Source organism: Myxine glutinosa, chromosome 2 (assembly GCF_964187855.1).
Source record: "Myxine glutinosa chromosome 2, kmMyxGlut1.1, whole genome shotgun sequence".
NCBI classification, from domain to species: Eukaryota; Metazoa; Chordata; class Myxini; order Myxiniformes; family Myxinidae; genus Myxine; species Myxine glutinosa.
Window position 1 is genome coordinate 70,834,151 of NC_136262.1, and position 144,179 is coordinate 70,978,329.

Here is a 144,179-nt window from a genome sequence, read left to right on the forward strand (position 1 = left end):
GAAGTTGAAAATGGTTGGAATTGAACCTTGGCGAAGTCTGGTTATCAGGCCAGTACGGTCAAAGCACTCAGCATCAAAATGATCCGAGCATAGGCTGGCATACTTGCTGGGTGTCCACTTGTCCCTCCTCATCTTTACGAGCCATTCTTTCTGAAGGGTTGAGCCATCCTTGGGAAATCTATATTCAAAAGAAAAGACAAAATTTGTGAGCCCCCTTGGGTCTTTGCCCCCCCCCCCCCAACCAAAACTGCTTCCTACGCGCCTGCCCCCCACATGTTTTCTACACTCTATATACGGTACAGTGTCCGAAAATTCAATCACTAGACCATACTCTAGCCCCCAATATTTTTTGCTTGGCGACATTGTACACACAGCAAGGGAAATACTTTATCAAGCTTTATTTCTTTTATCAGTTAAACTCGTAATGTTATCTTGGCTCTCACCCTACATTATGATTAACTAGGGCAAATGGGCACAGATTGCACTCACTCACGCGTCACACCAATATTTTCTACAAAGTAACAATTACTAACGATAAAGAAAGCGATTACAAAATACAACCCTATTAGTCTAATTAGACGACAAATGTTAACCTAGATCCTTGATAACTGAACACGTTTATGCATCTCCTAACAGCCCAAAATTGTGTGTGGCTCAACAAAATTGGGAGAGAAGAGATTAAGAGCTAGAGTCCTTAAGTTCAAGCAAAGGCACGGCCTTTGGTTCAAGTCAAAATGCACTGACAAATCCGCAAACACACACACACACACAAACTAACAGATGGGACTACATAAACGAAAAACTACATCTGTGCATAACGTGAAAGTTTAACTAGAGTTTGGCGAGTAAACTCTTCATAATTAAGAAAAATAAATTACTTACCTGTGGAATGTTTTCCCAGAACCTTTCACAAGTCGATTTGTACAGTTTATTGCAGCACAAGAAGGCATATTGCTGATATTTGTTGAACATTCACACTGCTCATGTTAACAATAGGCCTATCTGTACGCAGAAAGCGGAGGTGTCTTGCGCTAACTAAAATGGCTGCCGCGTTGCGGCGGAGGCGCCACACAGCGGCCTGCATAGGTCTTCTACGTCTATTAGTCCTTGAGCCAACCGGCCATATTTTGAAGTGAATGCTCCGGCGGGGGGAGTAATTCTCATTATGATTTTCCATTAGACCAATGTCTCAAGTGTCAGAAAAGGTGTGATGGACATCTGAGAACGGTAGCTTAGTGCCCGGATGGACGCCATCTTTGAAACCACCCAGCTCGAAAATGCCCATTTGGTGGGGTACATTGTTGCACGTGTATCTGGACTTCTATACTAGCTATCGATGTGCGGTTGACGACTAAATATACGTCCGATGTGTACCGTCTAAATAAAAAATAATATGAAGCATTTTGTTTTAGATTAATTATTATAAAAATCAATTATCGAAAAAAAATCATATATTTTTCAATATTTTATTATTAGACTTGTACTTTTTTTAGTGAAACAACACTGGTATGATTTTCCAAATTATGCATTGTGCTACACCGTTTATCTGTCTATAAAAATAACTCAAAAACTAAAACATATCATCCACCACGAGTTTACAACAAATAAATGTAAAGAGGCATAAAATGACTTAGGCCGCCGCTGGCATTATCTATTCTGACGATAACGCAAGTTAGGAATGTCGTACGGAGAGGATTTTAACACCATACGATATCTAATAAGCAGGCGGAAATTGTTACATAGGAAATCTGCACTTTGGTGGCCATCTTGGATTTCAAAATGGCCGCCAATTATATTAATTATTCATTACTAGAGTTTGGAAAGACGTATGGAGCTGATTTTAACACCATACGATGTATATTCCTAATAAGCAAGCGGAGGTATCATTGAACATGTCATGTTTTAGTCAAATAACACCGGTATGATCTTCCAAATTATACATTTTGCTAAACCGTTTATCTGTCTATAAAGATTTTCAGGCAATTTGGCCTGCATTATAATAGAGAACAACATATGCTATACAATATACAGTGCACACAAAGTTAATCATCAGAGTCGCCATCAGAGTCATTGGCATCCTGAGCCACGATAGCATCATCCTGCACCATGTTGGAGCATCCCTGCAGCTTACACACAACAGTGCACTTCAACCCATTCAGTATGCAGGAGCAATCTGACGGTCGACACGTCCTTCTGCATGTGCATGAGATGAGATTCAAGACGACATCTGGAGCTGGTAGACCCGCCATCCATCGGATTGTGAGTGAACCGCCATCATCGAGTTCCCAACCATGTCCTGCTGATGGTGTTGGGACGTCTGGTAGGTTTTCAAGGCTGCGTCGCCAGATAGCCGCCTGATAGTTGGCCCTAAGCGTATGCTGCATCAAGGAGTCTTCACAAGGCGGCAATTGTCCAGATTCGATCTGGCCCTTCTTTGCACAGAACATGTGATAACGGAGCGAATTAACACCGACGATCTTCGTGTTCTTGGCGTACAGCTGACACGTGAAGGCCTGAATGCTATTGAAGACGTCTGTTGGTACATTCCACGAAGATCCCAGATCTGTGAATGCTTGAAGATACAGCTCATTCGCTTGCACAAGCTTCAAAGCCTTTATCTTTCCTTGGCTAGCCAGAGCACTCACAGTGTCACACCCGCTCCATGCATGAAGCCCTGGCAATGCACTGCAAACTCCAGACCCCAATACCGCAGCCAACTTTCCAACGTCGATCATTCTGACTCGAACCTTTGTTCCTCGTCTGATGAAGAGCTGACTATCGATGGTTCTGCTGAGATGAAGACTGATGATCAGAACGTCGGTGTCATCTGCCACTAAGATGATCGTCTTGTAGTGGGTAGCGGCGTGCTTTGCGTGGAGAAACATACGCGTGTCTGCTTCCTCGTGGCTACATTCGAGTGCTTGCACCAACTTCCACCTATCGCGGGTCAGTACCAGACATTTTTCACCACAGGTGACATACAGTGTTCTGTTGCCTAGCTTTTCGCGATTTGTTTCATGTTTCCACGACTTCGCCAGAAACACAACCAGTTTCTCCTTTGTCTGGCTGCAAGCAAGGAGACGCCGCCAGTTCATGATTTTGTGTGCGGGTCTGATCTCGCTGAAACTGATGCCTTCATTTGAACCGCGGTTCACACGCTCAGCTGCTTTGATGGATTCTTCTGTGTATGTGTCAAAGACAACATCGATGCGCTCACTGCCTTGACCAGCGTGAAGCGCTGCAGCAAGGATGCGGTCAGTTCAGCTGACAGCTGACAGAGGGACAAACGGAGTTAGTGGAGCAGGTTCAAAGGAACACTGCGGTACTAGGAGGGTTAAAAGCGACACAAAGAGACATCAAGGAAGACTTAATAGCGACACAGAGGCAATGTCAGATGGTACGTGAGGGGCTGACAATGAGGTTGGACGAGGTGACAGAGGTAATGGAGACAAAGGACCGGCAGGTCAGCGGCGTATCAAAGCTTCCAGAAACGTCTTGAAGAGGGAACAGGCTTTCATGACACATTGAACAAGCTAAACTTGAAGACCTTTGGTAAGATCAGGCAGAAAGTTGTGAAGGGCACAAACAAGGAGATCGTCCTGAGAGCTGACAGACAACTGTTTGCCACCATGATACTCATCGCCAAGACAAGGAACCTCGACATGCAACTTGTCCTTTGTCACCCACTAGGGCCGTTACCATGGTCTTTGGCAAACGTTGATGGGTCAATGAAAAAAACGAACAAAGCTGCACTTGCGAAACACATGGAAGGTCTTGTGGAACCAGCCGAGAACGTTGACAAGCGAAGTGCAACAATAATTGATGCGATGGCTCTCATACAAAAGATGCATGGCGAGAACGACACGTTCGAAGAACTATCTGACCGCATCCTTGCTGCAGCGCTTCACGCTGGTCAAGGCAGTGAGCGCATCGATGTTGTCTTTGACACATACACAGAAGAATCCATCAAAGCAGCTGAGCGTGTGAACCGCGGTTCAAATGAAGGCATCAGTTTCAGCGAGATCAGACCCGCACACAAAATCATGAACTGGCGGCGTCTCCTTGCTTGCAGCCAGACAAAGGAGAAACTGGTTGTGTTTCTGGCGGAGTCGTGGAAACATGAAACAAATCGCGAAAAGCTAGGCAACAGAACACTGTATGTCACCTGTGGTGAAAAATGTCTGGTACTGACCCGCGATAGGTGGAAGTTGGTGCAAGCACTCGAATGTAGCCACAAGGAAGCAGACACGCGTATGTTTCTCCACGCAAAGCACGCCGCTACCCACTACAAGACGATCATCTTAGTGGCAGATGACACCGACGTTCTGATCATCAGTCTTCATCTCAGCAGAACCATCGATAGTCAGCTCTTCATCAGACGAGGAACAAAGGTTCGAGTCAGAATGATCGACGTTGGAAAGTTGGCTGCGGTATTGGGGTCTGGAGTTTGCAGTGCATTGCCAGGGCTTCATGCATGGAGCGGGTGTGACACTGTGAGTGCTCTGGCTAGCCAAGGAAAGATAAAGGCTTTGAAGCTTGTGCAAGCGAATGAGCTGTATCTTCAAGCATTCACAGATCTGGGATCTTCGTGGAATGTACCAACAGACGTCTTCAATAGCATTCAGGCCTTCACGTGTCAGCTGTACGCCAAGAACACGAAGATCGTCGGTGTTAATTCGCTCCGTTATCACATGTTCTGTGCAAAGAAGGGCCAGATCGAATCTGGACAATTGCCGCCTTGTGAAGACTCCTTGATGCAGCATACGCTTAGGGCCAACTATCAGGCGGCTATCTGGCGACGCAGCCTTGAAAACCTACCAGACGTCCCAACACCATCAGCAGGACATGGTTGGGAACTCGATGATGGCGGTTCACTCACAATCCGATGGATGGCGGGTCTACCAGCTCCAGATGTCGTCTTGAATCTCATCTCATGCACATGCAGAAGGACGTGTCGACCGTCAGATTGCTCCTGCATACTGAATGGGTTGAAGTGCACTGTTGTGTGTAAGCTGCAGGGATGCTCCAACATGGTGCAGGATGATGCTATCGTGGCTCAGGATGCCAATGACTCTGATGGCGACTCTGATGATTAACTTTGTGTGCACTGTATATTGTATAGCATATGTTGTTCTCTATTATAATGCAGGCCAAATTGCCTGAAAATCTTTATAGACAGATAAACGGTTTAGCAAAATGTATAATTTGGAAGATCATACCAGTGTTATTTGACTAAAACATGACATGTTCAATGATACCTCCGCTTGCTTATTAGGAATATACATCGTATGGTGTTAAAATCAGCTCCATACGTCTTTCCAAACTCTAGTAATGAATAATTAATATAATTGGCGGCCATTTTGAAATCCAAGATGGCCACCAAAGTGCAGATTTCCTATGTAACAATTTCCGCCTGCTTATTAGATATCGTATGGTGTTAAAATCCTCTCCGTACGACATTCCTAACTTGCGTTATCGTCAGAATAGATAATGCCAGCAGCGGCCTAAGTCATTTTATGCCTCTTTACATTTATTTGTTGTAAACTCGTGGTGGATGATATGTTTTAGTTTTTGAGTTATTTTTATAGACAGATAAACGGTGTAGCACAATGCATAATTTGGAAAATCATACCAGTGTTGTTTCACTAAAAAAAGTACAAGTCTAATAATAAAATATTGAAAAATATATGATTTTTTTTCGATAATTGATTTTTATAATAATTAATCTAAAACAAAATGCTTCATATTATTTTTTATTTAGACGGTACACATCGGACGTATATTTAGTCGTCAACCGCACATCGATAGCTAGTATAGAAGTCCAGATACACGTGCAACAATGTACCCCACCAAATGGGCATTTTCGAGCTGGGTGGTTTCAAAGATGGCGTCCATCCGGGCACTAAGCTACCGTTCTCAGATGTCCATCACACCTTTTCTGACACTTGAGACATTGGTCTAATGGAAAATCATAATGAGAATTACTCCCCCCGCCGGAGCATTACTTTTGGTCTGGCTCAAGGACTATATTTGAGTTCTGTGGGTTCCCCGAACCCAACAGGCACAGCAATATCTTACTGTCTGTATTGTGAAACTTTTCCATTTGTCCAAAGGTAACAACGAATGTTTTTGATTTGCATAACCGTGAATATAATCACCACGACATAAATAATAAGCAGGAATGTAATGTGTCTCCTAAGCTCACTTTAAAACAATGCGTCATGTCACACAGGAAGTGAACATAGTTTTAATGAGGATCGATATATAAATCGACTCTGAGTAGTTTGGCAGGAGAAATAGGTTCCCGTGCACCCCCCCCCCCCCCCTAAAACTAAATTCCAAAATGATTTTTAACACCCCTAGGGCATCTACTTAAAGAATTTTGAGTTACTCAAATTTTGAGTAATTTTGAGTTACAAAAAATACAATTAAGTTACTTTGGAAATAAATGTGTTTTGAGTTTTGATTTGAAAGTTTTTATGTTGTGTGAGGTCCGAATAATTATAGGTAGTTTGTTCCAGAGGGTAGGTACTGAGTTGCAAAAGGCTTTGTCCCCGTATGGCATATGAGTTCTATTATAGACAAGGAGAGTCTTATCAGCATGTGATCTTAAGTATTTGGCGTCATTAGAATGAGTGTGAGTATTAAAGACAATACTCACATCATTAAGTATTATTAAAGACAACAAACAAAGCCAGACAATAAAATAGAGCGTTCCTCGTATGTATTCAATGCAAGGCCAGCACAACGCGAAGATCGGACAGGAAACAACATGGCGTCCACAGACCACGTGACCAATTTTTTTCGGACTCTTCATGTCGCAACTCTCTCTATACAGGGACTCTAAAGAGGGGGTGTGGGTTGGTTGTGGGTATTGTTAGCTAGGGTGACGCTTGATGCTTTTTGTTTTTTTTCTGAAAGATTGAGATGCCTCAAAAACCAAGGACACCTAAGTTGAACAGAAATCAGCAAGAGCAATATCAACAAACAACACTTCCCTACACCAACGATAGAGCAGTTTAAAAGAAGCAAAATCCCCCCCCAAATTTTTTTTTTTAAATACATAAAATAAAATAAAAGCTTCAAAGATTGTTTTTCCCTTAACACACTCCCATGCACTCACTGTTAAGAGTTTAACAATGATCCGATTAGCCATTTCTGAGAAAAATGACGACACACAAACAATGGCGGATTCTAATGGGGAGTGGGGGGGGCAGGGGAGGGGGAGGGAAGTTAAATGGCCCCAGCCCAAGATCTTGGCCTGGTCAAATTACATTAAGTGAATAAAATGTTTTTATGCAGTTTTCTTTTTACAAAGGAAAATACCTGCCTGGACACAGGACAAGGTCCAAACTTGGTAATCCGTAGGCCTACTGTTCTGTATCATGAAATCTTACTATAATTCACCAAATGTCCGTCCGTCCGTTCGAAGGTACCGCAAAAACGGCTCAACTGATCGCAACGATATTTTGGGTGTGTATTCCTGCGACCACTGGGAGTAAAATAGGCTATATTGTTTTTCCCAGTTTTCCAATTTTCCAGTTTTTCCAAACACGATGGAATAATATTTACCGATATGAACAGTGATGTGGCTTTTGTTGAAATTTTACAAATACTGTTTATTGTACATACCAGGAGAGAGTAGATCAACTCCTGACAAACTCTTCCTATATAAACGTGCGGCTCCGAAGTAACATGGCAGCGTGTGCAAAGCGACTGAGAAACAGGTGTAGCGGCCGCTTCCGTGTTACAGATTCGGCGCGCACTCTTCACATATAAACGTGCGACTGGGAAAGACGTGTAGCAGCCGCTTCCGTTTTTCAGAATTCAATCTTTTTTCAAAATGGGCGCCATGTAGGCCTACTGTTTAGATTTTGATGATTTGCGTGTGATATGATTCAACGGATGTTTATATGAATCGTTTAAAATAAAAAAGCCTTCAATTTCTGATATTTTGCCTTTTCATTTGGGCTTCTCAATTGCCCATAGGGCCATAGGGCGGGTACCGTTGCTCATAACTATAATCAAGGGTTCACCGAACTATGACGCAAGTACTCATGCGTGGTAAAAAATTTAAAAAAAGAGGAAGCGGACTTCAATAACGTTAAGATTGGTCAAAATTGAAACTTCCACAACAGAGACTTTTGATGGAAAGTCTCACTCAGCTAGTGAGTGTAGCCTTGTGCCGTGGAGGTAAGATTATTCCATAATAATTCTGATATACAGTATTGTGAAATATTGCAATTTCAAAATTTAAGTGTACAAAAATTAAGTTTATAAGTTATAACATTATAATTAATAAGTTATATATTTTAACTTATAAGCGAAAAAATAGATCTAAGGAGAACACATGAGTGAAAAGGAAGAATTCCACAGGGAGCGACGCACAGCGTCTGGCTTCGGGCGGCCATAAGGTTCCACTCGCGCCGTATGACGGCAAGAGTGATTTGAGGGCGTACCTAGCGCAATTCGACCATGTGTGTAGGGGTAACGGTTGGAATCCGGACGAAGGTGGGGTACACCTTGTGGGAGCACTGCGCGACATGGCGGCGTAGGTTCTGACGGCCTTACCACCGGGTGCTATCACCCTGCCAGACCTCCGTGTGGCCTTAATTAATCGTTTTGGCGTAGAACAGCAGAGCGAGCTTATTAAAGCTCAGCTCGCGGTGTGATAAAGGAAGCCCCAGGAGACCATCGGGGAGCTAGTGTATGACATACGCCGCGCAGTGGGGATAGCACATGCAGACATGGCCGCGACCTCCCAGGAAAGCCTGGCGCTGGACCATTTAATCCAGGCCTTCTCGGACCCCGAGCTTTGGCAACAGCTCGCCATGTGGCGCCGGCGGACCTTGAGCCAGGCGGTCGACGCTGCGGCCCATTGGGAAGCAGCGAGGCCCCTGGCCCGAGGAAGCGAGCGCCACGCAGTGGCGGTGCGACAGGTAGGGCCCGTGGTTGGTGGCGGCCCCCTGAGAGGGTCCGCCCCTGAAAGGGGTCCTGACCTGGAGGACATGGTCCGAAGGCTGGTGGACCAGTGCCTGGCAGGATCTGGACCATGGCAGGCGGCTCCGGAGGTGGCGCACGGTAGGCCACGGACAAATGCCCCAATTAGGACATACAGGGGGGGGGGGGGGGGAGCAATTTGGAATTCAGGAGGCAAGCACCTTACCAGGTGAGGTGCTTTAATTGTAGCCGGCTGGGTCACCGTGTGTGGGAGAGCCGAGCCAGCCGGGACCATCAACTCCGCCTCGTACGGGTCGGACTAGCCGACCCCAGACACCCCTCCCCCCCCCCCACCCCCCCCCCCCCCCCACCCCCCCCCCCCCCAGGGCCCGGGAAACTAATATGTGCCGAGCATGCAGGGCCGTGTTCGGTAGTAGGGGATGGAGAAGAGCCCTCATTGACGCGACAGGTCATCTATTGTGGCCAAATTGGTACAGGTAGCTTGACAATTCGGTGCATGTGGGGGTAGACGCCGTAGTGGACACAGGAGCTAGCGCCACGATCATCAGCCCTGTGATCCTTAATTCGACTGCAGACGGCTGGGATAAAATCCAGCGTCTGGAAAATCATAGTTTGCAGCTGGCTACCGGGGTAATGGCCCCAATCATAGGGCGTGGTTTTGTAACCCTCAAGTTGGGGTCGGTAAAGAGGGAGATATAAGTTTGGGTGGCGGAAATGTGCGACCCATGCCTAATCGGGTTGGATCTGTTGACTGCCAGCGGTTGTAAAATCTATTTGTGCCGGGGGACCCTGCAAATGGGAATAGATGAGCTGCCATTGGGTGGGGTGAGCATGGCTGAAAGGACGGAGCTGGAGGCTTCTGAGGCCGTGACCATTCCCCCAAGGGCCAAGGCAATAGTGCCGGCCCGATGGCTAGCTCGCCCAACATGGCAGGAGTCCTGCGGCCTAGTCGAACCGGTGGCAGCGCAGTCCATCCCGGGTTTAGTCGTGGGCCGCACCCTCGTAAAAACGGACGGGCCGGTGGTGGCCGTCCGAGTTATTAATATTAGTACGGAACCACGCACTATAAGACGGGGCACGAAGATAGCTGGCTGCACCCCAGTTAATGAAGTCGCGCCAGTGAGGGACGAGAACATCCAGCCGAGCCGGCCCCGGAGGGAGTCTTTAGTGAATAGTAGGAATTGGCCCGATCCCATTTGCGAGATGGTAAATCGGAGTAGCGTAGAGTTGGAGGAGACCCAGAGGGAGGCCTTACACAAATTAATTGAGACCCATTTGGACATCTTCTCCTTGTCCTCCGAGGATATTGGACGTACGGGCCTGGTGAAACATCAGATCCATACCGGTGAGGCCCGGCCTATTCGTCAGCCCACCCGACGGCTCCCTTGGAGCAAGAGGGAGGAAGCTGATGAGCAGGTAGAAAAGATGCTCGATGCAGGTATCATCGAGCCCTCGGGAAGTCCTTGGATGTCACCTGTTGTATTGGTCAAAAAGAAAGATGGGACCATGCGTTTCTGCGTGGACTATCGCCAACTGAACAACGTGACACTCAAAGACTCATATACCCTGCCAGGAATTTACGATACCCTCGATGCCGTTGCGGGCTCAAATTGGTTCTCAACCTTGGACCTCAAGAGTGGGTATTGGCAGGTGGATATGGATAGGGCAGGGAAGGAGAAAACGGCATTTTCCACAGGTAGGGGGCTGTATCAGTTCACTGTGATGCCGTTTGGTTTGTGTAACGTCCCCGCCACCTTTGAACGATTGATGGAGCATGTACTGGGCGGCATGCCATGGCAGTCATGCCTGGTGTACCTGGATGACGTCCTGGTGCATGCTAAAACATTCCCCCAAGCCATAGTTAATTTGGACCAGGTGTTGGGGTGTCTCAGACAGGCAGGGTTAATGCTGAGCCCGAGTAAGTGCACTTTGTTTGCTAGAGAGGTGGCCTATTTAGGTCACGTCATTGGTCGCGAGGGGGTAAAAACAGACCCAGGCAAAATTACAGCGGTAGAGGGGTGGCCTGCACCATGTACCATCAAGGAGGTGCGGGGATTTCTGGGACTCTGCTCCTACTACCGGCGTTTTGTGGCAAAATTTGCAGAGTTGGCCCGGCCCCTTCACCGGCTTACGGAGAAGGGGACGAGATTTAATTGGACAAGGGAGTGCCAAGAGGCCTTCTTGGGAGTGCCAATTGAAGGGGTGTTTGACATCCGCACCCATTCTAGCTTACCCCACTAGTGACGGGACATTTACCCTGGACACGGATGCAAGCCAGGAAGGATTGGGCGCGGTTATGTCCCAGACACAGGGGGGCGTGGAGAGAGTGATCGCGTATTATAGTCGGGCCATGAGTAGGCCCGAGCGAAATTATTGCGTCACTCGTAAAGAGTTATTGGCTATGCTGGCTGCCATGAGCCATTTCCACCCGTACTTGTACGGGCGGAAATTTCTGGTTCGAACTGACCAATTCCTCCCTGCAATGGCTCCTCCGGTTCAAGGAACCTGAGGGCCAAATTGCAAGGTGGTTGGAAAAGTTGCAGCAGTACGATTTCAGTGTGACCCATAGGGCCGGGAAGGCGGGGCGTCATAGTATGGACTAGCAAAGGTAGGCCTACCTGGCGTTGCTGGCCGGGTAACTCAAGAGTCGCTTCCTGATGGGAATATGAAGAGATGGGGGGGGGGGGGGGGGAGGAAGGGAGAGAGAGAGAGAGAGATTCAGGGATTCGAACCAACAATCGCCAGCTTGGGAGTCTCACCGTATCCATTAGTCCATGAGAGAGAGAGAGAGAGAGAGAGAGAGAGAGAGAGAGAGAGAGAGAGAGAGAGAGAGAGAGAGAGAGAGAGAGAGAGAGAGAGAGAGAGAGAGAGAGAGAGAGAGAGAGAGAGATAGAGATAGAGATAGAGATAGAGATAGATGGGAGGGGGAGGGAAGAAAAGGGGCTGTGGAGTAGAGGAGAGGGGAGTGGAAGGCAGCATGAGGAGAGGGGAAGCAAAAGCAGCGTGAGGAGAGGGGAAGCAAAGGCAGCGTGAGGAGAGGGGAAGCAAAGTCAGCGTGAGGAGAGGGGAAGCAAAGGCAGCGTGAGAAGAGGGGAAGCAAAGGCAGCATGAGGAGAGGGGAAGCAAAGGCAGCATGAGGAGAGGGGAAGCAAAGGCAGCGTGAGGAGAGGGGAAGCAAAGGCAGCGTGAGGAGAGGGGAAGCAAAGGCAGCGTGAGGAGAGGGGAAGCAAAGGCAGCGGGAGGAGAGGGGAAGCAAAGTCAGTGGGAGGAGAGGGGAAGCAAAGTCAGTGGGAGGAGAGGGGAAGCAAAGTCAGTGGGAGGAGAGGGGAAGCAAAGTCAGTGGGAGGAGAGGGGAAGCAAAGTCAGTGGGAGGAGAGGGAAGCAAAGTCAGTGGGAGGAGAGGGGAAGCAAAGTCAGTGGGAGCAGAGGGGAAGCAAAGTCAGTGGGAGGAGAGGGGAAGCAAAGTCAGTGGGAGGAGAGGGGAAGCAAAGTCAGTGGGAGGAGAGGGAAGCAAAGTCAGTGGGAGGAGAGGGGAAGCAAAGTCAGTGGGAGCAGAGGGGAAGCAAAGTCAGTGGGAGGAGAGGGGAAGCAAAGTCAGTGGGAGGAGAGGGGAAGCAAAGTCAGTGGGAGGAGAGGGGAAGCAAAGTCGGTGGGAGGAGAGGGGAAGCAAAGTCAGTGGGAGGAGAGGGGAAGCAAAGTCAGTGGGAGGAGAGGGGAAGCAAAGTCAGTGGGAGGAGAGGGGAAGCAAAGTCAGTGGGAGGGGAGCTGAATGCAGGCCGATCAAAAGTAAGCCTGTTTCTAGTTTTAGTGTAAATTTTAGCGTGAATGATCTTGAGAAGGTGTTTAAACACACCCAAACACATAGATTTCATTCACGCACTCGCTTAGTGGTTGAGAAGTATGCATGCAAAGTTTGGGGATGCTAGGTTTCATGGTTTTGGAGTTATGGAAGACACACACACACACATGAAGGTGGATTATTTGAGACCTGGGAGTGCCCCGTTCCACCTTCTGAAACCCGCATATGGAGTTAACAAGCAGCAACACACATTGCCTTTTATTATTATAGATGTACAATATATTATGTCACGTATGATATGTATAATGACGTATAAAGTGTGTGTGTGTGTGTGTGTGTGTGTGTGTGTGTGTGTGTGTGTGTGTGTGTGTGTGTGTGTGTGTGTGTGTGTGTGTGTGTGTGTGCGCGCGTGCACGCATACGTGATTTCACATTGTGCCAGCAAGTTTCCAAAGGCATAGTTCGACATAGTTGTCTCATATAAGTAACTGTAACATTTTTGCCGTACGTATAATTTAACCATAAACAGATTTTGTACCTTCAATGTAGATTATTATGTGCAAGTTATCTGTATCCATTCCTGAGTGTGTATATCTGGCCACACCGCCTCGTTTTCTGCAAGGCCTATGGACTTGACTAGCACGTGCAGACTGTCTTCTAAACGGTTCGACGAAGTTTGCTAATTATTTAACCACAACCTTTTGATGTCTAATTTCACCATAATTTGATTTTCTATCTCGAATATGGATTACACCCTGCAGCTTCTGAGGTTTCCTTTTTCCAACCAAACATCGACGATAATCTATATCATTCATTCTAAGCATTTAATGACATTACCTTGCACGCGCAGCAGCTTTACATAGCAATGACCAATTAAATAGGGCTATACATTTGCATTTAACACACACGGGCTGAATTTTAAAAATGAATTTTAATCTATACGGGGATTTGTAATCGGTGGCTCGTGTGAAATGGGTCTCCGAGACAAACACCCTGGTGAGGCTCTGCATTGTTCGATGCTCCGTCTTGTTCGCCATTGTAACATTTGCTGAGAAAGATTGTTCGCCGATCATTTTGCATTTCAGGTGCTTCACTCGCTGTGCTGTGACCGAAGAGTTCGAGTGAGGCTTTGAATGCCTCGGGGGGCCATATTATTCCCACAACTGCAATCTTGCACCCTAATGAGCTGGGGTTAGGGGTTATCTGTCGTGTGGGTCGTACAACGCATGATCCCAAAGAACAAACATCGGTATGAGGTCATCAGCGAAAACCTATGGACTACCTAGCAGTTATTCAGTTCCATGGAACCTGCACAATATTGTAACAATCTCTCATGGCTATCAGTCAGAGAATGTCTGTTTGGACTGAGATGATAACTGTCTTCTCCAATGGATGGTCATGAGACGCTGCTGGATGTTTGACACATTTCAGTGCGTTTACCTACTCGCCCCTTCGCTGATGGGTCTAAGGAAAAAAAAATAGCATGTTGTACATGTCAAACATATTGCTTGTCTATGTGTGAATCTAAATTTATTTCATTTTTTTTTTTAAATACAAATTATATGGCTGGTAGAAGAGCTAGGACACAGAACAGATCAGGACACAACATAGCAAAGGGAACAGCAGGAGAAAGGGGGGTAACGCTAACAGCAAGGCTGAGAGAGAACGTAGACTGAGACGGACAAACAAGGCATGCAGGTAACAATGAGTGGTAAGGGAGAAAGCAAAGGGTGGACAAGTTGGACATGTAAGTAACGTTTTCGGAGGGGTGGGGTGGTTTATCGGGGGTGGAAAAGATCATGGTTTTGCATGGGGGTAGATGTGAGATGGTCATGAACAGCTGTCTCGAAGACCTGGATGGAAGGATGAGATTGAAGAGAGAGTGGAAGGTGGTTCCACAGGTGGGGGGAAAACGAGGAATAAATGAGTGGAATTGGCACTGAAATGAACAAGCTCGGCTCTGCAATGAACTAGCTAAGCTCTGCAATGAACTAGCTAAGCCCTGAAATGAACTAGCTAAGCCCTGAAATGACTCAGCCAGACCCTGAAATGAACTAGCTAGGCCCTGAAATGAACTAGCTTAAGCTGGTTCATTTCAGGGCCAAGCTAGTTCATTTCAGTGCCAAGCTAGTTCATTTCAGGGCTTAGCTAGTTCATTTCAGGGCCAAGCTAGTTCATTTCAGTGCCAAGCTAGTTCATTTCAGTGCCAAGCTAGTTCATTTCAGGGCCAAGCTAGTTCATTTCAGTGCCAAGCTAGTTCATTTCAGTGCCAAGCTAGTTCATTTCAGGGCTTAGCTGGTTCATTTCAGGGCCAAGCTAGTTCATTTCAGGGCCAAGCTAGTTCATTTCAGTGCCAAGCTAGTTCATTTCAGGGCCAAGCTAGTTCATTTCAGTGCCAAGCTAGTTCATTTCAGTGCCAAGCTAGTTCATTTCAGGGCTTAGCTAGTTCATTTCAGGGCCAAGCTAGTTCATTTCAGTGCCAAGCTAGTTCATTTCAGGGCCAAGCTAGTTCATTTCAGGGCCAAGCTAGTTCATTTCAGGGCCAAGCTATTTCATTTCAGGGCCTAGATAGTTCATTTCAGGGCTTAGCTAGTTCATTTCAGGGCCAAGCTAGTTCATTTCAGGGCCTAGATAGTTCATTTCAGGGCCAAGCTAGTTCATTTCAGGGCCAAGCTAGTTCATTTCAGGGCCAAGCTAGTTCATTTCAGGGCCAAGCTAGTTCATTTCAGTGCCAAGCTGGTTCATTTCAGGGCCAAGCTAGTTCATTTCAGGGCCAAGCTAGTTCATTTCAGTGCCAAGCTAGTTCATTTCAGGGCTTAGCTGGTTCATTTCAGGGCCAAGCTAGTTCATTTCAGTGCCAAGCTAGTTCATTTCAGGGCTTAGCTAGTTCATTTCAGGGCCAAGCTAGTTCATTTCAGTGCCAAGCTGGTTCATTTCAGGGCCAAGCTAGTTCATTTCAGGGCCAAGCTAGTTCATTTCAGTGCCAAGCTAGTTCATTTCAGGGCTTAGCTAGTTCATTTCAGGGCCAAGCTAGTTCATTTCAGTGCCAAGCTGGTTCATTTCAGGGCCAAGCTAGTTCATTTCAGGGCCAAGCTAGTTCATTTCAGGGCTTAGCTAGTTCATTTCAGTGCCAAGCTAGTTCATTTCAGGGCCAAGCTCGTTCATTTCAGTGCCAAGCTAGTTCATTTCAGGGCCAAGCTAGTTCATTTCAGGGCCAAGTTAGTTCATTTCAGTGCCAAGCTAGTTCATTTCAGGGCCAAGCTAGTTCATTTCAGGGCCAAGCTAGTTCATTTCAGTGCCAAGCTAGTTCATTTCAGTGCCAAGCTAGTTCATTTCAGGGCCAAGCTAGTTCATTTCAGTGCCAAGCTAGTTCATTTCAGTGCCAAGCTAGTTCATTTCAGGGCTTAGCTAGTTCATTTCAGGGCCAAGCTAGTTCATTTCAGTGCCAAGCTAGTTCATTTCAGGGCCAAGCTAGTTCATTTCAGGGCCAAGCTAGTTCATTTCAGGGCCAAGCTATTTCATTTCAGGGCCTAGATAGTTCATTTCAGGGCTTAGCTAGTTCATTTCAGGGCCAAGCTAGTTCATTTCAGGGCCTAGATAGTTCATTTCAGGGCCAAGCTAGTTCATTTCAGGGCCAAGCTAGTTCATTTCAGGGCCAAGCTAGTTCATTTCAGGGCCAAGCTAGTTCATTTCAGGGCCAAGCTAGTTCATTTCAGGGCCAAGCTAGTTCATTTCAGTGCCAAGCTAGTTCATTTCAGGGCCAAGCTAGTTCATTTCAGGGCCAAGTTAGTTCATTTCAGTGCCAAGCTAGTTCATTTCAGGGCCAAGCTAGTTCATTTCAGGGCCAAGCTAGTTCATTTCAGTGCCAAGCTAGTTCATTTCAGTGCCAAGCTAGTTCATTTCAGGGCCAAGCTAGTTCATTTCAGTGCCAAGCTAGTTCATTTCAGTGCCAAGCTAGTTCATTTCAGGGCTTAGCTAGTTCATTTCAGGGCCAAGCTAGTTCATTTCAGTGCCAAGCTAGTTCATTTCAGGGCCAAGCTAGTTCATTTCAGGGCCAAGCTAGTTCATTTCAGGGCCAAGCTAGTTCATTTCAGGGCCAAGCTATTTCATTTCAGGGCCTAGATAGTTCATTTCAGGGCTTAGCTAGTTCATTTCAGGGCCAAGCTAGTTCATTTCAGGGCCTAGATAGTTCATTTCAGGGCCAAGCTAGTTCATTTCAGGGCCAAGCTAGTTCATTTCAGGGCCAAGCTAGTTCATTTCAGGGCCAAGCTAGTTCATTTCAGTGCCAAGCTAGTTCATTTCAGTGCCAAGCTAGTTCATTTCAGGGCCAAGCTAGTTCATTTCAGGGCTTAGCTAGTTCATTTCAGGGCCAAGCTAGTTCATTTCAGGGCCAAGCTAGTTCATTTCAGGGCCAAGCTAGTTCATTTCAGGGCTTAGCTAGTTCATTTCAGGGCCAAGCTAGTTCATTTCAGGGCCTAGATAGCTCATTTCAGGGCCAAGCTAGTTCATTTCAGGGCCAAGCTAGTTCATTTCAGGGCTTAGCTAGTTCATTTCAGGGCCAAGCTAGTTCATTTCAGGGCCTAGATAGCTCATTTCAGGGCCAAGCTAGTTCATTTCAGGGCCAAGCTAGTTCATTTCAGGGCTTAGCTAGTTCATTTCAGTGCCAAGCTAGTTCATTTCAGTGCCAAGCTAGTTCATTTCAGGGCCAAGCTAGTTCATTTCAGGGCCAAGCTATTTCATTTCAGGGCCTAGATAGTTCATTTCAGGGCTTAGCTAGTTCATTTCAGGGCCAAGCTAGTTCATTTCAGTGCCAAGCTAGTTCATTTCAGGGCTTAGCTAGTTCATTTCAGGGCTTCAATAGTTCATTGCAGGGCTTCACTAGTTCATTGCAGGGCTTAGCTAGTTCATTTCAGGGCTTCAATAGTTCATTGCAGGGCTTCACTAGTTCATTTCAGGGCTTAGCTAGTTCATTTCAGGGCTTCAATAGTTCATTGCAGGGCTTCACTAGTTCATTTCAGGGCTTAGCTAGTTCATTTCAGGGCTTCACTAGTTCATTTCAGGGCCAAGCTAGTTCATTTCAGTGCCAAGCTAGTTCATTTCAGGGCTTAGCTAGTTCATTTCAGGACTTCAATAGTTCATTGCAGGGCTTCACTAGTTCATTGCAGGGCTTAGCTAGTTCATTGCAGAGTCTAGCTAGTTCATTTCAGGGCTTCACTAGTTCATTGCAGGGCCTAGCTAGTTCATTGCAGAGTCTAGCTAGTTCATTGTAGGGCTTCACTAGTTCATTGCAGGGCTTAGCTAGTTCATTGCAGAGTCTAGCTAGTTCATTTCAGGGCTTCACTAGTTCATTGCAGGGCCTAGCTAGTTCATTGCAGAGTCTAGCTAGTTCATTGCAGGGCTTCACTAGTTCATTGCAGGGCTTAGCTAGTTCATTGCAGAGTCTAGCTAGTTCATTTCAGGGCTTCACTAGTTCATTGCAGGGCGTAGCTTGTTCATTGCAGAGTCTAGCTAGTTCATTGCAGGGCTTCACTAGTTCATTGCAGGGCCTAGCTAGTTCATTGCAGAGTCTAGCTAGTTCATTTCAGGGCTTCACTAGTTCATTGCAGGGCCTAGCTAGTTCATTGCAGAGTCTAGCTAGTTCATTTCAGGGCTTCACTAGTTCATTGCAGGGCGTAGCTTGTTCATTGCAGAGTCTAGCTAGTTCATTGCAGGGCTTCACTAGTTCATTGCAGGGCCTAGCTAGTTCATTGCAGAGTCTAGCTAGTTCATTTCAGGGCTTCACTAGTTCATTGCAGGGCCTAGCTAGTTCATTGCAGAGTCTAGCTAGTTCATTTCAGGGCTTCACTAGTTCATTGCAGGGCGTAGCTTGTTCATTGCAGAGTCTAGCTAGTTCATTGCAGGGCTTCACTAGTTCATTGCAGGGCCTAGCTAGTTCATTGCAGAGTCTAGCTATTTCATTTCAGGGCTTCACTAGTTCATTGCAGGGCCTAGCTAGTTCATTGCAGAGTCTAGCTAGTTCATTTCAGGGCTTCACTAGTTCATTGCAGGGCTTAGCTAGTTCATTGCAGAGTCTAGCTAGTTCATTGCAGGGCTTCACTAGTTCATTGCAGGGCCTAGCTAGTTCATTGCAGAGTCTAGCTAGTTCATTGCAGGGCTTCACTAGTTCATTGCAGGGCCTAGCTAGTTCATTGCAGAGTCTAGCTAGTTCATTGCAGGGCTTCACTAGTTCATTGCAGGGCCTAGCTAGTTCATTGCAGAGTCTAGCTAGTTCATTGCAGGGCTTAGCTAGTTCATTGCAGGGCTTCACTAGTTCATTGCAGAGTCTAGCTAGTTTATTTCATGGCCTAGGCAGTAACACTCATGACACTGATCATATCTCTTTATTGTATAATGATCACAGGCAACTTCCGACAGGTTCAACATTTTACATTTGGACGAGATCATGGACAAGATCAAAACTTTTCTTTCGAAGCTGTGATCCCTTTCGGAAGACTTTGAAGCCGATTGAGATTATAATTGATTACTGAGATTAGTCGGCGTTTATTGTTCAAGTACTTGGATTTCAATCTTTTTTGATTGAATTTAATTTGCTGCCACCTATTTGCTGTTCATTCAGGATGCAAAACCCTGGATCTTCTGCATTCTGACTTAAGAGCCAAAGGTAGTAAGTGCTACACCTTGAATACAAACGAATTTTGAAACACTGGGGACCGTCGGCTGAGTGAATTCATTAATGAGCGGATTGTTCCCAATTCCTGAAAATACATAACAGGATGAGATACAAGGACAGATAGCATATCAAGACATGTGAACACGAGAGATGCTTTCATACAAAGAGGAAACCACAGATACAACATGGGAACCTTCTGACCCTAACCCTGAAAAGGAAATGTCAGATGGCACAATAAAAAGACAAAGCTTGCAAAACGATATTGCAAATCAGTGGTCCACAAATCCTGACAGTTTATCTGACCGATGGTGGCACATTGATGTACATAGACCTTTAAAATATGAGAAGTGTATCTACACACTAGGCCCAATAAATCTAGGCTCACTAAAGCAACTATAGAGAATGAACTATCCAGACAGTATAGAAAAATGATGCCCTGCAAAATGAAAAGGTGCAGGGGTTGGGACCGATGCAAGAAATGAAAGATAAGGGTGGAAAACAGGGTAGAGGCAGGTAGTGGAACTGGACAGAAGTCTGGAGAAAAGAAAAAGTTGAGAAGAAATACCAGTACAAAGAGAGGAGGAAAAGAGGGTGTGTGTGGAGCTTACAAGGAAGTGGGTAAAAATTCCACAAATTTTTGTATATTTCATATGTAGATAACCCCAGTGGATATGTCTTGCATGATGGCCGAGAGGTACGCACACTCGCCTGTAATCTAAGCTGTCTAGCCTGGGTTTGAATCCTGAACCAGCTATAAACTGTTATCCCGGTTTTTCACAGGCGGGTTTATTCATGGACTTGTGTGCTGTCCCTTGGATGGACGTTAAATAGTCCGCTGGTCTGCTGGTCCGCTGGACCACCCTTGTCGACTGCAAGAGATGAGCAGGTTTATTTTTTTCTTACCCCAACGTTAATAGATATGTGGGACAAAGATGCAATGGCTATGCCATCTGACAACTGCTTTCTGGAGCATTCGATGTCTTCCTCCATCTCGCTTGCTCGTTACTCGCCATCACATGTTCTTAAAAATCACTGAAGACATTCCATTTCCTTTGCCTCAACACTTTTTGAAGACATCCACCTGCACATTTGAATCAGATAACTATCTATATATAATGGAGCAAGTGTTTGTATGTATGTCCGCTCTTCACCCATTGGTTGGACATCTGACCTGACTCCACCCACAAATGTAACCTGTAATACTTAACCTAAAGTACCCAGTGGACACAAAAGACCCCCCCCCCCCCACCCCCCACTCAACACCCCACAGAACCTACAAAACCCTGAGGACCATAAATATCCCAAAGACCGTGAAGACCCCAAAGACCCTTAAAGACTGCTTGCTTTCTCTCCCACAATAACACACACTTGGTGATAAAACCTGAGACGCAGGTTTAATTGCACTCGCAATATATGACAATGTCACAGGCAATCCCTTTCCTGGGAAGCCTCAACCCATTCACGACCAATATCATAAAGGTCCGCTCGCAGCCTCGATGCGACTCACGGCTGTATCTCTCTCCTGGCCGTCATCTTCCTCTCCTCCTCCTCCTCCTGGTTGTTTGCCGCGTTTTTCTTTTTCCTCCACAAACATTTATTTTTACATTTTACTGACGTCGTCTCAATTTCACACAAAAATCTTAACAACAATATTACCTGAAACTAAAAATCCCACAAGTAAATAATCAACAACAAAGGTGGAAGTGACGAATCTGCAACATTAGCTAGGGTGACGGTTGATAGGGGATGGTGGAGTGGGTTGAGCGGTGTGGGGTGGTCATGGGTATTGTTAGCTAGGGTGGTGGTTGATCGGGGATTGTGAGGGGTGGTGGAGTGGGGTGAGAGGTGTGGTGTGGTCATTGGTATTGTTAGCTAGGGTGACGGTTGATATGGGATTGTGAGGGGATGGTGGAGTGGGCTGAGGGGTGTGGGGTGGTCATGCGTATTGTTAGCTAGGGTGATGGTTGATAGGGGCTTGTGAGGGGTGGTGGAGTGGGGTGAGTGGTGTGGGGCGGTCATTGTATTGTTAGCTAGGGTGACGGTTGAAGGGGGATTGTGGGGGGGAAGGTTGAGTGGGGTTGTTATGGGTATTGTTAGCTAGGGTGACGGTTGATAGGGGCTTGTGAGGGGTGGTGGAGTGGGGTGAGTGGTGTGGGGCGGTCATTGTATTGTTAGCTAGGGTGACGGTTCAAGGGGGATTGTGGGGGGAAGGTGGAGTGGGGTTGTTATGGGTATTGTTAGCTATGGTGACGGTTGATAGGGCCTTGTGAGAGGTGGTGGAGTGGTTTGAGTAGTGTGGGGCGGTCATTGTATTGTTAGCTAGGGTGACGGTTGATAGGGGATTGTGAGGGGATGGTGAATGGGGGCGGGGCGGGGGGGGGAGGTTGGGGTCCTGGGTATTGTTAGCTAGGGTGATGGTTGATCGGGGATTGTGTGGGGTGAGGGGTGTGGGTTATTATGGGTATTGTAAGGTAGGGTGATGCTTAATGGGGGATTGTGAGAGGATGGTGGAGGGTAGGGGAAAGAGGGGGTGTGGGTTGGTTGTGGGTATTGTTAGCTGGGGTGACGTTTGATGTTTTTTTTTTCTGGAAAAATGAGATGTCTCAAAAACCAAGGACACCTAAGTTGAACAGAAATCGGCAAGAGCAATATTACCAAATGGAAATCAGCAAGAAATCCAAGTCAAAGTAGTTGTGTCAGCAGAAAATATCCGATGGCAGAAAAATGTGTTGCCCGCTTGGAACAAGATCGCCTGTAGGGCGGGTGGGTACTCTGATAGTATTTGTAACTAGAACGGCACTCGATAGAGAGTATACCAACGCCAGGCTGAATAGTTACTCCCACCAGGGAGTAATGCATTCAATCGTGTCCGTCCGTGTGTGTGTTCGTGTGTTTGTGAACAAGATATCTGGAAAAGTTCTGAACGGATTTGGATGAAAGTTGGTGGGATGATTGCCCTTGGGATAAGGAAGAATTGATTAGTTTTTGGTGTAGCTCAGGTTGTTATTCCGGATCCAGGAATTTTTTGAAGGATTTTTTACCATTGGAAGATAGGGCTCAGCAGTGGCCACCCACAGCGGGGGTATGCGTTCTACTGAGTGGCGTTCTAGTTTACGTTTTTTAACGCAATGATAGGTCAGATCTGGATTCGGACGTTAACCAAAATCTAATCGGCTTGTTCTTATCACACAACCAACCTGTTCATCAGGTTTTAGTCCGAATGCATCCAGAATGTTTTGAGATATCGTGCTATATATCGGTTTTAGCACTGTCGCTCAATGGTGAAGAATCACTTAAAAATTCTTTGATCCGGATCTGGATTCGAATTTTCACCAAAACTGAATCAATTCTTCCTTTTCACACACTCACCATGTCCACCAAGTTTCATCCAAATTTGGCCACAACTTTTTGAGATATCCTGTTCACAAACAGACAAAAAACATCCAAGAAAGGCGTCGTACAGAGCACGATACTTGCAAAATCCACCCCTTTCCCCATAAAATGTTGCCATGGATATGTCAAATTGTCCGTTTCAGTAAGATTAAAATTGATGATCTTAATCAAACCTCAGGTCAATCAGATTAAAATTGATTATTTTAGAAGTTTGCCTTTTAATTGACCTTTGACCTTTTGACCTGAAAAATAGCTTTTTCCAAATTCAATGATGAACAATGCATTTGTTGTTTAATTTTCAAGTCAATCGGGTGAAAATGGACACTTTTTCAGATGAAAGTTGATGATTTTAGCAGTTTGACCTTGAGTTGACCTTTTGTCCTAAAAAATGGTTGGTTTCCCAATTCTGTGACCCAATTCGCAAATCCCGTTCAACTTTCAAGTCAATCGGATGAAAATGACAATTGTTAGAAACTTGATCTGAAGATGATATTTGACCTCAAAATCAATACGCTTCTCAGTTGTAACTACCTCTATTACTCGGTAAAGTTTTATGATGATCGGTTTAGAATTGTGACCTATAGACGATTGACAGACAAACAAAAACAAGAAAGGCGTTGTTCAAGGCACGATACTTGCTCAGTTGTGACTACCTCTACAACTTGGTAAAGTTTCATGACGATCAGTTTAGAATTGTGACCTGTAGGCAAATGACAAACAAACAGACAGACAGATGTGAAAATATAACCTCCATCAACTTTTGGTGGTAGAGGTAATGATGATGATATATGGCTGTTGTCATAATCTACAAATAATACTAACATCTCCATAAAATGACATTTCAATAGGTCGGTACTTATGTTTGCACTTATTTCAGGATTATAAGAGATTTATATGGTTTTACATCACATTTGTCACTTTTCAAGTTGTAGAACATAAAGGAGCTATTGCAATTTATTTAACAGGACATTATAACAATTATTACCTGAAAATAAATTATGTTCGTATGATATTTAACCTGTTTCAACACTATACTATGTTTCAACACTGTATGCGATTATAAACCGTTTCGGTTGTTCTGTTTGGCATTCCCATCTCAGTAGATAGGATGTAATGCGGCTCAAGAACTAATGTTGAAATCCCATCATCCTTTGCTGGTTTGTTTGGTGTCCACTAAAGTCTTTATAATTGATGCAAAATATAGTAATGTTAAAACATACCAACATATTGTATGTGAAAGTTCCTCACCATGAGAATTATACAAACAGTATTTATAATGAAAATCCTCGGATACATTTTTCGACTTTTGAAAGAGGTTTATGTTTGCGTAGATCTGAGGAATTAAATAACAGTAATAATATTATCAATGACAAATTGTCAAATTCAATTTGAAATACATTTCATCCCATTTCATAAAAAGTTATTGATTACACTTTTCGTGTAATTGCATGTTCGGTTTAAAGTAAGGTTGCCTTTGTAAGATTATTGTGATCCCATCTCGAGAATGCTTTCTGTTGTTGTTCTGTACTAAGGTTTTGAGAGAAATTTAATTTGATAAATGTGAAAGCTTAGAGAATCTTTGACCGAAAGCAGTCTGAAGAGGTTGAATGAAAGCACGTTAATTTCTACAATTCCTTTTCATCTGCAATTATGAACCTAACAGCAGGCAGAAATATATCAATCAATAATTGTTGCGCTGCATCAACAGCGATTGTCCAAGCAGTTGACAAATCCTGGAGTGCACGACTTGACTGTCAACGAAATATGAAGAAACTGAGAGATGGACAGCTCAATGATCCAGAAAGTGTGTGTGTGTGTGTGTGTGTGTGTGTGTGTGTGTGTGTGTGTGTGTGTGTGTGTGTGTGTGTGTGTGTGTGTGTGTGTGAATGAAAGCGAGGGATAGAATTGTAAGGAACAGAAATGAAAAAAGGAGATGTGTGTGTGTTGCATTCCGAAAGTATTCAGACCCCTTCACTTTTTTCACATCTTGTTAAGTTGCAGCCTTATGCTGAAATCGTTTAAATTCATTTTTCCCTCATCAATCTACACTCAATACCCCATAATGACAAAGAGAGAACAGGATTTTAGAAAGTTTTGCAAATTTATTAAAAATAAAAAACTGAAATATCACATTGACATAAGTATTCAGACCCTTTGCTATGACACTTGAAATTTAGCTCAGGTGCCTCCCATTTCTCTTGATCATCTTTGACATGTTTCTACACCTTGATTGGAGTCCACCTGTGGTAAATTCAAGTGATTGGACATGATTTGGAAAGGCACACACCTGTCTATAAAGCCTCACAGCTGACAATGCATATCAGAGCAAAAACCAAGCCATGAGGTCGAAGGAACTGCCCACAGAGCTCAGAGACAGGATTGTGTCGAGGCACAGATTTGGGGAAGCCTACAAAAATATTTCTTAGGTGAATTACAAAGGTGGAAAAGTCTGACTTAATGTATTCTAATTCCAGGTTATGAGGTAACAAAAGGTGAAAATTTTGAGAAGGGGTGTAGACTTTATATAGGCACTGTATATTATTGTCTTGTTGCATGAGTGTAATCTGTGGGGCCTATTGGGTTAGGGATTGCTTTATTTCAAATCATTGCAAATAAGTTTGTAAATTTCCATTTTCCTATTTCTATTTGACTCACTTGGCTGGTTCCGTTTTTGTTTATAATGTCTTGTTTACCCTCTTCCATGTTTGCTTTACAAATAAAACATTTAAAATATAAGAAAAGTGTTTGAGCCATCTGTCTGCTTTTTGTGTGTGTTTGTCGACGTTATTTCGTCCAAATTGAATGATCCTTGGAGAGCGGTAAAGTTAGATTTTATTGAACGCAGTGTAATGAAAGATCGTTCGGTCCATCTTCTGAGACTAAGGTCTCGGCGCTTAGGTTTCTGTTTTAACAGGAGCTTCTGACATGACAATAGGTTGCACTGCATGATGGAATAGACTTTGGACAAAATTAAATTTTGTGGATCTGCTGCTCGAGGAGGTTCTGGGATTGAAGGATTGAATCCTCAATGATGAACAGTACGCACTGAGCACAATGGATTAAATAGTTAATCATTTAATTAAAGGCCAATCAATTATTTTTATTGTGATTATTGAATCTTTATAGAAATGTTAGTTTGCCTCAAAATGGGTGGTTGTGTTTGTTTTGTATGAGCTGTTGTTGTACGAGTCGTTGTTTGAATTCCTGTCTATTTTGGGGTGTTGTTTCAAAGTGTAGTATAAGTTGGTGGATTTTTTCATCCTCTCTCTCCTCTCCACTGCTCAAAACTGTATCCTCTTTATTAGTTATAATCCGGATATCAGACTTACTGCATACTTACTGCATTTTGCTAAAAATCCTTTTCATGTTATGTCCAATCTAACTTTTATCTGACACACCTTGGGGAAAACAAAACTTTTAGCCATGTTTGAATTGATGTGATATGCAATACATGACCTCCCATCAAATCAAATTCATGGTTTGAAGCAAATTCATGGTTTCCTCCAGATATAACAAAAGCATGTTATTTTTACGCTCTCGATACTGTTTCCTTTATACCAAACACTTAACAATGATTGTGGTCTGTAGTTTGAGCTCCTGCATTAGAATGAACCTGGTAAGTGCCCCCTGATGTATTGTATTATTTAAGTGATTGTATTGTACTATATTTTTAAGTACCTCCATTGTGCTGCATTCTGTAAGTGCCTGCATTGTGCCTGTGTCTGTGTCTGTGTCAAGTGCCTGTGTCTATATGGCTCTTACAAAAATCTCCTGTGATTTCTCATGACGTCAGATAGAAATCTGATGAGATTTTCATCAGGTCTTATGGGAAGTTTTTATAAGAGGTATTCTATAAATGCTTCCATTACGCTGTATTCTGTAAGTGCCTGTCTTGTACTAAATTGGGTAATTGTCTCCTTTGTTCTGTGTTCTGCATTTACCTGCATTTTAATGTATACTGTGTGCTCGTGTAATAGTTTTGTAAAGACCTTCTATCATCATATCATATCAATCCATGTCATAAAAGTTCTTCCAACCTCTGTTATTGTTCGAGCTGGTGACTGCACTCTGCACTGTTTTTGGCATCTGCACATTACTATTCATTACATTACACATTACTACTAAACATCATGGGGCACGATTTTGATAATGCAAAACAAGCCTATGCAGTGTGTTGCCTTTTCAAATGAAGCTGACATGTATATTTGTTGTAAAAAAATTAAAATTACCATCAATGAGATCTACTATAAATGGACCAGGGATTGTGTGTGTGTGTGTGTGTGTGTGTGTGTGTGTGTGTGTGTGTGTGTGTGTGTGTGTGTGTGTGTGTGTGTGTGTGTGTGTGTGTATGTGTGTGTGTGTGTGTGTAATGTTCTTTGTGGAGTTCTACTGGAGCTTTCTGATATGGAGTGTAATACACCAAAATGATCATCATGACCTGCTGAGTTGATTACTATAGGCTTATTAACTACAAATAATCCGGAAGAATTCCCATGTTTTCAACGCATGTCATGTTCAGGTACATAGCACAGCTTCATACGTCCTTCTATGGCATGGCATTCCAATTACAAAATAAATAACAAAAACAATGATAACATTGTAACAAAGCATATATTAATATTAATAATATTAACAATAATAATAGTAGTATCATTTGGCAATACTAATTATGAACATATAATCCCTGACCTGGCCCAAGTACATCTGGGCTTGGTGAAAGGCAATCTAATGCTCAAGAAGTACAGCAGGTAGGTATGCTACAAGGCCTTGAAGGCCAATGGAAATTTGCTCCAATGGACCAATGGGCCCACGAGTGACTATTAAAAGAAGCAGTTTTGTGGTATCAAAACATTCACACACATGACATGCAAACACACAAATTGCATGCAAAATACAAAACACGCAAACACACAAACACACAACACAAACACACAAAACAAACAAAACACACAAACAAACACACACAAAATGCAAACACAAACAAATGACACACAATAATAATTTAATGATAGTCACTAATTATAATGATTCTGTGGGCCAGCAGGAGAAGCTAACAAACAAGGGGGAAGAAATATGATCAAATGTGGACTGAAGAATTAAAACAACAAAAATGTGGACTTAAATCAGGCCTGATAGAATGATGCTAAGAGTAGGACATGGGAGTGAGGGCCAGCTAGGAATAGCGGTTTGGGGTGGAATAGAGGGCAACCGTTTCAGCCGATGCTGCTGCACAACTCCAGTTGCAAATGACTGTCTTTTGGCACAGTGGAAGCACTATGGGGGCATTATCGGTGCACAGAGTGGAACAATAGGGTTGGGTAAAATTGCCTTGAGAGCGTCTGCAACATGTAGCGGTTGGGTCGAACCGCAGATCCATGGATAGAGAGACAAAAACGTCGTCGATGAACAACCATCACTTGTATTGCAATATGTAAGTGATATTGCAGTGTACTCTGTTGTAGTATAGTCAAGACTTATTTCTGGGATATTGCTCAAATATCCATGATTTGTGTAGGTGGTCCTTCAAGCCCATGCAGAACGGAATGCACGCTGCTGTAACTGCAGCTTCCAGATGAACCAACTATGAAAGTTGAATGAAACTCCTCTCTTTTTAAACCATCTACTCTGTCTTGATTATAATATTGCGACTTCCTCAATGTACAACTCTCTCTAAATCTCCCCAAATCTCTCAACCGTCCCTCTCCACATCCCATCAAATTGACTCACCCTAAGGTCCACCTGTAAAACCAAGATGGTGGCCATATTATCTTCAAAGTCATCATCGTTTAAGGCATCACAGTCCATTCCTGGAGCCACTGTTGCACAACTGGAAGTCCTTTTTCGGAAAAACGAGCAGGTGATTTGCACAAAACTTTGAAACAGCTCACCGCAATCACATTGGCGGCCTTTCGTTATCATTGGTGGCCAAGTTGACCATTGAGGACTCTGAAATACGGATCAAGAATGAGATATATAAGCTGATGCTTTGCCAAAACAGACAAGACATTGCCTCATGTATGAAGGAGCATTGCTGTGCAAAAGAAAATACTTCCTGTAACCACAACTATGAGCAATGGTGTTTAACCCTTGACTGCAGCTATTGCAGGACAATATTTAAGTGTTGCTGAGAATAAGTTTAATCTTCTGGGTCAAGCACACTGTGCATTATTAAATGATTCTGACTTTATTACATTTTCCTGGGAATTCATTGCCACCCCTTGTATGTTACTTAATACTGTGCTATGTCTGTTCTCCGTTGGTGTATAAAGATGGGTTTAATCACCTTATCTGATCTGTGTCTTTCCCATTTTGAGATGAGAAATTATATTTTAATCGTCAGAAAATTGGCTTTTTGGATGCAAAGTCACATAATCTTGGCTTTTTGATCTCTTAACGTTTTTGGGAAATGAATATATATTGTTACAGACGCGGTGTTAGATGTTAGTTTACCGAGCGGTTTGGTATTACCGCGTCCGCACAGTTACTCCCCGATTAGAACCCTATCCCGCCCGATTCACTCGAACGTTGGCCGAATCGTGCTACGCTAAATCAATGAAGGAAAGGACACAACGGCTGGGATAAATGCAACGACACAAGGGGTACAGTTCTCAAGACCTCCGGAGGAGGATATAATATTGGTGATGCAGAAACGGGTAGATTACACGGTAAGAGGTAAAGCACAGAAAAGATGGGCACTTAGACACAGTCTTATCTATCCCCGACAGACCACAGACAAACGGGACAAGACTGACTTACACAGGCATTGATGGCAAGGAAGGGCAGGCAGTCGATAGCTCAAGGTGCACCTTGGCTCAGGGACAGGATACAGCTCGGTCCAGTCCAGAGATGCGGGGAGGTATTCAGCGCTTGGAGGTGGCGTCTTCTCTCTCCGTGGTGTGGGCGCATCTGACGTCACCTCCCTCTTCCTGCGCATGTTCAGCGGGGAGTGACACGCCCTCGGCTCGTTGTCTCCGCCCCAGATGGAATCGGTCCGCCGCTTCCATTGGGTGCAGGGGGTTACCGGGCTCCGCCCTTGACGAGGAGCTGACAGCAAGCCCCTGCGTGGTAACCCCGTCGGAGCACATGTTCAATGGCGGCTAACCAAGCCGGAGTGAGGACGCACACTCCCCGCGCCGCCGCCGCTGTTGTTGTAGTTGTTGTTGTACCATGAGGAAGAGCTGCGGGGAGGTATTGGGAGGTCCTAAACTTTCTAACGGTGCCATACAATCACATTCTGGTGCAACGAAGAGTCAGAATTAATGGAAACGAGTCCTTAACTGACATAGACTAAGAATAACTAGCAAGATGTCCTATAGTTGTCTACGTGAGATGCGGTGAACCTGGGTGCGACATTTAATGGGGGAAATAGGGGAAGGTCGGGGCTACAGAGTATTGTTTACAGACAATGGGACTAGGGAATGGGGGATTGGGGATAGTTGGGAAGTATTGGGGAAATAGGGGAATATTTACAAGCGGATATGGATGGATCCAAATCCCATATCCGCAACATTGCACCCTTCTCTACCTCGGGGCGTCCCGACCCGATAAATTTTTACCTACGTTAGTGTGGCACTCAGATGTAGTTCCCTCTACTATTAACTCAACCCTGAGTGCGACAGTTTTACAGATGTTCACAAATGAGTAAATATGTCCCCCTGCGACGTTGCACCCTTCTCCTCACAGAAACACACCCACAGGATAACCGAATCGCGGAAAGAATCCTCAAACTAAACATACAGCCGGTAGGGAGCATTATTTATACAACACTGATATTTACACTACGATCCAGGACCTGTTCTTTGAGGAACACATGCAGATGTTATGCATAGAGAGAGAGCACGCATGCCAGCATCGATACACCAACCCACGAGTGCCCTGTGGCCCTACGGCCTTTAATAATGTGCAGAGCACCCCGTCCAAGCACCAAAAGCACCACCCCATACACACAGTCAGCACCATCCGGTGCACCAATAAAGTGTTCAATAATCACCGGTGGTGTTGCAGCCGGCCGATGTTCTGCCGCTGGTCTTGCCTTGGAGCCCACTTGGTGTTCTGGCTTCCTTCAAAAATAAAGAAAGGCGCCAACCGCATCCATTTCTAAATTGTGGCCGTCAGGGGGGCCAACTAAAAGTGGTTCACCTGTATGGCATAGGTGCCACGTTGACCCATAGGTCCATCAACGGGTGGTGCTTGCCCGCAAGAGAACTGCGGTCCATGGTGGGCGGCCACAAAAATTGCGGTCCATATGGTGTATCGATCCAGGCAGCAAGCAGCGAAAGTACAGGCCCACAACTGCGGAGCCAGCACCTCTCTCTCCTCCCTCTCTGCCCCAAAGCCAGATCCTCGGAGGCGGGAGACAAAAAAAAGAAGACAAGTGAGTAAGGTGGTAAGGGCGCAAAAGTGCACGCAATATAAGGTAATGCACACTGGGGGCACATGGGAACCAGGTGAGACAGGTACGTTCCTACCGTACGCCCCCCCCCCCACCAAGTAACCTACATTGCCCCTCCCTTACCCCTTACTGTATCCACAAAACACAACACTACCCATAAACATCTACTTTACACATCAACAAACGTCCCTACTGTCTTCCCCGTTCCTCCCATAAACCAAATTCGTCTTCTCTCCCTCCTAACCAATCAAATTTGCCATTTCCAACTCTCATCACAATTTGCCATCTCCAACTCAACATCAAAATTTGCCATCACCAATTCATCATCAGTCCCTCCTAAGGAGGGAGAGATGGAATCACCCCAATGTCTCATCCATGTCGTGATGCGTCTCACAAATCCACAGCAATTCTCCTTTCCTGCACACAGAACAAAGAAAACACAGGTGTGGAGCCATCATCATCACCTCAGGTAAGTGGCTGCATATGGTGCGACAGGTTCATCAATCCTAACTATTTCTTAAATGACTTTAACAACTTTACATTACCCGGGGTCTTTCCCTGCCAATCCATTGGCCAACTTACACTATGGGTTCTAAAAACCAATTCCCATTGACCAAACTGTGGTGCTTCTCAATTTGGGGTCTCACTCCACCGATTCAACACTCGGTGCTCTCGCACAATTTCTGGGCTGTGACGTGTAGCTCTCCCAGCAGGTCTACCCACCTGAACACCTCCACCACTGTAGTTGCCACCCGAGCTTACCTGCTCCTCACCCTAACCTAACTAACTGGGGAAGGCCCTCTCGCACTCTCACCCCCTCAGTGCCCTCTCTGGCACGGGCTGCCCGATCCACACCCGGGATCCTCAGGCACCCACTGACACTAACGGCTCCCAGAGCCCACCTGCGGCCTCACCTGGCCGACATCCTCACAGTGGTGGAGTGCCCAAACCAACTACACACACTAACAGGCTACACGCCCAGCCATTTCCACAACACTAATGCACCCATCCACAATACCATTCTGCAACCGCACCACAAATGCCAATATCCAACCACAATTTACCTATACCCTCTACCTAACACTTACACTACCCGCCCCGGGTACTCGTGAAAAGGGGGTCCACTCTTCCCCCATCCACACCTTCGCACCATGCACACCACTCCGTACCACTTACTCCATGTATTCCACACACCTGTACTTGCACACCTGTGCTCTCACACCTGGTGCCACCTGCACCCTTCTCTCCCCAAGTGCATTCGCGCTGATCCACAACACTCACTACTCATACACTGCTCCACACACCTGTCCAGTTCTCACACAGCATCATCTCATCTAACTACTCCCCTCTGAAACTTGCGCTTCCCAGTCGTCCCTTTACACTATTGCGCTCCCTCGTCATTATCATCCACTCTAAACTACCTGCGTCCCCACTACAGGTATCAGTCACTAACTAATCTTAACGTCACCTAATGTCATCTTCGCTAGATCCCTATCAATATAACCTAACCCACCCGGGCTAGTTTTCACTGCCATACACCCCATAAACTATAGCGCATTTGCCCCCTCATTTGTGAGGGATGACAGAGTTGCCATCCCACCACATCGGGCATCTCCCACTACCAATTTTGCACATCAAATTTCAACAAATCAAAAATTTGCCAATCACTACCAATCTGCCAATCATTACTGCCAATCCTTTGCCAATCATCAAATTTTGTTTTTCTCTAATTTTGGGTCCAAAACACTAACCTCATCACACAGTCTACTCACTAATGCCTCTCGGTGCGCCAATTCCTGTCCAAAGCCCGGCTTCGTAAAGCCGAGCAATGAATGCGGGTTGTTTGGTGCCAGCGGCTGGATACGTCCCGCATTCGGTGCAGGGAAGGAGGTTTACCCGGGCCGAGGTCCCACGCACCATCTCGGCACGGAGCCATCCCATGGCCCGATCTCGACCTGCCGGAATGCCTCAACAAAAAGTGGTCGCCATGACGACCCTTCCTATCGGGCTGCCTGCTCCGCCTAGTGGAGCACGGACGCGGCCGTTCCAAGCGAGGCACAGCGTGGATCGCGTACGGCGGTTCTTTCGAAACCGCCGTGGTTCGGATCCCCGCTGGTCCTCGCGGCACGCGAAGCTGCCCGACGCGCACCGAGGGCCCGATTCGGCTATAAGTCGTTCTAACCTCTAACCCGGTTACCGTCGATGCTTCACCTGCATGCTTACATGCATACGCTACCCCTTTCTTGCTCATACCTCCAGCCGTTTCCATGCTCCTCGTCGTACCTTCTCTAACACACCCCGGTACACTCATTCCACTCCCAGCCTTGGTCACACACCTGACCACCGAACACCTTGGCACACATTCGTCGCTCGCACACCTCACCAGCACACCTCTTCGCGCCCCCTCCTCGGTCACCTCCTCTGTGACAATCACAGGTGTGCCCTCACTCGCACACCCAACCACGTGCCTCACTACCAATTCCAGCGTGCATTCCCACACACGCTCTACCATTCCAGGTGTGCATCCTTCCATTCCAGGTGTACATCCTTTCTCACCTGTCACAACCAACTCACGCTCCGTGTCACTCTTACTACTCTCACCTCCACTCTTGACAACGCACTCACCCTTACTCCCGACAGCGCACTCTTTCCTCATGCACCTGTCCGTTACACACCTTTCTTGCGCACACTCTTGCGCACACTCTCCCGTCACACCCTCTGTAACACTCACCACAGGTGTGCATTCTTCCTTGCCTTTGACAGCGCACTCTTTCCCCATGCACCTGTCCGTCACACACCTTTCTCGTGCACACCCTTGCGCACACTCTCCCGTCACACCCTCTGTAACACTTACCACACCGCGCTTCCATGTGCTCCCTCGCACACGCGCTACGACCGACTCACTCTCGCCAGCACCCTCACTCCTTGGCACGCACTTTTTCCTCACACACCCCAGAGTCGGACTTTCTCGCACACCTCCTTTTTCGCACACCAGACCTGTCGCACACTTCACCAACGGCCTCTCACGAACACTCGGGTCCATCTCGACCCCCAAGCTCATTAAATCACCTGGCGCATCATACGCACGACCATATTGGTCACCACTTACACCGGGTCCTCTTCCTCTTCGCTTCTCCTCCATCACCTGCGAATCCCTCATCCGGTTAATGAGCACATCATCACGATCCGAACACAGACTTTGGACCAATTCTTTTACCTCCTCTTTTATCTCTTTCTTATCCCCTCTCCGTCGCTTCTTAATTTCGCTCACCCCATCTTCCACTTCTTCTAATTTCTGCTTCACCTCTTTTATTTCCCGGTACGTCTCCTCAAGTTCGTCCTCTAAGGCTACCTTGACCGTTTCCATGTGCGTCCTCACCTGCCGGTCCTTTGTCTCCATTACCTCTGTCACCTCGTCCAACCTCGTTGTCAGTCCCTCACGTACCATCTGACATTGCCTCTTTGTCGCTATCAAGTCGTTTTTTATGTCGTTTTGTGTCGCTTTTAACCCTCCTAGTACCGCAGTGTTCCTTTGTACCTGCTCCACTAACTCAGTCTGTCCCACCGTCAGCTGTTCCACCTCCTGCGTCAGGTCCTCTATGCCCCCTTGTAACTTTATAGTCCCCTTTCTCACATCCTTCTCCATGTGCTCCTTACAGTGCCTCACCTCCTCGCGCACTCCTCCGACCTCCTCACTCACACCTCTTCTGATCTCTTCTCCCATCACTTGCATCTCCTGCCCAGATGCCACCCTCATCTGCTCCATTTCCTCCCTGTGAGCATCCAGTTTGGTTTCTACCCCCATTCTGACCCCCTCTATCTGCTGCCCCATTTGTTTAACTTCCCTTTCCGCTTGGTCCCTCATGTCCCTCAATTTGCCTTCCATACTGTTTTCTAACCCCTCTAATCCCCTTTTCATCCCTTCCATTTGATTCTCTTGAGCGGCCATTCTGTTTTCTACCCCCGTTAACCCCTCCTGTATTTCCCCTAATCTATTGTCTAATCCCTCAAATTTGTTGTCTAGTCCCTCAAATTTGTTTCCTAATCCCTCTATTCTACTCCCTAACCCTCCGATCTGGGCCCCCATCCTTTGTTCTAACCGTTCCCCCATTTCTCCCATTTTTCCCCCCATTCTGCCCCCCAATCGCTCACTATCAGCCCTCATTTGCTCACTCTGAGCATCCATCCGGTTCCCCATTACCCCCATCATTCTGCTTTCCATTTCTTCGCTATTCTTGTCCATAAGGGCCTTCATTTGCATAAAAAAAAGGTTCAAATCCACCGGTGGCGCTACTACGGTCGCGGGCGCGGTCGCCGTGGCCATGTGCGAGGCGCCATTTTGCGCGACCGTAACCTCGTGCGCGAGGACGCTATTTTGCGAACCTGCCACCCTCACTGCTTCGCTCTCCTCTTGTCCCTCAATTTGGTCCTGGATCGACCCTGCCTCACTCTCCTCTACCGGAACCCAGCCGTCTTGATCTGCCATAGCGCGACTTTCAAAATTCGGGTTTTTATTTTTGTAAAACACAATCAAATTTCGGTCACTTGTAATTTTGAGCGCTTTAAGCGCGCTTCGGGTCCGATCTCACTCCTCGACACCAATTGTTACTCTAATAGTACAATTGGTGTTCCAAAATTTGGGCCTAACAAATTTAGTCCCAGGTCCGAATCCAACTCCTGACAACCAATTGTTACAGACGCGGTGTTAGATGTTAGTTTACCGAGCGGTTTGGTATTACCGCGTCCGCACAGTTACTCCCCGATTAGAACCCTATCCCGCCCGATTCCACTCGAACGTTGGCCGAATCGCGCTACGCTAAATCAATGAAGGAAAGGACACAACGGCTGGGATAAATGCAACGACACAAGGGGTACAGTTCTCAAGACCTCCGGAGGAGGATATAATATTGGTGATGCAGAAACGGGTAGATTACACGGTAAGAGGTAAAGCACAGAAAAGATGGGCACTTAGACACAGTCTTATCTATCCCTGACAGACCACAGACAAACGGGACAAGACTGACTTACACAGGGATTGATGGCAAGGAAGGGCAGGCAGTCGATAGCTCAAGGTGCACCTTGGCTCAGGGACAGGATACAGCTCGGTCCAGTCCAGAGATGCGGGGAGGTATTCAGCGCTTGGAGGTGGCGTCTTCTCTCTCCGTGGTGTGGGCGCATCTGACGTCACCTCCCTCTTCCTGCGCATGTTCAGCGGGGAGTGACACGCCCTCGGCTCGTTGTCTCCGCCCCAGATGGAATCGGTCCGCCGCTTCCATTGGGTGCGGGGGGTTACCGGGCTCCGCCCTTGACGAGGAGCTGACAGCGAGCCCCTGCGTGGTAACCCCGTCGGAGCACATGTTCAATGGCGGCTAACCAAGCCGGAGTGAGGACGCACACTCCCCGCGCCGCCGCCGCTGTTGTTGTAGTTGTTGTTGTACCATGAGGAAGAGCTGCGGGGAGGTATTGGGAGGTCCTAAACTTTCTAACGGTGCCATACAATCACATTCTGGTGCAACGAAGAGTCAGAATTAATGGAAACGAGTCCTTAACTGACATAGACTAAGAATAACTAGCAAGATGTCCTATAGTTGTCTACGTGAGATGCGGTGAACCTGGGTGCGACATTTAATGGGGGAAATAGGGGAAGGTCGGGGCTACAGAGTGTTGTTTACAGACAATGGGACTAGGGAATGGGGGATTGGGGATAGTTGGGAAGTATTGGGGAAATAGGGGAATATTTACAAGCGGATATGGATGGATCCAAATCCCATATCCGCAACAATATTTTAAACAAGTGAAATATATTTTTCTTGTACCATCCGAGTATTCACCTTGGGGAGGCTAACTAGACTACTTGAGGTGGCATGTTGGGTAAAGTTGATAACGGCTTCCATTGTCGTAGATGAGCAGATAGAAAATATCAAGTCAGAAATATTATTGCTGCATGAGGTCCGATTTGAAAGTCCCATATTGGAACAGGCCATTGTTACCTGAGACGTGTCAGGGGTCTATAAAAGTTCTACATGGTTGTTGCTGTTGTTGTTGTTGTTCTTGTTGGGGGTCATTTTTTGAAATGTGCAACCATTGGTTGGACAGCTTCTGGACTCCACCCACATTTGTCACTTGACTCCACCCATCATGGCACCCAGAGAAAATAATATGACTGCCCTCTTGGTTTCCTGGTGGGCCTAAGACATCAGAATTGTAGGCCTCTGCTGATTATACACTGCCTGGGTTTGTTGCTTCAGATTTCCATTGGCTATGTTTGGGTTGAGAAATATATAATCTCATGTCGAATAAAACTTAGTAAGGCTTAATCAAGCCCGTCAGCACGCACGGTACTCGCCTCCCTAAAACAATAGCATAAAGTAATTTTTAACAGCTCCATATTGGGGTTAAACGATCTGTGACTGTGTAACGAATCAGCTCATTCTGATATAACCATGGTGGAGGGTGACATGGATGAGGTGTCAAGTTGATATTTTAACACTGCATTGGATGTGCGTCATTGGATTTGGTCACACGTTGTACAAATGTTGCAAATTGAGCACAGACCAAATTCTTGTAATACATCAGAATATAAATGAAATATACACCGAAATATACACTTTTTAGATACATCATAATTCTAGGCTCATGGAGGAGCAAAACGACAGAAGACAAGAAGTTTACAGTCTGGCAGTGCTTAAAGTGGAGCTGGCAGACAAAAAAACACACAGATAAATAGCAAAGGAGTAGGTTATAGTTGAGTGGTAAGAATGGAAAAGTGTGAAGAAGAAAAGGGAGAACTGGTAAGGAAGAGTAGAAGAAATCAGAAGTTTGTTTGGGAGAAAGCACAAGGTGATGATAGACAGCAATCTTATCGGACAAGAGGGAAGAGCAGGAGGCCATAGACACAGGTATGGTCAGTTCCGCAGGTGAGAGAGGATCGACGTTGCACTGGATGCATTATGATCACAATGCTGCATTGCATTATGTTCCATCGAAGAGTCGTGCAAACAGTGATCCGGAGAACACTCAGCTACAAAAAGCACTGAAGAATGGAGAAATGAAAAGTTAACAACCTCTACTGTTCATAACACTCCTGTGATCTGTACATCATCGGACCTTATTTCTTTCCTACACAACTATCAAATTTGTCAATATTTCCCACTTTCCATTCATGAAAGCCAATGCAGTGATTCTGTGTCTCTGCCCAGGTCTTTGTTCCTTAACCCCAGACATGTGCCTTTAGCAAATTACATTTATCTCCCGCTAAAGAAGTATATTGTAACGGCCCGGGGTTCGGGTCTACTATGAGGGGGTTAGCCTCCGTTCCCTCCCGAACTTAATGGACCTGAGGCTGCCGCGCGCGAATAACTTCGTACTTCGGCAGTTTGCGAACCAGCAACAATGAACACCAATTGGTCCATCACACGATAAGAGGGTCCAATCGTCTGACATCGCTTACCTGTACCACGTGACGGTTACAATCAGGGAATGTACCCTCCGGCAGTGTACCACTTTTGTTCCTGGATGGAAATTTAGAAGGCCGAGCAACCGTTGGTACCCGCCGGGCTGATGCTCATTTTGTTACGGCCGATCGCTACTCTGCGTGAGAGCAAAGGCGGACCAATGAAAGAAGGGACATTCACGGACAGTTGGAAATGAAACGTTTAATGACTCGATTTATTTAAAGTATTTACAGAGCATCTTATCGATAGGAAAGAAAAAAAGGACAAGAGGCAGAAACTTAGCTTAATCTATGCTCCATGATGATCACTACAAATAAACACAACAAGGGCGCCCATCACACATTCATGGAGGGGAGGGTGGTGGGGGGAAAGGGAAATGAACGTGGGGATCCTGTTAGAAAAATGGTTACAATTTTACCAGGACCTTGTTGTTTTGATTCACCAACGAGCACCACACTGGCAAAGGGCAGTCCCCAACACGAGCACGAAGAGGCAGTCACCAGCTCGAACACCGGCAGGCATTGCCAGCACGAACACGTAGAGGCAGGCCCAGCACGAACATGAAGAGGCAAGCAGGCATGTGCAGAGAAAGTCCAAGTCATACACACGTGCAGAGTGCAGAGAGTCCGATGAACACATGCATCGAGAGGGATCAGAGAGAGAGATGTATCAAGTACATGTGCTGAGGCCTGAGAGAAAGTGTCGTACACACGTGCAGTGAGAAGGAGCAGGGAGAGACAGGCCAAGAGGTAATATCATGCAGGCATGTGCAGAGTGAAACCGACAGGCAGAGAGCAGGCACATGCAGAGGCCAGAGAGAGGGTCTGGCCAAGAGAGCGAAAAACACGTGTAGAGCGAACAAAGTCCAAAGCCTTTCTGTCTGACCTTGGCGAGGGTGGGATTGTTTGAGGGTGTTTTCCGGGCTACCGATTGGTGGAGTCTTGCTTCCCCTGCCCCCACAAGCCCTCTCCAAAACGCCTCTGGTGTTGATTAGTGGCCCATTGTGTCAACCTGCCCCCACAAGCCCTCTCGAAGGGACTTTTACCTGGTGCATTTGAAAAGTTCCCTGTCCACAAAATGTTGTTGCTGGCATCCACCCTTGAGGCCTTTGGACTGTCTTTTTTTTAATTATTATTATTATTTTTTTTGCATACAAGATCGAGGCTCGTGAAAGCGCTAACATTAATCACACAGAAAGACAAACCAACACATAAAACATGTAACATGGGGAGCGGTAGACAAGATGGGGAGAGAGGGGGAAGGCAACAAACACAACATTTGAGAGCAGGGACATGGAGAGGGCTTTGGGGGGGTTTGTGGGAGTCGGCATGGGAAGGGGGGGGGGGTGGGAGAGGTATAAAACATATGGACACTGCAAGGACTTCCAGGAAAGAAGTTGGAATTTCAAACAAAGTGGATCTGGGGTGAATTAGCGGGGGTAGAAAAGATCAAGGTTTTGGATGGGGGAGATGATAAGAGATGGTGGTGAACAGCTGTTTTAAAGACCTGGAGGGGGGAGTGGGATTGAAGGGAGTGTGGGAGTTTGTTCCAGAGGTGGGCGAAAAGAGGAATGAAAGAGTGAAGGTGAGCAGAGAGCCTAGATTTCCACAGTTTAACCATCAGAGGGTTGCTGGCAGATCTTGTGCGACCTGTAGGAATATTTGGGGGACAAAGCACAGAGAGAGCTGGGGGTTTTCTGTCCTTCAAGACTTTGAATTAATACCTGTGGATGCAATTTGTATGCATCTGCCTGGCTTCCCCTTATGAGTGGAAGACCTGTCTTTCCCTCCCCAATGCATAACGACATACTAACCCGTATAAGGGAAAGGGACTAAGATAATGTTCTGCTATGAAATAACTATTCTAAGGGACATGTATGGTGGTTGCGATTACTTCTTAGCGGTTTTCCAAAACTGCAACACTATACAATAGCCTGAAGCATGGAATATTGGCACATCCAAGATGTACACTACATTGCTAAAAGTATGCGTACACCCCTTCTAATTAGTAGATTCGGCTGTTCCAGCCACACCATTGCTGACAGTAATATATAATCAAGCACATAGCCATGCAATCTCCATGGACAAACATTGGCAGTAGAATGGGCCATATTGAAGAGCTCAGTGACTTTCAACATGGCACCGTCATAGGATTCCACCTTTCCAACAAGTGAGTTCATCAAATTTCTTCCCTGCCTGAGCTGCCCCGCTCAACTGTAAGTGCTGTTATTGTGAAGTGGAAACGTATAGGAGCAACAACAGCTCAGTCATGAAGTGGTAGGCCACACAAACTCACAGAACGGGACTGCTCAAGCTGAGTGCTGAAGCACGTACGTGCTGAAGCGCGTAAAAATCATCTGTCCTCGGTTGCAACACTCGCTTCCGAGTTCCAAACTGCCTCTGGAAGCAATGTCAGCACAACAACTGTTCATCAGGAGCTTCATGAAATGGGTTTCCATGGCCGAGCAGCCGCACACAAGCCTAAGATGACCATGCGCAATGCCAAGCGTCAGCTGGAGTGGTGTAAAGCTCACCGCCATTGGACTCTGAAGCAGTGGAAACACGTTCTCTGGAGTGATGAATCACGCTTCACCATCTGGTAGTCCGACGGACTAATCTGGGTTTGGCGGATGCCAGGAGAATGCTACCTGCTCGAATGCATAGTGCCAACTGTAAAGTTTGGTGGAGGAGGAATAATGGTCTGGGGCTGTTTTTCATGGATCAGAGTAGGCCCCTTAGTTCCAGTGAAGGGAAATCTTAACGCTACAGCATACAATGATATTCTCGATCTTGATGATTGTGTATTTCCAACTTTGTGGCAACAGTTTGGGGAAGGCCCTTTCCTGTTTCAGCATGACAATGCCCCCATGCACAAAGTGAAGTCCATACAGAAATGGTTTGTCGAGATTGATGTGGAAGAACTTGACTGGCCTGCACAGAGCCCTAACCTCAACCCCATCGAACACCTTTGGAATGAATTGGAACGCTGACTGTGAGCCAGGCCTAATCGCCCAACATCAGTGCCCGACCTCACTAATGCTCTTGTGGCTGAATGGAAGCAAATCCCCGCAGCAATGTTCCACAATCTGTTGGAAAGCTTTCCCAGAAGAGTGGAGGCTGTTATAGCAGCAAAGGGGGGTGGGGGGGGGGGGAATTCCTTATTAATGCCCATGATTTTGGAATGAGATGTTCGACGAACACATATGGGTGTGATGTTCGGGTGTCCACGTACTTTTGGCCATGCAGTATATTTGTACATTTACTCATATTTCATTGCTGTCAGTAATGCTTTGATTACGCAGAAGGCCACACGCACAGTATAAAATTATTTCAAAATTTCCCATGAAGCAGTATCCCAAGTAAATAATAACGCATGTACTTTACTAAAGATTATTGAAACACTTTAATAAAGGACTTGCCCTGCAGGTGAATCTCCATAAACCGTGACAATGGAGTTATTTTACAAAGAGGAATGCCCCCAACGGCACTGTTTCATGGTACAAACAAAGAAAATGCATCATCTCACAAAATCATAGGGCAATCAGGCCCAGCTTTCACTCATGGCCCTGTAGACCAATCTGAGATGCTGTCAAGGTTCCATGTGGTAAGTATTAGCTTCCCCTCACCTGTGAGCTGTGAGTGAAAGATTCACCGATTACTGCACGATTTGATGAAAACCTGTTCCAACTCTCCTTATAGGCCTTTGTCTGGAGAGGCTGTAGCTTAAGAATGGTCTAAAGGGACAAGATGGATCTGTCACTGGGTGCCTAAAAGAATCAAGTGAGTCATTCCATCATTGAGGATATTTGTAATGAGTTGTTAAGAAAGGTTGCCTTATTGCCATTGTCGATGTTAAGGTTTTGGCTAAATGACCACTGGTGGAAGGTTTTTATTCCACACCACCTGAGCAAATAAATTAAGAAACCAATTACCAATTCATCATACTCTTGGTATTTTGAATTGGCCTACTGTATTGGATGTCTTTATTTGTACATAGGATCTCTGGTTCAAATTGCATATATTGTGTTAATTTGTCCATTTTTACCATGACATGTCATAGGTCTACAAGACCTCTGTGTGGTTGTTGTTGCTGTTCTTGTTGGGGTTGATTATTGAAATGTGCACCCATTGGTTGGACAGCTGCCAGACCCCACCCACATTTGTCATCGCTTGACTCCACCCACCATTGCATCCAGATAAAATAATATGGCAGCCATCTTGGTTTTATGGTGGGCCTATGACATCAGGCCTATAGGGTTCTGCTGATTATACACTGCCCCTGGTTTGTTGCGGCAGATTTGCATCGGCTCTGGTTCGGTCAATTGTTACTCACAATGAGGGACCCCAAACAATCTAATCAATGTCGAATAAAAATTGAGCAAGGTTTAATCAAGTCCGTCAACAGGCAGGACGTGTGCCTCCCAAAAAATTGCGTTACGTAATTTTTGAACGGCTCCATATTGTGGTTTACCACTCCGTGACCGTGTGATGAATCAGCTCATTGTGATATAACCGTGGTGGAGGCTGTCATAGATGAGAGGAGTCTAGTTAATCTTTTAACAGTGCATTAAATGTGTGTTTCTCAATTGCGCTGTTCATCTTTTAAGTGCGCTTTAAAAGCGCGTTTCCCAATCGGCCCGTTATGTGATTTTGTCTCAGGGTTGTGACCACAGTGGGATCATTCTTGTCTAGTGACGTCGACTAATTTCCTCCCATCAAGAGCCTGAGATCACTATTAAGAAAAATGCACACTGATTCAAGTTAAGCAACCATACATACATATAGTTGAGCATCAGAACGGTACAAGTCCCGAAAACATGGGTCATGAACTTCAGTTCTTGCTCAAAGGGGAACAATATGAACGAGGGCTCTAACTTTTGAAGGAAGTGTCACTGCCAGAGTCTGATTGAAATTGAAGTCTAGAATCATTAGAATCATTATAAATAGATCGTAATCTGCAAGGGCTGACATGTGTTAACAATGACTGTACATATGGTAGTTGTCTGTGTTATAAGCACAATGTCAGAATTCTTCTTGTAGGATGCAAAAAGCATTGACAATAAACTGCAACACTAAACGGAAATGGATCATTTTTAGAGGTGTCAAAATTCACAGTTTTATATCGATGATGAAGATGGCCACTTGTTCTGTCACTCCATAATGATCATGCCGCTAATGACTCTTCCACTTCTCTTGGCGAGGCATTCTGCTTGTAAGAGACATTTATCGTTGACTCTCAAATGATGGCACCTGGCAATGCATTAACAGTTTTAGGATGACAACCATCAGGCAGTTTTTGCAGGGTTAGTCTCCACCGAGCACATATAGCTCATAGACCTGGAATCCACAGATAAATCCCATATACAGTGAGATTTGTCCATTATCTTCTAATGTCCTTGTAATTCTTGTAAAGGATACACACTGATGTGTCCTCACGTCCTTGTCCCAGGAGTATAAGCACCTCCAGGAGCCTTACGTCACTCTAATAGAAAGGGTCCCCAACTGTCACTAGCTGATGATTTTGAAATCGGCACTTGAGTAGACATGACAGACGAATTAATGCATTACAAGAGACACTGAATTAACATCTTTTTGATGGTTCCCTCCACCTTTCCAACTCCGACCACTAACTTCTCGATGGTGTACTTCCTCTGATGATTTTCCCATGCCATGTCAAATGGGAATTCCGTTGTGTGGTCAGAGTGGAATTCCCACACTGCATTTCCTTGGGTAGTCAGTCGGGATAATGTGAAACAGCTGCCCCTCCTGCCTTATCCATCAGACTGACCATCCCACATGGCTGGTTTGCCATACATTCAAGTCACCATTCCTCGACTTGTGCAACTTTTCACTATTGTTTCCACCACACATTTTCTTATCTTCCTGCTGTGAGTTACTGCTTTTCTTTTGATCTCTTCCTCCTTCCCATTTTTTGATTTTGATGTACCGGACTCTTTACAGAGTGTTGGGCGCTGCCGTAGCATTTTCTTGGCAAGGGTTATACTGTGTGGTTTGCCATTGCTTTCCCAGCACTGTTTGTCCGTGCTCTGTCCTTTTAAATGCTGAAAATCAAGCAAGGAAGTAGCACACCAAAGGCTGGAGAAATCAACCATGCTGGGTGTGGTTGAGGGAAGAAGAGGAGGACGCAGACTGTATGTGTGCTGGATGTATGGGCAATGCTGCAACTGAGCTATGTCTGCCAGAGCTTCGGGAAGCAGTCCAGGATAGGGATGTTTGGAGAAAGCTTATCATGAATGTCACGAGAATTCTGGTACAACTTGACGGACTATCTAGTTCCGTCAAGCGGTGGCCGACTTCTGGTGACAGACCTTTTAGGTCATTGGTATGACACAGCCAGAGTTTGAACCACTGACCTCCCAGACCCCCCTTTTCTCCTTCTGTATTACTCTCCTGCTTATATGATTTTTATTGCAATGCTATTATTGGCACACTTCTTTTTGCCTCTTTATGATATGCTTTATAACTGTCAAAGACTTCTTTGGTGCAGAAGGTCAAACCTTTGCCTCTTTATTTTATTATTTTTTTCTGTATTTTCTGAGCCTTGACCTTGTAATAATATAAGAGGTAAATGTAAATGTTTTTTGACAATCCCATTAGGTTATGGGCACCCAAACTTTTTCCATTGTGCTTCCACTGAAAGGCTGCCTTAAGTTTTTATGAATAACTGGTGCAACATTGGAAACAAATGCACTCGGTGATCCATGACAACCTTAGTGCAATGAATACTTCCAACAGGACAATACCACTGGAAATCGATCCTGTGTGGCATGTGATTGCTTTGTGGAGTATGACGTAGAATGTACAATATTCCTGCCACGACCTTTGGATATCACCTTAGGCTTCTGCTGAATGAGCTCAGAGTCAGAACAAATACTCAGTCTGCTACCACCAAATCTACAACGTTCAAAGAAGGAAAATTACAGCACCTGGTTCTTCTTGTCCAATGATGTTCCTCCATCCACTCATTCAAAGCTTTGCAGATCACCCACCTGACCATCTCAAAGCATCTCTCATTGGATTGGATGGGATGGATTTTCACCATTTTGAAATATTGTATAAATGCGGTCGACACTACATGGAAAGGAAGGTTGTTTCACAGATCTGAGAAATGAGTAATGGATTAGTGAATATGATTGTACAGTATTCCCGTATTCGATGATGGAAGCAAAAAAACGTTTGGTGGTTTGATAAAAGTGTGTGACCTTGCAGACATGGGCAGGGGGAATATCAGCTAAAGAACATGCAATACAAATATTATCAGATAAAGAATATGACCAACATGTCTATCATCAAAAACAAGACCAATAGCTAGTCTAACAACGGAGTATCCGGGCTTGTTTGATACTTTAGTTGAAGAGGATAGTATGACCTGGGTGAGGATACCAGTTAGCAAACAATGTAAGTATTAAAACATTTTGGCTTCAGGAAAGGACAGCCAGTTCGTGAATGACTTGGGTAAAAAAAACGGCGAATGGCAAACGATGAACCAATTAAATTCCACTTTTCCATGCCACTTTCAGTTGAACATCAGGCATTGACAGCACGTTCTCTATATTAGCATTCCAAACAGCATCATTCATCATGCCAATCACAAACAAGAAAGAGCAATGAAAGATTGCAGACCCTCGCCAGGACGTGTTTTTAGTGGTTTTCAAGGATTTTGTGTTAAAAAAATATGGCGGCCGAACCATGTGACAGATGACGTCATCATTATTCTTTTTCTCCACCAATTTAACCATAGATGATGCCCAATAAATAATTTCATCTTGATCGGATGAAGTTTTGTGCATGTCGAATTATGATGTCATAATGGAGGAACCTATGACTTCATAATTAACATATTGTTGCGGTTTTGAGAACCACTCACTTGTAAATACTTGTAAATAATATTCCATCATTTAAAAGGTTAAAGGTCGCACCCATAGTTAGTTCATATGCAACACGTAGGACACCATAGGAACTTTAGTTATTTCCTTATTATGTGTCAGATAAGGCCGTGTTCCCAATAGTTGAATCTGTGTTGCATTAATCAAATAAGATAGGTCCCAATCCATTCTGGCCATCTTGCCAACCTCTCTCTCCCAATTCTACTACGCGTCTCCGCTTGCCAGCAGCGTTTGCTGCGTTGCGCTGAAGACAAACGCCATTAACCACATGGTCAAGCTCGAGGAAGAAGGGGGCGGAGTGCCGGGAACGAGGCGTGGCCCTGTCAACTCGCCGTCAAGGGCGGAGCCGGTGAGCCCTCGCCAACCAAGCAGGGCTGAGGTGAGCTCACTGGCGGGCGTGGTTTCAAAGTGCGCGCATTGATCTCAAAGCGCATTATATAAGCGCAAGTGCCAAGCCCTTTTACGGACTGTGCCGGGGGATGCTGATCGTAAGGGACTGCGCCACGAACTCCTTGCTGAACGGACTGCGCAGGGGACGATCGATTGTAAAGGACTTGTGAGGAAAGGCGCTGATTGCACGAACTGCCTGTGATACGAGCCATTGATCGGGAGAGAGAGAGCTGGCACAAGCTACGTATTACATACGCCGCATCCCAGTCCCCCCGATATATGTAACCGTGATATACGTCCGCTCGTGGTCAACGATACGCGGCGCGCTGCCGGCCTGCCTCCATCACCACCACGGCATGAGTCGGGACCGGACGAGGAGCCTGACCATCTGCCTGGACCTTCCCCCCCTACCAGCTACCATCCGTGTAAGTGTGTATGTTTGGCCGGTGTCATAAGTTAAGACTGTATAGATAAGCCTGCCCTGTGTCCTTTTGTTTCTTCTTCCTTGTATATTCCTTTTGTTTCCTCTTTGGTTTGTTAATAAATGTACCTTGTTCTTCCTTGGTTTTTCTTATCCGATCGCCTCCATCCTTTCTTTCAATTGAGTACCTGTGGCACGATTTGGAAACCGCTCAGGATCGGGTTAGTCTTTGTTAATGGCTCAGGCCGCGGATTGCTAATCGCTCGGCAATTTCCATCTTATCCGTGGTTCGAGCGGGAGTTATTTCCCTGCTTTACGGTCGGGTTAGTAAGTAGGTATTTGGGACTTCATTGACCAATCACCCTAGCTAATTCTGACCGGAAGGAGCGTTATAGCTTCCAGGATTGGGGGACGGCCAGCTTAAAAGACAAGGGGATTAACCCCCCCTTGATAAGGGGAGTGCCGACCCCCGAATCCGTAACAATATGTTATTCCCCATGGAGAGTTCTTTACAATGCTCCGTGTCTCAATTTTTTCTATGCAGCACTTTCAGAGATATAGAGGTGCAAATGTTTTCGGTTTTTCCAAGATGACGCCTGTACCACGTGACCTATGGCATCATAATTGTCATTACAACATTCTACAGGAGGATGTGAACCTTTGGTGAAAATTTAATGTCAATCGGACCAACTGTTGCAGAGAAAATCATATTTATTCTGTGCAGACAAACAAACAGACAGACAAACAAATGAAAAATCACTCAAAGAGCAACACTTCGCCAAACAGAACAATGTTGAATGGCACTCAGTAGAGCATCCTTTTGACCTCAAAAGTAATTAGTGGTTGAATTCAGTGACCTGATATGCAAATCGTCTTCAAAGTTTAAGTTAATCGGATGAAAATTGACAATTTTAGAAATTCGACCTATGTTGACCTTTTGGCCTATGTTGACCTCAAAAATAGTTGGTGGTTGGTTTCAGTAATCTGATATGCAAATCCTATTCAGTTTTCAAGTCAATCAGATGAAAATTGAGGATTTTAGCAATTTGAAAAAAGTGGTTGACCTTTGGCCTATGTTGACCTTTTGGCCTATGTTGATCTCAAAAATAGTTTGTAGTTGAATTCAGTTCACTGATATGTTCAGGTGACATTCATGATCAGATTTCTCCAAACATCCCTATCCTGTGCTGCTTTTCCAGTAGCTCTGGCAGAGACGGCTTGGTTGCATCCTTCACCCCATCCATCCAGAACATACAAGATCTACATCCTCTTCTTCTTCCCTCAACCATAACCAGCATGGTCGATTTTGCAAGACTTTCATTTTCTGCACCCATAAGATGTTTGTCCAAGGTATGACAGTACTGTATCTATTTTATCATCAGTGCTTCTCATGAACATGGTGGTCTAATTTCTACAAGCACTGATTTGTTTGTTCTTTTTGCAATCCATAGATTATTTTTTTTAACATTCGTCTAGATTCTAGAACACCACATTTCGAAACTGTCACCTTCTTTTTATCTTTTTCACTGTTCATGACTCATATTAATAAATTGCAAATGAAAATACCAGAGCATCCACCAGCCTCCTCCTGGTTTGAATTGTCACACAGAAAGTAGAGAAGCATTAATTAGACGACCATCTTTCAGACTTTCAGGGGATATAGAATAAGAGTGAAGGGTGTACCTGTGTTAAAGGGGATGGTATTAGCGGTTGGTCAGCATTTGATCTTCACATATGCAACTTAGGGGATACATGCGCATCAGTGTAATAAGGTAAAATCAGGGCAGTCCATATTTGCCCTCGCCAAAGCAGAGGGTATTGCATTTGGGTCCGTTTGTTACTTGCTTGATGAGAAGTATTTTTTTTAATTTTTTTAATTTTTTTGTATACAACATCGAGGCTCGTGTAAGAGCTAGACAAAACTGGCCACTAGACTAGACTATTCTAGTGCAAAAAAACGGACACACAAAACGTACAATAAAGGGAGCAGTAGACAAGATGGGGAGAGAGAGGGAAGCACACAAGTACAACAGCAGAGAACAGGGACATCGGGAGATCTGTGGGAGGGAGAGGGCTTGGGAGGGCGGGAGGCGTGGGAAGGGGGGGGGGGTGGGAGAGGTAAAAAAAACACATGGACACTCCGAGGACTTCCAGGAAAGAAGTCGGAATTTCCAAAAAGTGGATCTGGGTTGAATTAACGGGGGTAGAAAAGATCAAGGTTTTGGATGGGGGAAGATAAGATATGGTGGTGGACAGCTGTTTTAAAGACCTGGGGGGATGAGTGGGATTGAAGAGAGTGAGGGAGTTTGTTCCAGAGGCGGGAGTAAAGAGGAATGAAAGAGTGAAGGTGAGCAGAGTCTTGATTTTGGCAATTTCACCAGAAGAGGGTTGCTGGCAGATCTTGTGCGACCTGTAGGAATATTTGGGGGACAGAGAACAGATAGAGCTGGGGGACGAAGGCCAGATAGGAGTCGGTAGAAGACAGAAAGACCACCTACCTGCCTGCGGTGAGTGAGTGAAAGACCCTCACAATCAGCTTCATCGTGGAAGATTCCAATGATTCTGAAAGCTTTGGTTTCAGCAGCATGAAGACGAGCTTGGTGTGAGGCAGGAGCACCAGCCCAAAGGGGAGAGCAGTATTCCATTGAGCTGTGGATGAAAGCCTTGAACAGTCATGTGAAAAAGTAAGTACACCCCATGTAAAGTTTTGACTTTTTCAACATATTTCAACATACAGCTATTTGATCTTCATTTCAACAATCTTGAGAGATAAAGGTGATATAATATAACAAATATCATGAAACATTTACATTTTGTAGTCCATTGTATAATTTAAATAAACATAAATGCAAATTTCGCATGTGGAAAAAGTAAGTACACCCCTACATTTATCACTACTTCAAACACCTAAAATTAGAATCAGGTGCACCAGCTAAGGTGCAAATGATTGGAACATCATTGGAGATGATCTTGGAGGAACCTGTCTTATTTAAACGTTAGACATCATTTTGGTTTGCTCTTTGTTGTTGAAGTGTGCGGCGTCACCATGCCTAGATCAAAAGAGCTCTCTGAGGCCTTCAGAAAGAAGGTTATAGATGCCTACGAGTCTGGGAAGAGATCTAAAAAGATCTCCAAACAATTTGAAATCAACCATTCGACTGTCCTGAAGATCATCTACAAGTGGAGAAGATTCGAAAAAACTGCCAACTTATTCAGGCCAGGCCACCCCAGCAAGTTCAGCCCAAGAGCAGTCCGCAAGATGCTGAAAGAAGTCTCTAAGAACCCCAGAATGTCATCACGGGACCTACAGGTAGCTCTTGCCACTGTTGATGTCAAAGTGCACGAGTCTACCATTAGAAAGAGGCTGCACAAATTTGATCAACATGGGAGGTTTGCCAGGAGGAAACCTTTGCTGTCCAGAAAGAACATCAGGGCAAGACTAAAGTTTGCCAATGAACACTGAGGCAAAGACCAGCACTTCTGGAACAATGTGCTCTGGACAGATGAATCAAAGGTAGAGCTATTTGGCCACAGTACCAGAAGACATGTTTGGCAAAAACCAAAGACAGCATTTGACCACAAGAACCTGATACCAAATTTAAAGCATGTTGATGGAAATATTATTGTTTGGGACAGTTTTGCTGCATCAGGGCCTGGGCAGCTCACCATCATAGAATCCACTATGAATTCTTCATTGTACCAGAGGGTGCTTGAGGATAATGTGAGGCCATCTGTCGGAAAGTTGAAGCTCAACCGAAGGTGGACCTTGCAACATGACAATGACCCTAAACATACCAGTAAATCCATCAAGGAATGGCTGAAAAGAAAGAAATGGAGGGTTCTCGAATGGCCAAGTCAAAGCCCGGATCTAAATCCCATCGAGATGTTGTGGGGGGATTTGAAACGAGCTGTGCATGCAAGAAACCCCTCAAACATCGCACAGCTGAAAGAATTCTGCATGGAGGAGTGGGCAAAAATTTCTCCCAGTCGATGTCAGAGACTGTTAGACAGTTATAAGAAACGCCTACTTGAGGTTGTTTCTGCCAAAGGGGGCAATACCACCTATTAGAGCCAAGGGTGTACTTACTTTTTCCACATGCGAAATTTGCATTTATGTTTATTTAAATTATACAATGGACTACAAAATGTAAATGTTTCATGATATTTGTTATATTGTATCACCTTTATCTATCAATATTGTTGAAATGAAGATCAAATAGCTGTATGTTGAAATATGTTGAAAAAGTCAAAACTTTACATGGGGTGTCCTTACTTTTTCATGTGACTGTACGTGGTGAGGAGCTCAGGTGTGCCAAGGAAGGACTTCACACGACGGAGGATGCCCAGTCGGCAATTGGCTTTGGAGGCCAGCTTGGAAATGTGGTTTTCCCAGGAAATATCATGGCAGATTGTGATACCCAAGAGCTTGAGTGACAGAACTTCTTGGAGAGGATTGTTGAGAAAGTAGATGGGAGGGTTGTCCAGACGGTCTTTTCGGAGAGACATAGTAAGAGTGTGAGATTTGTCAGGATTGAAAGACATGTTCCACTTGTTTGACCAGTCTGATTTTGTCCAGGTCTGCAGAGAGTGAGGAGGATGCAGACTGTCGATCTGAGAGATGAGGAATGGAGCGGCATATTGGTTGGTCTTGTGCGTTATTCTGTCTGTTGGTCTGTCTGTCTGTCTGTTTGTTTGACTGTTTGTATGTTTGTCTGTCTGTATGTCAGTGGTCGACAGGTCACAATTTTCAACCAGTCTTCACTAAACTTCACCAATTGGTAGATTTGGTCATAAGCAAGAAGCCTATTTTTGGGGTGGTCAAAAGGTCAATCGGTCAATATCGGCCAAAGGACACCAAATTTGTCAAATTTCTAAAATCCTCAATTTTCATCTGATTGACTTGAAATTTTAAGAGGATTTGCATATATGGTCACTGAATTCAACCACCAAGTATTTTTGAGGTCAACATTGGCCAAAAGGTCAACATAGGCCAAATTTCTAAAATCCTCAATTTTCATCGGATTAACTTGAAATTTGAAGAGGATTTGCATATCGTGACGGTAAATTCAACCACCAAGTATTTTCTTTAGGTGAATGTCGGCCAAATTTCTAAAATCCTCAATTTTCATCCGATTGACTTGACGTTTTAAGAAGATTTGCATATCAGGTGACTGAATTCAACCACCAATTATTTTTGAGGTCATCATAGGGCAACAACTTATTTTATGGACTTCGTAAGTATCGTGCTCTGCACGACATATTTCTTGTTTGTTTGTTTGTTTGTCCGCACAGAACGTGAGTATGCTTTTCTCTGCAACCTTTGGTCCAATTGACACAACATTTTCACCATAGGAGTTCCTCCTCTTGTATAATTTAAATATATACATATGCATGATGATGTCATCAGTGCCTTCATTATGACGTCATAATTAGACAAGTTTAACTCTTGATCCGATCAGTTTGAAATTTATTGAGCGTGATCTACACAAAAATTTTATGGGATAATTAAATTGATGATGTCACTGGTCACGTGGTTCGGCAGCCATATTGGGCTGAACATAAATCTGTATCGTCAATATACCACACAAACAGAGCAGCTAATAAGCATCACACAAAATACACCACATAAACAAGTCCTGGCGATGGTCTGCAATCTCTGATTGCTCTTTCTTGTTCTTTCTGTAAAACTGGTTTTAGGAATGCCAGAGACTGTTGTCAATAATCACCTTGTGTTACTAAACCCAAATCAATCACAAAGGTAGTTTTATCTTCTTAGGCTGCTTTTAAAGTTTGATGCAAATGTATTCTGTTGGTTTCGATATAACATTGTCTTGCAACAACCAAACCCATTGTAATTATAAAACTTTACCACTTTCATTCATACCACCTCAGCTCCATAATTCACATGAGTTATTGGGGATACAATTGGTGCAAGAAGCCTCCGTTAAAAAAATTGATGACAATAAGCAGTGGTATTTTGGGTAGAGTTCACAAGGAAAGCCATATGCCCTGGCATTGCCTGCCCTATCAGGGTAAGCATCTGCAGCAGCACAGATTGAACACTGCAATTCTAAATTCACAGGCCTGCAAGCAAGGTCATTTCTTATTCCGTCGCCCTTTGATGCCAAGGATGCAGGACAGCTGCCCGTCGGCACCGCCGGAACATTGCCTGTGGACCATTCACTCCTTAAATTGCCTTCCAAGGTTGGTGTTCATTGAGTGAACGTGGCTATTCAAGTTTTTATTTTTATTTTTTTTAATTTTTTTTTGTATACAAGATCGAGGCTCGTGAAAGAGCGAACATTAATCACACAGAAAGACAAACAGACACACAAAACAAATAACATCGGGAGCGGTAGACAAGATGGGGAGAGAGGGGGAAGGACACAAACACAACATTTGAGAGCAGGGACCGAGAGACATGGAGACATCGAGAGAACTGTGGGAGGGAGAGGGCTTTGGGGGGGGGGCATGGGAAGGGGGGGGGGTGGGAGAGGTATAAAACATATGGACACTGCCAAGACTTCCAGGAAAGAAGTTGGAATTTCAAACAAGGTGGATCTGGGGTGAATTAGTGGGGGTAGAAAAGATCAAGGTTTTGGATGGGGGAAGATAAGAGATGGTGGTGAACAGCTGTTTTGAAGACCTGGAGGGAGGAGTGTGATTGAAGTGAGTGTGGGAGTTTGTTCCAGAGGCGGGAGAAAAGAGGAATGAAAGAGTGAAGGTGAGCAGAGAGCCGAGATTTCGGCAGTTTAACCATCAGAGGGTGGCTGGCAGATCTTGTGCGACCTGTAGGAATATTTGGGGGACAGAGCACAGAGAGAGCTGGGGGAGCAAGGCCGGAGAGGAGTCGGTAGAAGACAGAAAGACCACCTACCTGCCTGCGGTGAGTGAGTGAAAGGCCCTCAGAGATAGCTTCATCGCGGGAGATTCCAATGATTCTGAAAGCTTTGGATTCAACAGCGTGAAGCCGAGCCAGGTGTGAGGCAGGAGCACCAGCCCATAGAGGAGAACAGTATTCCATTGAGCTGCGGATGAAAGCCTTGTATGTGGTGAGGAGCTGAGGTGTGCCTAGGAAGGACTTCGCACGACGGAGGATGCCCAGTCGGCGAATTATTTCTTTTCACAATCTTTAATTAACCTAATTGGAATATTTTAACATTTTGAGCTTGCAAAAAATTTTTTAACAAGATTTGATTCACTGCTGGGAGAAGGGGAGGGGATCAGTGTTGCTCTTCTTAGCAAGTAAATACAAGAATTGCATGAAATATTGTCAAAAATTACTGAGGTGGGGAATGTGGGGTTTTTTAGGGTGGGGTGTCATGTGTATTGATTGATATTGTTGCGGTTTTGAGAACCCAGCACAGGTAACATCATTAAAGGTTGAAGGTTGCACCCCATAGGTAGGCCACAAGCAACACGTAGGTCACCTTAGGACGTTAATTATTTCATAGTATGTGTTTAGATAAGGCCATTCCCAATAGTTGCATCTGCATTGTGCAGAACAAATAAGAGTAGGCCCATCCGTCCATTTTGCAGCCTCCCTTCCATCGACGCCATTAAGCGCTAGCCAGTCTGTAAATGCCCTCGCCCTTTAGGTTGCCAGCAGCCTTCGCAACCTTGCTGGGCTTCCGCTCAAACCAGCCCAAAGGCCACGAGGTAAGGCCTGAAAAGGGGGCGGAGCACAAGGGTGGAGGTGCAGCCACGTCAAGCAGCCATCTAGGCGGAGCCGGTAAGCCCACACCAGCCAATCAGGGCTGAGGTAACATCGCCTGACAGGGTGTGGCTGGACATTCGAGAGGGTTCGCTCGGCGTGGTAATATAACCTCCTTGCGCGATGCCCCCACCTCAGTTATGAGCGGGGAGAGAGAGGCGCTTGACCTGGTTCGTGTGAGAGTTATGAGGGGAGGGCTTGAGTGATGAACATTGTACCTGAGTTATGAGAAGGACTTGAGGGGGCGAGCGCGTTGTGCCAAAGAACTTGTACGATTGGCGTTGAAGGACATTTGTTGGAGGCATGCGCCATTGTGAAGGGTTTATCGGGGATCACCGGTTGAGAATTCGGCTTGGGCTTGCGGTGCGCAAACATCCAAATGCCCGTATTCCTATTACATACGCGGCCAAGAGCCACGAAGTCGCCCATAGCCCAGCTTACCATTTCCCCGATATAATTGTCCGCTCGCGCCTACGCTACGTGGAGAGCTGCCTGCCGTCCACCATCATTTGCTGGTACGGGTCGAGGACCGGGACGAGCTGTGAGCACCATCGCCGGACCCTCAACCCGACCATCTGCATCCCCGCGTGAGTCTGAGTCTGAGACCGAGTCTGAGAGCGAGCGGGCCCGAGTCCAGGGAATAGGATAAGACTGAATAAGGCTGCCCTGTGTCCTTTTCTTCCTCTTTCTTGTACGTTCTTTATTTTCCTCTTCTTGTACAAATTGTTAATAAATTACCTTGTTCTTCCTGGTTTCTTCCTAATCCGATCATCCTAGTAATTTCTCCATTGGGTAACCGTGGCATGATCCCAACTGCTATAATCGGGTTAGTAACTGTTAACAGCTCGGATCGCGGATTGCTATCCGCTCGGCATATTCCATCAATATCCGTGATTCGGGCGGGAGTTATTTCCTCGTTTCTGGGCAGCGTTAGTACTTAGGTAATAGCGAATCCCTAGTCCTAAAAACCCTACCTAACGCTGCCCGGGAAGGACGTTATAACCCCCAGGATCGCGTCGGCTAGTAAAAAGACAAGGGGATTAACCCCCCCTCCCCCCCCCCCCCCCTGATAAGGGGAAGGCCGACGTCGGAGGTCCGCAACTATATAATTATATATTTAATATCTCTCTGCAAGCTGACTTTTAAAATAGTTTCCTTCCACTGTTACGATGATTAAATTAAGTTTAATAATTTACGATGGACCAGTTGCCCACTAAATATTTGCAGCTGCCTACTGCTAGTATGCTTCATTTTCACCCCTGTCGTACATGGAAAACTCCCACGAGCTCTTTTGCATATTTTGAATAAATAAACTTTACCAGGAAACTGCACAAGACCAAAATGAGAGAACTATGTGAGCCCGTGGTTATATATACATGAGCAGATAACCCGGTTCCACTGGGCTGTTGTGAGTTAATTAGTTGCAATTGAGTGTAGAATATTTAGAGAGTTTATTTAGGGATAATATAATGGCAGGGGCCCGAGAAAATTCCTCAGGGTCTTTTGGGTATTTTGAATCTAAAAGGTCTTCGGGATCGAAAGGGTCTTTAAGGGTCTTTTGGGTATTTTGGGTCCTCTAGGTATTTTGGGTCTTCTCGGTCTTTTGGGCCTTTTGGCTGTTCAGAGTCTTTAAGGGCCTTTTGGTTCTTTAAGGTCTTTGGATCTTTAAGGGTCTTCGTGGTCTTTTGGGTCTTTTGGGTTTTTTGGGATGTTTAAAAGTCTTTTGGTCGTCGGGGTCTTTTGGGTCTTCAGTGTCTTTGAGGGTCTTCGGAGTCGTCGGGGTATTTTAGGTCCTGTGGGTCTTTTGGGTTGTCTGGGCCTAGTGGTTGTTTAAGGATCTTCCGGTTATTTTGGGTCTTAGACGTCTTTAGGGACATTTGTGGTCTTGGGGGTCTTAAAGGGTCTTCAAAGGTCTAAGTGGCCTCTGCAGTCTAAAGAGTCGAAATATACATTCCAACAGTACGTCGCTAATAGACATTTAGTCTCATGGCTAAATGGACGGATGACTTCACGGGTGTATGGACAGCTTCACCAACCGTGTTTTGCCGTTTAATACACTTCGATATATACAGTCGTGGGCAAAAATATTGGCACCCATGTACTATTTTCAAATAATGCACCATTTCTTCAGAAAATAGTTGAAATAAAAATATATTTTGGTATCCACATATGTATTTATTTGGTTTGCAGTAAAAAAAAAAAAAAAAAAGCTGAAAAATTAATAAATCTTAGCTTATTACACACAGAAATCCAAAAATGGCCCGGACAATATTATTGGCACCTTTTAGAAGTTGTTAGAAATAATTATATTTCAAGCAGGCGATTCTCCTTTACTTTGGAAATGAACTCACCTGTGGTGAGTTGCAGGTGCCTGCAATATAAAAATCACTCATTCAACCAGTTTGAATGAAAAAAGGAGTCATTCTGCTGTTTTGTGTCACTGCGTGTACTGCAATGAGCATGGAGAATAGAAAGAAAACCAGAGAATTGTCTGAAGAAGTTAGACACAAGATTGCAGCCAAGCATGGACAATCTCAAGGCCACAAGGCCCTCTCCAGAGACCTTGATGTTCCTGTGTCCACTGTACATAATGTTATCAGGAAGATTAAGGCCTATGGCACTGTAGCCAACCTTGCTGGATGTGGCCACATGAGAAAACTTGATCAACGTTACAGTGAAGGATTGTTCGAATGGTGGAGAAAGCACCTCGATTAACTGCCAAACAGATTCAAGCTCACCTTCAGACACAAGGTATGACAGTTTCACCTCGCACCAACCGTCGCCAACTCAATGAAAGGGGGTTATATGGTAGGAGACCCAGAAGGAGCCCACTGCCGAGAGAGAGTGAGACATAAGAAAGCCCGACGGGAGTTTTTCCAAAACACACCTGAACAAGCCAAAATCCCTCTGGGAGAATGTCATGTGGACAGATGAGACCAAATTAGAGCCTTTTGGAAAAGCACATCATCTCTATGTTTACAGAAAACAAAATTAAGCCTTCAAAGTAAAGAACACCTTCCCTACAGTTAAACATGGAGGAGGTTGAGTGATGTTTTGGGGTTGCTGTGCTGCCTCTGGCACTGGGTGGCTTGATAAAATGCTGTACTGTTCTGAAGTGGCCAGCAATGAGTCCAGATCTAAATCCCATTGAACACCTTTAGGGAGATCTGAAAACAGCAGTTTGGAGAAGGCACCCTTCAAATTTGGAGGAACTGGAGCAGTTTGCACAAGATGAGTAGGCTAAACTGCCAGTAGAGCGGTGTAGAAAGCTCATTCATGGCTATAGGAAACGCTTGACTGCACTTATTTTGTCCAAAGTCTGTGCTACCATATATTAAGTCTTGGGTGTCAATAATTTTGTCAATGCCATTTCTTTTTATTTTGTGATTTAAAGGGATATATTAAGTTCTGAATCAAAAACAAAGGTTCTGTAATATTAACAGTGAAATAAAGTATTGTGGAGACCAAATACCTTTGTCAATTTCAACTTTTTTTCGAGAAAATTGTGAGTTATTTGAAAAAAGTGCCATGGTGCCAATATTTTTGGCCATGACTGTATATATGTATATATATATATATATATATATATATATATATATATATATATATATATATATATATATATATATATATATATATATATACATACATACATATGTATCAAAAAGAAAACTCAATTACCATTACCTCGGGAACTTTTGTCAGTCAGGGAAAATCCCAACAAGAGCATATTGTTTGTTTAGTTTTAATTAATTCAGAAAGATATTTGGTGGATCCACATTTACATAGGTAGCATTTTAGTGCCCATCCCAAGCTTCCCTGAGGGTAGTGCTACTCAATCGCAATGTGTGGATCAGCCAGACTATCCTCTCACTGAAGGCCACTAGTTAGCCAAGCGGTTTTGATGTCGACAATTCCAATAGCAAGATGGTAGTTGTCGAGGCATGATGATCTCAGTTACCAGAAGCTTAGAAGCAAAATGCTTAACACTGCTCCCTTTATGTGGATTTGCACAAACAACCTTTTTGAATTGCCATTCCAGTATTTTTTTTTGTCATGAGGCCTGCATTGTTTGTGGACGTGCTGGGGGTACTCGGAGACTGGTCACGGACACCTTCCTCACAAGGGTGTAGTTCCCTCTGTAAATAGGTCAACGTTAACATATCTATTAGCATCCAATAGAAAGCTAAAATTAATATTCTGGCCTCTTTTGAGTAATTTTTGTTTTTAAATTATGTACGTTGTCTTATATGTATTGTCAAAAGTCACCACTCAAACAATATTAATGATTCTACAGTCTTTCTATCTGCTTCCTATTAACTAATTTTCTCATGGTGGAAAGTTCTATGTTTATGGGTGACAAGATGGGAAAAAAATAAATGGAGGAGAAAGATAGGTGGTGTAATGGTTGGAGGGTCTGGTTCGGGGCTGGGAGGTCGATGGTTCTAAACCCCGGCTGAGCCATACCAAAGATTTAAAAATGGTACGTGCTGCTTCCTTGCTTGACGTTTAGCGTTTAAAATGTCAAGAGCGTGGACAATCCCCCTTTCAGGTGGCATGCAAGGAGGGAGAGGAAATTCCTCCTTCGGAAATGTCCTGCTCAGTGCGGTGAAAAAAGCGGCGCCATTGTTGTGACGCTCCTGGTAGGCTACCCAGAGTGCCCCGGGAAATGACGGCACTTCCCCCAAGCTCAGTGGCTCATGTGTTGAGTGCATATGGTCGTCTACAGGTATGTCCATATGTGTGTGCGTGTGGCTGCTCCATAAAGAGTCTTAGATCATGTATATATATATATATATACACATATGTAGGATTGAGGATGAAATGGTGTCAGAAATGTTTGAAAAGTCCTTGTTAAACATGCGTGATGGCTATTATACACCACCAAACGGAACTGAGCTACTAAATTTTACTTGTTTTTTTCTCATTCGGAAATACCTGGATATTTAGAAGGGGGCATTTTTGACTCGTGTTTCGTTGACCCCAATCAGGTGCTCTATAACTAGCTTGTCTCGGAGGAGTTTGTGAGCCGTGACCTGCTGCAGCTGCAGCACGACCTTTATGTGGTTTACTCTATGAACCTTTTGATTGTACGTCTTAATGACAAGTCAGCAGCGCAATAATCAAACCTTTAAATTCAAAATCTTTTTCCGATGAAATCAGTTTCTGTGGTAGTTGGTTACATTTCTGTATATGTTTGTTAACTCTGAAAAAGAATGGCTCGTATTTGATCTGCAAATGCAAAAGTCCATCGCAGTGCTGCAAGCATTCAGATTAAAAAAGATAAACAAGAAAATATACAATGCATGACCAAAAAAGTTTATGAGAAATGTAATTTTCTATATCTCTCCCACTTCTAGATAATGGTGTTGTTACAAGTATGGCAAATGCCATTAAATACCTGCAATTATCTTGACATTTGCTTGCTCTGTTAGTGCAAAATGAATTTCGTTCCTTTTTATTACCTCTGATGACTCCGTATTATTTAGCGATTTCATTGTGTAAATGATCAAAGGTTGAAAATGTTTGTTTAACTTGGACTTAAGCCATAGTTTATATAAGTATAATTGGTTGGATGACGTGGGTATTGGCTCTGCTGTCAGATGTAATAGGCACAAAATATGGGACAAAAAGGAATTAGCATACGCTTACATCCAATAAGGTGGAATGAAGGAATTATCACCCGATCCGACATATCCTGCTCATGAGGAAATGAGTGTGGTATACCCTTAATGTATGTGTCCGGAAAGTACCTGTAGTATGAATGATTTGGGCGCAGCATGCTGGAAAAACAGACCATGAAATTTGGAATAGTTCACCCATTGACTCTCAAAGACATAAGGTAATTGTGAGACTCTTCCATTGATTGAGAGTTATGAGAGACCTGCGGATTTGGGACAAAAACTGGAACGTTCCTTGAAGCGTATGTGGTGGAGTTGGTTCGGCAGAGTTGGTTGGAGCAGTGACTGTGATGGAGTAGCAGAGTTGATTGCATTGCTTGGCGGTGCTCGAGTGGTAGAGTTGGCTGGTTTAGCTGGATTAGAGCTGGAGTTGGGCTGTTGGAGTGGCAGAGCACAGTTGTCTGCTATAACCACAGCCAGAGAACAGGAAATGCCCCTCGCAAGCTGAACCATACTGAGGCCTTCAGCACAGAGAAGCATGCTCAGTGGTCCGCTTTTCTCACCCCACTCAGCGGAACACAGTGGACACGAACACAGTGGCCACGGACACAGTGGTAGAGAATCACTTTGCAGCATTTCAGATAACACAAATGTAAGGGGCTGTCATCTCAAAAGTCTCATCTCAGTCTCATGGGCTCGCACCCTCTTTTTTTTTTTAATACATGAACTAATTGGCTCTTAATAGAGCTGACACACACACGCACGCACACACACACACACACACACACACACACACACACACACACACACGGACCTACTGACGAGACAAACACTTAACACAGCCACTGAGCTTGGGGGAAGTGCCGTCACTGACGTCACTTCCCGGGACACTCTGGATACCAGTGACGTCTCAACGATAGCACCGCTTTTCTCACCCCACTCAGCGGAACATTTCCTCAAGAAGGATTTCCTCCTCCCCATGGATGCCAACCGATGGGGATTGTCCCGTGCTCTATCCGTTACAAGCAAGGAAGCAGCTTGTACCATTTTTTAAGTTTTTGGTTTGACTTGAACTTGTTCAGACTGGATCGGTGTTTTTTAGGAGACACCATCTCCTTACCGGATGGCTATTGGCTCCCTATGGGAGCTCCTCCGCCCTTTGCCAGGTGTTGTCTTTTGGTCCGGGTAGGGTGACACAGTCACCCTCCCCACTAGCAAAGCCAGTGAAGGGTGTCGGTTTAGTCGCCGACAACCCGACCGTGCGGCAGGTAGCCGTGGGTTACACGTTAGCAGTGGCAGTCCCAAAAGACTGACCTGACCTAAAATCTTAACATGTCTTAGTTATAAAGTGAACTTGGACGTCACGTTGGAACTTTATTTTCCAGTCAAAGTTTTTCAAGAAGATGCTATGCCGTCACCATTTCTGTTGGGCCAATGGCACGCGCCCATTTGTCCACCATGATTGATTGTGAAACTGCTACCATTGGAGCACACTCAACACGATGATATACGGCAGTCTCAGAATAACAGACGCTGCATCACTTATTTCATCCTTCATCCTCCATGTTGTTATTCATTTTGAGTACAGACCGAGTGGCATTGCCACTCATTACACCACTTAGGCTGCTAGCCACAGTTAGTCTTCTTCCTTCACCCATTCTCAGTATCATTCTCCAGAGACAAGTACGATGTAGATCACAATGTGTGAAACTGCAATGATCTGTATGATCTTCTGCCATATGTAGTCCTGTCATGGGAATCTAGAGTTAAAGGGGGCCCAATTATTCAGACCACAACGCCAATGTATTCCTTGACCCCTTAAAAAATAGATGGTGTATTTTTCCCATTTGTAATTTATAATGTAATTTTGCGATTAAAAGTCGTAATATTCTTCTTCTTCAAGCTTAGCCGTGACGTTAAACTCGGAAGTCGACCGCCATGTTCGTACTGTCTATGATTTGATTGAAGTGGTGGATACTTTTTGATTTTCCACAAATATGCCTCATCGATGCATCCTTGGTGGTTTAATAATACAAACCGAGATGGTTACATGTTGCACCAATGGCCGAAAGACACTAGGATTGTCAGAAATTGGACGAGGTTTGTCCGAAATACCTGAGTGTGGATCGGGCCTGCAAAATGTTCGCTTTTGTGCTTGGAACAATTTACAGATTTTTTTTTTTACATTAAAATGTTCAACAATAACACTTTTATCCTCAACTTGAACATTATTTATCTTAAGTTGTTTAACTGAAGTATCTTTCTGACTCTTATTCATAACTCCATTTATGATTTTCCAAGTGCCCTTAATATCATTTTTATTGTCATTTATCTGCTTAGAGAAATGATCTCTTTTTACGTTTCTTAAAAGTTTTGTTAGAATATTTTTATAATTGGTGTATTTAAGCCGCATTTGTTCAATGGGGTTTAATTTATACATATTTTTTAAATAGTAATATAACTTTTTTTTACGGCGTAGCCCAAAGGGCAAAGTCGTCTAGCACAGTGTTTGTCTGTCCGTATGTCCATATGTCCGTATGTCCCCTCAAACGTACACCAATCACAGCTGAGGATCTGATCACATGACAGGTGATGTGACGTCATTGCGGCAGTACGGCGACTGACTCTCCACACTCCGGCATTTTAATTCCAATTTCGTTTAGGCCGAACATATCGTCGAACCTGTCATATATCACAATCGCCATGCTCTACCTGTACGTTTTTCATTCAGTGTGAAACACAAACAAACGCATTTTTAAAATTACCATCAAATATCAAAACATGGGCGTCACGGGTCTTCCAACGATACAGAACGTATAGGCCTTAGGCTTCATGCATTAATGGCTCACCTTCAGGCCACTTCGGACAAATTAGCCCAGGTTTCTTAATACAGTAGTCTTGTTTTATTATTGATAATAATAATGATAATAATAATAGCGTTAATCTATATTACTAGTACCGACTGCAAAGCCGCAATGAGCCGGCGAAGCCAAAGCCTCTTGCCACTATTTTACCCATCACTATGGCATCAGTAGGTTAGGTAGTTGGTAGTAGTTGGTGTAGTAGGTACCGTACCTGGTAAGACTTGGTAAAAGAGAAGAGCAGACAGTCCTCCCCAATACCTGCATACAATAAATGTCACAAGAAGCTTAAGGAAGTAACTATACGATGTGCTAGCTTAAGGCCTATTTTAAGAAATTTTAACTGGGCTTAACATACGTTTTCACAGTATGTGTGTCGTCTTCTAACTTCAGTCGCTGTCAGGACTGGTTCTCTCCGGGCACTGCGGCTTCCTCCACCAGAAGAAGTTAGCTTGCAGTAAGATCAGTGCCGACAGAGCAGACGATAGCGCCGTTTCAACGGCAATGTGTGACTGTCGTTAATCAAACCGAGCTTTCTTTCTTTATGTAAACCGCTTATACCGGTAGGTGCAGGACAACATCATAAATCAGACAAACCTACTGAGTATGGGAGCATGGGATTGAAGCCTAATTCGGCTTTTCAGGTCTACCACTAAAGAAGGGAAAAATTTCGAAAATGCTCCAGAGTGGTTTACTTTCCAATTACGTTTCGTGAGAACATTGTTTTTTATCGTGAAAAGAAGGTGATAGACGCTGATAGTGACCTGTAAGTACTCTTGAACATCCTCAACAACACATATATGCTGGTGCGAGCACTCAAAGGTCTTTACACGCTTTAAAGAAATTTAGCAGTGTACAGTTAAAGTGTAGACTTAAACTGGTAATTGAAACAGTGTAGATTGTAACCTGGTGAATGAGCAGGAGTCACATGACACTTTCTCACGAATTACCCAGCCCAGTAGTATTTGCTATATGAACCCTGCATGTACTAACCCAGCCCAGTAGTATTTGCTATATGAACCCTGCATGTACTAACCCAGCCCAGTAGTATTTGCTATATGAACCCTGCTTGTACTAACCTAGCCCAGTAGTATTTGCTATATGAACCCTGCTTGTACTAACCTAGCCCAGTAGTATTTGCTATATGAACCCTGCTTGTACTAACCTAGCCCAGTAGTATTTGCTATATGAACCCTGCTTGTACTAACCTAGCCCAGTAGTATTTGCTTTATGAACCCTGCTTGTACTAACCTAGCCCAGTAGTATTTGCTATATGAACCCTGCTTATACTAACCCAGCCCAGTAGTATTTGCTATATGAACCCTGCTTGTACTAACCTAGCCCAGTAGTATTTGCTATATGAACCCTGCTTGTACTAACCCAGCCCAGTAGTATTTGCTATATGAACCCTGCTTGTACTAACCCAGCCCAGTAGTATTTGCTATATGAACCCTGCTTGTACTAACCCAGCCCAGTAGTATTTGCTATATGAACCCTGCTTGTACTAACCTAGCCCAGTAGTATTTGCTATATGAACCCTGCTTGTACTAACCTAGCCCAGTAGTATTTGCTATATGAACCCTGCTTGTACTAACCCAGCCCAGTAGTATTTGCTATATGAACCCTGCTTGTACTAACCCAGCCCAGTAGTATTTGCTATATGAACCCTGCTTGTACTAACCCAGCCCAGTAGTATTTGCTATATGAACCCTGCTTGTACTAACCCAGCCCAGTAGTATTTGCTATATGAACCCTGCTTGTACTAACCTAGCCCAGTAGTATTTGCTATATGAACCCTGCTTGTACTAACCTAGCCCAGTAGTATTTGCTATATGAACCCTGCTTGTACTAATCTAGCCCAGTAGTATTTGCTATATGAACCCTGCATGTACTAACCCAGCCCAGTAGTATTTGCTATATGAACCCTGCTTGTACTAACCTAGCCCAGTAGTATTTGCTATATGAACCCTGCTTGTACTAACCTAGCCCAGTAGTATTTGCTATATGAACCCTGCTTGTACTAACCTAGCCCAGTAGTATTTGCTATATGAACCCTGCTTGTACTAACCTAGCCCAGTAGTATTTGCTTTATGAACCCTGCTTGTACTAACCTAGCCCAGTAGTATTTGCTTTATGAACCCTGCTTGTACTAACCTAGCCCAGTAGTATTTGCTATATGAACCCTGCTTATACTAACCCAGCCCAGTAGTATTTGCTATATGAACCCTGCTTGTACTAACCTAGCCCAGTAGTATTTGCTATATGAACCCTGCATGTACTAACCCAGCCCAGTAGTATTTGCTATATGAACCCTCCTTGTACTAACCTAGCCCAGTAGTATTTGCTATATGAACCCTGCATGTACTAACCCAGCCCAGTAGTATTTGCTATATGAACCCTGCTTGTACTAACCTAGCCCAGTAGTATTTGCTATATGAACCCTGCATGTACTAACCCAGCTCAGTAGTATTTGCTATATGAACCCTGCATGTACTAACCCAGCCCAGTAGTATTTGCTATATGAACCCTACTTGTACTAACCTAGCCCAGTAGTATTTGCTACGTGAACCCTGCATGTGCTAACCTAGCCCAGTAGTATTTGCTACGTGAACCCTGCATGTGCTAACCTAGCTCAGTAGTATTTGCTACGTGAACCCCGCATGTGCTAACCTAGCCCAGTAGTATTTGCTACGTGAACCCTGCATGTGCTAACCTAGCCCAGTAGTATTTGCTACGTGAACCCTGCATGTGCTAATCCAGCCCAGTAGTATTTGCGATATGAACCCTGCTTGTACTAACCTAGGCCAGTAGTATTTGCTACGTGAACCCTGCATGTGCTAACCTAGCCCAGTAGTATTTGCTATATGAACCCTGCTTGTACTAACCTAGCCCAGTAGTATTTGCTACGTGAACCCTGCATGTGCTAACCTAGCCCAGTAATATTTGCTATATGAACCCTGCTTGTACTAACCCAGCCCAGTAGTATTTGCTATATGAACCCTGCTTGTACTAACCTAGCCCAGTAGTATTTGCTATATGAACCCTGCTTGTACTAACCTAGCCCAGTAGTATTTGCTATATGAACCCTGCATGTACTAACCCAGCCCAGTAGTATTTGCTATATGAACCCTGCATGTGCTAACCTAGCCCAGTAGTATTTGCTACGTGAACCCTGCATGTGCTAACCTAGCCCAGTAGTATTTGCTACGTGGACCCTGCATGTGCTAACCTAGGCCAGTAGTATTTACTACGTGAACCCTGCATGTGCTAACCTAGTCCAGTAGTATTTGCTATATGAACCCTGCTTGTACTAACCCAGCCCAGTAGTATTTGCTACGTGAACCCTGCATGTGCTAACCTAGCCCAGTAGTATTTGCTATATGAACCCTGCATGTGCTAATCCAGCCCAGTAGTATTTGCTACGTGAACCCTGCATGTGCTAACCTAGCCCAGTAGTATTTGCTATGTGAACCCTGCATGTGCTAACCTAGCCCAGTAGTATTTGCTATATGAACCCTGCTTGTACTAACCCAGCCCAGTAGTATTTGCTATATGAACCCTGCATGTGCTAACCTAGCCCAGTAGTATTTGCTACGTGAACCCTGCATGTGCTAACCCAGCCCAGCAGTATTTGCTACGTGAACCCTGCATGTGCTAACCTAGCCCAGTAGTATTTGCCATATGAACCCTGCTTGTACTAACCTAGCCCAGTAGTATTTGCTATATGAACCCTGCATGTGCTAACCTAGCCCAGTAGTATTTGCTATATGAACCCTGCATGTGCTAACCTAGCCCAGTAGTATTTGCTACGTGAACCCTGCATGTGCTAACCCAGCCCAGCAGTATTTGCTACGTGAACCCTGCATGTGCTAACCTAGCCCAGTAGTATTTGCTATGTGAACCCTGCATGTGCTAACCTAGCCCAGTAGTATTTGCTACGTGAACCCTGCATGTGCTAACCTAGCCCAGTAGTATTTTCTACGTGAACCCTGCATGTGCTAACCTAGCCCAGTAGTATTTGCTAAGTGAACCCTGCATGTGCTAACCTAGCCCAGTAGTATTTGCTACGTGGACCCTGCATGTGCTAACCTAGTCCAGTAGTATTTACTACGTGAACCCTGCATGTGCTAACCTAGCCCAGTAGTATTTGCTATATGAACCCTGCTTGTACTAACCCAGCCCAGTAGTATTTGCTACGTGAACCCTGCATGTGCTAACCTAGCCCAGTAGTATTTGCTATATGAACCCTGCATGTGCTAATCCAGCCCAGTAGTATTTGCTACGTGAACCCTGCATGTGCTAACCTAGCCCAGTAGTATTTGCTACGTGAACCCTGCATGTGCTAACCTAGCCCAGTAGTATTTGCTATATGAACCCTGCTTGTACTAACCCAGCCCAGTAGTATTTGCTATATGAACCCTGCATGTGCTAACCTAGCCCAGTAGTATTTGCTACGTGAACCCTGCATGTGCTAACCCAGCCCAGCAGTATTTGCTACGTGAACCCTGCATGTGCTAACCTAGCTCAGTAGTATTTGCTATATGAACCCTGCTTGTACTAACCTAGCCCAGTAGTATTTGCTATATGAACCCTGCATGTGCTAACCTAGCCCAGTAGTATTTGCTATATGAACCCTGCATGTGCTAACCTAGCCCAGTAGTATTTGCTACGTGAACCCTGCATGTGCTAACCCAGCCCAGCAGTATTTGCTACGTGAACCCTGCATGTGCTAACCTAGCCCAGTAGTATTTGCTATGTAAACCCTGCATTTGCTAACCTAGCTCAGTAGTATTTGCTACGTGAACCCTGCATGTGCTAACCTAGCCCAGTAGTATTTGCTATATGAACCCTGCTTGTACTAACCCAGCCCAGTAGTATTTGCTACGTGAACCCTGCATGTGCTAACCTAGCCCAGTAGTATTTGCTACGTGAACCCTGCATGTGCTAACCTAGCCCAGTAGTATTTGCTATATGAACCCTGCATGTGCTAATCCAGCCCAGTAGTATTTGCTACGTGAACCCTGCATGTTCTAACCTAGCCCAGTAGTATTTGCTACGTGAACCCTGCATGTTCTAACCTAGCCCAGTAGTATTTGCTACGTGAACCCTGCATGTGCTAACCTATCCCAGTAGTATTTGCTATATGAACCCTGCATGTGCTAACCTAGCCCAGTAGTATTTGCTACGTGAATCCTGCATGTGCTAACCTAGCCCAGTAGTATTTGCTACGTGAACCCTGCATGTGCTAACCTAGCCCAGTAGTATTTGCTATATGAACCCTGCTTGTACTAACCTAGCCCAGTAGTATTTGCTACGTGAACCCTGCATGTGCTAACCTAGCCCAGTAATATTTGCTATATGAACCCTGCTTGTACTAACCCAGCCCAGTAGTATTTGCTATATGAACCCTGCTTGTACTAACCTAGCCCAGTAGTATTTGCTATATGAACCCTGCTTGTACTAACCTAGCCCAGTAGTATTTGCTATATGAACCCTGCATGTACTAAACCAGCCCAGTAGTATTTGCTATATGAACCCTGCATGTGCTAACCTAGCCCAGTAGTATTTGCTACGTGAACCCTGCATGTGCTAACCTAGCCCAGTAGTATTTGCTACGTGAACCCTGCATGTGCTAACCTAGCCCAGTAGTATTTACTACGTGAACCCTGCATGTGCTAACCTAGCCCAGTAGTATTTGCTACATGAACCCTGCTTGTACTAACCCAGCCCAGTAGTATTTGCTACGTGAACCCTGCATGTGCTAACCTAGCCCAGTAGTATTTGCTATATGAACCCTGCATGTGCTAATCCAACCCAGTAGTATTTCCTACGTGAACCCTGCATGTGCTAACCCAGCTCAGTAGTATTTGCTACGTGAACCCTGCATGTGCTAACCTAGCCCAGTAGTATTTGCTATATGAACCCTGCTTGTACTAACCCAGCCCAGTAGTATTTGCTATATGAACCCTGCATGTGCTAACCTAGCCCAGTAGTATTTGCTACGTGAACCCTGCATGTGCTAACCCAGCCCAGCAGTATTTGCTACGTGAACCCTGCATGTGCTAACCTAGCCCAGTAGTATTTGCTATATGAACCCTGCTTGTACTAACCTAGCCCAGTAGTATTTGCTATATGAACCCTGCTTGTACTAACCTAGCTCAGTAGTATTTGCTATATGAACCCTGCATGTGCTAACCTAGCCCAGTAGTATTTGCTACGTGAACCCTGCATGTGCTAACCCAGCCCAGCAGTATTTGCTACGTGAACCCTGTGTTGGAGAATTATTAACAATTACTGGTGTTATGTTAGTAAAACTTCAAGAGACTCGGTTTAGCAAAATCAATGGTTTATTCACTTTAGAGAATTTGTTGTATACTAAGCCGAGATCTTTAATGAGTCTGTTCCAGAGTTTGTTGAAGCTTGTTTGGTAGGTCTTTTGAAGCTTGTTTGGTAGGTCTTTTGAAGCTCGTTCAGTAGGTCTTTTGAAGCTCATTCAGTTGTTGACAATCTCCAGTTGGTTGATCAGTTCAACTGGTCTTCAGTTTTCACTCCTCTTCAGTTCACTCTCCCAGTCCACTCTGCTCTTCCAATGCAACTTTCTCTTGGTTTTAAAGGCCCAGACTGCTTCATCCAAAAGCCTTTATTTGGCTCTTTTGGCCACCCCTCTATTTTGGGAGACTGAGAGCACCACTTTATTTCTGTTCAAGAGGTCAAATACTCTGACCTGCTGAAGCTGTTTGCAGCCTGTGTTCCATCTATGGAACACAGGCTAAATATTGAAAGACACAGATGGCAGTCCACGAGCATTACACATTCTGTTTCCTTAAATTAACTCTCTCTCTGACCACATGTTAATTCTAGTTCTATGCTCTTTTGCTCATTCGTAAAGTAAAACATAATTCCACTTTAAACAAGATTACATTGATATATATTCTAGCAATATTGTCAATATGAATATTTATTCCCTGACAATCCCCAGTTTTTCTTTTATGTTTATATTAACCATTAATCTAAACATTACCACATTAAATATTCATACCACTAATCTGGTAATTCAATTTCCTAAGGCATACACCGTCATTCTGGAAGAATTTTGATCACAATACATTTCCTTGTTCATTGACTCTTTCTATGTTGATAATTCAATTCAACTCATTTGCATAAAGATCACAAAACATTTCACCTTCACCAAAACGCAATAATTTCAGTTCATCAAAATAATAAAGCATCTGCAACATTTGGCAAAATATTTGCCTTTAATCAAATATTGACTTTCTTTGTTTGAAAAAAGGGGCGGATCACTTGTGTTTGGAATTTCAGCATAAAACATTTTCTCCTGTTGTCTTCATCACACCTTCACTATTTGCATAGGATTTTCTGCTGTTGTGATAGCTGGGCAGAGTCAAAGACTGACCCTGCTCTCCATGCAGCATCCTTGCCACTCTTGCTGTGAGCCATAGTAGATTTGAACAAGGCCTCCATCCAGTTGTAGTTGACTTGCCTCCTCACTAATCGTGAGCATGGAGCAAGTATTGATGTGATGTTGATTTGTCAACAAGATGTGGAGCAGGGATGCCGGATGCATCCGCAATGATGATGTTGGGACCATGGTACTCAGTTGTCCATGGTCCATACCAGGAGCACACAGCAGAATCGTGCACAGCTGTTGTGAAGGAAAAGGCAGTCGTTCGCTTGCAGCTCCATGCTGGCTCCCCGGAAGTTGGTGAAGTAATGACACACGTCACCGTATCCCGTAAACGTTGCAGGTAAAATATCGTCGTCCTGCAATTGCTGATGTGATGACTGTTCGAGGTATTTGAACACAAGTAAGTGATCGCCCTTTTCCATATGTTGCAGTGTGACCCAGACAAATGGTCACATAATTTTCCCTTGGTGAAGGTAAACATCCATCTTCCAAAGGAGCATTTCTTCATCATTCTTTGAGAAAGAGGGTGTATGCCAAGATTAACTTCATTTTCACAAATTTTCCTTTTTCAAACTTCTTCCCAGATGTCGTTATCACTCCATTTGGGATGTGGTCTTGTCTTTCCTTTACTTAGCCACATTTATATCTGCTCTCCGCACAGATTGAATCAGATGGGGTACATTGTAACATGAAATCACTATATTTTATAACAACTTCACACGAATAATATTCAAATCAGACATGTGTTTTACACTACTAAAACTAAGAATAGCATCCACAATTACTTTCAGGTTCATATAATTCAAAAATTAAACACATGCAGGTGTTGTAACTCAACTCAAAGAAAATAAATGCATTAATAATGATTATATGATTTAAATCACAAACAGGAATATCTAATTCCCAACAATTCTTGCAAACAAGCAAACTATGCCTAATATGTTATTAGCATAGTCCTCCCCGCTTTTTTTGTTTTTCTTTAACAGTGTTACTTGTGGTGATATGAGTTCATCGATCGTGTAAAACGGACATAGTGCACAAGAAGTTGTTATGCCCTCATTTATGTCAATGACATTCAACATTATATACCAAACTAACAAACTTCTTAAAATGTGACTAAAGAAAAATCCCTTAATATATATCATAAATCTGATTATTTGCCTTATCCTGATGCCCCTATCTCCCGGGGTCCATATTTATTTCTATTGTTATCAACTTCCTATGATCTGTGAATTCGTTCCAAAATACCACAACCATAGGTTTTAACAAAGCTCTACCAAACTATTTCCAATGTGAACTCAAAATACTAGTAAAACAATCAATTTCAAAGAATTAACTTCAAAAGGTCAGCAAATTCATTCTATAACCAGATCTAATTTTCCCATCCAATAGTTTGCCTTGACACATGTCATATTATAACATTTTAATAAACCTTCAGAAATGTTGCCCATCGCAACAACTTCCCTTTTACAAATAGCCATGTGTAAATTACGTATTGAACGACAATTTTCTCTCAATGTGTTTGGCCTAAATGGCCGCAAAAGTGGCTGCCAACATGCAGTACCTTTTTTATCTACCAAGTAAGTGCTCGTCGACATAAGACCTCTACCAAATGTTGTTTGTAAAAACAAATCTGGGATTTCTAATTACATGGATGCACACTCTCAGGACATTGCAGGCTGCTGTTATCAATCCATTACGATAAAATAATTTCTTTACCCACAATCAAATAAGTAACACAAATTGAGGATATTATCCCTATCACATTCATTTATAGATTCATTTGGTTCTAATTCACTCTTTTCCCACTGCTATAAGGAAGAACAATAGCTCTTATAAGTCTTTGTAATATCTCATTAAATTTACCCAGCATTGAAGAATTTATTTACTATCCATTTCCCTTCTGTTTACCAGTAACTTTGTTTAAACTCCATAACTTAATTTGATAAATCCCATGTGTACAGCTCCCACTTATTGAAACCCCTACTTTTGTAGAAAATATCCAAATACGTGGTTGTATACTCCCTTAAAAGTTGTTCCTCCATTTTCTATGCAACTTAGTGAAGACTACTGACACCAGTATGCCAATATAGGTGTGGCAGATTAACAAAATATGTTGCAGGTACACGTAACATCGTGTTCTGAGTGTAAAAACCCATAAAAACCCAAAAAACATCTGAGTGTAAAAAACATAACAGCGCGTTCACGTCTGCCCCTTGGTTTTAAGATTCACAATGCATTTCGTTTTAAAACTCACAAGTTCAATTCAACAAAACTTTCTTTACTATCTGCCCATATCGTCTATGCCTAAGACACATCCATACATACAGCACAATTTATATGCTGATAAAGGTCAAGTTTATATATGTAAAAATCCATGAGCAGAGTACTCTGGAAAGTCAATGTAAGACCACTTCCAAATTTGGCTAATTTTGTACTCATTTTGTTTATGAAGCTCCTATCCATAAATAGCTGTTATTCTCATATAAATTCTATCAAAAATGGAATCCCAAAATTACTCACAATTTTACCATTAATTAATGGCTGCTCATAACCTAGCACATCAAATCTGTATATTTCATCGCCCTTGACAAAAGAGATAATGTTCATAATCAAATTATATTCCTATTTTATTTTACGAATTTTCTGGATATTCTAGTAAGATTGACACACAAAACCAAAAAAAACACAAACATTGACGCACAAACATACACAAACCCAAGCATTATGTATATTTGTTTGCATTTGAACCATCATTAACAGATCAAGATGGGTGTCAATTGCATTTCAATTTCGTAAAATTTATCCTTTAATTTTAGAAACGCTAATACACAAATAGACAAAAAGTTTATTTGTTTTAGAAAACCCCTATAATGTCACATTGAAATTACCCTTTTTTGGTCCCACAATAATTTATCCCAATTTGACAATACATCTATTTACATGTCAGTCAACCACTGACCTATCAGCATGCAAAAAAATAGTCCAAAATGCCCACCTGCTGATCATGTGATGCTCGTCACTTGGTTCCCAAAAAATTTTGCAAAGCAATGTTCCACACTTTGGTAATTGTTTTGTTGTAAAAAATTGTTTCACCCAAAATACTCCCTAAAACGCCATCTATAATTGGCAAATATGAGGCTTCCAGAATGAACTCTAATTCTGGATCTTTTAATTCATGTTCCAAAAAAATCCAATTTTGGCATTTAATCAATTAATTATTAATTCGCTAATAAGCAAAAGTAAAATTCATTCTTGCTCCGAAAAAAATTTTGAGACAAGAAGCAGGAACAATTATTCATGTTGGTCTGTTGGCATTTGATCTGTTGAGGCCTGTCGTCATTTGGGATCTGCAGCAATGAAAGCCTAAACGTTATCTGAGGTACCAGTAAGCACTGGTACCCTTGATCCTGGTTTTTTCTATGAACTAGTCTTCCTATTTGAATATGGACAACGTCGTTTCCAGTGTCCCATATTTCCACACTTGTAACATCGATGTCTGTCATTGGCTGGTTTGTCCACCTGTTCACTTGTATTTCTAGGCTGCATCTCCAGATCCCTGAGTTGCCACTGCAATCTCTGGTTCTCTCCTGAAACACGAAAAAATTCTCTGTACCGTCCTTTTTGGGGAGACAAATGGGAATCAGATGGGACAACTGTCACTTTTATTCCTATGTTCGAGGGCAGTTGTGCATTTATGTCCTCCAATGTATCCTGCATCGTTTTTATTTTAAGTTCTAGGTCCAATATACGTCCTTGCTGTGCCCTATTCCTGGATTCCATATCCCAATAATGGAATGCAAGCCAGTCTACTGTTAAATTATGTTGCTTCCTGGCTTTCAATTCTTGTCCTAATCTCTCCAATCGATTTCGCTCAAATGTACCATCTCTTGGAAACTCCTTATCATGTCCCTTTGTCCACAAATACCAATTTTCAACCTCACTAATAGCCTCTTCACCATATCGGTCGTACATATAATATGCACAAGTACCTTTTTTTGGAATATCTGGTTGTCCTTGTGTATTCTTACAAGCTGCATTCCCCATTCTGGCTGTATATGAATAACACTCAGTATTTACTCAATGTACCAGATAACTACCAAGACTACACTTTAAATTACACTTGTACCCCCTGTCAATTTCCTAGCTTATGTCCTATAAGCTCGACTCCATAATCGTCCAGGAAGTGTCTCTCCACCTTTGCAATTGATGACTTCAAGTGACTGCCAGAGAGTCTCCCTGTTCTGTGGCTTTTCCCACACCCCAATCTCACTGATCAGTGTTGCAGATGAGTCTGGATCAGTAAGTCCTGTTAAGGGGGGGTCAAACAAAAATAACCACATAATATAACAAATAACCACTAGACTCACCACCTCGCTCATCGTCCCAGGTTGTCTGCACATTGATGTTTTGCAAATGTCTCAAAGCTTCGTTCTTGAGACCGCACTTTTTATTCATCCATCAATTGACTTGTTTAAATTAAATTTAAATAAAATCAGATCAGATTAAATTAATCAGATCAAAATCAATCAGATCAATCGGGTCAGAATCAGAATCAATTCAAATATGCAATTTCAATCAATTCATCAACATTTATCAATAAAATCCTAATAATAATACATAATAAAATATCATAAATGATAATATCAAAATTCAAATATCAAAATAGCAAAATTCACATTTATCAGTCTGATAACCCTATATCGAAGCCTGTACCCAATGTTGGCAAAACAGTTCCGTCTACTGACGGGGAAATATGATCGCCGGTCCATGGTCACCGTTTGACCCATATCTGCCGTCAGTTGACAAATCACCGTTCCGCCTCTGGATCATATCTGACATATTTTTTCAATCCTGTGTGGTCATCATATCACAAATTAAAGTTTAACAACCACTGAAGGCAACTCAACCCTTCATTTGTGAGATAATCAGCGAAAATTGCTCCGACAGATATGAGCCAGTCCATTTGGGCAATGTCTCACATGTCACTCATGTCACATGTCACGTGTCACATGTCACACGTCATGTGATGTCACATGTCATGTCATGTGTCACCCACCATGTCTCACTTTGAAAGACACTCAAAGTTCTTGACAATTAAAATGGTGTAATATTCCTGAAATGTATACCAATGAATGGCAATTAATTCATAATATTTATCAATGGAATCCAATCATACCGAAATTTCGACACTCCAATAAACTTTGTAACTTGTAATACATCATTAATCCTGCAGGGCTATAAAGCTATCCTTAAAGTCCATGCAATCGATTTACATCAAAACCCAATGATGACATGCCTGATAATCATAGCAATTTTCATGATTGTAAAATCATGACCATTGTAAATCATTGTAATTATAAATTGTAAATGTAAACTTACCATAATTGTAAATTGGCAATTATAAATTATAATTGTAAAAAAATTGTAAATTGTTACCATTATCAGAGTCATATCATAATCATCCATTGCAGAAGACAAACATTTCCTGTATCAACACATCCACGTGGTATAATCAACAATGAAACAGTTATCATTAACAAAATTTGAGAATGAACATCAATAATAATCAACAATATGACAATCATGATGACAATGATGAATCTCATCAACAATGAGAGAAAACAATGAGAATGAGAAACAATGAGAGAAATGAGAAAACAATGAGAACTATGAAAGGTGAAAACAGGTAAAAGAAGAAGCAAAAGAGGAGGAAAGGAGGAGGAACGAGGGGAGGAAAAGGGTGGGGAAGGGAGGGGGAGAAGTGGCAGAATGCCAAGGGAGGAATGAGGAATTAATACTATGCGAAATACGACACTCATTGTATTTTAACCTAAAGATAGCTGTGTATCATTGGCCGCACTCATGGCTCCCTTACAAGGCTGTGAGATTATATGGTAAATACTGTCTCCCTCTCGAACTTCTGTGCGAGCCATTACACTCATCTGTGTATTATTTAACCATTTCAACTGTGTCGTACCATGGCACTCATCACTTTAACACTATGGGGCCATATTCTTTAGGGAGAGGGAGAAATTTTAAAAATGAGAATGAAAAACACATACCCACACACACAAAAACACATAAAGCCACATAATGAGGTGATATGCTAAATCAACATGGGATCCAATGGGATATGGGATCAACAATCCTTTACATGCCTCATACAATCAGTAATATAACATGATTTGGAGGGGATGGATAATGGTAGAATGAAGTTAGGGTTAAGATTGGGTTGGGGTCAACAAATTCATGTACATGTAAATTCATTCATGTATAAACAGATCACAATATATTTCATCATTGGTTTCCCTCCATTTAATTGCCTTGTCAAATGTCATAGGATCTTATATCAATAAATTCCCTTTTTAAAATCTTAAAAGACAGATGAAATATAAAATGATCAAAGGTACATTTGATGGTTCTATTTTTTAGAGATTACGGATCACAGTAGCATGGGATTGGCTCTCATTAAATTTCATCTTGATTGAAGGATTTTTAGCTGTGGTCCAAGATGGCCGCCGCCATAAAAAATCCTAAAAATATATATATATTTTTTCTAATCAGGATGTAAAGAGGTTACATTTAAAAATCGCTTCTGATTCCATAGATAAGTGGACACAACACCAAACGGTTACCATGGGCAACCTGCCTGCACGCATTCCAGTGGCAGGGTCAGTGTGTGCAAATCTTACGGGACCCAGGACACAACACCAAACGGTTACCATGGGCAACCTGCCTGCACGCATTCCAGTGGCAGGGTCAGTGTGTGCAAATCTTACGGGACCCAGGACACAGAAAACTTTTTTTATTTTTTTTTTATTTTTAAATTACATTGCATTACAAACATTACATTACATTAGAAATTAACAGTTATCATTACTGTCCTACATGGGAAAAATGAATTGATGGTGCACTTCATCAAGTCATCCCTGTCAGAACATCATAATTCATAAGATTACAATTTCTTGTGTTCATAAGAGCACATTTGGCCAATCACACACATAAATGTGCATAAAATGCAGACGTGCATCCAAACCGCTTCGAATTAACTCTTATGAAGGTACAAAAACCCATATTTGTGCCACAATGGAATTTTTTATGACTTAAAATCGAGCCAGTCGATTTTACCATTATTTGGCTTACTGTACAGACGCTGTATAAAATCGCTTTTTACAAAACCCGCTAATATGATTATAAATCAAATAGTGTCCATTCTGCAATCTGCTCGTGTGTGTGGTCACAACCAAGCAGGATCTCAACCATTATTTTAACGGGAAAATCGACACACTTATAAGTCGTTTGATCACGAAAACGAGCAGAGATTTGAATGCAGACCATTGCTGGAAATCATTTTAAAGATATTTACAAAATTGACGCTCTATTTCATGAATTCATGACGTTCGTGAAATGAGCAAGAAATATACAAAATCCATATTTCAGTTGTACATGACAAGACGAATGCAGCACCTGTTGGCTAACGCCCGGGGTTCGTTAGTGGTTCTTTGCAATCGTCTCATTAAACTCGTAAAATGTACCGAAAAAAAAATTCAAATTACAGAAAAAACAAAAAAATAATTGATTATTAATTTTTAAAATTTTTTTTATCGTCATGACTTCTGAAATTTTAAAACAAATCCTTCATGAAAGCACAGCACCTTTTCTAAAGACACCAAGCTTTAGTGGATATTTGTGACAGTTCATGGCACCATCCCTCAAAAATGCGTATACATAAATTTTGGAAGAAAAAAAAATTGGCATGATTTCTGAAACCTGTTAAAGGCCTCGTGTTTTTTCCTTCCACACATCAACAAACGTACACAAAACTCAAACACTGAACTATTTTCACAGATTAACATCAGACTACACAGATAACAAACAAAAGCTTACCTGGGCAGTTGAGTCCCTACGGGCCACCACTTGTTGGAGAATTATTAACAATTACTGGTGTTATGTTAGTAAAACTTCAAGAGACTCGGTTTAGCAAAATCAATGGTTTATTCACTTTAGAGAATTTGTTGTATACTAAGCCGAGATCTTTAATGAGTCTGTTCCAGAGTTTGTTGAAGCTTGTTTGGTAGGTCTTTTGAAGCTCGTTCAGTAGGTCTTTTGAAGCTCATTCAGTTGTTGACAATCTCCAGTTGGTTGATCAGTTCAACTGGTCTTCAGTTTTCACTCCTCTTCAGTTCACTCTCCCAGTCCACTCTGCTCTTCCAATGCAACTTTCTCTTGGTTTTAAAGGCCCAGACTGCTTCATCCAAAAGCCTTTATTTGGCTCTTTTGGCCACCCCTCTATTTTGGGAGACTGAGAGCACCACTTTATTTCTGTTCAAGAGGTCAAATACTCTGACCTGCTGAAGCTGTTTGCAGCCTGTGTTCCATCTATGGAACACAGGCTAAATATTGAAAGACACAGATGGCAGTCCACGAGCATTACACATTCTGTTTCCTTAAATTAACTCTCTCTCTGACCACATGTTAATTCTAGTTCTATGCTCTTTTGCTCATTCGTAAAGTAAAACATAATTCCACTTTAAACAAGATTACATTGATATATATTCTAGCAATATTGTCAATATGAATATTTATTCCCTGACACCTGCATGTGCTAACCTAGCCCAGTAGTATTTGCTACGTGAACCCTGCATGTGCTAACCTAGTCCAGTAGTATTTGCTATGTGAACCCTGCATGTGCTAACCTAGCCCAGTAGTATTTGCTATATGAACCCTGCTTGTACTAACCCAGCCCAGTAGTATTTGCCACGTGAACCCTGCATGTGCTAACCTAGCTCAGTAGTATTTGCTACGTGAACCCTGCATGTGCTAACCTAGCCCAGTAGTATTTGCTATATGAACCCTGCATGTGCTAATCCAGCCCAGTAGTATTTGCTACGTGAACCCTGCATGTGCTAACCTAGCCCAGTAGTATTTGCTACGTGAACCCTGCATGTTCTAACCTAGCCCAGTAGTATTTGCTACGTGAACCCTGCATGTGCTAACCTATCCCAGTAGTATTTGCTATATGAACCCTGCTTGTACTAACCCAGCCCAGTAGTATTTGCTATATGAACCCTGCATGTGCTAACCTAGCCCAGTAGTATTTGCTACGTGAACCCTGCATGTGCTAACCCAGCCCAGCAGTATTTGCTACGTGAACCCTGCATGTGCTAACCTAGCTCAGTAGTATTTGCTATATGAACCCTGCTTGTACTAACCTAGCCCAGTAGTATTTGCTCTATGAACCCTGCATGTGCTAACCTAGCCCAGTAGTATTTGCTACGTGAACCCTGCATGTGCTAACCTAGCCCAGTAGTATTTGCTATGTGAACCCTGCATGTGCTAACCTAGCCCAGTAGTATTTGCTACGTGAACCCTGCATGTGCTAACCCAGCCCAGCAGTATTTGCTACATGAACCCTGCATGTGCTAACCCAGCCCAGTAGTATTTGCTATATGAACCCTGCTTGTACTAACCTAGCCCAGTCGTATTTGCTACGTGAACCCTGCATGTGCTAACCTAGCCCAGTAGTATTTGCTATATGAACCCTGCTTGTACTAACCTAGTCCAGTAGTATTTGCTACGTGAACCCTGCATGTGCTAACCTAGCCCAGTAGTATTTGCTATATGAACCCTGCATGTGCTAACCTAGCCCAGTAGTATTTGCTATATGAACCCTGCTTGTACTAACCTAGCTCAGTAGTATTTGCTACGTGAACCCTGCATGTGCTAACCTAGCCCAGTAGTATTTGCTACGTGAACCCTGCATGTGCTAACCTAGTCCAGTAGTAATTGCTACGTGAACCCTGCATGTGCTAACCTAGCCCAGTAGTATTTGCTACGTGAACCCTGCATGTACTAACCTAGCCCAGTAGTATTTGCTACGTGAACCCTGCATGTGCTAACCTAGCCCAGTAGTATTTGCTACGTGAACCCTGCATGTGCTAACCTAGCCCAGTAGTATTTGCTACGTGAACCCTGCATGTGCTAACCTAGTCCAGTAGTATTTGCTACGTGAACCCTGCATGTGCTAACCCAGCCCAGTAGTATTTGCTATATGAACCCTGCTTGTACTAACCTAGCCCAGTAGTATTTGCTATATGAACCCTGCTTGTACTAACCTAGCCCAGTAGTATTTGCTATATGAACCCTGCATGTGCTAACCTAGCCCAGTAGTATTTGCTATATGAACCCTGCATGTGCTAACCTAGCCCAGTAGTATTTGCTACGTGAACCCTGCATGTGCTAACCTAGCCCAGCAGTATTTGCTACGTGAACCCTGCATGTGCTAACCCAGCCCAGTAGTATTTGCTATATGAACCCTGCTTGTACTAACCTAGCCCAGTAGTATTTGCTATGTGAACCCTGCATGTGCTAACCTAGCCCAGTAGTATTTGCTACGTGAACCCTGCATGTGCTAACCTAGCCCAGTAGTATTTGCTACGTGAACCCTGCATGTGCTAACCTAGCCCAGTAGTATTTGCTACGTGAACCCTGCATGTACTAACCTAGCCCAGTGGTATTTGCTACGTGAACCCTGCATGTGCTAACCTAGCCCAGTAGTATTTGCTACGTGAACCCTGCATGTGCTAACCTAGCCCAGTAGTATTTGCTACGTGAACCCTGCATGTGCTAACCTAGCCCAGTAGTATTTGCTACGTGAACCCTGCATGTGCTAACCTAGCCCAGTAGTATTTGCTAAGTGAACCCTGCATGTGCTAACCTAGCCCAGTAGTATTTGCTATATGAACCCTGCATGTACTAACCCAGCCCAGTAGTATTTGCTATATGAACCCTGCTTGTACTAACCTAGCCCAGTAGTATTTGCTATATGAACCCTGCATGTACTAACCCAGCCCAGTAGTATTTGCTATATGAACCCTGCATGTACTAACCCAGCCCAGTAGTATTTGCTATATGAACCCTACTTGTACTAACCTAGCCCAGTAGTATTTGCTACGTGAACCCTGCATGTGCTAACCTAGCCCAGTAGTATTTGCTACGTGAACCCTGCATGTGCTAACCTAGCCCAGTAGTATTTGCTACGTGAACCCTGCATGTGCTAACCTAGCTCAGTAGTATATGCTACGTGAACCCTGCATGTGCTAACCTAGCCCAGTAGTATTTGCTACGTGAACCCTGCATTTGCTAACCTAGTCCAGTAGTATTTGCTACGTGAACCCTGCATGTGCTAACCTAGCCCAGTAGTATTTGCTACGTGAACCCTGCATGTGCTAACCTAGCCCAGTAGTATTTGCTACGTGAACCCTGCATGTGCTAACCCAGCCCAGTAGTATTTGCGATATGAACCCTGCTTGTACTAACCTAGCCCAGTAGTATTTGCTACGTGAACCCTGCATGTGCTAACCTAGCCCAGTAGTATTTGCTACGTGAACCCTGCATGTGCTAACCCAGCCCAGTAGTATTTGCGATATGAACCCTGCTTGTACTAACCTAGCCCAGTAGTATTTGCTACGTGAACCCTGCATGTGCTAACCTAGCCCAGTAGTATTTGCTACGTGAACCCTGCATGTGCTAACCTAGCCCAGTAATATTTGCTATATGAACCCTGCTTGTACTAACCCAGCCCAGTAGTATTTGCTATATGAACCCTGCTTGTACTAACCTAGCCCAGTAGTATTTGCTATATGAACCCTGCTTGTACTAACCTAGCCCAGTAGTATTTGCTATATGAACCCTGCATGTACTAACCCAGCCCAGTAGTATTTGCTATATGAACCCTGCATGTGCTAACCTAGCCCAGTAGTATTTGCTACGTGAACCCTGCATGTGCTAACCTAGCCCAGTAGTATTTGCTACGTGGACCCTGCATGTGCTAACCTAGCCCAGTAGTATTTACTACGTGAACCCTGCATGTGCTAACCTAGTCCAGTAGTATTTGCTTTATGAACCCTGCTTGTACTAACCCAGCCCAGTAGTATTTGCTACGTGAACCCTGCATGTGCTAACCTAGCCCAGTAGTATTTGCTATATGAACCCTGCATGTGCTAATCCAGCCCAGTAGTATTTGCTACGTGAACCCTGCATGTGCTAACCTAGCCCAGTAGTATTTGCTATGTGAACCCTGCATGTGCTAACCTAGCCCAGTAGTATTTGCTATATGAACCCTGCTTGTACTAACCCAGCCCAGTAGTATTTGCTATATGAACCCTGCATGTGCTAACCTAGCCCAGTAGTATTTGCTACGTGAACCCTGCATGTGCTAACCCAGCCCAGCAGTATTTGCTACGTGAACCCTGCATGTGCTAACCTAGCCCAGTAGTATTTGCTATATGAACCCTGCTTGTACTAACCTAGCCCAGTAGTATTTGCTATATGAACCCTGCATGTGCTAACCTAGCCCAGTAGTATTTGCTATATGAACCCTGCATGTGCTAACCTAGCCCAGTAGTATTTGCTACGTGAACCCTGCATGTGCTAACCCAGCCCAGCAGTATTTGCTACGTGAACCCTGCATGTGCTAACCTAGCCCAGTAGTATTTGCTATGTGAACCCTGCATGTGCTAACCTAGCCCAGTAGTATTTGCTACGTGAACCCTGCATGTGCTAACCTAGCCCAGTAGTATTTTCTACGTGAACCCTGCATGTGCTAACCTAGCCCAGTAGTATTTGCTACGTGAACCCTGCATGTGCTAACCTAGCCCAGTAGTATTTGCTACGTGGACCCTGCATGTGCTAACCTAGGCCAGTAGTATTTACTACGTGAACCCTGCATGTGCTAACCTAGCCCAGTAGTATTTGCTATATGAACCCTGCTTGTACTAACCCAGCCCAGTAGTATTTGCTACGTGAACCCTGCATGTGCTAACCTAGCCCAGTAGTATTTGCTATATGAACCCTGCATGTGCTAATCCAGCCCAGTAGTATTTGCTACGTGAACCCTGCATGTGCTAACCTAGTCCAGTAGTATTTGCTACGTGAACCCTGCATGTGCTAACCTAGCCCAGTAGTATTTGCTATATGAACCCTGCTTGTACTAACCCAGCCCAGTAGTATTTGCTATATGAACCCTGCATGTGCTAACCTAGCCCAGTAGTATTTGCTACGTGAACCCTGCATGTGCTAACCCAGCCCAGCAGTATTTGCTACGTGAACCCTGCATGTGCTAACCTAGCTCAGTAGTATTTGCTATATGAACCCTGCTTGTACTAACCTAGCCCAGTAGTATTTGCTATATGAACCCTGCATGTGCTAACCTAGCCCAGTAGTATTTGCTATATGAACCCTGCATGTGCTAACCTAGCCCAGTAGTATTTGCTACGTGAACCCTGCATGTGCTAACCCAGCCCAGCAGTATTTGCTACGTGAACCCTGCATGTGCTAACCTAGCCCAGTAGTATTTGCTATGTAAACCCTGCATTTGCTAACCTAGCTCAGTAGTATTTGCTACGTGAACCCTGCATGTGCTAACCTAGCCCAGTAGTATTTGCTATATGAACCCTGCTTGTACTAACCCAGCCCAGTAGTATTTGCTCCGTGAACCCTGCATGTGCTAACCTAGCTCAGTAGTATTTGCTACGTGAACCCTGCATGTGCTAACCTAGCCCAGTAGTATTTGCTATATGAACCCTGCATGTGCTAATCCAGCCCAGTAGTATTTGCTACGTGAACCCTGCATGTTCTAACCTAGCCCAGTAGTATTTGCTACGTGAACCCTGCATGTTCTAACCTAGCCCAGTAGTATTTGCTACGTGAACCGTGCATGTGCTAACCTATCCCAGTAGTATTTGCTATATGAACCCTGCATGTGCTAACCTAGCCCAGTAGTATTTGCTACGTGAATCCTGCATGTGCTAACCTAGCCCAGTAGTATTTAATACGTGAACCCTGCATGTGCTAACCTAGCCCAGTAGTATTTGCTATGTGAACCCTGCATGTGCTAACCTAGCCCAGTAGTATTTGCTACGTGAACCCTGCATGTGCTAACCCAGCCCAGTAGTATTTGCTACGTGAACCCTGCATGTGCTAACCTAGCCCAGTAGTATTTGCTATATGGACCCTGCTTGTACTAACCTAGCCCAGTAGTATTTGCTACGTGAACCCTGCATGTGCTAACCTAGCCCAGTAATATTTGCTATATGAACCCTGCTTGTACTAACCCAGCCCAGTAGTATTTGCTATATGAACCCTGCTTGTACTAACCTAGCCCAGTAGTATTTGCTATATGAACCCTGCTTGTACTAACCTAGCCCAGTAGTATTTGCTATATGAACCCTGCATGTACTAACCCAGCCCAGTAGTATTTGCTATATGAACCCTGCATGTGCTAACCTAGCCCAGTAGTATTTGCTACGTGAACCCTGCATGTGCTAACCCAGCCCAGTAGTATTTGCTATATGAACCCTGCTTGTACTAACCTAGCCCAGTAGTATATGCTACGTGAACCCTGCATGTGCTAACCTAGCCCAGTAGTATTTACTACGTGAATCCTGCATGTGCTAACCTAGCCCAGTAGTATTTGCTACATGAACCCTGCTTGTACTAACCCAGCCCAGTAGTATTTGCTACGTGAACCCTGCATGTGCTAACCTAGCCCAGTAGTATTTGCTATATGAACCCTGCATGTGCTAATCCAACCCAGTAGTATTTCCTACGTGAACCCTGCATGTGCTAACCCAGCTCAGTAGTATTTGCTACGTGAACCCTGCATGTGCTAACCTAGCCCAGTAGTATTTGCTATATGAACCCTGCTTGTACTAACCCAGCCCAGTAGTATTTGCTATATGAACCCTGCATGTGCTAACCTAGCCCAGTAGTATTTGCTACGTGAACCCTGCATGTTCTAACCTAGCCCAGTAGTATTTGCTACGTGAACCCTGCATGTGCTAACCTATCCCAGTAGTATTTGCTATATGAACCCTGCTTGTACTAACCCAGCCCAGTAGTATTTGCTATATGAACCCTGCATGTGCTAACCTAGCCCAGTAGTATTTGCTACGTGAACCCTGCATGTGCTAACCCAGCCCAGCAGTATTTGCTACGTGAACCCTGCATGTGCTAACCTAGCTCAGTAGTATTTGCTATATGAACCCTGCTTGTACTAACCTAGCCCAGTAGTATTTGCTCTATGAACCCTGCATGTGCTAACCTAGCCCAGTAGTATTTGCTACGTGAACCCTGCATGTGCTAACCTAGCCCAGTAGTATTTGCTATGTGAACCCTGCATGTGCTAACCTAGCCCAGTAGTATTTGCTACGTGAACCCTGCATGTGCTAACCCAGCCCAGCAGTATTTGCTACATGAACCCTGCATGTGCTAACCCAGCCCAGTAGTATTTGCTATATGAACCCTGCTTGTACTAACCTAGCCCAGTCGTATTTGCTACGTGAACCCTGCATGTGCTAACCTAGCCCAGTAGTATTTGCTATATGAACCCTGCTTGTACTAACCTAGTCCAGTAGTATTTGCTACGTGAACCCTGCATGTGCTAACCTAGCCCAGTAGTATTTGCTATATGAACCCTGCTTGTACTAACCTAGCTCAGTAGTATTTGCTACGTGAACCCTGCATGTGCTAACCTAGCCCAGTAGTATTTGCTACGTGAACCCTGCATGTGCTAACCTAGCCCAGTAGTAATTGCTACGTGAACCCTGCATGTGCTAACCTAGCCCAGTAGTATTTGCGACGTGAACCCTGCATGTACTAACCTAGCTCAGTAGTATTTGCTACGTGAACCCTGCATGTGCTAACCTAGCCCAGTAGTATTTGCTACGTGAACCCTGCATGTGCTAACCTAGCCCAGTAGTATTTGCTACGTGAACCCTGCATGTGCTAACCTAGTCCAGTAGTATTTGCTACGTGAACCCTGCATGTGCTAACCCAGCCCAGTAGTATTTGCTATATGAACCCTGCTTGTACTAACCTAGCCCAGTAGTATTTGCTATATGAACCCTGCTTGTACTAACCTAGCCCAGTAGTATTTGCTATATGAACCCTGCATGTGCTAACCTAGCCCAGTAGTATTTGCTATATGAACCCTGCATGTGCTAACCTAGCCCAGTAGTATTTGCTACGTGAACCCTGCATGTGCTAACCTAGCCCAGCAGTATTTGCTACGTGAACCCTACATGTGCTAACCCAGCCCAGTAGTATTTGCTATATGAACCCTGCTTGTACTAACCTAGCCCAGTAGTATTTGCTACGTGAACCCTGCATGTGCTAACCTAGCCCAGTAGTATTTGCTACGTGAACCCTGCATGTGCTAACCTAGCCCAGTAGTATTTGCTACGTGAACCCTGCTTGTGCTAACCTAGCTCAGTAGTATTTGCTACGTGAACCCTGCATGTACTAACCTAGCCCAGTGGTATTTGCTACGTGAACCCTGCATGTGCTAACCTAGCCCAGTAGTATTTGCTACGTGAACCCTGCATGTGCTAACCTAGCCCAGTAGTATTTGCTACGTGAACCCTGCATGTGCTAACCTAGCCCAGTAGTATTTGCTAAGTGAACCCTGCATGTGCTAACCTAGCCCAGTAGTATTTGCTACGTGAACCCTGCATGTGCTAACCTAGCACAGTAGTATTTGCTACGTGGACCCTGCATGTGCTAACCTAGCCCAGTAGTATATGCTACGTGAACCCTGCTTGTGCTAACCTAGCCCAGTAGTATTTGCTACGTGAACCCTGCATGTGCTAACCTAGGCCAGTAGTATTTGCTATATGAACCCTACATGTGCTAACCTAGCCCAGTAGTATTTGCTACGTGAACCTAGCCCAGTAGTAATAATGATAATAATAATAGCGTTAATCTATATTATAAAAGGAGCTGTTTCTGCTGTCTGTTTGTCATTTTATAACTTGAGAACGGATTAACGGATTTCAATAAATCCAACTACTGTGGATTCGTGTAACTCCTGGGAATGTTTGTGATCCCAATTTTTTTTTTTATGGGTACATGGACATGCCACGGAGGTATATAATATGGAGAGCCAATTGGCCACCTCGCAGCATTAGCCGCCGTGAAGCCACCGGAAATAGTCTGGCGGCCATATTGGGAAGCCGATCGTAAGCCTGTCAAAGCAAAGGCGTGGCGCACTGATGATGCAGCTGGAGCGAATTTTAGGACCGCCGACTATTTAATTAATATAGAATACTAATATTTGAACTGATATTCGGGCTCAGAATCCCGTTCTTTAAGGAAATGGTGTTCATTAAGTTTGAAGTTGGTTCTAGACGCATTTTTCCTGGGGAATCCAATGGTTTAGAGCTTGTTTGAAAAAAAAGTGCCCAAAATTACCGCTCGGTGTTCTTTATCGTTCTTCTCATGACCCAATCACCCACTAGTAGGAATAAGAATCCTGACATGTTACACCCCTGTTTAACTCCTGTCTTCACCTTGAACCATTCTGTTGTTTCACCTTGGTCGACGACCGCACATTGAAAGTCTTGGTAAAGGGCTTTTACAAGGTTCACTAATTTTCCAGGTATGCTGTATTTCTTCATTATGACCCAGACTTTCTCTGGGCAAGGAGTCGAAAGCTTTCTAGAAATCTATAAAATTGAGGTACATCGTGGTTTGCCATTCTTTGGCTTGTTCTATAATATTCCTCAATATAAAGATCTGATTTGTTGTCATGTTATATGATGTTACTTAATTCAGTCATTATATTGTAACTAAGATGTGTATGTTTCTATTACCGAGATGTTAGAAACCACGCAGATATAATGATAACCAGAGTTTATTCTACACTGACATGGGTCAGCAACACATCAACAGTGAGTCAGTCACATAAATGACATGAAACGCTGTCATGTAGTTAACCCACACAATTCACAGTTAACCCACAAAACACACCCACACCATGTAGAGATGAGGTCGCTCTTATATTTCAGCTTGCTCTGGTGTTGCCTCACTGGTGAGCAAACAGGACCAGTTTGCAATATTTTTTCCTGATGCGCTCTTCCTTCATGTCATCATCGAGTGTTCTCACAACATGATGGAAACGTATCTTGCTGTATGATTGTGATACAGAATGTATTAAAGCAAACACATGGTTGCTGTCTGCCTCACAGTCAAACATGTGCCGATCCAAGGAAGCAAATGTAGACCGACCGACCTCAGAAAGGACAGAAGTGGAAATTGCCACTCTTATCCCACTTTCACGAGGCATTTTGCCATTGCTTACAGCCAGGAGCCTCTTGCCACAGCGTTCAGTCGCCTCACAGACACGAACAACACTGTGCGAGGGAACTATGAGGCCACCCCTGTTCTTGGTAACAATCAGGCTGTACATTGGTGTGGTTTGCCATTCTTCGTTGTTACTGGTCAATGCAGAAAGACATTGGCTACACTTCAGAGTCTTCCTCACCATCCTCACCACATAGCCGGCAATATAGCCAACACATGACTCTGTAAAGATGGAAAGTTGCTCAAAATTTGGAATATCCGCATAGTCGTGGTCCTCTTTTGCCGGCGATCTCAACTCCAAGTCGTATCGTCTGGCCACCAACATGTCGTGACTCTCGTCAGGCACAGCCTGCTTTGCAACGCACTTGAAGGAAGCCGCATTCAGGATTCTGGTTGAGTCCTGTGCAGAACAGTTCCCACTTGCAGACTTGATGTCATGTCGCATCAAGAGGCGCTTATATGCGGCAACAAACTGCCGGGCCGTTGGGTTATTCCCACTTCCACATGCAATGCGGACCGCTCCAAAGAAAAGTTCAATGTGGTCTTGGCTCATTTTGTACGTGAGCAGGTATCGCAGGGGAGATGAGGCAGGTTTGACATATGTGAAATACAAAATTTTGACACTCTCTATGCAGATCATGAAACCAATGAAGGGGGTTTTCAAACGCGTATTGGTCATAACTTGACCATTCATGTTTTTGATGTTGGACAAGTAACTGTAGGCAGTATCCAGGAATGGCAGGAAAAGTCCTTCTCGTGATGTCATGAGTGGTGCCTTGTAGTTTCGTGCCAATGGATTGCGAGAATTTAGAATGTCAAACAGTTTGTCCAATGTTTCAATGTATTGGCAGGTAGCCTCACTGCCCTGAAATTCTGATAGTTGCAAAGTGTCCCTGCAAAACCGAATTGCATCTGCCACACTAGTGCTCAATGTCTGAGCAGCTGTGTCCACCTTCATGACATTGCTCTTCCACTCGATGTGTTTCCGGGAGAGCTTATTTCCCAGACGCAAGCCTTCCCTCTTCTGCAGATCAAAGAGTGCCTGGATGTATTTCCACGCGATGACTTTTTTGTTGCCATCCTCCATCATTTTCATGGATCCAAGACAGTTTCTTGCAAGTTTAAGCATGTGACATGCATCGAGTACAACACAAATTTTCTTTTCGGGATTTGCTGGGTGGGGAAATGTTGGTTTCACATTCTGCGGCGTGATGTCGGCACCTAGCTCACGTAACATTGTCAAATGAGCGGACGGTCCATCGCAAGTTAAGGAAACCACCTCTGCACCGATATCATGCAATTTTAGTAGACATTGTGTCACCAAATTCGCCTGTTCCTTCCCCGACAATCCATTTATCATAAAGTATGCTACAGGCACTTTCCAACTGTCATTCAGTGCAACCAGCATGAAAACCAGTGCGTTGCTGGCCTGGGGAGCACTGTCATCTTGGACTCCGTTTCCGATGTCGACGTACCCCAATACCTTGTCCCCTAAAAAGTCAATTGCCTTCATGATGGCCATCTCGTCTAACATCAGGCTACACAGTGTTCTCTTGCCAGTCTCCTTCTCTGCTTTAAACCGGCTCTCTAGTGCTTGGAATACAACTGCACTAAAACCAGGTGAACCATCAATTGCGCTGTACCATTTCCGGATTGTGGATGGACTTGGCAGTGCCAAGTCGAATGTCTCTCGAACATAGTCGTATCCTTTAGCAGAATAAAATTGAAGAGTGAGTGCGAAAGCTTTGATGACTGGATCGTATTCATCTCTCGAGCGCAGACACAATCGGCTTCCCAATATGGCCGCCAAGCAACTTCCGCTAGCTTCAGCCGACAGCCGTCATTGGCTCTCCAGTTTATTATATACCTCCGTGGGACATGCCTCAAAACTGCAAATGCCAACACCTCCCTGCACGAAGAGAAGAAGAGCAGTTATCCCTGCACGAAGAGCAGGATCTCTAAGGAATCCTTTTTTTTCTTCTCTCATAGATTAGCCATCGCAGCAAATATTGGTCTTTCCGTCAGCGAAGAGATGGGTCTTATATTATTGTACTAATAATATCGTAAATATAATCGTAACACTGCAATCTCTTTGTCGTTATTTAAAAGTCTCTAGATTGAAGCGGTGTATGGTTGGTTTATTGTTGACTCGAAACATAGAATAAACCAGTGTTTCAATGCAAAAGTAATTTAATGCTTACATTATTTGCTAACTGGTATCCCCACCCAGGTCATACTATCCTCTTCAACTAGAGTTTCAAACAAGCCCGGCTACGCTGATGTTCGACTTTCGGTCTTGTTCTCTATTTTTTGATCTCAATAGGCGCCCGCGGGCGGCGGACTACGTAACTTCCGGTTATCGCACCCTTCGCGACAACAGTCACGTGATTGTATACGTTGAGAACAAGCCACAAAAGGGCACGTGTTACAGCCGGAAATTATGGAAACGGTGTAGGTTATTTGATCATAACTCGCTTAATTCTTGTCTGATCTTTAAAATTTTAACTTTCCGACAAGCTAGAAGTTATTCTCTTTCGAACAATATAAAGTTTTATGAAAAATAATATGAAATGTTTGTATAGCCGCCTGCGGAACTACGTAACTTCCGGTTAGTGCACCCTTCGCGACAACAGTCACGTGATTGGATACGTTGAAAACAAACCACAAAAGGGCACGTGTTACAGCTTACTCCCGGTAGTCTCGCCCTCATCTATAAGGATTTGGTGATGCATGGAGATCTCGGAACATTCCTATAATTTGAGGATTTCATTGTCTGTAAAGGGATTGTTTCATCATAATGTGAGCTAATATTTCCATAAACTTATCAAAAGATGTATTACTATCTTGCAGGGCTAAGACCTCAAACCAATCAATTACACTTCGAATTTTTTTTAAAAATCAAAGAAAAATCTAAGTCAACTTGCGAGTTGATTTACTAATAGTAAATTTAGGGTGAGATTCAATCAGGTGTTTGGGTGAAGACTGGAAAATGGTCCGTAATGTTTGATAGGACATTTCCTGCTTCAGGAAGTGGATAAACATTAGTCAAAATATTTAAAATCAATGTAGCTGATTGTTCAGCTATTCTTGTTGGTCTGCCTATAATTGGAACAAGTCAGGAGACGACGATGGTTCATGAGCGAGCGGTATTCAATGACAAAGGACGGACTATAACCGAAACAGGCCCGGACAGGGGGTTCGGGGGCCCTCGTGGCAGGTGTCGGCCCCCGACATGCGGTGTACATGCCTATTTACAAAGGGCCCCAATGCGCTGCGTGTGCAGGCCTTTAAGACACAATATAGAAAATTCGGTTCGATTCTGACAACTTTGAAAATTTGACCTTTGTGACCTTGAAATGTCTAAAAGAAGGTTACTGACCATGAAATGAGATAGAAAATAATGTCTAATCAGTTATGAGGTTAGTTAGCTACACAATACCGAAAATTTGGTTTGATTCCGACAACTTTGAAAATTTGACCTTTGTGACCTTCAAAGGTCAAAGGTCGAAGATTCTGAAACTTGTTGGAAAACTTGTATTTCATGATGTATGTGATAATATAAGATCATGTATGACATTTCACCCTATCAGGAAGCGAACAATGTAATAAAACCATAAAAAATCGACTTTTCTAAATTTCCTGACCTTGTGACCTTGACCTTGGGGCGAAAATGAAAATCGAGCTCCGTGGGGCTAGACACATGACATTGGCCTAACCAAATACCGAAACCCCTGTCAGATTCCACCAACTCACTCGGAGAAGATGTAGCTTGAACTCGATTACCCCCTAACAAGACATCTTTTTCGGGCGTCGCTCCGCCCACAATGGGTGCAATACGCCCACTCTCGGCAGGACACAACCAGATCATGTTATCAACCTCCCACCAAAGTTTCATCAATATCCGATGATATCATCGGGTAGTTATGCTGCAGACAGACAGACAGACAGACAGACACCCACGACGAATATAGTGGTCACTCTGATAACTCGTGAACCAATAAATGAACTATAAATATATGAACTTTGGCTCTGAATTTGGCTGGAATGCACTTGCACACAGAGTGAGATCGGCCCTACTTTTTTCGACTGTCTACCTGTCTGGCAGTCAAACAAAATTGAAATTTATTCCAAACAGGGAACTTACTGTTTTTAAGGATGTCATAAAGGACACAAACAACGGGCACGAACAACTGATGGAACTGTCTGTCTGTTAGATAAAGTGGTGTAATAGACACCTGCATCAAGAGCGGCATACTTCCGGAATTTATTTATTTATACGACCTTTACAATTGTACACCGCTCCTTTCCTATGCCATCTCCAGGCATTGCAAAACGTCAATGCCGGGCACCAAAGGGGGCTCGGCAGTGACGCACGCTGAAAAGGAGTATTCAGTTTTCAAGCTGGTTGTTTTCTTTCTTGCTTTCTTGCTTTCTTGTTTTCTTGCTTTCATGTCCGGGCGATATCTCAGCCATCCTTTGAGCTAGGAAGCTGAAATTTCGGCACAATAGTGAGCACGTACTTTGTCAAAAACTATATTTTTTGATTAATTGATTAATTGAGGAGTTATTTAATTATTAGCGATTAATTAAGTACTTATTTATTTCCTTTCTCTTCTGGTCATGATCTCAGGCACCTTTTGAGTTAGGAAGATGATATTTGGACATGCCAATGACAAAGTGATTTGGCTGTAAAAGATATTTTAGATTTATTGATTAATCAATTAATCAATTAATAGATTAATTATTTAATTATTGGATTAATGACTAATTTTTTTTTTTAAGTTACACATTCTGATGAAATGGTGGAGGTTTATGTGTTCTATTAGCGAATTGATTAATTATTTCATTTTTTTATGATTATTATTTATTTATTTTCATTATTAATTATTTCTTTCTTTTATTTCTCATCTGGGAAATATCTCAGGCACCTTTTGAGCTAGGGAGCTGATATTTCGACATGACAACGACCAAGTGATTTGGCTGTAAAGGGTATTTTTGAATTATTAATTAATTAATCGATTAATTATTTAATTATTCGATGAATGACTTAATTAATTATTTTTTTATTAATGACTTATTTAATTACATTTCTAAAAGATACATCTTCGGATGAAGCACTCATGGTTTAGTTATCCTATTAGTCAATAATTGATTAAGAAAATATTTTATGACAATCTTTTATTGATTTTAATTATGCAATTAATCGATCAATTATTGTACACCTCTCCCTCACAATAAAATCTCTATGAGCTGCACCGCGGTATTGCCGGGCGCCAGAGGCGCCCCGGCAATGCCACGCTGTAGGATATTTAATTGTTTGGCATGGGGGCGGTGTACTTTGAATGTATCTGTACTTGTCATTTATTTATTTTGTTTTTCATTTGGCCAATATCTCAGACACCTTTTGAGCTAGGAAGCTAATATGTGGACATGACAGTGGCCAGGTGATGTGGCTATCAATGATATTTTTGATTTATTGATTAATCATTTAATCGATTAATTATTTATTGATTAATCAATTAATTATTAATTTTTTTATTAATGACTTATTTAATTAAATTTCTAAAAGATACATCTTCGGATGAAGCAGTAGTGGTTTAGTTTTGCTATTAGCCAATTGATTAAGAAAATATTTTGTGATAATCTTTTATTGATTTTAATTATACAATTAATCAATCAATTAGCGTACACCTCTCCCTCCCAATGCAGCCTCTATGAGGTGCACTGCGGTATTGCCGGGCGCCGGAGACGCCCCGGCAATGCCGCGCTGTAGGATATTTAATTATTTGGCACTAGCCGAAACACGTGGAACATTCATGGAAGGGAGGATGTGGTGTATGGATAGAGTGTACCATTATGGATGGCATAGGGGATTTGCTTGTCCGAGTAAGAGTTAGGAAGAAAGATGAGAATGAAGAGTGCGTATATGAACAACGATCGCCGACACCGGCACAAATGCATGCTCTGGATTGTCCACTCAGTGGACGGCTTGCTTTCGCTTTCGCCTGTCCAATCAGCATACGGCTTGCTTTGCCTTCGCCCAGCAGACGCCAATACGATGGCGTCGTAAGATGGCGTCGTATCGGCGGTTAATCGGATGCTTTTGGGCCCCAACGTCGGCTAATTCAGATTTTTCCAGTATGACTGTACGTGATAAACAAAGAGTGCGGTTCGTAGATCGTAAATCCATTAGTGCCGTGGGCATCGGGTCACTGAGTGCGGCGTAAAAGGGATAACAAAGTCGAGTCCTTACGCTATTATTATATAGACTAGCCGAAACCCGTGGAACATCCACGGAAGGGAGGATGTGGTGTATGGATAGAGTGTACCATTATGGATGGCATAGGGGATTTCCTTGTCCGAGTAAGAGTTTATAGGAAGAAAGATGAGAATGAAGAGTGCGTATATGAACAACGTATTTATTGCAATCTACTTAAATGACAACGCTACGATATACTTTTGAAAATATCACGTACCGTCTCGAAGTCAATGCCATCCTTTTATCTCTTCGTATACAACTCACTGATTTCTACCTTATCGTGAACAGGGTAAAGCCTACTTTGATAATCATGAACGGTGGCAGATGCAGGAGTTGGTGAAACGAAAGGGGGGAGGGGGGCTGATCCTGACCTACCCTACGCCACATGGCCTACGCCATTTGTTGAGATCATGGCCACAACGGAAACACAACAACTGGATAGGTAGGGCCTAGGCCTACGCATACTTTTCGTCACTCGGCGAAGTACACTTTGTTTTAAGCTTTCAGAAGCTGAAGCCTTGGTATTTATTGCTTTATATGATACTGATGGGTTGCTGATCGGTTTCACTTCGTTGTAATCACAGTGTATGGAAGAAATTATGGTAAACCCACCTGATAAGGTTAGCGTACACCGCGATCGACGACACCAGCACAATGCATGCTCAGGATTGTCCACTCAGTGGACGGCTTGCTGTCGCCTTCGACTGTCCAATCAGCAGACGGCTTGCTTCGCCTTCACCCAGCAGACGTCAATACGATGGCGTCGTAAGATGGCGTCGTATCGGCCGTTAATCGGATGCTTTTTGGCCCCAACGTCGGCTAATTCAGATTTTTCGAGTATGGCTGTACGTGAAAAACAAAGAGCGCGGTTCGTAGATTGTAAATCCATTAGTGCCGTGGGCATCGGGTCACTGGGTGCGGCGTAAAAGGGATAACAAAGTCGGGTCCTTACGCTATTATTATATAGATATAGAAGATGGGGGCAGTGTACTTTGAATGTATCTGTACTTGTCTTTATTTTATTTCAATTGAATCATGTACCTGAACACTGTAAAACCCAAATTGCCTTCGTATTGCTTCCACAAACCTCTAGTTTTGCAGTACTGTGTGGTGTTAAATAAATAAGGTGCTGCGTCAACGGTGCTAAACTTCCGGATTTTTTTATATGACCTTTAAAATCATTATTTTATTTCAGTTTAATTGTATACCTAAACACTGCGTGGGGTAAGGTGTTCTATTAATTCGCTAATCTTCCAACTATAAATGTGTGTGTGTGTGTGTGTGTGTGTGTGTGTGTGTGTGTGTGTGTGTGTGTGTGTGTGTGTGTGCGTGCGTCAGTCAGTCAGTCAGTCAGTCAGTCAGTCAGTCAGTCAGTCAGTCATACTTTCTGTGTCTATTAATTAATTACGTACTATTCAAATGTACCTTTTAACCCTGTAAACTGCTGAGACCCCTTAGACCTTGAAAGACCCTTTTTACACTTGAGACCCAAAAGTCCTTGATGACCTAAAAGACCCAGATGACCCAAAAGTCCTTAATGATCCAAAAGTCCCTGAAGACCCAAAAGTCCCCAAGGACCTAAAAAGTCCTTGATGACTCAAAAGTCCCCGAGTACCCAAAATACCCAGATGATCCAAAAGTCCTTAATGACCCAAAAACCCCAAAGTCCCCAAGGACCCAAAATACCCAGATGATCCAAAAGTCCTTAATGACCCAAAAACCCAAAAGTCCCCAAGGACCCAAAATTCCCAAAAGACCCAGATGCCCCAAAAGTCCTTAATGACCCAAAAGTCCACAAGGACTCAAAAAGTCCTTGATGGGCCAAAAGTCACTGAGGACCCAAAAGACCCAAAAGTCCCCTTGCACCCAAAATACCCAGATGACCCAAATTTCCTAATGACCCAAAAGTCCCCAAGGACCCAAAAAGTCCCAGAGGACCCAGAAGACCCCCCTGAGTCCGGCAGACAGGTATGCTACAAAGCCGTGAAGACCAATGAAGATTTGGTACAATTTGGTACAAATTCCAACGGGCCCCGATTTAATTTAAATGTTTTAGATCTACAAATGTAAAACTTTTTTGAGTCGTGAGGACATGCTGTTTCTTCTAGGAACGATCACTATGTTGAGGCTTAAATAAAGCTTTTATAACACTTAAGTTTGCTCTGTGCATAATACAGTATAATCTTCCTTCTGTCAAAAGCATGAAAGCAGGAGGGCTTAGTGCCTTAGTTGGTGAGTGCTTAAGGTTCTCTCTATGGCATAACATGATAAAATTACTTTCACAGTTTGTCTCGTAAAGAATTACACATATGTTGCTGATTTTAAAAAGAAGACAAATTAGGCAGGATGCCAATTAGAGTTCTGAACAATGTGGTTCTTCTTTCTTTGTATGCAGAACAAAGTTGCTGGGCTGCATCATTGAGTAGGGGCATGGCTGTGCCGCTGATGCAGTGCCCCCTGTTGGTTAGGGCAAGAATTTGGACAGGATGCTGGCGATAGCTTGCATACTCTTTATGAAGAAGACCATGAGATCGTTGACGTCCACCAACTAATATTAGTAGACGAGACGCCAAGTTTAACGTACATCAAAGGGACGGCACACACAATGATGAACCACCTAAAACTGCCTGTGAAATCCTGGCATGACGGTTTATAGCTGGGTCAGGATTCGAACCCAGGTTAGACAACCTAGAGGTGAGTGTGCATACCTCGAGTCTAGGCCATCCTGTCAGCCCAGCAATCTATATAATAATAGCGTCAGGACTCGACTTTGTTATCCCTTTTACGCCGCACCCAGTGACCCGATGTCCACGGCATTAATGGATTTACGATCTACGAACCGCGCTCTTTGTTTATCACGTACAGCCATACTCGAAAAATCTGAATTAGCCGACGTTGGGGCCAAAAAGCATCCGATTAACGGCCGATACGACGCCATCTTACGATGCCATCGTATTGACGTCTGCTGGGTGAAGGCGAAGCAAGCCGTCCGCTGATTGGACAGTCGAAGGCGACAGCAAGCCGTCCACTGAGTGGACAATCCTGAGCATGCATTTGTGCTGGTGTCGTCGATCGCGGTGTATGCTAACCTCATCAGGTGGGTTTACCATAATTTCTTCCATATACTGTGATTACAACGAAGTGAAACCGATCAGCAGCCCATCAGTATCATATAAAGCAATAAATACCAAGGCTTCAGCTTCTGAAAGCTTAAAACAAAGTGTACTTCGCCGAGTGACGAAAAGTATGCGTAGGCCTAGGCCCTACCTATCCAGTTGTTGTGTTTCCGTTGTGGCCATGATCTCAACAAATGGCGTAGGCCATGTGGCATAGGGTAGGTCATGATCAGCCCCCCCCCCCCCCCCCCCCTTTCGTTTCACCAACTCCTGCATCTGCCACTGTTCATGATTATCAAAGTAGGCTTTACCCTGTTCACGATAAGGTAGAAATCAGTGAGTTGTATACGAAGAGATAAAAGGATGGCATTGACTTCGAGACGGTACGTGATATTTTCAAAAGTATATCGTAGCGTTGTCATTTAAGTAGATTGCAATAAATACGTTGTTCATATACGCACTCTTCATTCTCATCTTTCTTCCTATAAACTCTTACTCGGACAAGGAAATCCCCTATGCCATCCATAATGGTACACCCTATCCATACACCACATCCTCCCTTCCGTGGATGTTCCACGGGTTTCGGCTAGTATGGGAATAAACTAACAATACAGGCAGGTGATGACATCAGATTTAATCCAATTGAAATCTCAACCAATTGGTTACCGAATGATTGCACGAGTTGTCGCCCCCTCCCCCAATCCTCCCCCCTATCCTTACCCCTCCCACTCGTCCCCTCCACCTCTCCATTCCCCCCCTCCCCCTCTCCATTCCCCCCTTCCCCGTTCCCCACTCCTATTCCTCCCTCCACTCTCCTCCTTAACCTTCCCACCCCCACTCTCCCCCTCTAATATATATACTAGCAAAAGTACACGGCATTGCCGGGCAATGCAGAGTCGCTTCATTATGGGAATATTAAGAGAAGGGGGAGAGAGAGGAGGGAAGGGGAGAGGAGAAGGGAGGGGTTAAGGGGGGAGGGGAATAGGGGAGGGAGAGGGAAGGGGGGAGGGAAGGGGCAACTCGTGCAATCATTGGTTACCAATTAGATGAGATTTAAATTGGATTAAATCTGATGTCACCTGCCTGTATTGTTACTTTATTCCCACATTGCTGGGCTGACAGGTTGGCCTAGACTCGAGGTATGCACACTCACCTCTCGGCTGGACAAATATCCGCAGAGGTACAACATCCCTCGATTTGCGGAACCAGGAGGTTGGAGACCAGAATGAGATTGTACTGGACATGAATCCATAATTTAACTGAAATTAAACAATTTTTGCGATGGGAGCCACCACAAAAGGATAATTATCAAGGCCAAGGATTTATTCACAAAGAGACAGCAGAGGCAGAACATTATTTTAAAAAAAAGTTGGTCGGATTTAACGGTTTAAAAAAAACGCAGATTCAAATTAATCAGGGCAGACAGATTACTTGTAACAATTGATCTTCCTTTCAATTTCCCGCCAAAACGCGCACTAATGAAACAAAACGCATTTATAGTGTTTGCGCAGCCTGGTTTGCTCATATGCTTTGGAGCCTTGGAGCCAGAGAATCCGCATTGCTCTACACCCGTGGGATAATTGAGACTACCCCTTGGCCTTGCAAGCAGCAGGGAAAGGCATTTTAATAACATTTCTGCTCCATGGATACCAAGCATAATTGGGTGAAGGCCAGGTTGGATTTATAAATAAATGCCTCGGGGTGAACTCAACACGTAGGGAGCGTATCCAAGTAGTTTTGCGAGGCCATGCTACAAGCGCCAAAGTAAATCGACCTTGATTGGGGAGATTACAACGGATGGGGACAAGCAGAAATGGGCAATCACTGGCATGCTATACAGTCCGACAAATGTCCCCAGAGAGGGGTTATGAATGGGGCACCACCAGCCTTGGCCTGGCCTAAGTGTTATAGGGAAATGATTGACGAGAAAACATCAAATGTTCCATCAAATCGACAGCATTGGATGAACGGTTCTTCACGTATGCATGTGGTTGCCATGGTGACACAATAAAGGGACGAACAATGGATGAAGGTTCTAACTGGTCTCGTAGTGCGGAGAATTAGTGTGAAGCCACACCAAGAAGAAAGATGAATGGGGGTTACAGAGAGGAACAAAAACCACATTCTTTAGGCAGCTCCACAAGAGGTTTCCCTCGGAGACCTCTTTCAAAATTCCTCCGGTTCCGAGGATTCTGAAAAGCTCAGATAAATGTCAACTTATTGTTATTTCTGCGTTTCTCTGCAAATTTATTTCTCCATTCCTCATCCTCCAATGATGTACCTCTTTACAAAGGCATTTTCTTTTTTTATTTTGCTCAGGTGGTTTGTCATGCACATAATTCCATGCGGAGAATATACCATATGGTTTTTCAAGTCTTTAAGCCAGCCGTCTGTCTGCCTTGTTGAATTTTGACAGGGGACCCATTGTAATCTGATCCAATCATGGAGCATGTTGTTCACATCAGGTTTCAAACCAAAGTTGGCCTTTATGACGTTCCCAACTGAGTACATAGCTCATGATGATGAGAACCAAGGTTCATATCCGAAATTATGTACTTGGGTTTGTCCATTAATTACAGACCAGACACTGCATCAGTAAGTATGCTGTCTTTCAACTGGGATACTAAGCTGGCTGTGCAATCTACAAGCATTTGATGGTTGAGATTATAAGATACCACGATACCTTTCAAAAATAGTAGGACATTGTGTTCTGCGACCGTGGTGAAATTCTACATTTCTCCAATTATTAAGAAGGTTGGCAAGGTCACCCGACTGCATCATGGGCATAGCTGTGCCCACAGAAGGTATGCAGACCAGAACAAGGTGCTGTACATTCATAATGTCTGTGAATGTTCTTGTCATTCATGGAAGAGTAGTACACTAATATCTCCTAATGTCCTTGTCCTGCATGTAATACATGTACAAGCTCCGGCTTAGGCATCTGGAACCTTTTCCCTTCCCCTCCCCGTTCCGCTCTCCTACCCTCCCCCCTCCATGCTCTTCCTCTCCCCTTCCCCCAATCCTCCCCTTTATCCTTACCCCCTCCAACTCATCCCCTCCACCTCCCCATTCTCCCCCTCCCCGTTCCCCACTCCCATTCCTCCTTCCCCTCTCCTTAACCTCCCCGCCCTCTCTCTCCCCCTTCAATATACAAGGTGACCCCAAAAAACCTCCCACATTTCGAAAGGCTGTAGCACTGGCAGTAGTGAGGGCGGGAGGGGTGGGGCTAGAGTCTGTTGGTAGCCCAACCCCAATCCCCAACCGTCCTCAGTCGCCAACATGGCGTGATCGGGAGCATACCGTGCGTTCGCTGTCGAAGCGTTCTTCACAAACAACCGTTCCGTGATCGCCGTGCAGAGGGCCTTTCGAAGACGTTTCAGTATTCCACGGAACCAAAACGTTCCAGATCGGAAAACCATCTTGCAGTGGGTTGAGAATTTCAGGGCAACAGGCTCAGCTTTAAAAGAAAATCACCTGGTCGACCTAGGAGCGCTCGTACACCTGAGAATATTGAAGCATTGAGGCGATCCGTTGTGCAGTCTCCGAGACGTTCTGCGCGGAAGCATGCTTTAGCTGTAGGGATATCCCGGGAAACTGCAAGGAGAATCTTACACAAAGACCTCCACTTCCATCCATACAAAATGGCGGTTGTGCAAGAACTCAATGCGAGAGACTGGATAAGCCGCAGGGAGTTATGCGAGAACATTCTGCAACGTGTTCCGGAAGATGCTGTTCTCTTGTGCAGTGACGAAGCTCATTTTCATTTGAGTGGCTCTGTAAACAAACAAAATTTTCGCTATTGCTCTGAAGACGACCCTCGCATGCTCCACGAAAGACCGTTGCTCTCCGATCGAGTGACTGTGTGGTGCGCTGTTGCCGATGTTGGCATCGTGGGTTCTTATTTCTTTGAAGAGGGTGGTGTAACTGTTACCGTAACTTCTGACCGTTACATTGATATGCTCGAAAACTTTCTAAGGCCACAACGCGAACACCTTGAGCTTGAAGAACTCAATGTGTGGTTTCAGCAAGATGGAGCTACGGCACACACAGCTCGAAGATCATTGCAAGTGCTGAGGGAAATGTTTCCGGATCGGGTGATCTCGTTGCGTGACGATGTTGGGTGGCCGGCCCGTTCCCCTGACCTCGCCCCTTGTGATTTTTTTTCTGTGGGGCTACCTTAAATCACGAGTGTATACTCATCGACCCCAAACTCTTGAAGCCCTTAAGGTTGCTATTCAGCAGGAGATAGCCGCTGTTCCACCCGACATGATCCGTCGAGCCATGGCAGCCTTCAGAAATCGCCTCCAAGCGTGTATAGACAATGACGGCCACCATTTGGAGGATGTCATCTTTAAAACATGATGAATAAAAACTGTATTGAATGAAGTTTCATGTGTGCAAATAATATCTTGATTATCTTTCACCATTTTTTTTTCATTTACCTTTGAAATGTGGGAGGTTTTTTTGGGTCACCCTGTTAGTCTAGTAGGAAGACTAGGTCCCCCTGCACCCCCCGGAGATATACTTCTAATCAGTGTTTCTAGATTGGAAAAAATGTGTAGAAAATGACTAGCTATGGCCCCAAGCTGAAAAAATGTCCCACATACCATTTTTATGCAAATTACTGCTGCAAATTTTATGCAAAATTATGCAAATTTTATGCAAATTTTTGATGAGGAGGTAGAGTTGAGGGGTCTTTGAGGGCTTCATCGAGGTGCTCTCGGTTGCAAGACTGGGTCATTCTGAGAAGCACAGCAGGGTCAGAGATCATGATGTTCTCCTCCTCAGTGAATCTCTCCATCAACAGCCTCTCCATTGCCTCACACACTGTTTTGAGGCAAAAGAGGGACTTTGCGTAGGCCTTTCCACTGACGAACACCTTTGTGAGAGATCCACTTGTTACTAGTTGTGCCTCAAAGAGAATCTCTGCATATCCAGAACCACGCATCTTGTGTCCAGTGAGCATCCCGATGTAGTTCATGGATGTGTGGAAGGGTCCAATCGTTACTTACATGACTAGCAAATTCATTTGGCCAGCGCCAGATGATGGGAAGGGCTTTCATGCAGACACCCAGATCAAATGTATTCAGGACCCATCTCTGACCCACCTCAGCAGTTGCTGCCTCGGAACGCTTCAGTAGCTCACGAACAACTGCGTTGTCTGTGATCGGGTCTGTGCCTGGTGCCTGCATGGCATGGCAATGGCCTGCAGCTGTGCCTGGGCTTAGGGGGTTTCACCTCTGCAACTGGTTCTCCCCCACCCAGCAAATCAACAGTCGACTACTGCACGCCTATCCACCAACCGATCACAGACAACGCAGTTGTTCGTGAGCTACTGAAGCGTTCCGAGGCAGCAACTGCTGAGGTGGGTCAGAGATGGGTCCTGAATACATTTGATCTGGGTGTCTGCATGAAAGCCCTTCCCATCATCTGGCGCTGGCCAAATGAATTTTGCTAGTCATGTAGTAACGATTGGACCCTTCCACACATCCATGAACTACATCGGGATGCCGGGATGCTCACTGGACACAAGATGCGTGGTTCTGGATATGCAGAGATTCTCTTTGAGGCACAACTAGTAACAAGTGGATCTCTCAAAGGTGTTCTCAGTGGAAAGGCCTACGCAAAGTCCCTCTTTTGCCTCAAAACAGTGTGTGAGGCAATGGAGAGGCTGTTGATGGAGAGATTCACTGAGGAGGAGAACATCATGATCTCTGACCCTGCTGTGCTTCTCAGAATGACCCAGTCTTGCAACCGAGAGCACCTCGATGAAGCCCTCAAAGACCTCTCAACTCTACTCCTCATCAAAAATTTGCATAAAATTTGCATAATTTTGCATAAAATTTGCAGCAGTAATTTGCATAAAAATGGTATGTGGGACATTTTTTCAGCTTGGGGCCATAGCTAGTCATTTTCTACACATTTCTTCCAATCTAGAAACACTGATTAGAAGTATATCTCCGGGGTGCAGGGGGACCTAGTCTTCCTACTAGACTATGTATATACTCGCAAAAGTACACGGCGTTGCCAAGCAATGCAGAGTCGCTTTGTTATGGGAATATTAAGAGAAGGGGGAGAGAGAGGAGGGAAGGGGGAGAGGAGAAGGAGGGAGGAGGAGAGAGAGGAGGAGGGTGAGGGGTTAAGGAGGGAGGGGAATGGGGGAGGGAGAGGGAAGGGGGGAGGAGGAGGGGAGGGAAGGAGCAAGGTGTATGGTTGGTTTCATTGTCTGCATGGTTGGTTGGGTGTATGGTTGGTTCACACACCTCCATCTATACAAGGCTACTCCTCACATCCTCACATCTCTACAAGGCTACTTCACACACCTCCATCTATACGACCTGTTATGGAGTATCATTGCCATATTTGGGCTGGTGCCCCAGGCTGTCATCTATCTCTTCTTGACAGAATCCAGCGACATGTTGACATTTCTGGTGGACAGAACAGGAGTTTGCATCATCCCTGGAACGTCTCATTCCGCCGCTCTGTTGCTTCCTTCAGCCTTTTCTATCGATATTATCATGGAATGTGCTCTGAGGGTCTTTCACAGGTTGTTTCACCTGTGCATATTTTCAGTCGCTCTCCACGTTTGGCAGTTTTTTCCCATTCATATACTGTATCTGCCCCGAGATGTAAGACTATAAGGTATTCTTCTAATTTCCCCGCCCCCCCCCCCCCCACCCCCCCCCCCCGTACTGCATCACTCTGGAATAGTTTACCTGCATCTTGCTTTTCCCTCTACCCCAACCTACCTAAATTCAAGAGGAATGTCAATAGATTCCTTCTCTTTGTCTAATATCTATACTTTTTTTTCCTTTGCATAGCCCCCACCCCGAGTGGCCTTGTAGGCTTTGTGGCGGGCAAAATCCCATTAAAAAAATAAAGGGGCTGCATTTGTTCATCGATTGATGTACTTTTTACTTTTTAAAGGGAGAAAATAAATAAAATAGACTCAATCTGAAGAGAGAGCAGGGGTGTTCTCATCACTGCGAGAATCATCACTGTGTTCTCAGTACATCACCACATTGAGGGAGGGGTGTTCCATGACTATTCTCTCTTTCTTCACTTCTCTATCAATGCAGCGCTTTTTCACCTTTTGTTACCTTATAGCCTGGAATTAAAATGCATTAAATCAGACTTTTTCCACCATTATTTACACATTGTAACCCACAATTTCCAAGTGAAAAACAAATTCTACACATTTAGAGAAAATCAATTAAAAATACAAAACTGGAGTACCGTTGTTGGATAAGTGTCCACCCCCTTATAATAGCAATTGTAAATTAGCTCAGGTGTAACCAATCACCTTCAAAATCTCACACCAAGTTAATTGGTCTCCACCTGTGTTAAATATTAGTGATTCTGAATATTTCAGGATAAAATCAGCTGGTCCTGTCGGTTTCCTCTGCTGGGTAGAGCATTTCACAGCAAATACTCAACCATGACAACCAAGGAGCTTTCAAAAGACCTGTGGGATAAAGTTGTGGAAAGGCACAGATCAGGGGATGGGTATAAAAATATTTCAAAGGTCTTGAATATCGCTTGGAGCACAGTCAAGGCAACCATTAAGAAGTGGAGGGCACATAGTACCATCAAGACCCTGCCTATATCAGACTGTCCCTTTACTCTGGATAACCAAGCAAGGAGGAGACTGATCAGAGAGGCCACCAAGAGGCTACAGGCCTTTATTGCAAAGACTGGTCACTGTGTGCATTTGACAACAATATTCCAAGCACTCCACAAATCTGGCCTGTTGTGGCAAGAAGGAAGCCATTACCCAAAAAAGCCTACCTTGAGTCCTCTTATAAGTATGCAAAAAACCTCTCCAAAGATTCTGAAGCCATGTGGCAAAAAAAGTTGTAGTCTGACGAAAGGAAGATGGAACATTTTGGCCTAAATGCAAAACGTTACTTTTGGTGCAAACCCAAAGAACACCATCCGTACTGTGAAGCATGGAGGTGGCCACATCATGTTATGGGGATGTTTCTCATCGGCAGGGACTGGGGCACTTGTCAGGATAGAAGGGAAGATGGATGGAGCAAAATGCATTAAAATCCTCGAGAAAAACCTGCTGCCTTCTGCAAGAAAGTTTGAAAATGAGATGGAAGTTCACCTTTCAGCATGACAACGACCCTAAGCACACAGCCAAAGCTACCCTGGAATGGCAAAGGAACAAAAAGATAAATGTTCTTTAGTGGTCCAGTCAGAGCCCCAAACTAAATGTAATCGAATATCTGTGGCATGACTTGAAGATTGCTGTCGATCAATGTACCATGCACCTCGACTGAGGTTGAACAGTTTTATAGATAAGAATGGGCGAATATTGCCCAATTCAAGGTGTGCAAAGTTGGTAGAGACCTATCCCAACAGACTCACATCTGTAATTGCTGCTAAAGGTGCTTCCACGAAGTATTAAACAGGGGGGGGGGGGGGGGGGGTGGACACTTATCCAATCAAGATATGCTAGTTTTGTATTTTTTATTTTCTGAGATTTTTAGAATTGGTTTTCACTTCGAAGTTGTGGTTTACAATGTGTAAATGAAGGTGGAAAAAAAATAATGTGATTTAATGCAATTTAATTCCAGGCTATAAGGCAACAAAAGGTGAAAAATTTGGAAGGGGATGTAGACTTTCTAGAGGCACTGTATATATACACATATCCACTTGGTCCTCGGTTAACGCTGTGGCTACGTTATTGTAATTGTAAGCCACAACATTATGTGAAACGATGTTAAATTGGATCAATTTATCTCATAAAATTAAAAGAAATAGGATTTGTTAGATTCTTTCACCCACATCAAATGGACCACATAAATTCACAAACTTTCTATTGTTTATATATTCTGTATTGTACATTGTAATACATACACAGTATTGTAAATAATTGTAAAATAAACTACAAAAAAGTAATCCTTCAGTGCAATAAAACAATCTAATGGTGGATGGTGGAGAGTGCACAGTGGGGGAGGGTGGTGAGTCGCTGAGAACCAGAGGGTTTTCCCCCTCTGGGGAAAACTGCTGTGCTGTGATTGCTGTGATTTGAAGGCTTCTGCTGGTTCATCTTAAGTGAACGGCAATGTTCCACCCCGAGCAGCAACTAACCCTCACGATGTAAGAGTGAGTTATGGATAAACAAGCGTTACGCCTAGGTCCCCCATCGGTGAAGTGATGTGAGTTGACAAAGTGGAAGACGCAAGGCGGCCATCTTGGATTTTGACGTGGTAACCCAATTTTCAATAGCGTTCATCCTTATGCGTAGATACACCCACACACCAGATTAGAAGTTAGTAGTTCGTTTATTTTTCAAGATATTTCGCTCACAAGGTTCAGACATACATGGTGGCGGCCATCTTGGATATGGACGTGGCGACCCAATTTTCAATAGGGTTCTTCCTTATGCCTAGATACACCCACACACCAGGCTATAAGTTAGTACTTAGCTTATTTTTCAAGCTATTTAGCTCACAAGGTTCAGACATACATGGTGGCGGCCATCTTGGATTTTGACGTGGCGACCCAATTTTTAATAGCGTTCTTCCTTATGCCTAGATACACACACACACCAGATTAGAAGTTGGTACTTCGCTTATTTTTCAAGATATTCCGCTCACAAGGTTCAGACATACATGGTGGCGGCCATCTTGGATTTTGACGTGGCGACCCAATTTTCAATAGCGTTCTTCCTTATGCGTAGATACACCCACACACCAAATTAGAATTCGGTCCTTCGCGCACGCACGCACGTCCGAACGCACGGACGGACGGGGAAACCATAGTCCCCCTTTCGCTCCGCGGGGCGACGGGGGAAAATAAGCACGATGTTCTTTGAAGCCTTGGTATCTAATTATGACAGACGTTATCACGAAACAACGTTAACCTGGATGACATACATATGTATATTTATATGTAAAGTGCATTCAGAAAGTATTCAGACCCTTTCACTTTTTTCACATTTTGTTATGTTGCAGCCTTATGCTGAAATCGTTTAAATTCATTTTTTTCCCTCATCAATCTACACTCAATACCCCATAATGACAAAGAGAAAACAGGATTTTAGAAAGTTTTGCAAATTTATTAAAAAGAAAAAACTGAAATATCATATTGACATAAGTATTCAGACCCTTTGCTATGGCACTTGAAATTTAGCTCAGGTGCCTCCCATTTCTCTTGATCATCTTTGAGATGTTTCTACACCTTGATTGGAGTCCACCTGTGGTGAATTCAATTGATTGGACATGATTTGGAACGGCACACACCTGTCTATATAAGGTCTCACAGCTGACAATGCATATCAGAGCAAAAACCAAGCCATGAGGTCGAAGGAACTGCCTGCAGAGCTCAGAGACAGGATTGTGTCGAGGCACAGATCTGGGGAAGCCTACAAAAAATTTTGTGCTGCATTGAAGGTTCCCAAGAGCACAGTGGCCTCCATAATTCTTAAATGGAAGAAGTTTGGAACAAACAGGACTCTTCCTAGAGCTGGCCGCCCGGCCAAACTGAGCAATCGGGGGAAAAGGGCCTTGGTAATAGAGGTGACCAAGAACCCGATGGTCACTCTGGCTGAGCTCCAGAGATCCTGTGTGGAGATGGGAGAAGCTTCCAGAAAGACAACCATCACTGCAACACTCCACCGATCTGGGCTTTATGGCAGAGTGGCCAGACGGAAGCCCCTCCTCAGTGGAAGACACATGAAAGCCTGCTTGGAGTTTGCAAAAAAGCACCTAAAGGACTCTCACACTGTGAGAAACAAGATTCTGTGGTCTGATGACACCAAGATTGAACTGTTTGGCCTCAATTCTAAGCGTCATGTCTGGAGGAAACCAGGCACCGCTCAACACCTGCCCAATACCATCCCAACGGTGAAGCATGGTGGTGGCAGCATCATGCTGTGGGGGTGTTTTTCAGCAGCAGGGACTGGGGGACAGGTCAGGGTTGAGGGAACAATGAACGGAGCAAAGTACAGAGATATCCTTCATGAAAACTTGAAACAGAGCGCTCACGACCTCAGACTGGGCCGAAGGTTCACCTTCCAACAGGACAATGGCCCTCAGCACAGAGCCAAGACAACCCAGGAGTGGCTTAGGGCCAACTGTGAAGGTCCTTGAGTGGCCCAGCCAGAGCCCTGACTTGAACCCAATCGAACATCTCTGGAGAGACCTGAAAATGGCTGTCTACCGACGGTCCCCATCCAACCTGACAGAGCTTGAGAGGATCTGCAGAGAAGAATGGCAGAAAATCCCCAAATCCAGGTGTGCAAAGCTTGTCGTGTCATACCCAAGAAGACTCAAGGCTGTAATCGCTGCCAAAGGTGCTTCAACTAAGTACTGAGTTAAGGGTCTGAATACTTGTCAATGCGATATTTCAGTTCTTTCTTTTAATAAATTTGCAAAACTTTCTAAAATCCTGTTTTCTCTTTGTCATTATGGAGTATTGAGTGTAGAGTGATGAGGGAAAAAATGAATTTAAACGATTACAGCATCAGGCTGCAACATAACAAAATATGAAAAAAGTGAAGGGGTCTGAATACTTTCTGAATGCACTGTACATACAGGCATATATATATATATATATATATATATAATATATATATATATATATATATATATATATATATATATATATATATATATATATATATATATATATATATATATATATATATATATACAGTATATATATATATATATATATATATATATATATATATATATATATATATATATATATATATATATATACAGTATATATATATATATATACTGTATGTATATGTATACTGTATGTATATGTATACTGTATGTATATGTAGACTGTATGTATATGTATACTGTATGTATATGTATACTGTATGTATATGTAGACTGTATGTATATGCATATGTTTGTACATACAGAAGTACATACAGACATATATATATATATATATATATATATATATATATATATATATATATATATATATATATATATATATATATATACACACATATATGGATATATATTGTAACGAATTTGAGAAAGTGTAAAGAATGTGAGAATTATGGTTTTGTTGTGTGGAAATGTCACCCTCCGTAATGTAAAGAAAGGTCGAAGCTCGTCCTCTTAGTTAATTCCATAAACCTACACGCAGGGCACCATATAAACCTCCTTTTAAATAGTTATTCCCTTATTCTATGTAGTTTAAGACTGTGTTTCCCAATAGTTTGACTCTTCATTGCACCGAATTAAATAAGAGTAGGTCCCATCTGCAAAGTGTCAGGTTTGGATGCTTTTCGCCGCAAATGGACTCCATTGAGCACGCGGTCGGTACGGAGAAGAAAGGCGGGTCTCCACCTCGTCATAGAGGGGAGGAGTGAGTCGGCCCCGCTCATCCAACCCAGAGCGAGGGGTTTGGCTTGAGAGGGCGGAGAGAGAACGCTTGGGGGAGGTTCGCAAACGTTCAAGGGTGGGGCTTATATAACCCGCGGGAGACGCCCCGACCAGAGATGCGCTGGAGATGAGCAGATGATTCCAAGCAGCCGTGATACGTGCCGCACTGCAGGAAATACGGACCAAGGCAACGCAAGGAGCGCGCGACGCAGCAGTGCGGAGAAAGGAACTTCGCCCATGCAGTTTGGGACCGCGGGAGTTCGCACGACCGCGGCTCGGCTTTTTGACGGTGGTGCCTTCTGGCCCGACCATGCCCATTCCCCGCTGAACCTTCCTTGCCTCTCAAAGCCATCCATCTCCAAGCCATTCATTCCTGCCTGCATTTCCCCGTGTAAGTGTGAATGTTCGTCTGTCTTTCACGTTGTCCTGGGGTATTAATTAAGCTTGTATAGGTAAGCTAATGATTTCACTGTGTATCCTGCTCCTTCCATTTCCCTGTATATAACCTTGAATGCTCTTTTTGCTTTGGCTTGTGTAAATAATTAATAAATCCTGTTATTCCTCCGTACTTCTTCTTCTTCTTCTTCTTCTCAATATTCGGTCGCTTTAGAGGTTTCCCAATTGGATGTACGCGGCGCGATTCGGCCAACGAATAAATCTGTTCTAGTAATTGGTAACCGGCTCACGGTGCAGTCCGCTTCGCTCGGCGCAACTAGTCCATTACGCTGCGACCGTGAGCGGGGGAGTATTTCCTCGCATGTCGGGGAGCGCTGGTATTTTAATAGGTAATAGGACGGTTTAGGCCTAATACCCTACCCAGCGTCGACCGGCCGTGGCGTCATACCCCCAGGACCACGTCGGTCAGTCATATAAGCGAGGGGACTAATCCCCCCTTGGTACGTGGGGAAGGCCGACGTTGGAATCCGTAACAATTGGTGTCAGGAGTGGGATTCGAGGCCTGAACCAAATTTTTTATAACATCAAAAAATTTGGTCGAAATTACGAGCGGCCGAAATTTTGTTGAACATCCCAAATTGAGTCGTGCCATGGACAATCAAGGCGATCGGATGCAGGTGGGTGAGTTAGAAGGGGGGGGGTAGAATCGACCCAGGCCTTCGGGGAAAAGTATGTGGGGGAAATGGAAGAGAAGAGCAATGGCAATGTGGTTGAGGAGGTATCATGCGCACAAAATGGTGCCCTTGTGCACGTGGGTGCAGAAGCGCAAAATGGCTCCTCGCGCAAGCGCGCGGTAGCCGAGCCCGCTGTATCAGCGGGCTTTAACATGCAGCCGTTTGACATGCAGCAGTTCATGGCACGGTTCAGAGAATATATGGCAGAGTCGAAGTGCGACAACGAAAAAAGAAGCAGGGAAATGAAAGAAATGGAAGACAGAGCGAGGGCTGATAGTGAGCGATTGAGGGGCCAAATGAGGGACGAAGCAAGGGGTACCAGAAACCAAATTAAAGAAATAACTGAGGAAATGGCGAGGGACAGAGTCGCATATGAAGTAAGGGAAGCGGAGAGGGACAGAGACCGCGGGTTGAGTGAGCAGGTCTCAGGGGTGCACGAGGAGGTAACGTGGGTCGAGAAGCACTGGTTGGGCGAAGTGGAGGAAAGCGCGGGTACAATGACGGGTATAGAGATCGCGACCCGGGGTATGGAGCAGCCGGCGACCGCTGAGGTAGGAGAGAAAATTTTATTAAAGCCAGCGGTCGTCGAGGTGAATAAAGAAAAAACAGTAGTGGGTATAATTGAAATTGTAGAAACGACAGACGTAGAAGAGCAACAGTCGGAGGAAGGAATGGAAATTTCTCAAAGTCTGAATGCACATCACGATGCTGTGCTTAAAAATCCTTATAAAGATTTGCAGGTGTTGTTGCAGGAAGGAAGAAGAACCCCGAAGGTGAGACTGGCTGTATATGGTGCCGGGAGATTTTGTAAGAGGGGGTTTGGCGCGAAGATAATTGTCGCGCGATTGGGATCGATATGGCACCCGGGCGTTGGTGAAGGGTCCCGTGTGAGTGGAAATGGCGCGCGTGTGAGGAAAAAGTGTGCGTCGGCGAGTAGGTGTGTTATAAAGTGTGGGAGTAAAACCGAGTGTGAGCGAGAATGCACGTCGGGGTGTACGGAGTGTGACACGAGGAGTGAGTTGGTGGTGGAGCGGGTGCGAGGATGCACGTATGGGCTGAACGGCGAGGGTGTGCGAGAAAGCACACCTGAGTTGGTTGTGGCGCGGGTGTGGGAGAGCCAATCGGAGTGCGTTAGTGGGTGGGTGCAAGAATGCACGCCCATGGTGAGTGTTACGGAGGACGTAACGGAAGAGAGGTGTGGAACGAAGTGTTCGAACGGCGAGTGTGCACGAGAGGTGTGGTGTGTAACAGGGAGTGCGGTGGTGGAATGTACGGAGTGTGGGGGATGCACTGGAGGCGTTGGAACGCCGGGCTTGGTGAGGGTGGAAAGGGTCGCGTATGCGAGTAAGGCATCGACGTTGACCGGGTTAGCAGCTAGGGCGACGGATAGTGGGCGCTCGGTGCGCGGCGCGCTTTGTTCGATGCGAAGCTTCGCGCGGATCGATGCTGCGTCGCCCCGCTTCGGAGCGTTGCACACGATTCGGGCCTGGCCCTGCCCCGCACGGTCGAGTCCGGGCCTTGTCGGGCGAGGCGACCGGTCCGGTTCAAGGGCGAGTAGGAGGAAGCGGCACGGTGCCCCCTGGCGGGGGCGGGGTTCCGACCGGGCGAGATTGAGCCATCGGGCTCGGGACCGCAAGGTGCCACACCGAGATGGTGCATGGAATCTCGGCCCGACCAAACCACCTCCCTTGAACCGAAAGCCGGACGGATTCAACCTGCAGGCGACCAAACCACCCGCGTTCATTGCTCGGCTGTGCGAAGCCGGGCTTTGGGAATGTAATGACGCACCGAGGCTCAAGTTTAATGAACGGTGATGATGATAGTGTTTTTGATCCGAAATTTAGAAAAGTGAATGGAATCGGCAGTAATTGGAAAATTTTTGATTGGTTGCACTTGGATGAGCCAAATTGGTAGTGAGAGATGCCTGATGTGGTGGGATGGCAACTCTGCCATCCCTCACAGCGGGGGCAAAGGAGCAGTAGGTTTATGGGGTTGGCAGTGAAAACTAGCCCGGGAGGGTTAGGATATAGTGTGTAGGGATCTAGAGAAGATGACCATAGGTAACGGTAAGGTTAGGTAGCGACACCAATACCTGTAGTGGGGACGCAGGTAGATTAGTTGGATAATAATGACGGGGGAGCGCAAGAGTTTAAAGGGGCGACTGGGAAGCGCAAGTTCCAGAGGGGAGTAGTTAGATAAGATGATGCCGTGAGAGTGTTGGAGGTGTATTCAGAAGTGTATTGTGAAAAGTGTATGAGTGAGTGTTGATATCGAGCAAATGAGGAATTGCGGGGCAATGCTCGGGAGAGATTTGTGTGTGACCGTGGGAGAATTTGGGTGCCTGAGGCAATAGTGTTTGAGAATCGAAAGTGTATTGAGCGTGGAAGTGTATGGAGCAGTGAGTGAGGAACGATTGAGATTGCACAGGTGTGCAACTGAACAGGTGTATGGAGCAGTGTATGAGTGAGTGATGGTGATGTGTGCTGTGTTGACCAAATGGTCCAGGAAGGAAGGAGGGTGCAGGTGGCACCAGGAGTGATTGCACAGGTGTGCAACTACAGGTGTATGGAGAATGGTTGTGTGGAATACATGGAGTGTGGAATATATGGAGTATGGAATGGATGGTATGGAGTGAGTATGGTGAAAACTGTGGAGTGGAGTGGATGGTGCGAAGGTGTGGATGGGGGAAAGGAGGATGGACCCCATCACGAATACCCGGGGAGGGTAGTGTAAGAGTTAGGTAGAGGGTACAGGTAAATTGTGGTTGGATATTGGCATCTGTGGTGCATGGTGGAAGAATGATGGTTGAATGGGTGCATTAGTGTCGTGGAAATGGCTGGGCGTGTAGCTTGTTAGTGCGTGTAGTTGAATGGGCACTCCACCACTGTGAGGATGTCGGCCAGGTGAGGCCGCAGGTGGGCTCTGGGAGCCGGTAGAGTTGTGGATGGGGCCCGAGGATCCGGAAGACAGACCCGGGTAGCCCAGTGCCAGAGGGCACCGAGGGGAGACAGAGCCAGGAGGGGCCTTCCCCAGTTAGATAGGTTAGGGTGAGGAGCAGGTAAGCTCAGAGGCAACTACAGTGGTGGAGGTGTGCAGGTGGGTAGACCTGCTGGGAGAGCTGCACGACCCAGCCCGGAAATTGTGCAAGGGCACCGGGAGATGAATCGGGGGAGTGAGACCCCAAATTGATAAAGCACCACAGTTTGGTCAATGGGAATTGGTTTTTAGAACCCATAGTGTAAGTTGGCCAATGGATTGGCAGGGAAGTTAGAGGATAGTTTGGATGGAAATCTCCTCGCACCATCTACATCCACTCAACTGAGGTGACGCTACTCCACACCATGCCAGGTTGTTTTGTTATTTTGATTGTGCAAATGTTTGGAATGTGAGATGCATCATGACGTGGGTGTGACATTGTGCTTTGTGTTCCATCTCTCCCTCCTTATGAGGATTGATGATGAATTGGTGATGGCAAATTTTGGTTAGAGGGATTGTGAAGACGAATTTGGTATAGGGGAAATATGGGGAAGACGAGACATTAGTGACGAATTTGTAAAGGTGTAGGTTTTTGTAAATATGGGGAGGGGCAAGGGGGGGTAGTGTAGGTCACATGTGGGGGGCGTACGGTAGGGACGAGCATTTCTCACTTCGCTCTCCGTACGCACCTCATCCTGCATTACCTTGTTTGATGTGTACCCTTGTGACCCTACCCCCTCGCTCACCTGTCTTCTTCCCCCCCCCCCCTTGTCTCCCACCCGAGGACTGTGCGCCACTGGGCATCGAGGGGAGCGTGCAGAGGTCGCCTTGTGTGCCAGGACCCTCGCAACCAGCATCTATTGCATTGATGTACGACTTTATGGACCGCTGTCCTGCGGCTAAGTACCACTTGATGGACCCCAGGTTCTGGGGCAGGGCACCTCTGTTGGGGACCGGCCATAGTGGCCAGGTAATCTTGCTTGCGGACTTCAGTAAGGTGGCACCTATGCCCAACAGGTGGACCATCCTTAGTTGGCCCCTGTGGCCCTAAATAAAAAAATGGACACTTTGTGATTTTTATTTCCAAGTAGGCCGCATGAAGCAAGAAGACATCGGGAAGAACATCGGGCCAGCAGAGAAAAGGAAGACCACAACCAGTTGTTTTTTTTGTGTTTATTACAAACTGTAATGACTGCACTGGTTGGTGCTTTTGGGTGCTTTGGTGTTATTGGTACTGGTGCATCGATGCAATGCGTGCTGTCTCCTCCCTCCCAACAGGAATTTCCTTCTTTTTGTTTACCTAAAAAGAAAAAAACACAGGTCCTGGGTTGCGTTGTAAATAAGGAATAACGTCACTGTAAATAATGCTCCCCAACATAAATGTATAGTTTGAAAACAATTCCGCAATTCGGTTAGCTGTGGGCGCAAATCTGTTAGGCAGGGTGCAATGCAGCAGGGGGACATACTTAATTGTGTTTTAAAACTGTCGCACTCAGGGTCAGGTTAATTGTAGAGGGAACTACACCTATGTGTCACACTAAAAAGTAAAGTTTTATAGGCCCGAGCACGGGCCTGAAGGAAGGAGGGTGCAGTGTAACGAATTTGAGAAAGTGTAAAGAATGTGAGAATTATGGTTTTGTTGTGTGGAAATGTCACCCTCCGTAATGTAAAGAAAGGTCGAAGCTCGTCCTCTTAGTTAATTCCATAAACCTACACGCAGGGCACCATATATCCTTTTAAATAGTTATTCCCTTATTCTATGTAGTTTAAGACTGTGTTTCCCAATAGTTTGACTCTTCATTGCACCGAATTAAATAAGAGTAGGTCCCATCTGCAAAGTGTCAGGTTTGGATGCTTTTCGCCGCAAATGGACTCCATTGAGCACGCAGTCGGTACGGAGAAGAAAGGCGGGTCTCCACCTCGTCATAGAGGGGAGGAGTGAGTCGGCCCCGCTCATCCAACCCAGAGCGAGGGGTTTGGCTTGAGAGGGCGGAGAGAGAACGCTTGGGGGAGGTTCGCAAACGTTCAAGGGTGGGGCTTATATAACCCGCGGGAGACGCCCCGACCAGAGATGCGCTGGAGATGAGCAGATGAGTCCAAGCAGCCGTGATACGTGCCGCGCTGCAGGAAATACGGACCGAGGCAACGCAAGGAGCGCGTGACGCAGCAGTGTGGAGAAAGGAACTTCGCCCATGCAGTTTGGGACCGCGGGAGTTCGCACGACCGCAGCTCGGCTTTTTGACGGCAGTGCCTTCTGGCCCGACCGTGCCCAGTCCCCGCTGAACCTTCCTTGCCTCTCAAAGCCATCCATCTCCAAGCCATTCATTCCTGCCTGCATTTCCCCGTGTAAGTGTGAATGTTCGTCTGTCTTTCACGTTGTCCTGGGGTATTAATTAAGCTTGTATAGGTAAGCTAATGATTTCACTGTGTCTCCTGCTCCTTCCATTTCCCTGTATATAACCTTGACTGCTCTTTTTGCTTTGGCTTGTGTAAATAATTAATAAATTCTGTTATTCCTCCGTACTTCTTCTTCTTCTTCTTCTCCACATTCGGTCGCTTTAGAGGTTTCCCAATTGGATGTACGCGGCGCGATTCGGCCAACGAATAAATCGGTTCTAGTAATTGGTAACCGGCTCACGGTGCAGTCCGCTTCGCTCAGCGCAACTAGTCCATTACGCTGCGACCGTGAGCGGGGGAGTATTTCCTCGCATGTCGGGGAGCGCTGGTATTTTAATAGGTAATAGGACGGTTTAGGCCTAATACCCTACCCAGCGTCGACCGGCCGTGGCGTCATACCCCCCAGGACCACGTCGGTCAGTCATATAAGCGAGGGGACTAATCCCCCCTTGGTAAGTGGGGAAGGCCGACGTTGGATTCCGTAACAATATATATATATATATATATATATATATATATATATATATATATATATATATATATATATATATATATATATATATATATATATATATATTGTTACGGACCGCAGATAAGGATGTTGATTTGCCGAGCGGATGGCACCGCGGCCGAACAGTTACCCCGACTAACCCGATTCCCGAACGTTGGCCGGGATCGCGCCACAGGTATTCAATAGGGAAAAGGCAAAGGCGACATGGATGTGAAGGAGAAGAAGACAGAAGTAGGGAATACGAATATAATTTATTTACTATTTACAACCAAAAGTAACCAAGGAAGAAGGAAAGATAAGAAAATAATTTACAGAAGATATTAGAGACACAGTGCAACGCTAGCTCACCTACAGTCTTAATTAACCCAGGACAGAACAAACAAAAGACAGACTCATGCGGGGAATGATGATAGGACTGGCCGGAGGTGGATGGCTGGAGGGAGAGGAAGGTCCACGGGTACTGCAGCACGATCGGCGCGGTTAGCAGCCGCCGTTCCTTCGCGGCCCTGCTCAAGAACTGCCGTCAAGGCCCCAAGCTGCTGTGGCTGAAGCTGCTGTGGCTGCTGCTGCTGCTGCTGAAGCTGCCGCTCTTGCTGCTGTGGCTGCTGCTGCTGCTGCTGAGTGGACATCGCGTGCTTTCTCCAGGACTCGTCTCTCTTTTGGTCCAACCACTCAACTCAACAACGTCCTTGCTTCTTGCGCGCGCGCTTTTATAGCGCCTCAGGCGATCAAGCCGCCGGCCTTCAGGCCACGCCCATCGGTCAGCTCGCCTCGGCCCTGATTGGTCGGCACGGCCCTCTGGCTCCGCCCTTGATGATGATGGGCGGGCACGCCCTTCTTCCCCGCCCCGAGCACATGTTCAATGGTGGTTTTGGGGCGAAATCAGCAACCCACAGCTGTAGCAAACCTGGCAAACTGCCCAGTGCAGTTGGCAATGGAGGCTTGGAGGGGATGTAATTGGCAATTGAGGTTTGGCAATGACGCAGTTGGAAATGGAGGTTTTGGGAATGGGAATGACAGTGGATCTATCTTGTTTCACTTGGTGCAATGGAGTGTCATCTTAATGGAAGACGAGGCCTTAACCTAATACACAGAATAAGGAAATAAACTACTGAACAGGGGTATTATGGTGTCCTTCATGTATGCTTTATGGAACTAACTCAGGGAACGCCCTTTTGACCTTTATACAACCACAAATGGAGGAAGGAGGGGCGATATTTTCAACAACCTTTTACAACAACAATAAATATAAAAAAAAACATTCTCATATCCACAACATCCCCCCTTGGTAAGTGGGGAAGGCCGACGTTGGATTCCGTAACAATATATATATCTATATATATATATATATATATATATATAAAAAAAAAAAATATATATATATATATATATATATATATATATATATATAGTTATATAGTGGGGTGGCTTAGCCCAAATATTCAAAAGAATTGTGCATTTTGTGATACAAGCACCAAATTTGGCACAAATGTACATTAATATGTTGCGAACATTTTCAGATATTGGGCCACTTGAAATTCTCTCTTTATGTCCGCCATATTGGATTTCAAAATGGCCGCCACTTGAAATCTACATTTGCTATTATCTCTGGACGTAATGCAGCTATTGACTTGATTCTGGTATCTAAATGGTACGACAACACTGGTACAGTGGACAATGACAACACATCTTGGGCTGCATTTCATGCCAGCCGACAGCCACCGATGCTCGAGTCATCTGCCCCACGTCGCTGCTTCCACTCTTCTGGAGAGTGCCCACACAGTGGCCATGATCCGGCACTCAATGGGACGTCGTGAAGAATGCTGTGGAACACCTGAATCCTGACAGACACCAGTGGTCACCGTTGATCAGCCACTGTTTGCTTTGGCCAAGCAGATACAGTGGAAGTGCCAGAGAGCTATGGTGAAGACCAGATAGTGGTGATGTTTGGTGGCCTTCACATAGAGATGGCGGCACTGAGGACACTGGGGGACTGGCTGAAAGGGAGTGGTTGGGTGCAAGCACTTGTGCAAGCCGAGATTGCGACAGCAGGGACAGCAGACTCATTCCTGCGAGCATCCCATGTCTTGCGCACAAGAAGAGCACATCAAGTGACTGCAGCAGCACTGTACATCCTGCAACACCGTGCCTACAACCACTACTGTCTGGGAGAAACCAGGGATGGCAGAGGGACCTTCCGGAGTTTGAAGACTGGTGTTGCCAGAGAGGAGAAGACATCCCCCAGTTTCACTACTGGGCAACCGTGCTGGAACTAGAACTGTTGGGTTCTAGTGTATGTGCGTTCTCTCAGGCAGGGATCGTTAATGATGTACCTCAATGCTCTGACAGAGCTGGTCCCCTGGTTGCCATGCACTGGATCACACCCACTATGCTAGGTGGATACCAGTGCACCTGAAGGACATGGCCGAACTCACCATCAAACACCCAGATGTAGCCAGGAAATTCAGGGAAATGCCACTTCACCGTTCAGAAAACACAGAGGGTGTTCTCTTCAATCCCGATTGACCAGGCACATTAGTAGAATAATGCCTGCATCAAAGGAGACGGTGGAGCAGTTGGGCTCACTGACAACCCTAGTGCCCTACGTCGCTGGATGGTTGCGGACCAGAGTTGCCAGGGTGATCGAAGATTCCAGGATGGGAACCAACACTGGAGACGGCAAACAGCAGACACACGTCATCATGATCAGACGCCAAGTGTACAGGCCTCATTTGTGAAAGATGTTCGCTCTCTCGTCGGTGTCATAGAGGAGATGGGCAACCCATTCAAGGAGGAGAGTCAGCATGTAGTCAAACTGGACACAAAGGAGATCGCAGATCCTGCTGCTGTGGAGACCGTGATGAATGCCAAGAGGATTGGCCAAGAGCAGTTCGAGGCTTTCACCAGGAGAGTGTCTGTTGGACAGAACAAAGGCAGTGGACGCACCCATCCTCGTAACAAGCTGAAGGTGTTCAGCACTTCCACTCCAAGAAGCCAGAGCAAAGGTCAGCAACAGCTCGCCTCCATCAAGAATGACCGTGAACTCTTCGCACGCCTGTACATTGGCTGCCAGACGAGGGATGGAAACCTTGAGGAGTTCTTTGTCACGAGAATCAGCCATGTCCTCCTGCATTGTCTGATGGTGGAAGCCTCTGCACTGGTACCAAGAGTGATCTCCTCACATGCTTGGAAGAAGTCTCCGACGCAAAGACAGAGACTCCTGTCACGACCTGTATTGTGCTTGATGGAGCAGCCATCGTCCAGATGCTGAAGCCGCTGCATCAAAGACCTTTGAAGAGTATGCACAACAGATCTTCATCCCATATATGTCCACGAAGCTGCAAACAGTGTCACGCCTGGATCTGGTCTGGGATACTTACCTTGCTGATTCACTGAAAGGTAGTACACGTGCAAAGTGGGGACAAGGTGTGCGGAGACGTCTGGTGGCTGCCGCAGCCATACCAGGAAACTGGCAGAACTTCCTACGAGTGGACAGCAACAAGACCGAGCTGTTCAGGTTCCTCTCAGCAGCTCTCATGGAATGGTTTGACCAGGAGGACAAGCAACTCGTCATTACTGATGGAGAGGCAGTGCTCAGCAAGCCACTACTGCCAGATCTGACCTCACTCGCCCCATGTAACCATGAAGAGGCTGACAGTCGGATGTTGCTGCATGCATCTCACGCAGTCCAGCATGGACACCATGCAATACTCATCCGGACTGTAGACACCGATGTTGTGGTGCTGGCAGTGTCCCTGGCACAGGAGTTGCAACCAGAAGACAAACTGTGTCTGGCATTCGGAACAGGCCAAGTTTCCGATACCTAGCAGCACACGAAATAGCAGCTGGATTGGGACGAGAGAAGGCTCGTGCACTGCCAATGTTCCACACTCTTAACTGGATGCGACACTGTCTAGTTTTCATAGACATGGCAAGAACACTGCGTGGGCAGTCTGGACGGTACTGCCAGAACTCACTGAGGCGCTGCTGCTGCTGCCCTCTGCACCTCGTTACATACCAGACGATGCAATGCGCATCATCGAGAGGTTCGTGATCCTGTTGTATGATCGAACCAGCAAATGCACAGACATTGACAAGGCCAGGAGGAAACTCTTCGCAAGGAAGAACAATGTGCAGCTCATCCCTCCAACGAAGGCAGCTCTGGAGGAACATGTCAAGAGGGCAGTGTATCAAGGTGGACATGTGTGGGGTCAGATACTGCTGCCAGCACCAGAGCTCCCTCCACCAACCAACTGGGGTTGGTCAAGGACTGGAGAAGGACAGTACACACCTTACTGGACCAGGCTAACTGAGGCAGCTCACAGCTGCATTGAACTGGTGTCTTGCAAGTGCAATAAAGGGTGTGTGAGGCGCTGCAAGTGCAAAAAGGCTGCCCTTCAGTGCACAGCCCTCTGTGTGTGTGAAGGGGACTGCACATGACGATGAGTCAACAACATACATGTACTTGTGGCAATGCTGTACTTGTTAACATGACACTGTTTATGTACACGTATCTTCAGTACCGGTATATACCTAGCCTCAGATACCAGTACACCTAGCCTCAAATACTAGACCATGTAGCATGTCAGTATTATACCTAAGACATTTACAGAACTAAGACATTCTTTTCAAAGTATTGTGTTGAATCCAATATTTGCCTAGATAATTTCCAAATAAAATTATATAACAGACTGTGATAGATAATATTAAGTTGAAATTGGTACCATTGGATTCCTTGCCCCCAAAAACATACATTTAGATACCAGAATCAAGTCAATAGCTGCATTACGTCCAGAGATAATAGCAAATGTAGATTTCAAGTGGCGGCCATTTTGAAATCCAATATGGCGGACATAAAGAGAGAATTTCAAGTGGCCCAATATCTGAAAATGTTCGCAACATATTAATGTACATTTGTGCCAAATTTGGTGCTTGTATCACAAAATGCACAACAGGTTTGCTATGCTGCTACACTAATATATATATTAATATATATATATATATATATATATATATATATATATATATATATATATATATATATATATATATATATATATATATATATATATATATATATATATATATATACATACATACATATATATATATATATATATATATATATATATATATATATATATATATATATATATATATATATATATACTGTATGTATATGTATACTATATGTATATCGGTGGCAGAGCAGCGCGCTGATTCGCTCATTCGAGCTCATTGATAACGATCACGTGATGACGTGATCACGAATGATGTTCGTGACGCGATCACGTGATGTTCCTTGCCGCCAGCAAGTAGCATAGATTTTATTTTAGCATGATTAGCATTTAGCATGATTTAGCATGATTTAGCATAGATAGTAGCATGTTTCACATAGATTTTTTTTCAGCAAGGAATATTATACACGGATTCTGACCGGTGGCAGAGCAGCGTGCTAATTCGCTCAGAGCGATGACGTGATGTTCCGAATAAGCACAATCAATTGAGTGTGCCGCATGAGTCTGCGATAAGTGTTTAAAGTAAAGTAAAAAAAATTTTAAAAATGTTAACGTGCCGTTGTTAGCCTATTCATGTATAGTTTGTGTTGTATTTAGCTGTGGCTGAGCTAAGATGTAGCTGAACTTCAGAGTCGTTGACTCTGGTATCCTTTGACCTCTTAATCACCTTGCTCCATTGGGACAAATCCAAGTAATAAGCGCATCGGCAGGTAAATCCACCGGAGCGAGGTGAAACACCTCTCAGGTTGAAATAATGTGACTTATTCCATCCCCGCCGCCAGTTGGCTTCACTTTTCACGGAGTATGAGCATTCTATATATTTTCAATTCAGTGCGCCCGACTCGCTCACGTACTTGATTTGTGGCATAGACATGGCCATTGGGCCTTCACGGTGTAATTTGTGCGAGGCTTTTGTCCGAGTGAGCTTGAGTCGAGAGGGCGAATGTATGGGTTGGGAATGTACGGGTCTCCCTTTCCCCACCCGGCAACACCGGTACTGGAGGGCGTCACAGGATCGGTGAGTCTCCAAAATCCGCTTCGTGCTGTTGCGAAGATTCAGGACGATGTCGCGATTGTTGTGCTGCTCTCCGACTATGAGAACTGCAACGTCATTGTTGACTGGCCCTCCCCTTCCCTCCCCCTTCCCCCTCCCCCCTCCGTCCTCCCCTCCCCCTCCCTTTTCCCCCTCCCCCTCCCTTTTCCCCCTCCCCCTCCCCCTCCCCTCTTGACTTTAGGAGACTTGAGATTTAAGTAGTGACATTGTACAAGTAGTGGGGACGTCGTGAGATTCGATGGATGATAATGACGAGGGAGTGCTTAGTATAAGGGATGACGGGAAGCACTAGTATTAGAAGGGAGTAGATAGCTAGATGGTGCTGTGTGTATGAGCTTGAGGTTTAGGCGGAAATGAGGCATTGTGAATGGAAGTCCTTGTAGTGCTGGTGAGCAAATGAGGCAATGCTCGTGAATGATGTGTGTGTGTGTGTGTGTGTGTGTGTGTGTGTGTGTGTGTGTGTGTGTGTGTGTGTGTGTAAAAGTGTATGAATGGAGTATTGAGGATGTGTGTAATTGTGTTGAGGGAATGACTTGCATGGGGTGCAAGCGCAGAACAGAGGAGTGAAAGCACAAGAGTGTGCAAGAGAGCTTGGTGGTGTGGAATACATGGTGTGGAGTAAATGGTGTGTGGAATGAGTGGGGTGGAGTGCATGGTGCGAAAGGAGTGAATGGGCGAAGGATGGACCCCTTCACAAATACACGGGGAGGGTAGTTTAAAGTTAGGTATAGGGAGTAGGTAAATTTGTTGGATATTGACATCTGTGGTGCGTGTAGTTGCAAAGTCGTGTTTTGTTGGGTGCATAAGTGAAGTGGAATGGCTGGGCGTGTGAGCCTGTTAGTACGTGTGGTTATTGAGCACTCCGCCACTGGTAGTCTGTCGGCCAGGTGAGGCCACAGGTAGGCTTTGGGAGCCAGGTAGAGTTGTGTAGAGTTCAGTGGGGCCCGAGGATCCATGGGAAGGACCCGGGTTGCCCGATGCCGAGGCGGGCATAGAGGGGGTAAGTGCCAGGGAGGGCCTTCCCCGGTTAGTGTAGTGTGAGGAGCTAGGCACGCTCGGGTGGCGACGTTCAATGGCGGAGGTGCGCAGGTAAGTTGGACCAGCTGGTAGAGCCACACGACCCAGCCCCGAAATTGTGCGAGGGCACAGAGAGAAAAATGGGGGGAGTGAGACCCCAAAATTGGGAGAGCACCACAGTATGGGCAATGGGAATTGGTTTTTAGAACCACATCGTGTAATGATGGCCAATGGATTGGCAGGGCAAGACCCCGGGTAGTTTAACTGTGTTAATGTCATTTAGAAGATAGTTAGGAGAAAATCTCTTCGCACCATCCGCATCCACTCACTGAGGTGATAGGACTCCACACCAGGTTTTGTGAACGATTTGGGAGGTAAAGACTCATCTTGACGTGGGTGAGACATTGTATGTAATATTCCATCCCTTCCTTCTTGGGAGGGATTGGGAACGAATTGGGAATTAGAGGGGATGGGAAAGACAAAACGTAGCGACGAATTTGTAAATTGTGTAAATACGGGGAAGGGAAAGGCTAGTGTAGGCTGACATGGGGGGTGACGTACGAGTAGGGACGAGCTTTCTCAGCTCGCTCTCCCGCGCCCTTCATGTCGCATTGCCTTGTGATTATGTGTACCCTTGCGCCCTTGCATCCCGCTAACCTCTGCTTTGTCTTCCTTCCCCACTCACGGACCTATGGTCTTTTGTGCGAGGGGAGTGTGCAGGTGCCCTGCGTGGTGCGGCCGCACTCTTTCTGCCTGCACTCTGATGCCTGCCTGCCTGCCTGCACTGATACACCATATCTACCACACGTTCTGTGGCCTGGCACCTTGCTGGGACAGACCATTGCTGCCAGCAGTATCTGGCTTGCGGACCCCTGTTCTTAAGTGGCGCACATGCCATGCATGCGGACCACCTACGTTGGCCCTGCTGGCCATAAATAAAAAAGCGGACGTGGTTTGTGCCCTTTTTATTAATTAAAGAACAGCTAGTAAGAAGATCAAGCCAAGATACATCGGCCCAGCAGAGAAGCACAAGACATCATCCTTTATTATTTTTGAAATGTTTGTTTTTGTGCATTTTTGGGTGATGGTGCTTTTCGTGCATTTTTTTTGTTATGGTGCATTTATTGGTACATATGGGTGTATGGTGTATCGGTGCAGTGCATTGCGATTGGCATTTCCTCTTATCAAATTCTCTCTTCTTTTTCTCACAAAAGACAGGTCCTGGGTTATAGTTTTGTAAATAATTAATTAGTGTCTTGTAAGTAATGCTCCCCACCGGCTGAAATGTTTAGTTTGAAAACCATTCCGTAATTTGGTTAATTGTGGGCGTGAGTCAGTTAGGTAGGACACAACGCAGCAGGGGGGACATATCTAGTGTTAAAACTGTCGCACTCAGGGTAGTAGGTTAAAAGTAGAGGGTAACCACACCTAAGTGTCACACTAATTGTTAAAAGATAGTCCTGACCCAGGTCTCAGATCGGCTCGGGATGAGCCTGGCAAAAGGAGGGGTGCAGTGTTGCGGTTTTGAGAACCTACACTTGTTGTAAGTATCACATCATTAAAGGTTAAAGGTAGCACCCCATAGATAGGCCACAGGCAACACGTAGGTCACCATAGGACATCAGTTATTCCTTAGTATGTGTTTAGAATAGGCCATTCCGAATAATTGCATCTGCGTTGCATCGATCAAATAAGAGTAGGCCCTTTCGTTCATTTTGCAGCCTCCCTCCAAGCGACGCCATTAAGTGCGCTCCCCAGTCTGTGCCCCATGACCCTTCCCAATTTGGTATGCTCCTTGGCCAGCAGCAGCAGCCTTCGCTGCCCTCGAGCTCGCTCAACGCCGCCATAAGCCACGAGGTGAAGCCCGGAAAAAGGGGGCGAAGCATCAGGGAGGAGGTGTGGCCACGTCACCCAGCCGTCAGGGCGGGGCCGGTAAGCAATAACCAGCCAACCAGGGCTGGATTGACATCGCCTGACAGGGTGTGGTTGGGGCTGGCGGAGCGATCGCTGGCTTGACTGATAAAAGCCAGCGCACATAGCCCTTTGAGAGGACTTACTCGCTGGCGCTGATTACCACTCGCTGGCGCTGAGGACTCTCGCTAAGGACTGTCATGATTACCAAGGACTCGAGAGTATATGCGCTTGATCGTGGTTGAACAGGACTGGCACCATTTGCAGCGTGATAAAGAACTGATCGTGGTTGAAAGGACTGTGCAAAGAGGGCTCCCTGGCATTGGTATTTCAAAGCAGGACATTTGTGAGGGAGCGCTTGGCGCGAGTCATGCAAATATTACGTACGCCAGTACACCAGCCTTCCCCCCGTCATTCTAATTGTCCGTTCGTGCTACGTTACAATACGAGCTGCCTGCCGGTTTTTCATCGCCTGGACCGGAGCCGGACTGGAGCCTGGATGCGCTGGTGACCTTCCACCCGACCATCTGCAATCCCCGTGTGAGTGTCTGTATGTGAGACGGGCCCGTTTGTCCAGGGAATAAGTTAAGACTGTAATTAAGACTGCCCTGTGTGCTTTTCCTTCCTCTTTCTTTCTTGTACATTTCTTTCGTTTCCTCTTCTTCTCTGTACATAATTAATAAACCCATCTGTTCTTCCTATTTTCCTGGTTTCCTCTCCATCCGATCGCATCAGTCTTTTCTTTAATTGGGTAAGCGTGGCACGATTCGGAACCGCTACAATCGGGTCTAGTCACCTGTTAACAGCTGTGGTTATAAGTAGAATAAATAGTGGTTATAAAGCTGTGGTTATAAATAAAGAAATTTTATTTCTTTAACATAGGTTTTGTCATTTTAATTTTAAGTGATCCAGCATCATTTAGTGTTTTTACCTGCTCTCTTGTGAGTAAAATATCAATTCTTACTGCTCCTTTTCTTATAATTGTATTAACATTAATAATACAAGGCTTTTGATTTTGAATACAAGATGTAAATTTATTAAGATTGATTTGATTAACATATACCCCAGTTGGTTCTTTCCTACTCAAGGCTAGTGTAGGCTAGGGAAATAACACTAACACTAACACTAACACCCAACGTAATGTGTTTAATGTGCAAAATGAACAAAAGATGTGAACAAAACACTTACCAAAGATATATCTGCTTAGCTACTGTTGATATATTGTGCTTCAATGCATCTTTCTTGTATGAAACGTAGGTTTAAAGCATTTTTTGGAAATAGGTCGAAAAGTTAAATACTAAATCCAAGCTGAAGCACGAAGTTAATGTTATTAACGTTTCATCTCGGGAGCAAAAACTGTTTACAAATACTCTGCTCTGTGTCGAGTGAATGTTTGTGCTTCGTTTCTTCATCACGTGCAATGTCTATTATTGCCAGGCGTTGCAAACAATGTTTACTGAAAGGCCAGCCATACAATCTAATGAGTGTGTTTCAGATTGCATGAACATGGGTGCCAAAGCTCAGCTAAAACCAGAAAAAAGACAGGCAATTGTAACTTTGAGAAAAGAAGGCCTTGAAGTAGTTGAAATCCTGGAGCTGTTTAGCTGGGCTCTAATTTCTGGTGCTGTAAGACGTCTGTTGCGTGGACTGGTGACTCGGATTATTTGTCCTGCGATTCTGTTGTGATTCTTTGTCGACCAGAATGTTTTCTATCCACATTTTTACCAGTTTCGTTATGTCGTTTAATGGCACAAACAACTGTATTTACTGACACTTACGTGGCCTTCTTTTCTCAAAGTTACAATTGCCTGTATTTTTTCTGTGTTTCAGTGGAAAAACTGTGAGCTTGAGATAGTTTACGTGTCACCACACAGGTGGTGGTGGTGGGGGGGGGGGGGTGTTGTGTTATGTTGACGAGGTAGGGTTAAAATTAGTCCCCCCAGTTTGTGATTGCCTCCTGTGATTTTCCCTATCTTTTAACAATTATAACAAGCCGGCCATAAAAACGAGCGCTCCATTCAACCAAGCCGGCCCACATGAACACGATATGAAAAAGGCCCTGCCCAGTAAAGGCGGAGAATTTATGGGCAGCCAAGAGGGCCGTGAGGCCCTGCCCATGAAGTGCATGATTGGACGGTGTGACGTCAGAGCTGGAAGGTTTGAGAGCTAGGAGGAGGAAGAATCACGCAGTCGGTCTGGCTTTCGGCTGGGGCGGTCACTTTGTCTCGTGGACACTCGTGCAGAGAACTGTTCAGGGCTCAGAGAACCTTTGCAACGTTGAAGCCAGGGGTGTTGTTTGATGGTGGTGTTTTTCAGGGGAGCTGGAGCCACGTCACGTTTCAGAGGGAGACAAGAGCGAAAGAGGACCGGCTGCACGAACCCCTCACATTTGTGGCGACGCGGAGAGGAACTTTGCGCCATCTTGTGTGTTTCCCTCGCGAGTGGCTTCGGGCCACCTTGTGTGGCCGACTTCATTCGGCGATCTTGTTGGAGCAAAACTGAGTGCCGGCCGGCTATAAAACATTTTATTTTCATTATCTCTCCCCTTATCTGTTTTCGTGTCTGAGAGGAGACGTCTCAAATTAGGATTTAGTTTACCTCACCTTTCATTTTTATTCCGTGCATGAATTTCATTCAATTTATTATTGTGGCATTTCATTTGTTGTGTCGTTCATTTGTCCTGTGGGTTTTGGATAAAACCACGTGAGCTCCGTGCAGGTAAGCACTTTGGTTCTTTCCATCCCGCGCGCACCATAAAAAAAAGTACTGCCAATTTTCGGCTTGATCGCCTTGGACTAAGACTGATCGGCTATCTGCCCAAGGCTGGTGTTCATCGGCTATGAACCTGACAATATTGTTGCGGATATGGGATTTGGCCTCCATATCCGCTTGTAAATATTCCCCTATTTCCCCAATACTCCCCAACTATCCCCAATCCCCCATTCCCTAGTCCCATTGTCTGTAAACAACACTCTGTAGAACCGACCTTCCCCTTTTTCCCCCATTAAATGTCGTGCCCAGGTTCACCGCATCTCACGTAGACAACTATAGGACATCTTGCTAGTTATTCTTAGTCTATGTCAGTTAAGGACTCGTTTCCATTAATTCTGACTCTTCGTTGCACCAGGATGTGATTGTATGGCACCAGTAGTGAGTTTAGGACCTCCCCATACCTCCTCCCATCTTCCCCATGAAACAACAACAACAACAACAACTACCACAACAGTGCGCGGGGAGTGTGCGTCCTCACTCCGGCTCGGTTAGCCGCCATTGCCCATGTGCGCCGACGGGGTTACCACGAAGGGGCTGCCTGTCGGCCCCTCGTCAAGGGCGGAGCCCGGTAACCCCCCGCACCCAATAAGAAGCAACGGGCCGATTCCATCTGGGGCGGAGCTAACGAGCCGAGGGCGTGTCACTCCCCGCCGGATATACGCAGCCACTTACCGGACGTGACGTCAGATGCGCCCGAGCTTGAAAAGAGAAGTCGCCACCTCCGAGCGCTGAGAGACCTCCCGCATCTCTGGACCGGACCGGGTCGATTCTGCCCCTGAGCCAAGGTGCACCTTGAGCCTCGACTACCTGCCCTTCCTTGCCATCAATCCCCGTGTGAGTCAGTTTTGTCCTGTTTATCTGTGGTCTGTCGGGGCTACTATAAGACCGTAATTAAGTGCCTACCTTCCTATGCTGTCTCTCTTGTCCTTGTAATCTAACGTTCCGAAATATTATAACCTCCTCCGGAGGTCTTGAGAACTGTACCCCTGGTGTCGTGTCATTTAACCCAGCCGTTGTGCCCTTTCCTCAATTGATTTAGCGTAGCGCGACTCGGCCAACGTTCGAGTATAATCGGGTAAACTGTGCAGACGCGGTCATACCAAACCGCTCGGTAAACTAACATCCAAAACCGCGTCTGTAACATTTGGTGTCGAGGAGTTGGATTCGGACCTGGGACTAAATTCAGTTAGGCCCAAATTTTGGAACACCAATTGTACCATTAGGGTAACATTTTGGTGTCGGGAAGTGGAATTCGATCCGGAGCGCGTTTCACGCGCTCGAAATTATAACGGCGAAATTTGATTTTGTTTTACGAAAATAAAAACCCGAAATTTGAAAGTCGCGCTATGGCAGACCAAGACGGCTGGGTTCCGGTAGAGGAGAGTGAGGCAGGGTCGATCCAGGACCAAATTGAGGGACATGAGGAGAGCGAAGCAGTGAGGGTAGCAGACGCACGAAATGGCGCCTCGCACATGGCCACGGCGACCACGCCCGCGACCGTGGTAGCGCCGCTGGTGGATTCGAACCTTTTCCTCCTGCAAATGAGGACCCTTATGGAACAAATGGGAGACCAAATTGGAGGTTTGAAAAACAGTATGGGGGTAATGGGGAACCGGATGGATGCTCAGAGTGAGCGATTGGAGGGCCAAATGGGGGTAATGGGAAGCCAAATGGGGGTAATGGGAAGCCAAATGGGGGTAATGAGGGACGAAGCGAGGGGTACCGGTGAGGGGTTAGACAATAATTTTAAGGGATTAGACAAGAAATTTGGGAAATTAGACAATAGATTAGGGGAAATACAGGAGGGGTTAACGGGGGTAGAAAATAGAATGGCTGCCCAGGAGAATCAGATAGAGGGAGTGAAAAATGTGTTAGAGGGGTTAGAAAACAGGATGGAAGGCAAATTGAGGGACATGAGGGACCAAGCAGAAAGGGAAGTTAACCAAATGGGGCAGCAGATAGAGGGGGTCAGAATGGGGGTAGAAACCAAACTGGATGCTCACAGGGAGGAAATGGAGCAGATGAGGGTGGCATCTGGGCAGGAGATGCAAGTGATGGGGGAGGAGATCAGAAGAGGAGTGAGTGAGGAGGTCGGAGGAGTGCGCGAGGAGGTGAGGCACTGTAAGGAGCGCATGGAGAAGGAGGTGAGAAAGGGGACTGTAAAATTGCAAGGTGGTATAGAGGAATTGACGCTGGGAGTAGAACAACTGACAGTGGGACAAAAGGAGTTGGGGGACCAGATAAAGAAGAACACAGCGGTAATAGAGGGTTTAAAATCGACACAGAAGGAGATGAAAAAGGACGTAGGGGTAATTAAAAAAGAGTGTCAGACTGTAGTACATGAGGACCTGATGAGGAAAATGAACAAGGTGGTAGAGGTGATGGAGGTTAAAGAGCGGGAGGTGCGGGGGCACATAGAAAAAAATAAAGTGGAGTTAGAGGAAGAACTTAAAGGGGCGCACGAGGAGATGAAAGAGGTTAAACAAAAATTAGAAGAAGTGGAAGAAGGGGTGAGCGAAATTAAGAAGCGACGGAGAGAGGATAAGAAAGAGATAAAAGAGGAGGTAAAAGAATTGGTCCAAAGTCTGTGTTCAGATCGTGATGATGTGCTCATTAACCGGATGAGGGATTCGCAGGTGATGGAGGAGAAGCGAAGAGAAAGAGGACCCGGTGTAAGTGGTGACCAATATGGTCGTGCGTATGATGCGCCAGGGGATTTAAGAAGCTTGGGGGTCGAGATGGACCCGGGTGTTCGTGAGAGGCCGCTGGTGAAGTGTGCGACAGGTCTGGTGTGCGAAAAAGGAGGTGTGCGAGAAAGTCCGACTCTGGGGTGTGTGAGGAAAAAGTGCGTGCCAAGGAGTGAGGGTGCTGTCGAGAGTGAGTCGGTCGTAGCGCATGTGCGAGGGAGCACATGGAAGCGCGGTGTGGTGAGTGTTACAGAGGGTGTGACGGGAGAGTGTGCGCAAGAGTGTGCGCGAGAGAGGTGTGTAACGGACAGGTGCATGAGGAAAGAGTGCGCTGTCGAGAGTAAGGGTGAGTGCGCTGTCAAGAATGGTGGTGAGAGTAGTGAGAGTGACAAGGAGCGTGAGTTGGTTGTGACAGGTGAGAAAGGAAGCACACCTGGAATGGTAGAGCGTGAGTGGGAATGCACGCTGGAATTGGTAGTGAGGCACGTGGTTGGGTGTGCGAATGAGAGCACACCTGTGGTTGTCACAGAGGAGGTGACAGAGGAGGGGGCGTGAAGAGGTGTGTTGGTGAGGTGTGCGACCAACGAATGTGTGCCAAAGTGTTCGGTGGTCAGGTGTGTGACCAAGGCTGTGAGTGGAATGAGGGTACCTGGGTGTGTAAGGAAAGGTACGAGGAGCATGGGAACGGCTGGATATGTGAGCAAGGAACTGGCTGCGGGGTGTAAGCATGCAGGTGAAGCATCGACGTTAAACGGGTTAGCGGTTAGAGCGACTTTTAGCCGAATCAGGCCCTCGGTGCGTGCTGGGCCTCGCTTTGAACGGCCGCGTCCGTGCTCCACTAGGCGGAGCGGGCGGCTGGATAGGAAGGGTCGTCATGGCGACCACTTTTTGTTGAGGCATTCCGGCAGGTCGAGATCGAGCCATTGGATGGCTCCACGCCGAGATGGTGCGTGGGATCTCGGCCCGGGTAAACCTCCTTCCCTGCACCGAGTGCCGGACGCATCCAGCCGCTGGCACAGAACAACCCGCATTCATTGCTCGGCTTTACGAAGCCGGGCTTTGGACAGGAATTGGCGCACCGAGAGGCATTAGTGAGTAGACGGGTGATGAGGATAGTGTTTTGGCCCCGAAATTAGAGAAAAACAAAATTTGATGATTGGCAAAGGATTGGCAGTAGTGATTGGCAGATGATGAGTAGGATTGGCAAATTTTTGATTTGTTGAAATTTGATGTGCAAAATTGGTAGTGAGCGATGGGCCCGGTGGGTAAGGGTGGCATCCCTGCCACCCTTCCCATGGTGGGGGCAAAGGAGCAATAGCTTATGGGGTGTATGGCAGTGGAAACTAGCCCGGGTGGGTTAGGTTATATTGTTAGGGATCTAGCGAAGATGACATTAGGTAACGTTAAGTTTAGTTAGTGACTGATACCTGTAGTGGGGACGCAGGTAGTTTAGTGTGGATGATAATGACGAGGGAGCGCAATAGTTTAAAGGGACGACTGGGAAGCGCAAGTTTCAGAGGGGAGTAGTTAGATGAGATGATGCTGTGTGAGAACTGGACAGGTGTGTGGAGCACTGGAGCAGTGTATGAGTAGTGAGTGTTGTGGATCAGCGCAAATGCGCTTGGGGAGAGAAGGGTGCAGGTGGCACCAGGTGTGAGAGCACAGGTGTGCAAGTATAGGTGTGTGGAATATATGGAGCAGAGAATGAGTGGTGTGGAGAGAGTTGGAGTAAGTGGTACGGAGTGGTGTGCATGGTGCGAAGGTGTGGATGGGGGAAGAGTGGACCCCTTTCACGAGTACCCGGGGCGGGTAGTGTAAGTGTTAGGTAGAGGGTATAGGTAAATTGTGGTTGGATATTGGCATTTGTGGTGCGGTTGCAGAATGGTATTGTGGATGGGTGCATTAGTGTTGTGGAAATGGCTGGGCGTGTAGCCTGTTAGTGTGTGTAGTTGGTTGGGCACTCCACCACTGTGAGGATGTCGGCCAGGTGAGGCCGCAGGTGGGCTCTGGGAGCTGTTAGTGTCAGTGGGTGCCTGAGGATCCCGGGTGTGGATCGGGTAGCCCAGTGCCAGAGAGGGATTTCCCTGCCAATGGATTGGCAGGGAAAGACCCCGGGTAATGTAAAGTTGTTAAAGTCATTTAGGAAATAGTTAGGATTGATGAACCTGTCGCACCATACGCAGCTACTTACCTGTGGTGATGATGACTCCACACCTGTGTTTTCTTTGTTTTGTGTTGCAGGAAGTAAGAATTGCTGTTGGATTGGTGAGACGCATCACGACGTGGATGAGACATTGGGGTGATTCCATCTCTCCCTCCTTAGGAGGGACTGATGATGAATTGGTGATGACAAATTATGATGAAAGTTGAAAATGGCAAATTTGATTGGTTAGGAGGGAGAGAAGACGAATTTGGTTTATGGGAGGAACGGGGAAGACAGTAGGGACGTTTGTTGATTTGTAAAGTAGATGTTTATGGGTAGTGTTGTGTTTTGTGGATACAGTAAGGGGTAAGGGAGGGGCAATGTAGGTTACCTGGTGGGGGGGGAGCGTACGGTAGGAACGTACCTGTCTCACCTGGTTCCCATGTGCCCCTAGTGTGCATTACCTTGTGTTGCGTGCACTTTTGCGCCCTTACCACCTTACTCACTTGTCTGCTTCTTTTGTCTCCCACCTCCGAGGATCTGGCTTTGGGGCAGAGAGAGAGGAGAGAGAGGTGCTGGCTCCGCAGTTGTGGGCCTGCACTTTCGCTGCTTGCTGCCTGGATCGATACACCATATGGACCGCAATGTTTGTGGCCGCCCACCATGGACCGCAGTTCTTTTGCGGCCAAGCACCACCCGTGGATGGACCTCTGGGTCAACGTGGCACCTATGCCATGCAGGTGAACCACTAATAGTTGGCCCCCTGACGGCCACAATAAAGAAATGGACGCGGTTGGTGCCTTTCTTTATTTTTTGAAGGAAGCCAGAACACCAAGTGCACCACACGAAGGCAAGACCAGCGGCAGAACATCGGCCGGCTGCGACACCACCGGTGATTTATAAACACTTTATTGGTGCACCGGATGGTGCTGATTGTACATGATGGGGTGGTGCTTTTGGTGCTTGGAAGGGGTGCTCTGCACATTATTAAAGGCCGTAAGGCCACAGAGCACTCGTGGGTTGGTGTATCGATGCTGGCATGCGTGCTCTCTCTCTATGCATAACATCTGCATGTGTTCCTCCAAAAACAGGTCCTGGATCGTAGTGTAAATATCAGCGTAGTCTTGTGTAAATAATGCTCCCTACCGGCTGTACGTTTAGTTTGCGAATTCTTTCCGCGATTCGGTTATCCTGTGGGTGTGTTTCTGTGAGGAGAAGGGTGCAACGTCGCAGGGGGACATATTTACTCATTTGTGAATATCTGTAAAACTGTCGCACTCAGGGTAGAGTTAATAGTAGAGGGAACTACATCTGAGTGCCACACTAAAGTAGGTAAAAATTTATCGGGTCGGACGCCCCGAGGGTAGAGAAGGGTGCAATGTTGCGGATATGGGATTTGGCCTCCATATCCGCTTGTAAATATTCCCCTATTTCTCCAATACTCCCCAACTATCCCCAATCCCCCATTCCCTAGTCCCATTGTCTGTAAACAACACTCTGTAGAACCGACCTTCCCCTTTTTCCCCCATTAAATGTCGTGCCCAGGTTCACCGCATCTCACGTAGACAACTATAGGACATCTTGCTAGTTATTCTTAGTCTATGTCAGTTATGGACTCGTTTCCATTAATTCTGACTCTTCGTTGCACCAGGATGTGATTGTATGGCACCAGTAGTGAGTTTAGGACCTCCCCATATCTCCTCCCATCTTCCCCATGAAACAACAACAACAACAACAACAACAACTACCACAACAGCGCGCGGGGAGTGTGCGTCCTCACTCCGGCTCGGTTAGCCGCCATTGCCCATGTGCGCCGACGGGGTTACCACGAAGGGGCTGCCTGTCGGCCCCTCGTCAAGGGCGGAGCCCGGTAACCCCCCGCACCCAATAAGAAGCAATGGGCCGATTCCATCTGGGGCAGAGCTAACGAGCCGAGGGCGTGTCACTCCCCGCCGGATATACGCAGCCACTTACCGGACGTGACGTCAGATGCGCCCGAGCTTGAAAAGAGAAGTCGCCACCTCCGAGCGCTGAGAGACCTCCTGCATCTCTGGACCGGACCGGGTCGATTCTGCCCCTGAGCCAAGGTGCACCTTGAGCCTCGACTACCTGCCCTTCCTTGCCATCAATCCCCGTGTGAGTCAGTTTTGTCCTGTTTATCTGTGGTCTGTCGGGGCTACTATAAGACCGTAATTAAGTGCCTACCTTCCTATGCTGTCTCTCTTGTCCTTGTAATCTAACGTTCCGAAATATTATAACCTCCTCCGGAGGTCTTGAGAACTGTACCCCTGGTGTCGTGTCATTTAACCCAGCCGTTGTGTCCTTTCCTCAATTGATTTAGCGTAGCGCGACTCGGCCAACGTTCGAGTATAATCGGGTAAACTGTGCAGACGCGGTCATACCAAACCGCTCGGTAAACTAACATCCAAAACCGCGTCTGTAACAATATATATATATATATTGTTACGGATTCGTCACTTCCGCTGTGGTGGTTTTCACCCACTTGACATGTTTCTGATATCATGTATTATTATTATTCTCAAAAGGTTTAGTATTCAGGAACAGCTATCTAAAGTTTAAAAGGTTAACGTAAAATGATACAGGGATCCTGACCCGGAAGAGGCGGCATGAAAAAAAGAAGAAGAAGGCGTGAGGCCAGTGAAACGAGGCGTTCTGGAAAAGCTCCGTACCTAGCGTGGTCGAGCGTACATGGCGAGTGAACTTTGAGTCCTTGTAAGGAATCTCGTGCGATCGGTGTTATCGCTGGAGCTGTGGAAAAGCCTGCGAAGAGAGGTACAGGCGTGAGGTTCCGGAGAATCTTCGCCGCAAGGCCGCCGCTCGAGTGAGAGCCGTCCGCCATTTCGCCCCGCATGCTACCTTCATCGGAAAAGGTTTTTGTCGTGTCGGCTGGGCTTATCTTCCGGTGGTTTGCCGGGGACGGCTGTGCAATAAAGCGGCGCTTGAAGATTGCACTGCGGTTCACGGATTGAATGGTGCATGTGCACGTCCGGATCGCGTCTTTGGGAGTTCCCTTTCCACTGCCCGTTTGCTGTTGGAGTGGATCACGTGACAGTCCACGCCTTGCCTATACCTCCTTACTTGCCATCGCCCCATCACCTCATCTCCGTTGAGTTATAGAGACATTGAGGGGTTTTTGTTCCAGTCACTGGGAACGCAGGGAGTTATGTGACTTAGTGTTGGTACCAACCTAAGGTATATTGATTGTCTGGATTTGCCATCATTATTGGTAATATTATTATTGTGTGGTTTTTTAATATATTGTTGGTTTGTTATACCCATTGGTGTGGTTTCCTTATTGATTTCGACACGGAGTAGTATATATTTTTCTGCCGTGATTCCTCCCGGGGTTCGGAGATATACCGAGACCAGGAGGTCGGTGAGGAACACGGAACAATACATATATATATATATATATATATATATATATATATAAATAAACAGACTTGGCATTTAATATGGAATATTTTTTTTTTTCTTGACTTGGGTTTACTTTCTGAACTCGGTATATCAATCTGGTGAGTTTATTTTATGCTTCGGCAATTTCTTTGTTAAAAGAACCATGTCACTGATTGTCTGTCGCAGCAAGAAGTCAATAACAGGATTATATCACAGGTGGCATGACAAAATGTACGGACAGGTACATTTGACGATTGGCTTCACAATCGGGTATATAAGGGTTGCTGCGTTCTGTATTAGTGGAAAACAACTGTTGCACATCTACAAAAGTTATTTCCGCTTCCCCTGGAGATGGTCCGTCAACTCGACAATGCTGTTTGTCATTTAGTGGTGGCTTTACGAAATTCCGGCATGAAACAGCGTGCTATTGCTCGGCAGTATGGCATCACTCAAGGTCAGGTGTCAAAGATCCTGAAACGAAATGCTCAGAGGGGTGTCCCTACTCCAATACCGAGGCCAGGACGTCCCCGCAGAACCACAAGGAGGGATGCTTGCCAGCTGCACCGGTTAGTCCACAATGGCCGTACCAAGTCAGCTAATCGGCTTAGGGCTGAGTGGCAGCAACTGACAAATGTGCCTGTATCCAGAAGGCTAGTCAACCAACGACTGGTTCAAGCAGGCTATCATGCCAGGCGTCCCCTGAGAAAGCCACGTCTGACCAGACAACACCGCCAGCGCCGATTGCAGTGGGCCAGAGAGCAACGTCAATGGCAGCCAGGACACTGGAATCACGTGATCTTCAGTGACGAGTCTAGATTTCTGGTCTATCGTCAAGGTGGCCGCGTCCGAGTGCGCAGACAAGTGCATGAAGCCGCCAACGAAGATTGTATAGTGCCAAGAGTCCAAGCTGGAGGTGATGGGGTGACCGTTTGGGCTGCTTTTCATGCAGGGGGCAAAACTGACCTGGTTGTTCTCAATGGAAACCTGAACCAGTTCAAGCACAGGGCCATTCTGGAAGAAACATTGCTTCCATTTGTTCGTGCAGCCTTTCGAGGAAACTTTGTCTTCCAAGATGACAATGCACGGCCTCATCGTGCTCGCATGATCCAACACTTTCTTGCTGACCGTGGTGTAGAGCATATGGTGTGGCCTGCCATGTCCCCGGATATGAATCCGATAGATAACTTGTGGGCAGAATTAATGCATCAAATCGGCAACTTGGACCAGCAGCCTGCCTCTGTGCATGAATTGCAGCAGGCTATTGTGACTGCATGGCAAGCGATTCCTGTCCAAACCTTGGCAAATCTCGTGAACAGCATGCCTCAATGTGTACGTGCTCTCCTGAATGCTCGTGGAGGTTACACGAAGTACTGAACTGTAATTTTACTGTCCATAATCCCAGTCGTAATTTAACTTTTGTTTTTGTCAAAAAAAAATTTGGCTAACGTGCAAAATAAAGATATACTTCTGGAAAACGCACAGAAGTTTAACACAGTACTGTCCATGAATTGAGTTCGATATCAGTTTACATCACTTTCAAGGATCAATTTATTTGCTTCAAAATGTCAAATGTGGTTTTTGTTTCTTTTAAAGGTCACATTAACAAATCTAGAATAATTTCAACATAATTCCAATGAACTTTTGGTTCTAAGTCATCTTGAAAAGTAAATTCACCCCCACAAAAAAAATATTCCATATTAAATGCCAAGTCTGTATATGTGCAAAAACACACACCCTCACCCACTCACTCATATACGCAAAATAATAAATAATAATGGTAACACAAAAAAAACAAAAAAAAAAATAACCTACACCGTTCAATGTGCCTCCATAAACTTCCTCCATATCCAAAATTAGCCTTTCAAGGCATCCTGGGCCACCTTGTCACACATCCTCCTTCTTTCTGTCCCACACACTCCCAGCCTAGCAAGAAATGCAGAAAAGGATTTGCCAATATACCCTCTACACCCCACCTCAAATGGCTGACACGAAACTCGCCAACCCTTCTCCCGGCACTCTGCCTCCAGCTCACTGTACTTTCCTCTCTTCCTCTCGTGCACCTCCTCCATGTTCTCTTCCCAAGGTACCGACAACTCCCCTAAGATGACCTGTCTTGTTGCACTTGACCAAATGACAATGTCAGGCCGCAACCTTGTCACACAGATCTCCTCTGGGAATACCAATTGTGGCTTTAGGTCTGCCACCACCTGCCAATCACAAGCATCTGACAGCCCTCTTGCTTTCCACCTCCTCCTATTTCCACCTCTTACCACTTGGCCCTCTTTGACAAACCACACCTCTCCCCCATCAGTCTTCTTCTCCACTCTTCTCTCTCTCGATCTCAGCACCTCTTGTTGCACCATCTGCACCATCACCGCCAGCACCTGATCATGTCGCCACCTGTATCTTCTTGCTGCCAATTGTGGGTTTTTTGCCAATTTGCCGATTGCCAATTCATTTTTATTCCATGCATGAATTTCATTAAATTTATTATTGTGGCATTTCATTTGTTGTGTCGTTCATTTGTCCTGTGGGTTTCGGATAAAACCACGTGAGCTCCATGCAGGTAAGCACTTTGGTTCTTTCCATCCCGCGCGCACCATTAAAAAAAAGTACCGCCAATTTTCGGCTTGATCGCCTTGGACTAAAACTGATCGGCTATCTGTCCAAGGCTGGTGTTCATCGGCTATGAACCTGACAATATATATATATACATTATATATATATATATATATATATATATATATATATATATATATATATATATAAATATTGTTGCGGTTTTGAGAACCCTTCACTAGTAAATTTTTGTAAATGTTCCCTTATAAATAATCCCCTGTAAATACTCCCATTTTTGGTGTAAAGGTCAAAGGTCGCACCCTAGTTAGGCCATGTACAACACATAGGACACCATAGGATCTTCTTTAGTTATTTCATTAGTCTGTGTTTCAGGTAAGAATCTGTTTCCAATTGTTGAATCTGTGTTGTATAAATCAAATAACCTAGGCCCCTTCAATTATCCCCAATCTCTCTCTCTCTCCAAAGTGCCAGTAGCCGTATTCCCGTCGTCGCTGCCTTTTGGTTTGCTGGCCCCAAGCCGCCATAAGCCACGTGGCAGAATGGGAGAAAAAGGGAGGAGCGGCCAGGAACATAGGCGTGGCCCCATCAACGCGTCACGAGGGGAGGTAACAATGACCCCTCGTGACCAATCCGGGCCGAGGCGTGTTCTCCGGTAGGCGGAGCAAAGCGGACGCGGCTTGATACGCGAGGCTTGCAATAAAAGCGCGAGCGCAAAGCCCTTTCACACAGATGCGGGGGAGATCGGCAGATGTGGGGGAGATCGGCAGATGCGAGGAGAGAAGATCGGCAAAAGATCTGTCAATGTGAGAGAACAGCGCAGAGGCGGCAACTATAAGAACATTGCGCGGAGGGTCACTTGGGACGATCGGTTTTGACACGAACCGCCGTTGGTTTTGAGAGCGTTCGGCACGCTATACGTACGCGCATTCCAGCCCCTCACATTTATAAGGTCCGGTCACGCGCCAACGACGCCAGCTGCCTGCCATTCTTCGTGGCGGACGCGGAGCCTGGAACCATCTGCCTGGACCTTCCTCCCCTACCAGCTACCTTTCGTGTGAGTCTGTCTGTTTGTCCTGGGCGTGTTATATAAGAGTGTATAAGGTTGCCCTATGTCCTTTTATTTCCTCTCTTCTTGTATATTCCCTTCTTTCGTTTCCTCTTTTAGGTAGTAACTAAACCATATTTGTTCTTCCTTCACCCTTCTTATTCTTTGCTTCCTCTCATCCGGTCGCTTTAGTCTTTTCCCAATTGAATACCTGTGGCACGATTAGAACCGCTCAGAATCGGGTTAGTTTTATAGCTAACGGCTCGAGCCTTGGATTGCTAAACCGCTCGGCAATCTTCCATCTTGTCCGTGGCTCGAGCAGAAGTATCGTCCTGCTTTGCGGAGCGATTGGCAAAGGTATCTGGGACTCCATTGACTAGTCACCCTGGTCAACCTCAACCCCGCAAAGGAGCGCGATATCTTCTAGGACTCGGACGGCCAGTGTAATAGACGAGGGGATTAAACCCCCCTCGGTAAGGGGAGCGCCGTAATCTGAGATCCGTAACAATTGGTGTCAGGAGTTGGATTTAGAACCTGGGACTAAATTTATTTAGACCAAATTTTGGACACCAATTGTGCTATTGGCCGTAACAATTGGTGTCGGGGAGTGGGAGTTGAAGCCCGAACCAAATTTTAAACCATCGGAAAAAATTTGGTCGAAATTATGAGCGGCCGAAATCTAGTATCTAATATCCAAATTATAATCGTGCCATGGATGATCAAGGCGGTCGGATGCCGGTGGGGGAGATAGAAGAGGGGTTAGAGGCAACCCAGGACCCCAGGAAAGAGGTGGGAGTAATGCAGGAGGAAAGCAAAGAGGGTGCGGTAGCGGGGGTTGCAGGCGCACAAGATGGCGGCACCTCGCACGAGGTTACAGGACCACAAAATGGCACCTCACACATAGCGGCAAGGGCCACGCCCGCTGCGCAAATGGGGGTGGGCAACATGCAAGCCCTCATGGAGCAATTTATGACGCAAATACAGGTGTCCATCAAACTGGAGGGGGACAGAGCCACGCGGGAGAGGAATGAATTGGGCAGACAAATTGGCGGATTGAAAATTGAGATGGATACTCAGGGGGAGCGATTAGAAAACCAAATTGGGGAATTGAAGAATGATATGGGAAGCCAAATTGGTGAATTAAGAAATGGGATGGGAAGTCAAATTGGGGAAATGAAGGACGGGTTAACAGGATTGGAAAATAGAATGGCCGCCCAGGAGAACCAAATGGAAGGGACGAAGAATGGGTTAACGGGGTTAGAAGACAAGATGAGAGGCAAATTGAGGGAAATTGGGGAGCAATCCGCCCGGGAAATCAAACAAATGGGGGAGCAGATAGAGGAGGTAAAAATCTGGCTAGAAACCAAATTGGACACCCACAAGGGGGAGCTGGAACAGATGAGGATGGCATCCACCAAGGAAATAGGAGAAGTGGGGGAGGATATAAGGCGCGGTGTGAGCGAAGAGGTCGTGGGGGTACGCGATGAGGTGAAGCAGTGTGTGGAGCGCATGGAGAGAGAGATGAGAAAGAGTATGGCTAGGTTACAGGGGGGCATAGAAGATCTGACGCGAGGAGTAGAGCAGCTGACAGTGGGACAAAAGGAGTTAGGGGAGCAGGTGGAAAAGAACACAGCCGTAATAGGGGGGCTGAAAGCGACACAGAAGGAGATAAAAAAAAGAACTAATAGCGATGAAGAAAGAATGTCAGACGGTACATGAGGGACTGACGAAGAGCTTAGAGGAGGTGGTAGAGACAATGGAGATGAAAGAACGAGAAGTGAGGAAGCACATGGAGACGACCAAGGTAGCATTAGAGGAAGAAATTGAAGGGGTGCACCAGGAAATAAATGAGGTGAAGCAGAAGTTAGAGGAAGTGGAAGAGGGGGTAAGTGAAATTAAGAAGAGACGGAGGGAGACTAAGAAAGAGATCAAGGAGGAGGTAATGGAATTGGTGCAAGGTCTGTGCTCAACTCGTGATGATGTACTTGCTAACCAGATAAAGAGTTTGCAGGTGGCGGAGGAAGAGCGATGAGGAAGAGGCACCGAGGTGAGTGGACCTAGAAATGACTTTAGGAGACTTGAGGTTTAAGTAGTGACTTTGTACAGGTAGAGGGGACGTAGAGAGATTAGATGGATGATAACGACGAGGGATGTGCTTAGTGTAAAGGGAAGACAGGGAGAGCACAAGTATTAAAGGGAAGGAGTTAGCTAGATGATGCTGTGTGTGTGTAATTGTAGGAACCACCGTGTGCATGGGCTTGAAATGAGGAATTGATGAATGAGAGTCTTGGTCGTACTGGTGAGCAAATGAGGAATTGAGAGGCAATGCTCGAGATGGATGTGTGTGTGTGTGAAAGTGTATGAGAAGAGCATTGTGGACAAGTGTAAGTGTATTGAGTGATGGCTTGCATGGTGTGCAAATGAGAACAATGAGTGGTATGGAATAAATGGTGTGGAGTGAATGGTGTGTGAAATGAGTGGTGTGGAGTGCATGGTGCGAAGGAGTGAATGGGGGGAGGATGGACCCCTTCACGAGTACTCTGGGAGGGTAGTTTAAAGTTAGGTAGAGGGAGTAGGTAAATTTGTTGGATATTGACATCTGTGGTGCATGCAGTGGCAATGAAGTGCTT